At 32.2% G+C, this 144,179-nt stretch overlaps 6 protein-coding genes and 1 pseudogene across 6 annotated transcripts; 5 read left to right on the top strand and 2 right to left on the bottom strand.

Moving 5' to 3' along the window:
• Positions 1–7,983: 7,983 nt before the first annotated feature.
• Positions 7,984–9,747, bottom strand: LOC133178650 (uncharacterized; annotated as a pseudogene).
• A 3,757-nt stretch (positions 9,748–13,504) lies between these two features.
• LOC133178729 (uncharacterized) lies at positions 13,505–32,265 on the top strand. Its single transcript, XM_061313439.1, has 6 exons — positions 13,505–13,584; positions 15,199–15,426; positions 15,666–15,782; positions 16,546–16,618; positions 16,727–16,830; positions 32,042–32,265. Exons 1-6 carry the CDS (start codon positions 13,536–13,538, stop codon positions 32,098–32,100), a joined length of 630 nt encoding a protein of 209 aa, XP_061169423.1. The 5' UTR covers positions 13,505–13,535; the 3' UTR covers positions 32,101–32,265.
• A 14,832-nt stretch (positions 32,266–47,097) lies between these two features.
• LOC133178649 (uncharacterized) lies at positions 47,098–83,282 on the top strand. The gene is made up of 12 exons (XM_061313374.1): positions 47,098–47,154; positions 48,575–48,800; positions 49,226–49,342; positions 49,609–49,681; positions 49,932–50,032; positions 50,148–50,207; positions 54,426–54,485; positions 79,906–79,960; positions 81,726–81,792; positions 82,284–82,309; positions 82,553–82,654; positions 83,211–83,282. Exons 1-12 carry the CDS (start codon positions 47,098–47,100, stop codon positions 83,272–83,274), a joined length of 1,008 nt encoding a protein of 335 aa, XP_061169358.1. The 3' UTR covers positions 83,275–83,282.
• Positions 55,391–56,823, top strand: LOC133178614 (uncharacterized). The gene is made up of 2 exons (XM_061313345.1): positions 55,391–55,514; positions 55,889–56,823. The coding sequence occupies exons 1-2, from the start codon at positions 55,391–55,393 to the stop codon at positions 56,821–56,823; spliced, it is 1,059 nt and encodes a 352-aa protein (XP_061169329.1).
• A 17,943-nt stretch (positions 83,283–101,225) lies between the features above and the next one.
• Positions 101,226–114,053, top strand: LOC133178508 (uncharacterized). Its single transcript, XM_061313197.1, has 17 exons — positions 101,226–101,346; positions 101,632–101,707; positions 102,028–102,262; positions 103,866–103,982; positions 104,330–104,387; positions 104,471–104,574; positions 104,658–104,687; positions 104,851–104,922; positions 105,175–105,220; positions 105,317–105,357; positions 105,904–105,946; positions 106,140–106,165; positions 111,904–111,970; positions 112,204–112,229; positions 112,476–112,523; positions 113,690–113,751; positions 113,939–114,053. The coding sequence occupies exons 2-16, from the start codon at positions 101,654–101,656 to the stop codon at positions 113,725–113,727; spliced, it is 1,005 nt and encodes a 334-aa protein (XP_061169181.1). The 5' UTR covers positions 101,226–101,346; positions 101,632–101,653; the 3' UTR covers positions 113,728–113,751; positions 113,939–114,053.
• LOC133178648 (uncharacterized) lies at positions 113,883–115,821 on the bottom strand. Its single transcript, XM_061313373.1, has 5 exons — positions 115,736–115,821; positions 115,605–115,630; positions 115,228–115,362; positions 114,863–114,997; positions 113,883–114,643 (listed from the first exon to the last, which is right to left on the bottom strand). The coding sequence occupies exons 1-5, from the start codon at positions 115,819–115,821 to the stop codon at positions 113,883–113,885; spliced, it is 1,143 nt and encodes a 380-aa protein (XP_061169357.1).
• Positions 115,822–126,128: 10,307 nt separating this feature from the next.
• Positions 126,129–135,431, top strand: LOC133178647 (uncharacterized). Its single transcript, XM_061313372.1, has 7 exons — positions 126,129–126,132; positions 129,369–129,563; positions 133,369–133,503; positions 133,685–133,825; positions 134,108–134,234; positions 134,382–134,475; positions 134,585–135,431. The coding sequence occupies exons 1-7, from the start codon at positions 126,129–126,131 to the stop codon at positions 134,774–134,776; spliced, it is 888 nt and encodes a 295-aa protein (XP_061169356.1). The 3' UTR covers positions 134,777–135,431.
• Positions 135,432–144,179: the final 8,748 nt, after the last annotated feature.

Here is a 144,179-nt window from a genome sequence, read left to right as displayed (position 1 = left end):
AATTGAAAATGTTTATTTTGATGTTATCAGTGATATTTGCACTTGTCTATGAGGTGTAGTGTTCTCTGGCGTGAAGAATACCATGTACATGTACATACATGAAACATTCGTCTTGGATAGTATCAGTGGAAGATGTTCTCTCTAAATTAAATTACATGAAGATTTTTGTGTTCCACAGAAACGTGCATAAAGGACCAACCTAGTTATATTGTACCACGTCAGGAGAACAGACTATTAAGAATACATTATTTTACAATTTATGAAACTATAAAAAATAAAACATGCGGTTATATTAAAAATTTAATAAGTAAATTTTTTATTACATGTAACTGCAGTTGAGAAACTTTTCATTATAAATCTTTAAAGTGACAATAATAATAAAAATACGTTGTAGAATTTCGTTGACTCGCTATCTATCTATGCAAGTAATATTGTAACAGACACGCTATATAATTATCAAGCATTCCATTTCTTCAAATGATAGAATAGTAACCCTTAACCCTAGAGGACATGCTTAAAGCTGACTTCCTCTAGTATGGTTTGGTTTCATTTCATTTAGCACTTTATCATTTTGATGAAAGACCAGTTTTAAATACGGAGTCAGGTAAACTGGTGCGCGGATCAATGTACGTGTGTATTATAATCACCTTACCAGTTATTCGATTATCAATTTATTTTCTTTTCGAGTATTATAAGAAAGTATGTTTTTTAGACCTGTACGACGAAATAAAAGGAATTACATCTTATGTTGATAATAAATGATTATTGATAACTCATATACACAGGTAGGGGTTTCTTCGGCGATTTTTTATGCTCCGCAGGCTTCTATTAATACGATGTTTAAACTAGTGATAAAAAATTTGATAATGATCACATAAAAGAAATTTAATGTTGGTGGATGCTTGCGGAGGTATTTTATTTGATCAATTTATTGTAAAAATTATGTGATTTTGATGACTTTTGCCAAACTACGCAAAAACGTCATAAATATGATATCATAAATTCCTGATTTCTCGAAGTTTTTCTATTTTTGGAATACTCTAATTAGAAATAGTGGAAAATAGGTGGAGTCCAATTTTTAAATAATTATGTATTTTTTGGGCCGATTTTGGCACTTGAAGCCCCTACCTTTTACCACTTAAGCTGAAACGTGCACTTGTTACACCACGTCTTAAAAAAGCCTGGACTGGATACGAACACTTTCAGTAACTATAGGCCAGTCTCAAATATCCAATTCATCAGCAAGATTATTACACACAGCAGCTTAATAGTCATCTCACCAGGAATGGTCTGCATGATGACCTCAGTCAGCTTATAAGCACTGAGACAGCCATCCTGCGAATAAAAGTAGATGTAGAAGCAGTATTGGATGAAGGTGACGCCATGCTCCTGACCCTTCTTGATCTGAGTGCAGCATTGATCATACCTCTAGCTGGAGAAACTGAGGAAATTGGACAGATGAATACAGCACTTTTTTGGGTACAGTCGTACCTCCGGAGCCGCACCCAAGCAGTGAAGATCAACACCAGGATGTCCTCAGATGTGCCACTGTCCACCGGAGTGCCCCAAGGGACTGTTCAAGGCCCCCTTCTCTTCCTGGCGTACCTTTTCCAACTCAGGACAGTCATCAACCAGTTTGTCATAAACCGTCATGGATTTGCAGTTGACACTTAACTTTACAGCCGTTTGAGTGCAAAAAAAAAAAAAAAAACTGTCATACCTACCGCTCTAGTCAACATTATGAAGGAGTGCATAGCGAGTGTCCGAACTTGGATGACTGTGAACAAACTCAAACTAAATGATGCAAAAACTGAGCAACTGATCGTTGAAAGTACCCACAATCAGTGCCGTATGAAAGATATTCGCCTGAAAATTGGTGAGGCAATAGTGATACCTATGGTGGCATATTTCTGCCCCTTGTGTGCAAGTTATTTTTCTATCAAATATGTCGACATGCAAGATAAATATGTTGACATGCAAGATAGTTATGTCAACAAGCAACATAACTATGTTGACATGCAAAAAATTGTAATTTACTAAGAATGTTAAAAAATCTTTAAAAAATCTCAAATATTGCCCACATGTGACTTTCAATATGCTAGACGCTACTTATTTATGTTGACATGCAATTTATTCATATTGACATGCGAAATAAATATGTTGGCATGCAGGTTATTTATGTCAACATGCAACTTAGTTATGTTAACATGCTACTTATTTATGTCAACATGCAACTTATTAATGTCAACATGCAACTTAGTTATGTCAACATGCAATTTGTTTATGTCAACATGCAACTTAGTTATATTGATATGCGAGATAAATATGTTGACATGCAACTTAATTATGTTGAGTAGCGTATATATATATATATATATATATATATATATATATATATATATATATATATATATATATATATATATATATATAATTTAAAAAAAAGTAAATATCCAAAAATGAGATCACAAATCGATGTAAATGTCTGAAGACCCAGGAATGGCGAAAAAGTTTACAGTGAATATGGTCGATTTGTGATTTCATTTTGGATATATACTTTTTTTTTTTTAAATATGATCGATTTTCAGTTTAAGATTTTGAATTAAATGATTGAATTTAAATGCAAAAGAAAATTATGTGATACAAAATTTGAACATTTGTGAGAGCGTGCAGATTCGTTTCTACCCAAGACACGTGCAATGAGGCACGATTCTGTTTTGTTTTGTTTTTGTTTTGTTTTTTTTTTCGGTAAGATTTAAGTTGATTTTATTGATCGAAAATTTATTCAAGCAAATGTTGGAGTTTAAATTATTTTCTATAATATGAGGTGGACAATAAAGTATAAATTGAATTTCCTTGGATAAAATGTCATGGCGATTCAGAAACGTGACCGTAGATTATAAAACGTTTTAGGGCCCCTCTCAGGGCCCCTCCTCTCTGCGGGCGACCTATAGTAATTTAGTGTGTCCGTCCATCCATCTGTTTGTCCGACGTCTCTTTTAAAGGGTATGCAGTGACCTTGAACTATGTTTAAAGGTCTAAGGTTAAGGTCATGGCAGAACTGTGTCTGAAAAATGCATGTAAACATAAATAAGTTGCATGTCGACATAAATATGTTGCATGTCAACATATTTATCTCGCATGTCAACATAACCAAGTTGCATGTCGACATAAATAAGTTGCATGTCGACATAAATAAGTTGCATATCAACATATTTATCTTGCATGTCAAGATAACCAAGTTGGATGTTGGCATAAATAAGTTGCATATCAACACATTTATCTCGCATGTTAACATAAATAAGTAGCATCTAGCATGTTGAATGTCATATGTGGGCAATATTTGAGATTTTTGAAAATTTTTTGAAAATTTTTTTTGATTGCAATTATCTTGCATGTCAACATAGTTATGTTGCATGTTGACATGACTATGTTGACATGCAAAACGTATTTATCTTGCATATCGACATATTTGATAGAAAAATAACTTGCACACAAGGGTCAGAAATATGCCACCATAGATATCTGAGTCTACTGTGAAAAGAACCTGGGTGCTGTCCTGAATGCCACCTTAACAATGGAAACACAAGTCAGCTCCGTGGTAAGAAAGATGTACATGTACTTCAACATCAGGAGAATCTCCGAGGTGAAACGCCATCTCACCCAGGAAGCGTGTGCAAAGGTCATCAATGCTACAGTCATATCCCACCTTGACTATCACAATGCCTTCCTGCTTGGCATAACGAATCGACCCATGCACCGGTTACAAGTGGCTCAGAACAATGTTGCACGAAGTCTCATAAGAACATGCTACAGGCAGCATATACTGAAAGGAAAAAGAAACGCAAGGTTACATTATATGCAAAATTTTTCCGACTGTATGAAAAATTACGAAAACTATTCAGATGAGAATCTTGGTAACAATGCACTAAAATCAGTGTTCAGTATTACTCAACCGTGAAATGTATGACGTCACGTAGGGGAAGTGGTAGAAAGCCAAAAACACGTACAAATAGTTGATTTGCCAATTATCAATAGCGAAAGCGGCATTTTTCTCAGTGATGTAAGTGGCAACCGGAAATAGGACACATCACCGGAGAAACAAGAGGTGTGAAGAAAAATGTTTATTGTCAATTTTGACTTTGAATAATGCCAGTTAAACACTGTTGCTATGGGAGTTGTAATAGTGACTCTAGACACGCTTTGGTTCGTCCTGAAATAGATTGCGTATTCTATATACCATTACCCAAACTGAAAAGTCGGAGGAAAAATGTGATCGGTGGGTGAGACTATGTGGTCGGAAATATTTTGGTGTAGACACTGTCAACAAAGATACATACATGTGTTCAAAACATTTTGTGGGTGGTAATGGTCCTACTATAGACCACCCTGACCCATTACCTGCTTCAGCAACTGACTATGAGGTTCGGGTGCTTTCAAGTCAAAGAAAAAGGAAATCTCCAGCGCAGCGATCTACTTTTGAAATCTCATTGAGTAAAAGTAGGAAGAATCTTCTTGTTGACAATGCGACAGAATCATCAGAAATATCATTTTACTCTGCTAACCATAGTATTGCTGATCATATCTGTTACACTGAACATCAGCTTAATCCAGAAGAAGTAGAAGTTCCCTCCATGGATGATGGAATTGAAGAATCAGTTTCTGTTATTTACTGTGAAAGCAAAGGCTCTTGCACTGGTATGTTAAATAAATCTTAAGTTAACAGATAAAATAAATAATGTTATCAAATGCATGAAATATGAGTATGAAAGTATGAATATTAAATAGAAATGCAGAAAACTAATGTACGTGTACAATTATTTTAAAGGAAAAAAAGCTGTTAAAGGGAAATTTTGAAATAATTTGTAATTCAATAAGGAGGGATTCTTGTCTGGTTTCTGACTAGATGAAATGTTCAAAGTATATTTGCTTATATGTTTTATATATTTAGATGTAAGATATTTAACAGATCATATTTTTCTTTCCTCATCACAATTGTACAACTTTAAATAGAAATGGTAAACTGAGTTTGAAATCTAGCAGGGACTATATTTTTGGCGGAATGGCGGTATATGAAAATATATTCTTTTCTACCTCTCAAAATAATTATAGAACAATGAATTTAGTTATAATATTTACACAAACAAAGACTTGGAGAAAACTTTTAAATGTAAGTTAAATTAATAATAAGGGACTAAAGTTTTAAAATATATCAAAGAAATATGATTTTCCACACAAACTACAATTATGTTAGCTTTTAAAAGCTTCCAATCTAAGTTCAGATTTGAGCCGAAAATCCGTAAAAAAGTGTTTTTTCTCTTTTAGTAAACGGTCAAAACTTTTTGCTTTTATATCGATTTGTATCTTTATGTGACAACTTTACCATATGTGAAAATAAGAAAAATTTAAATATAGGAAGCATATAAAAATAACTAAAATATCTTAAAATTTTAAGAAAAATAGAGAAAATTCGGATTAGCCAATATCCATTTTAGTTAAATTCTTTATGTCAATTTGGTTATATCATCTCATAGACCCTATATGGTAATATCTCATTATGCAAAAAGAAAAAAACATTTAATTTATTGAAATAGAGGTAGGCATCGCATTAATGGCAACAGTATTTTTTTATTCTTAATGTCCTGGGAAAAGGTACTGACCTTGACCTGACCTTTCTTCAAATACAAAACGGTCAAATTTAATCTAAATGATACCATCACTTAGTGATATTGTCTTCTTGATTCTGTGAAAATTTTTTATTGATTTTTAAAGGATGACTGCACTTAATGCCGGGTTTTGGGTCTTTTTCGGTCACTTCTGTTGCTTTTATGTCATAATCTTATTTCATTTTTTATATATTTATGAAAGAATCCTGTCCATTTCGAGCCGAATTTTAATATTAAAATGATCTTAGACTGTGATGCAATAAAATGATTCTATGTTTTCTGTCCTTACTCTTTCCAAATATAGAGAATTTACACTTACCTGCCCTTGATTAAATATTAGGTATGCATGAGAGGTGGAGCTAATATTGTAAGAATGGATCTAAAATTAGACTAGATAAATAACAATAACATGTATTAAAAAAATACGAGATCATTCTTTCCCATTCCCTCTTTATTCTGTATGGCACAAGTACACTATTTTCAGAGGTTTCAAAAACAAAATTAACAATATGAGCGACGTCCATGTAAGTAAAGAATCTTTTAAATCAACGCCTAACAATTTAACGTGTTCGAGTACTTTGTCCTTAAATAGCACAAAACATGCTACTTTACAAGTCACGTGACGGAATTTAGTATTCACAGAGTTACCTGAGGTAAGAAATCACGTGGTGAATTATAATATTCAACATGTCACAGCCCTTGGTTACAATAGAGAGAGCGAATGTAAGAAGAAGCAGTTTTTTCTCGTTTAAACCATGAGCGCATGTTTGTCTATTATTTTCCTTTTGACACAACATTGTTAATGCAAATATACAACTACTGTTAAACGGAGAACAATAGACAAACATGCGCTGACTATGTATAAAGTCAGTGAAAAAGTGGGCGTCCTCATTATCGTACGGAGATTCAAGAAATTGTGATGACACCCGCCTTTGAAAACAGTTTCGTACTTCGTAAATACGTACTTTTATTTAATGTAATTGCATAAAGTTGTAGATTAGATGTTGACCATTCGTGCAATTAAAAGAAAAATGCTTGTTTTGAAAGTTTATTTTGACGCAATTTTCGCATGTCCTTAAGTGCAGTCATCCTTTAAGAAGTAAGTGTTTTTGTGAGAATAATCCCTCCTTAAATGATTTAAAATTAGATGTGGTAGGAGAAACTGTAACAGAAGTTACAGTGGAAACACAATGTTGTGACTCGCAATGCCAAACTACTGAGCCATCAGTTCTTAATGGTGCAGTGCAAACAGATGTTTATATGGGGCATTTGTCTGACTTCTCAACTGATGATCTGAAGGATAATGCTCCAATTAACAGAAAGTTGTTTATGAATTCTGTACTGAAAGACATAGCGAATCCTGTAAATTCTATACAGGTACTAAATAGTTAACTAATTGTCCCCCGCTTTCACTGAAAGTGGGGGATATTAATTTGGGTCTGTCTGTCCGTCCGTCTGTATTTCTGTCTGTCTGTAACACTTTCGTTTCCGAGCGGTATCTCAAAAACCCTTTGAGCTTTCGCAATGAAATTTTGCATAACATCTCTCTATGGCCTAAAGATGAACCCTATTGATTTTGTTGTCATAAAGTCAAAGGTCAAGGTCATAAATTAATAAATTCTGTGTTTTAACACTATCGTTTCCTCGCGAAATCTCGAGAATCCTTTGAGCTTTTGAAATGAAATTTTACATAACCACTCCCTGTGGCCTATGGAAGACCCCTATTGATTTTGAGGTTAAAAAGTCAAGGTCGTAAATTCAAACATTCCGTCTGTGTGTAACACTTTCGTTTCCGGGCGATATCTCAAGAAGCTTTTGAGCTTTTGCAATGAAATTTTATACCATAACTCCCTAGGGCCTCTCTCGCGCCTCTCAAAGTATCCCACCCCGTTTTTTTTATTTATTCTATTAAAAGTCACTTGGCAATATTTTTAGCACAGAGGCCTGTGAAGAAGTTATTACGTATAATACAGGTTTTCGGCAGACTTTGTATTCTAATTACATCTATTAGAACTGTTTAGTAAAGGCTAAATTAGACACCATGAATTGTGTAAAATTTTGACAATATCGAACGTGAATATAAACATTATATGTGACCTAATGTTTGCATTTAATTTGCAGTAAATTCAAGTGCCTCCGTGGTCTAGGGTATGATGCTTGTTGTTTGCTTTGCAAGCAAAAGGCCCGGGTTCAAATCCTGGACGATCCTATTCTTTTGATATACTAAATAATACTATTTAGTATATTTAGATATATATGACGAAAAATAATAAAGCTGAAAACATATTTACATTTTCTGTGTTTTGTCTGTATTTTATCATTCATTTATTTCATCATCATCACAAGGTTTACACATAACTGACTGAAAAATTCTTTCCACGACATATTTTCTGTGAAATTTCAGCAGTATTTGGATCATGCTCAGAAAGTGCACGTATTTTTCATCAAATTTGACAGTTGAAATGTGAATTCCCGTTTTTGTGTATATTACCAAGTCACATTCATCAAATTCATATAGTCAAGTTGTCCCTGAATTTGTATAAAATATGGGCATTCCTTGTTTACTTACCACTTATTGTTCAGCTTATTAAGAAAACGCTTTTTTGGAGGGCAACATCTTCAGGGTGGTTTTCTCTTAAGGAATAGGGGCAATGTATTTCTACAAGTTTTTTTATGTGTTGTATCTTGCATATGCAAACAGCTATACCATCGGCGATACATGCTGATACAGGGTACTTTTCGCTCATTAAGAGTCCAACTTCATTAACCTTAATAGATTTACATATAGATGAATGCTACTTTTTCAACACTCTTCCATACAAAATTCTTGCAATTGATTCTATTTTCCTACCCCATTTTAGGGATGGTGGTAGCAGATGTTCCTTCAGATGACTTTCTCCAATGATTTCCTCATAAACGTTTCTGATAGGAGCCTGTCTTTGTCAATGGCATTACAAGCTTCACTAAGATTTGAGGCTTTTATTAAACCTTTCACGAGGGTCTTCCCAATATATTACTCACATTACTCTTATTAAATGTAATCATTTTGTAGAACTGGTCTACATTCTCTTGTAGATTTGTATTTGAAATGTAATTTACTTCAAAAAAGGTTGTTGCTTTCTTTATGATGGAAATATTTTTTAGATCAGTGCAGTCTGTCTGAGTCGGTCGGGATCTTTCTTCTGGACTGAGTAGAATATCCAAGCACTGGATATATCCTGCAATTTGCAATATACAGGAAATATTAATATTATGTAATAGCCTTAATTGTAATTTGCATAATACATACTCTGGCACCAAATATATCAGTAAAGAGGATTTTTGTGTACCTGTTGAAGTTTTAAACAGAATTGTCTTTTACTGTCGGCTGATATAGGTTGGCGTTGGTTTTCTGGTCTTAAATCGAACAGGTCACTATATGGCATTGTCCTATTTGTTTCAATCTGATGGTATGTAGCTCGCACTATATTCTAATTACGGATAGGTACTGGTACATCATGATGTCTTTGCCTTTTGGCCAATTTATTTTCACCTTCAGTGCATGATTTTATTTCAGAAACCTCTAGTTCATATAGGACAGCTTTAAGGTGTCGACAAGCTCCATCAGCACTTATTTGAATGGAAGAGTAATTATTATTCATATTTTTAAAAAAATAATTTTAATTATTTGAGCAAAGTATCAGGTTAATTAAGAGTCTTGTGTGTGCATGATTTTCAAATAGTATATAATTAGTTTAAACTTAACCTCCAATACATTCACAATGACCGGTGACAACAAAACCATTTTCCTTGTCCAGTAAAAACCACAAATCTTAAAATGTTTTATGTAAGTAAGTTTTGTCCCTCTGTGTGGGCATTACTTTTGCTCTAAATACACAAACAGCACTATTATCAGCTATGTGGATGTACTCTAGACTCTCAAGATGACCGACAGAAAAGAGTTTATAGTCCTCAAAAGACTTATACCCCTTAAGTTTCTTTTCATTATAATCGGACTTGGTAAAGATCATGTAATTAAATATGTCTTAGCCCAAAAAAACGGAATGTCAGTAAAATCAGTTGTGTATCCGGCTAATTCAAGTGGGTTTTGTTAGAAAGTCCTGGTCTTTTGATTTTCCCCTTTATATCACGCAGGACCGAGTCTTGTTGATAATCAGGGTCAACAGGCAAGTTCAAGTTGTACACTGACAAAGCAATTTCCCTAAGAGACGCCTTATTATAACCAGTGGTTGTCACGCCTCGTGCCCTCAAGTATTCTCGCAGCTCAGGAAAACGTAAGCTATTTATATCGACACTCGAGGTAAATGTAAACAATGGTAGCATGCAAGCGTGTTTGTCCGATGGAAATCTTTTGTGATTCAAGGGCCGTAACTCGAAATCGCGGTAATTCGAAACGTTCGATAATTGGCAAATGGACTATTGATGACAAGTTTGTCAACGATAATGCTCTGCCAGTTGATGCACTTGAGGTATACACATTGTTTTTCGATATTTTCAGACAATATGAATTTCTTTCAATCATGGTACAGTTGACGAAAGTTCATGGAGTCAGGCTTTTACATTGTCAAAGTAAGGAGAAATGCAACAACGGGTTGCTGTACAGTTTCTTACAAACTTTCCCCTTAAAACGTTTTACCCGTCTACAGAGAGGGCCTGGAATAGTTTATGCGTCAACGACGACGTTGACGCGTAACAGAGCCATTTCAGGAAAAGGGTTATTCATCCTGCCACCTGTTTTATCGCCACCTTACTACCACTGAAACAGCTATTAATGAAATAGGCTATCACAATCATTACATTCACCCTAAAACTGAAAGAAACCCATTGCGCGATTTGGAGTTTTCAGCTTGACACCTTTACGTTGGTGTTCCTCTCACTGCGCATGCGCGCGTCGTTTGCCTAGGCTGTGACAGATGCGCGAGGAGGATATTGAAGATAATGAGAATTTTTGACTTTCACTTTTGGGGAATATCGTCATAAGGGTTTCAATAACTCATGATTTATACGACAAAATCAAATGAGATTTTGGTTTCATTTTCATTAAACATGATTTTAAACATTAGATAGGAAGACTGGGAAATACATAAGAAAAAATAAAATTATTCACTTCAAAAGTGTACCCTGCGTTTCTTTTTCCTTTCAGTATATTTCGCCGGTACTTCAACAACTACATTGGCTGTCTGCAAAACAACCTGTTTTGCTGACAACATACTTACGTCACTACACTCTACCTCAGCACCAGCATACATGAGAGAGCCATGTCCTGTTTACCAGCCAAACAGAACCTTGAGTTTATCATCTGACCATTTGCTACTGGCAGTGAAGAAATCAACATACAAATATGGTGCAAGAGCCATAAACACACTAGGTGCACAATTGTGGAATAAACTGCCATTGGAACTTCGAGAGCTTGAGGCACATGGAACACTCCACAAGAATCTAAAACACTCTTGTTCAAGGATGAATATGCCCTGTGAATGCAAAATCCAGTATAACATCAAGGGCCCGTATGTAATCTCGTAACCACCATGTCATCTTACTACCATGTTTTATTTAAGGTCTTTCTGTCGTTTTATCATTTATTTTACATAATAATTTTATCATAGCTCTGACGGATCTTTTATTAGTATATTATCATTAATTATTAGCACAAACATAGAACGTCACTTAGAAACTATATTTATTTTATGCGCTTTATAGATTAATAATAATAATACGGCGCTATCACTATTAAATATTATGTTTCTAATTTTTATTATATACAATAAGATGTAAGTCTTATGCAATAAAGTGAATATATACATATGTGTTATTTCACGATATTTAGAACTGATTGTATTAAAACTTCGCCAAGTAAATGGTCGAGTGCAAGACAATTTCCAGCTGCAGTCATTATATTTAACGTCAGTGGGTTGGGATTATGGAAATTAAGATTGAAATCCTCATGCAAATTTATGTTTTTAACCATTTAAAAAAAAATAGTATTTATATTTTTATTTCACACACACGGGGTGGAAACATTCCAAACATAATATGAACTGACCATGGACAAGTTTGAAGAACGTTTAAAGTGTAACTGAAGTAGCTTTAATGAATAAATTAACAAAGTTACTAGCCAACTTGGATTAAAGCAGTAAACTATCTCCAGTTATGTCTGTCAACCCAGGTAAGGGGATATCTGAACTATGATCAACGCTAAATGAGAACACAGTTGTAAGTTTCAAAAAATTAATAAAGTGAGAATTATCCTTTACAAATGATTACAAATAATAAATAAAAGTCAAAATTTAACCAAGAATAAAGGGAGGAATGTGGAAACCTATGAGAATAATTTATGTCCCAACTGAGCTTCCATACGTATGAAAAAGGTCAAAAATCCTATAAGAACTGCTATAAATGTCAATGAGTTGGAAAAATGTAAGGGAAATTAGCTACATCACCAAATATGAACTCTACTAATCAACACTCTAGAGTTGAACTTAAAATAATAATGCTAAATCTGGACTCTAAAAATATCTAACCCCGAAAATAAACCACACCAAATATATAATAAATAGTAAATAGTGGTTCTAGGAATTAGACCTGTTATCATGGTTATCTACAAATCCCTAGACCAGACTGGACTTGGAAAGGGGAAAATAAAATTTATTCTATTTAACCTACATCCTAACTGTTTCCTAACAAAAACCTAGAACTTGTAAAAAACTTGAAACTAAAGCTAGCTAAGACCTAGAGTACTGTTAAACCATGAGGTTTTCTTAGCACTCTAAGGTACTAATCAAATAGTGCTCATAAACCATGAGGTTTTCTTAGCACAGTAAAGAGGAACTAACTATGAGGCTGTGATCCCCAACCCAAGTGAAGAAAACTACACGAACACGGCTTTAAATACCCTAGCTATAGGCCCAAAAATAAAAGCCAATAAACATCTAAGTTAACCAATCAGAACACAGCTATCAAAAGTACTACGGAAAGACTGCCAACATGGATGAGGAAAAACACCTACATAAACTTACACATGGGCGCAGACATTTTGGACACCCAAAGTTGTGCGGAGAAGAAAATGCTACACGGCGCATGATTGGTCATTTAGAGAAAAGACTTGTTATGTATTTGACAAGTGAAATAAAGGTGATAAAAATCTCATATCAAGACTTAGGCTCCTTTGAGATATATAGGAGTTACAGGTAAAAATCTGAAGGGAGGGGTGCACTTTGGTTAGAGATTTTCATTCGGTGCTGAACGCACCTAGTTGTAAACAAATGGAATGGAAAAGTGCAACGGCACGGTATATTTTTCTGGCATGTTTTGTTTTGCAAGATCTCGAACTTTCACGGCAAGAAAGTCATTTGCCCAAAATTGAATATATGAATCAGCGACAGGGGCTCAACTTTGTATGGAAGTCTATGGGAAAACATTTGATGGTGTTTGTCTATGACACTTCCTGTTTAAAAAGTAAAACATGTGGAATGTCAACACATGTCCTAACTTATAAAAGACAAATAATAAAGGGGTTTTACGTAAGTAACAACTGAAAACATAAGGTAAATAGAATTATCAGACTGAAATATCAGCAAATGCTTGCAAAATATAATCTATGAAACCAGGGCTATGAAATAAAAATCTTAACCACTACAAAAGATTACCTGCAGAGTGCACGTGCGTATGCCATGTCTTAGTCATAAGGGGAATTTGTCCCGTAATTCTATAAGGTCCATTTAAATTATAAGCATTTAAATGCATTTTAGATGGCAAAAGGTAAATCCAATTCTCAGTCTATAAATATACACACATCACTCATGATTAAAGTTTTTACGATGTTACCCTTTTTTTTTCCTTCGGCATAATGTAGATTAAAAAGATAACAAGATGAAACTTGGGATATTATTGATTTTCTTTTTAGATTTAAGAAAGGTAGGTCATTATTTATTAATTTATTAATTCATACGTATACCCGATGTTCAGTGTCAAATTTATTACGATCGCTTGCCGTGACACGGGGCCCCCATTTTTAAGTTCTCATCCGGAAGACCTACAACTTTCACTTCAAGGCGCCTAGTATGTGGTGAAGGAACAGATGTTGCCTATTTTAATCAACTTAGGGAACTTAGGTCAGTCGTGGACGGGGTCTGAACCCACGGCCTTTCGATCAACGCTTTACCAAGTGAACTACCATGACGTTCGATATCTAGCCTGAATAGTTGCTTAGCTCTAGAAGGCAAGACCTGTTTAAATTGATATGCAAGATATCACACAAAATAACCAGACAGAACCAGCCTATTAATCTAGCTTAAAATACACTGTTTAAAGACATCAAAACACGCTTCTACGGAAGCCCAATAGTGCAATTCAAAACGAAATTTAAAAAACAAAAATAAAAAATAAAAAAAGAAATTATAAATAAAAAACTGAAACTAAATAAAATAAAAAACGATTTTTTAAAAATAAAAAACGAAAATTAAAAATACAAAAAAAAGAAAAAAAGAAAAAAAAGCGAAAATGCAAAATAAAAAAGCGGGGGGGGGGGGGGGGGGGGAATTAATAACTAACAAATGAAAACCGTAATTAAATTATTAAATGAAAAAAAAAATTACAAAATAAAAAAAACCGAAACTAAAATATGAATCATTCCATTTAGCGCACGTGTAATAAAGCATTAATTCTATAGACTATAGACCCTTTTTTGTTTCGAGATTAATACAAGTGTGATAACACTTGCCTCTACACTTTACTATTCTCATATTCTCATATCAATATCATAATAACCAGATGGAGTAGATTGTACCATTGTATCGACCAGTACCATTGTACAGACTATTGTATCGACCACAGAATTTGCCAAATATTGACTTTATTCGCGACTGTTGGTATATTTGGATCATAAACTTATTTATCAATACATGTAGCTTGCATCATTTTGGAAATTATTCATACGTAGAGCGTGCTCTGCCTATTGAATCAACTTGGAGATAGAAACTTTAAGTTCACGTGAAAGTGGAATGTTGTGACACAAATAAGGGCAGTTGATGATAGAAAAGTTGAAATAATCACATTTATCATAAAGTTTAGTTGTTAGTTGCGATTAATCTTTTTTTCTAGTAAAATAACCAAACAGGATACATACGTATGTGTCAAACCCTGAAGTGTCTTTCATTTCGAGGGATATATACATATAGAATCAACGAAAAAATGAAGTGTAACTAAGATTGGTATCAAGCTTAAGTCTGAGGGCTTCTTTCGTCTGAAATTATTACAAGGACCCTGTTTTACAAAAGAACTAATGATTAAGACAAAAAATATTTTCTGATAACTTTGTATTTGACATTAATTTTAAAATGATTTTAATCTTTTTGAAAGAATTAATAAAATATTTTTATGCTAGTAATTTTTAACAGAATCATTAGTTTTGCAAGAGTTTACAATCAATTAAAGCTTCTGGTCGTAGTCGTCAGTTATTTTGTAAAATGAGCTCAAGCACCATGTATTTTAACATTTATGAATATATGTAGTGTGATCTAATAATTTTAGGTAGTCGTTGACGCCAAAAACCCCCGATCGTGTTCTGTTTCGTCTGCGACAGTGCAGTTTGTAACGTCATGTCCTTCCACCGTTCAGGAATACAAGAAAAGGTCAGAAGCCAAAGGTTGCCAATATATAGGCCAAGATTGCATCTCATCCAATAAATTTAACTACCACTGCGTTCTCAACAGCTATGGCAACGCTTCATTAGAAGTTTGTGCACCAGTGTTGTTCATAACAGGTTAAATTTTTTCCTAGTATTACAAATGTTTTAATGCTAGTATGTATGTTTGACATTCATTTGTCATCCTACTTTAGTTTTGCTAATCTATCAATTGGTTTCACATACAAATTTGCATAATTATTAATTATGAAATAACTAAATACACTTGCCTATTGGGCACTGTAATATATTCTTCAGTTCATGTTTTAATTAGAGTTTATATAATACATTATGTTTTTCATCTATTTGTGTTCAAGGCTTCTGCACAGAATACAATACAGAGGGGAAGGTAATTCAAGATCATTACAGCAAGGACTGTACAAAGTATGCAGAGCCTTGCCCGTCTCGCTACCTTTCTACTGAGGGATATAAATGTACGTTCAATCGACCGTTTGATTTATGTACATGTATTGTTGAAGAAAACGCCAAGAAAATGAAAAGTTTTCAACTTTATTGCGATCCCCCCGAATGAAAAAAAGACAAAAAAGAATTTAGTTAACTACAATTACATCTGTAGTTAACTACTAACAGTGTTGACGTTTATAATTTCATTTACATTAGTGATTATTTTGCCACTTTTGTTTACTATAGTAAGCTATTGTAAACTATAATTAACCATACTAAGTTTACTGTAGTGTTTCTGTTAGAGTATGTTGGCATAAACTTTAAGGAAATTGAAGATATTCAATTTTGCTTCAAATAAACATGCATGTGCAGATATAATCCTTGAAGATGTGCACAATTTAAAAGTCGTCTTCTGAAGATTATTTGATCATAGTTAATTAAATAGATGTTGAAAAAAAATCTTTCTGCAGTTAATTTGATTTTGATGAACCTCTGTATCAAAGTTTAGTGTTTGTTCAGGAAATAAATACAAGTAGGTAATAGTTTTCATTTCTTTAAATGGAGAGTCAGAGATCTTTTACTTCCACAAAATAAAAATTAACTTATTATATACATGTACGTATATTTTCTGGTATTTATTTAGATCAAGATAACTAGAATTTGACACTGTCTTGCTGAAAAAGTGTTTCAAATTCAAATTCAAATGTTTCTTTTCTATAAAGTAGTATGGTATATTAAATGCTACTTTGATGTTTGGGAGAAATGATTATCCGATTTGTATTCGGTTTACAGATCAGCAATGCTTTATGTCTCATCCCAATTCACCAAAGCTTTCTTCAGATCCCGAGGAAGGAAGTCTTACCAGGTACTTTTAACTACAATAACACATGTAGATTTTTTTCCCATATTTTGTTTCTTAAAAATCCCATATTTCATTGTGAGAAAATGCTAATTTTTTATAATCTACTTTCAGAATCGGGCTGTTAGTGGCAACATCTTTAATCTTAATTGCTGGAATAATTTTAACAATAATGTGGGAGAGATTTAAGAATACATTCAAGATTTTTCGGAAGAAAGGTACACATAACGTTATTTGCATTTGAATGACACTTCTTGCCAATTTTTTTTAGTTAAGTGGCATGTTTTGTTTGAAATGAATCTTGAGAAAGAAAAGAGGCAAACAAAAGGCCTGTTGGCTTCAATGCTCGCCTGAGTAAACTTTGAAATGCTATTTTTCAGATCTTTTTCCTATCTTCGTTCACACATATGTATTGTTTTTATCCTCATATTTGAGCCTCTTAGCTTTCAAGCTGTACTGGCTCATGACATGATAGAATTTCAGTCCCAGTGAAATAGATATGATTTCATATTAAAAAATATTACTATGGAAAACATGACATTGCTGACCTGGAAAATATACATATATCATATAGAATTTGATCCTTAGTTTCAGCCCATCCTAGTTAATAGGGTCATCAATTTGAAATACAAATGAATCCATACAAATTGGAAATGTCTTCATTTTATTATGATTCAGTATGATCCTTTTATACTTAAGAAAAGATATGTATCATTGATTTCCTATATAACACTATATAGGAAAAGTTATCTAAACTTGCTATCATTTGACTCTTACCTATCCCTAGAAACAATGGCATAAGCAAACTTCAATATACAATACCTGAGGATGCTTACATATTAGAATTAAAGATACCTTTATTTGCTGTGCCGATTTGAAGATTAAATTATTTTCCCTTAAACCATCACATGGATGCCAATATAAAAGGTTTATCCTTATTGTGGTCCCTTTTATCCTGGGGAACCTTAGCTTAAACGAATTGAATCGACTAATTTAGTATGCATTGTAATATACTAATCAAAGCCCATATAGCCGTTCTTTAAATGAAGTTTAAAGCACTTCACCTTTATATTCAATTGTTAAAAAAAAAAAAAAAAAAAAAAAAAAAAAAAAAAAAAAACTTGATTCACTATTGGGTCCCATCCTGCAGCCTAGGCCATAAATTGAATGAAATTAAGTGCTAGCAATTAAGAATTATTAGTCCACTACCAGTGAAGTCTTAGAGGAGTAGAGATTTCCTCCAGTTTTGTCCGACTGCCTAGCTGTTTGTCTATCTGTCCATCAGTCTGTTAGTACCCCCCCCCCCTCAGTCTGCGCCCCTTTCTTTTTCGCCCTTTTTTTTTAAATGCTTGCAGATATTGAGCTGATTTTTGAGCTGATTTAAGGTTGAAATTGACCAATTGATAAAATGTAAAAGAAAAAAAGAAGATTTATAATAAAGACAATGACAACATCAAGTACGGCGACGACAGAGAACTGACATATGTCGATCTGAAAAGCTCTTCCTTGGCTCAGGTTAGCTACACATCGAAAAGTGGCTCGCATGATTTTCATGCTTTTGCCTTTTCGAATGACATTTATGCGAAAATCATACAAAAATCATGCGAAAAGTCCCACATGTGAATTTCATGCGAATGTTATCACACAAAATTTCATGCGAAATTCATCCGATTTTTATGTGACTAAAATTTTGCATGATATTCATGCGAACTCCACTTTGTCTGTTATTCGTGTGAAAATCGTGCGATATTCACACGAATATTATGCAATATTCATACTATATGAGGAAAAGCAATGAACAAAAAATCGAACATTTCAATGTTTATTTAGATGCATCTGTCACAGTGAATGGTAAAATTTGCCAGTCTCTGATGATCCTAATATCATATTGTTTGGATGTTCCTTACGAATCCATTAATATTAATGATGGCTGTGTTTAAAGGCAGTTTTTCAGTCTTTTGTCCTGACAAGCATTTCCTACAAAGAATTAAATTAAATCATAAAAATATTTATTATACTACTACCCTTACTGATATTCCAATTGTTTCAGTCAAATGGGCTAACTCCTAAAATTACTGAATAGGACGTCATTACATACAATAAATTCCATGTTATCACCTGAAAGGTCCTTGTTTGGTCAAATTGTCTATGTTAAATTGCACTGGTACTATATGTTTTGAGCAAAACAGAAGACCCTGTGTTTTGTACATTGATAACTGCACAATAGAGGCATATGTCAGACATCAAAATATGTTATTGACCAACTCTCTATATAAGTAGTGTTTTCCCTAAGAACCAGCTACTGGCCAAATTGATCGCTTAAATTGATATAAATGCCGCTTTGAAATAAAAAAAAATTGTTGTAAGGTCCACAGAGATTTGTCATAAACCTCAACCCAAAGCCCGATACAATTGATCTCTAACCCTTTACTTTGAAATAAAGGGAAAACACTGTATAAGGTTGTTACTAGAACCAATTGTCCAAATGAGATATAATAGTCCATTTTAGTTATGATATTCCAATTGTATTTATAAGTTTTACAGACATTACAACATTATGCTGAAAATTTATTCAAAATCTGCATAAAATAATAAGAATATATCAAATGCAACAGTTTATCAGGTACAGTACAATCAGTAGCTTTAGCTATGTAGCTAAAATTACCTACTGTAGCTTTATTTATCTACCTCAGGTAGCTTTTTTTAGCTATTTCAAGGCAACTTTTCACAATTTTGCTTTTTATTTTAGAAAGACAAAAAAAATCGCAAATAAATGACTACTTATTTTTATACTAAGGATTATTTAAAAAGCAATCCATTGCAGAGATAGTTTTAACATTGCTGCGTTTGAACACTTTTAAGGAAAAGATGTATTTCCATTGTTTGAGTAACTGTACACCATCTTGTGTGCGATGAGGCATGGATAAGTATAATTGCTTCTCATTGTACTCGTGTTAACCAGAACTGGTTTTCTTTGTTATTTCATTCAAGAAGTAATTGTTTCGTCACAAATTAACTGTTGCATATAGCCCCAAAACTTGTATAACTTTGATTGAAATTGCGCAGAAAAAGACATCTCCAAGAGTGATTTTTCATGAATTGTTTTCAGATGAGCTTAGGCCATCCTTAAAAAAATGTTTTTTTGCGGTAACGCGACAGACTCATCAAAATCCACCCGACTCAATTTTTTTTTAACCTATTGAAGGTATGTATTTTTTAACAACCGTACCTACTTTCCGTTTTTATCCGACCATTTTTTTCCTGATGTCTGAATATTATAGACGCTTCCTTTCCTCAATCTGCAACTATTTGTCATCTCCCTCGGGAGATGACACATTAAGTTCGTTATCCGGAAGTGAAGTCCTAGTGTAAGCTGCCATCGATAAGCTGGTGGTCTGGCAAATGACCTGATGATGACACGATTTCTAAATATAGAGATGTACACAAAATTGAGCCGTTCTGTCTTACTATTACAAAATGGCCCACCTTAAAGTAAAACTACACAGGGTTCATAAAGGGTAATAGAGGCAGTATCACTTGGGTGGTGGTCTTCAAAATACACATAAACATTGTATCTAGGCTATTGCGTAAAACGATGGTCAGTGCGCGATGATCAAAATACACAAAACATGGCATATTGAATGTCTCAGCCAAGGCGTGGATCCAAGATTTACTGACGAAAGAAAACAGTGAAAACATTCAAGTTAAATGCATATATACAATGGCAAAAACTTAACTTTCATGTGAACTTAATAGTCAATCGATAATTACTGCCGTATATATGTAAAATAAAAGGGAACATTAAATAAATTTCGAAGAAAAGAATTTTTACCTAAAACATAATTTAAGCAGAAACATAAATGTCTCTGATTTAAGTAACTAAACTCAGTGCTGCAGGCATTGGAATAAATGTAATAAAAAATCATTAGGAGGATTATCTCGGATGTCTGCACTATTCTTTTTTTTTTTTTTAATGTGCCCCTGCAGAAAAGTTTTAGGAAAAACACAATTTTCTTTACCAGGATAAGATTTTTTTTAGGATTAATAAATAAAGCAACTTATCATTTCTTTATGCAATTCTAATTTGCGTTTTTTGTTAATGGGAAATTTTAAAAAAAAAAATCACTCTTTGTATTCTTGAAATAACGCCAAAATTATAAAATGTGTGTCTCTGACTCTCGTGAACAGCCTATAAAATCGATGTTGGTAGATTGGGGCTCTTTTCAGTGTGCAAATACTTAGATAAATGGTAACTTTTCAATTTTATAACCTTGATTTCTATGCATGCTATTTTCCGAGGATCGTATACATATAAATGTACTTATATTATACATAACATAGCATTAAAACATGAATCTGCATGGGCAGCAGATGGGTATGATGCAGAATTGTCTCCATTTTTCCCTTGATATTCCCAGTGGCTCGATGGCCAAGTCACTTCAAAGGATACGATTAAAATAAGGGAAATATTTGGAAATTAATTGAGGTTCGGATTAATTTTAGTCAGCGCTTTAAAACTTCTTTGCTGCCGTAGTAGGCGACTGAGAACTAAAGTCAAAAGAAACGCTAAGGTTTTATCCATCTTCATACGGAATAATTGTTATCTAATTTTTACGAATATTTCTCAGTGGTTAGATTTTTTTTACAGACATTGTAAATATTTAAAATAAATAAAGCATATTTACAACAGGTAAAATAATACAGGCACGCTGCATCAGGAGGGTTGCTCCCTTCCACTTTTTTCCCAAACATATTCATTGAAAGGCGCGCCCTTGCCCCATCTTTTGTTCCAGTATGGTTCGTCAAATCATCCCATGGGAATGTATTATAATATAAAGTATGTTTGTTGGAAAAGTTGTTATCCCCCCTTCCAAGAAATGAAATTTTGAGTTTGAGCCCCTTTTTCCCCTTGTCAAAGATTGTTCAGATAAGTCATTGATTCCCCCCCCCCCCCTTTTTTTCAAAAGCGATACTACTGCCTGCACTAGCTGAGAAAATAATGTAACATTCCACTGCTTTTTCTGTGACATTTATGAAGCCAAAGAGATGACATTTCAGGCTTTCTGGAAAGCCAAACTTGTAAAAGCATTTTGATGATCACGACACCCATGTGTTTAAAAATGGCGACGACAAGTCTGCGAGAAACACATCTATGATTATTGTCATTGATACGCATGTTTACTATGAAGCTAGAGGGAATTTGGGTTGGAAAAAGTCGCCTTAGGCTTAAAAGGTTTTCAAGAAAAAGAGACTGAGATTTCAGTAGTCATACATTTTTTTATCACTAAACACGTCAAAATCGTCATTGAGGTGAAAAGTGTTATATTTTCCATCCGATATATTTTTCACTGGGACAGTTCTCAAAATCTCAGTTGGAATCAATATGGGGTCGTATTTTCCAGCTAAAAACGTAAATAATGCAATACATTTGGTAAATGACCAGAGATGATTTGTACTGGATACGTAATTTTCTTGTCGTTTAACTGTTCAACTTCAAGACCTATATTTACATGCGTATTACGTAAATGCCGTACTGAACAGTTCTAGTAATGGATCAGGATGAAAATGTAGTAAGAATAATCTAACTGTGTCTCGGGACAGGCCCTGACAGGACATTTATTATTTTAACGATAGAACATTCTATCTAGATGAAAATGATGTTCAAAGGTAAAACAAAAAAACTTTTTAAAGTTTTTTAATTGTCCGAAACACAAAGATTTGTTGTCATTATAAAGTATCACTTTCTTTTATTTATGTTAATTTGAGAAAAAAAAATCAGAAGGAAGCTAAAGAAAATTCGCTCTACTGAATGAATTTAAAAATCAATCATAAATGAATTAAAAATAAATGTTATTAAAAAAATTCTTTGATATGCAGAATATATATATATATATATATATATATATATATATATATATATATATATATATATATATATATATATATATATATATATATATATATATATATATTAAAATAGGAATTTTATTACATATTTTATATCAATTCGAATTAAAACGATTTTTAAAGGTATGTCAAATACTGAATCGGAGAAAAACGTAGAGAGGGAAAGAGAGTAGAGGCCATGAAATATTAAATGCAGCAGAATGAATTGACGAATGTAAATACACCTATGGTTGCAGTAATTATAAAATTCAATTTTAAAAAACTAGTGATTTGATCTTTGTATCAAAGTTTAAAACAAATGAGACATGAGGTTAAGGTGGACTCCTGATGATTGCAGAGACAGGTCATATTAAGCAATTAAACCATCAAGATGACTTGCTTTGAAAACTACAAAATTTTCTTGGCAACTTGCAGTGTGCCAGCAATTGTCCAGATTATTCAGTAAAAATATGCGATTCTTATAAGTTTAAGAAATCTGGGTGCATCAGATGCTAATGTTAAAATTACAAAACCTAAAATTAAATAATTCCCGACATTTGTCTACCCCCCCCCCCAATAAAAAGAAAAAAAAAAACCTACCTACCTACTCACATGTACAATGATGAGTAGCGTTACAAAATAAATAAATAAATAAATAAATAAATCAGGATGGCCTTAAAGTTGAAAATTATCACTGCATCAAAGTGCAATTTTCTGCACATCCTGAGAAAAATGCTAATTTAAGAAATAAGCTTGATTCAGTAGCTAAATAAAGCTACCTCAGGTAGGTAAATAAAGCTATGTAGGTAATTCAAGCTACGTAGCTAAATCTAGTGATTGTACCAGACCTGTTTATTACAAGGAATTTTTTTTCAAAACCCTCACATTTGTAAGATTAATCCCCAAGAAAATTGGATCTTTTGTGGGACCTGCGTCCTAAAATATTTTGTGTGATACACTGTAAAGGTCGTGTTTACAAGTCTCTGCACATGTGTCAGAACAATATACACAGTTAAAAATCACTTTTAATGTTAATTACTTACTCAAAATTTTGTGAAGCTTTCAAATAGTTGTCGCTTAGCATAAAAAATGCATAACTTCATTATGTCTTCGATGAAACGGAACCATTCGATTCACCTGGACGCGGTGCGTCAATTTACCCAAAAGAACCCCAAAAGACCCAAAAGGAAATTAAAAGCAACCCAAAAGGACTAGAAATAAAGGGGATAACTGGATATTCAATGAACACTTTCATACTTTATTGAAAATAAAAGTATTTTTTTTTTGGGGGGGGGGGTGTGTTTGGGGTGGGGGTTGGTGGAGGTGTCCCCCTTCCCCCACCCCACCCCTGATACCAAATACCTAGAACAAATCATGAAATAAAGCCATTATATATCATATAGTAAGATATGGTAAAATTGAAGCGGAAATATAATAACACTTTGTAATTTTCAGCTCAAATAAAACAAAGCAAATCTAACCAGATTTAGTGTTTGACGTTTTATATAAGGAATTATGTTATATTTCTCAAAGAAAAGTTGCAACAGTATAAGTTTATGTTTTTGCCAACTTTTATGTAAAATTATAATGTAATATTCATTATTTAATTCCAATTATTAGTTTTCAGTATATCATAATATATTCATTTTGAGTCCTTTTGGGTTCCTTTTGGGTTCTTTTGGGTCCTTTTGGGTAAATCGACGCGCCCCCTGGCCGTGTTACGTTGAACCTGAAACGAAAACTGATCCGAATATACTCTGAAAATTTTCGTTGCAAAATGAATATCAATAAGAATCTACATTTCAAACACAAAATATGACAAACAATTAACAGTACATAGATATTCACCATCGTTTCAAGGGATTAGAGCACATAAATTCAAAAGGAAACTCTTGAACAATCCACAGGAGGGTACATTCGTTTTCACAGAATCGGGAAATATCTAAATAACTGTAATTTTTGTCCTTTAAATCTTTTTGAAAATCTATTCCCGCGTCGAAGTCGGAACTTTGATGACTACGGGGTATACACTTATTTTACGAAACCAAAAGTATTTTTTTAAATGGAATGCCGTACGTCACATATTACGTCAACATGCGGCTGAGAAAGCAGACAAGAAAGAGCAGAGTAAATTCAACTGCATATTTTCTGTAAGTTTGTCATATTTTTATCATCTCCTTTATCATGTTTATCACCAGATGGATGTTATATAATTTAATGGCAATATATGTTGACAACTTAATAAATAGATATGTTGAAATAAAATGGACCTGGAACAGGCACTCTTTTTTCATAGTGAACTAGGGTACTGTTTGAAACGAATGCCTGTTGCACCTGGGTCTGGTGTAAACAGCACCAAGCAATATACAGCACTGCAGAGTTATATATGTAGATTAAGATATACCTGATAAATATTTTTTTTAATCAGACTGTAAGTCAATCATTTTGTTCTAAAAATAGATACATTATGGAAGGGTGGCCTGGAAAAAAGTGTGTGTGTGTATGTGTGTGTGTTTTTATCTTTCTCCTAGCTCCCATCCCTTCAACTCTACTATTTTGAATTTCCTTTTTCTACCTCTGTCTGACTCCGACCTTCCCTATTTCTTCCTCTCCAAACTGAGACTCCTTTACACCTCACATTCACCCCATCACCACCAGTCAAAACATTTATTTGTAAATGTACAGGTATTCACAAAGAGGTTACTCTCTCTCTAGAACCATGATATTTATATACTACAATGTACTAAAGACGTGCACAGTGGGAGGCACATCTGTTTAGATACATTGAAGTTCATGTTCACTAGTTTGCAAATAGTAAATGAGTTGTGTCCCTATGTTGGGTCTTTTTTTCTTCCCATGTGGTGCAATCCACTATAATCACTTAAACAAAAGGTCAAGACTTAAAGAGTGAAAAGAATAATGTTTTCTTTTATCTTTTTGCCACCAGGACAGGCATTGGGGTCTGCTGTGATAAATTCACAGTGTTAAAAAAAAAAAATTACCTTGAATGTATAGGCAAGTAAATTTTGAGGCAATCAAAATTAAAGATATAAATACTATTCTGATGTCAAATGGCAGTAATACAACCAAAAAGTAACAAATTTTATGGGGTTATTCCAAAGATGACAGCACTAATGGGCCAGACAAGGGATGTACTTTTGAAAAGTGTAGATTAATCATTTTGAATTAAGAGAGCTACGTTAATTTATTCTTGTCCAAAATTTAACTGATATTCATTTTTGTACAACTGTTTGGAAAATCAGTATTACTGTATTGTATATTGCATAATGCATGGTGCATATTCAAGTTCAAATTGTGGCCCCAGTGTCCCTCAGGGAGGGTGGGGGACTAGGATTGGGTCACAGTAGGAGGTTATTTATAAATGGGGATATATATAAAAATGTTTATACATGTAATTCATTGAGTTTGAAGTTTGACACTCTGTTTGCAATAATAAAAAAATGTGATGTAATATAGCTAATTAATTATTTTTTTGGATTGAGCTAGAGATAAAAATTATTTAGGAGCACTAATGCCACTGTAAACATATTTATACATTTTTAATTGAAAATACAACAGAATCACCTCAGTTCTCATAAAAAGAGTTGCTAATAAGTAAATCTCAGTTGTTTTAGGAATTAACCTTTTATGCATTTCAAAATACATGCAGATATATAAAAAAGCTTATTTATAAGAAAGCAAGTCCGAGTAACTTCCCCATTATAAATGAGTTGTACTGCATGTGTATTCTTTTTTGTGTTTACTAATGACATGTTTGAGAAATATTTACTAAAATGTTGTATTCTAAATTAACTTGCAGGTATTTGCTAGTAAATGAGCAGATGGTCCCCTATTATATGTTGTTATTTATGATTATGTGGCTGCCATTTTATTTTCGCAACCTGTCTGCTTTTCTGCGACTACTACATGCTGCTTTTCCGTGATTGGTTTTAAGCTCACCTGAGCCGAAGGCTCAAGTGAGCTTCTCTGATCAAAATTTGTCTGTCCTCGTTGTCATAAACTTTTCACATTTTCATCTTCTTCTCCAGAACCACTGGGTCAATTTCAACCAAACTTAAATACAGAGTATCCTTTGGAAAAGGGTTTCAAATTTGTTCAAATGAAGGACCATACCCTCTTCCAAGGGGAGATAACTAAAAAATAGTAAAAATTGGGTGTGGGTATTTAAAAATCTTCTCAAGAACCACTGGGTCAGTGAGATGAAACTTATGTGAAAGCTTTCTGACAAAATGTAGATTCCAGTTTGATCAAATCATGACCCCTTGGGATAGGGTGGGGCCACAATGGTTTACATAGGAAAACATATGAAAAATCTTTAAAATTTCTTCTTTTCAGGAACAGTTAAGCCATGCTTGGTGATTTTTATATAGAGGCATCCTTAGGTAGTGTAGATTCAAGTTTGTTCAAACCATGACCCCTGGGTCTAAGGTGGGGTCACAATGAGTGAACACATTTTTACATAGAAATATATAGAACAAATATAGCAAAAATCTTCTTCTCAAGAACAGTTAAGCAGTGATTAGACATATTTATATGGAAGCATCCTCGATAGTTTAGAGTCAAGATTTTTCAAATCATGACCCCAGGGTAGGGAGGGGCCATAATTGGTGATCAAAGTTTAAAATGAGAATACATAGGAGAAATTGTTAAAAATCCTCTTCCAAAGAATTGCAAATCCATATGATTAGCCATATTAATTCAGAAGCATCCTCAGGTAAGGTATATTCAAATTTGTTCAAATCATGTCCCCTGGGGGTAGGGTGGGGCCACAATAGAAGATCAAACATAGAAAAAAAGCTCCTTAAGCCATGATTAGTCAAAGAAATATGAAAGCATCCTCAGTTAGTGTAAATTCAAATGTGAATAAATCATACCCCCTTTCCCTGAGGGAGGGGGTATTTGTGATCACTTTTATACAGTGCAGGGAACTAATTTTGTTACAGCATCAATGCTGATTTGAATGCTTCCTTTGCTTGCTTATTTGAATGCTTCCTTTGCTTGCTGATTTAATGCTAGTAATCCTTATCCTGAAGCTGTTTCATAATTAGGTCAATGCTACCGGAAGTAGCATCATGCTACCGGAAGTAGATAATTGAATTTCAGCATTGCTGTTTAAAGCAATAAAACTGCCTTATATAATCATTTGAATATAAAATTTCATTATGTATAAATAATTTAAATAATTTACCAATTTTTTTTTCTCTGTTTTCAATTTTTTATTGAATAAAACGTCATTGATATTCTGATGCTATTAGGTCAATGCTGATATTAAGAAGGTCAATGCTAGATTTATCCTTTGCTTGCTGATGCTGATCCTGACAATGCTGTTTTTGAAATACTGATCCTGATGCTTGCTGGATACTGATGCTTATTTTGCTTATGCAGATGCTGATTTATGTAACAAAATTAGTTTTTTGCACTGTATATGTAATCTTTTCAATATTTTCATATAAGTAAACTTTTCAATACTAAACTTATTTCTGCTTTTTTTTTATTTAGGCAATGTGCTCAGATGAGCAATGTGGCCCATGGGCCTCTTGTTACTATATGTTATGTGTTATCTCCTTTCTTTATACCTCCTTTCCACGATTATTTAATGGTCACAGTTAGCAATTATCATCAAATGTTTGCCGATATTTATCAGCTGTATTTAGCTGTATTTCCATCATAGCATTCGGTGGTGAGTGCTAACTAACATTGTTATAAAAATTGACTGGTCAGTGGAAGGTTTTAGTAGTTATTGAACTTATTCATACAGAAACAAATTGTAATTATATACGATGGATTTTTAATCTTTGTTTTAAATTCTAGCACTTGTGGTTTTAAATCAATGTTTTTAACTAATATATCCTGCATAAAATCCTACTTCCACCTCCCTGTTGTAAGCAAGAGGCAACAGGTTTTACCTGGCTAATGGAAGAGGTATTAGGAAAAAAAAGCTGAGGAAAAGCAAAAATATAATTGCGGATAAGCAGTATAAGGCTGCGGAAATGCAGGATTTTTATACCCCCATTCCGAAGGAGAGGGGGATATACTGTTTTACTCTTGTGTGTCTGTCTGTCCGTCTGTCTAGCTGTGTGTGTGTTCATGTGTCTGTCCGTAACAAATTTTGGTCGCAGTTTTCTCAGCAATTACTCATCGCTGATGCTTGAAATTTTAGCACATTCTTTGTTTAGGCATGCCATATGGTGGGATTCATTTTTGTGAGAATCCGATGTCAACTTTCTGTTAATCTGTGCGTCTGTCCGTACCATACATAACAAATTTTGATCGCAGTTTTCTCAGCAATTGCTCATCGCTGATGCTTGAAAGTTTAGCACACTCTTTGTTTAGGCATGCCATATGGTGGTATTCATTTTTATGAGAATCTAATGTCAACTTTCTGTTTATCCGTTTATCACTGCGCTTGTCCAAATATGAACTTGTGTATTCACATCAGAGCGGGGGTATTATTAGTGAGCATTGGCTCACAGACTTCTTGTTTTTCCTGTGAATCATGTGATTCAGACTAGCAGAACCATAAGCATTCAGATTATTTCGGCTTATCTTATATTTCTTAAATATATTCTGCTAATTTATAGAATAAATGTATAAAAATGCAATGGTACTAATTAAAGGGATAATTAACAAAATGCTATTGAATTGACAGTATCTGACATTTTTAAGTTTCACTTAGGCACAGTTAGCATGTCAACACAGCTTCAAATACCAGAGTTACTAAATCCTCAGAAGATACATGCAAGCAGATTTGTCAATGGTACATGTAAATAAATACATGTATGATTTTTTGACAATTTAAATTTGACATTAAGCTAAGCATATTTAGTTTAGTTATTCCCACCTAAGCCAGAAGCCTTAGTAAGCCTTTTCAGTCAAAACTTGCCTGTCTGTTGTTGTAAACTTTTGCATTTTCCTATCACATATTCTCTAGAATCACACCTAAATGCCAATTTTAACAATTGCAAACTTGGCCTGAGTTAATACAACTCGTGTTTTATTTATGTCTCAGATTAAGGAAATTCAAGTTTTAACAGAAATGTAAAGGCTACTATCCAAGGGGAGAGCATTTAGGGATAACAAACACAGTGACGTGGGTTTAGTAAAACATTGAATTAACTCAAATGTCAAGATCATTGGGCCATATATTATATTGGTAGAGACTAAAACTTTTTTGCCCTTACAATGTAGTTATATACTAGCTCCTACAAAGAAGTTGTAAGGGTGTCCTGGAATCACCACGTCTGTTTATCTGTCTGTAGATATGTTTTGTCTGGAAATAATCTTTTAAACCACTTTATAATAATGCCCCGGTAATCGAAGAGTCTAGGGTATAAAGTTTTTGCCCCGTCCGTCCATATTTCACATGTGTATTCCTTGTGACAAGACCTTCCTTTGGGTACCAACATATTTGACCTTGACTTTGGAGTTTGACCCACTTTTGTAAAAATTTACCCAAGTTTAACCTTGGCCATAACTTTTGAACAGTTGGTGCTAGGGTTTTCAGATTCAACATGTGTATTCATCGTGACAAGACCTTTTCTTGGGTGTAAATATTTTTGACTTTTTGACCTTGATCTTAGAGTTTGACATACTTTTATAAAAACTTTAACCTTGGCCATAACGGTTGAACAGTTAGTAATAGGGCTTTCAAATTTCACAAGTATATTGCATGTGACAAGAACTTCCTTTTGATATCTACAAATTTGACATCAATTGACTTTGGAGTTTGACCTACTTTTGAAAAACTTTAACCTTGGTCATAACTTTTGCTAGGGCTTTTATATTCTGCATGTTTATTTCATATGACAAGGTCTTCCCCCTGAATACCATTAATTTTGACCCTTTGACCTTGACCTTGGAGTTTGACCCACTTTTAGAAAACAATAACCTTGACCAAACCTTTTGTATGGTTGGTGTTTGGGCATTTTTGATCTCTCGACCTTGAAGTTTGACTTGCATTTGAGAAACTTTAACGTTTGAAATAAGCTGCCATACGGGGGCATCAGTGTTTCACAAACACATCTTGTTTTTACCTACACTTTGTAATTATATAACATTGATCTAACTGGTAACATAATTTACAGACTGATTTGTCAAACTTTTGAAAAGAGGAATAAGAGAATTCAATTCTGATTTGAACATGACTTTGTAATCAAGAAAACAATCTGAGGCTCATAACTGATTGAAAGGTAGCTTGTGTCCAGAGATGAGCCTTGACCCAGTACCAAGGGCATTTTTGATATGTTCATGGTCAAAAGGGTACAAATGTATTAAATTATTTTTCAATCACAACTCTATAATGGAAACACAGTAGACATTCCTGAGACAAAATTTGCCTGTGACTCAAAGGTATATCCAAAGTCTAACATAGGGTAATTTGAACTAGATATGTTTTTAAAATATAAAATAATCATAGGTTGCTTAATTATGGCCAGAGGCAGTGAAACAACTCTGCATGTTGGTCATTTAAGCAATGTAAAGGTCACAGGAATTGAAGTTTAAATTCAGTTTAAATACCATAATTATATAATTGTATATTGAAAAAAAAGTAACTGCCAAAGATCACACTACCCTAATGGCTGATTATGATCATAAGATAAGCCATTTCCAGAACAGAGGTCATAAAACAAAGTCAAGATCATAGAGGTATCCCAGAAAATACAACTTTTTATTGGAGTAGTATCTGGAGAACATACTTGGCATACAGGTGATTATGACCAAGAGGTATTAATTCTACTTAAGGGCCTAGGGTAGTCATAGTTAATTTAAAAAAAAAAAATATTGTCCAATATGAATTTTTATTAACCTGAGATTGTTTACTTTTGTATTTTCAGGTAACAACAACACCCTCTGAACAGAATCCTCAAGATAAAGAAATCTTATGTGATGAGAACCTCAATAAAGAAGATAGAAAAAAGATCAATGGTTTTAGTTTTCAATGTAGAAATTAATGTCACAATTGTCTTTATTTAGTCAGGGAGTCCAGAAAACAAGTTTTGATTCTTCCAAATTCAAAGTTACTTTTTGTATAATCATGCATTACTTGTATCTGGATTAACTCAGAGTAAGTAAGAAAAAGAGAAGTTTAATATTAAATTCATGGTAAATGTTCAAGAAAAATTCATTTGCAAGAAGCAAAAATTCTGTTTCCAAGGAAGAAGGATAGAATTAATGGATTAATGGGTTTGGGACACTCATAGATAAAAGCTTGATATTAATTTCTGGGGAACAAAAAATATGCTCGTCTTCGCACGATATATATTCATATGAAACCTGTGTTCTTTTTTCACATGGATTTCGTACGAATTTCTTTTCGCATGATATTCATGCGAATTTCATGTGAAAATCGCATGATATTTTCCTGCGAATATCATGCGTGGTCCTTTTCGTCTCCTCTTCATGCGAAGAATTCACATGATATTCTTGCAAATTTCATTTGAAATTCATGTGAGCCACTTTTCCCTGTATAAATACGTTTTAAATGTATTAAATACGACAGGAGAATTCTTTTTATCTTTTCAGAAGAGAGGGAAAACACTCTGCCTTCTTTAAACGAATTGTCAGCAATAAACAGGCTTTGAGTTGCTGGTAAAATCCATCAAAGAGACAACTCTTACTTCTATGTTCCCTTATAATATTTTATGTTAATCAAGAAACTTTCTATTTCTTACCTTGCTAAAATTGATAAAGTTGAGAACATTACTTTTCAAAGATAAAAAAAATATAGGAATTTTACGAAAATTATATTCTTCAATGTGATATTGTATAAATCAAAAATAAAACAGAACATAAATTGACTTTTACTTTATATATGTTATAGAATTCTACATTTTCATATATCTACATAAAAAGAATGATTTTCAATTTCATGTTCGTTTTCTACAAAAGATGAACTATATTGGAACTATGTAGTTAATATTTACACATACTGAAACATAAAATGTTGGCAGGTGTGCATGGTTAGAATTAAGTGTTCATGTACCCGAATCCCACAATATTTTAATGATACTGGTTTTTATATTCTTTCTTTAAAATACTTAGTTAAATAAATATTTTACAAGGAAAGACAGGGGTCGATGTTTATAGAAGAGCAGGGAAATCCAGTAAAAGAAGGTCTTTGCATAAATAAAATGTCAAATATTTATTGTATAAACTGCTTACAGTTGATTATCATTGCTAATGTATACAAAAAATACGTTGTTTATTTTTACAAAAGACAATTTAAACGAGTGTAAGTTCCGCTTTCATGCAAGGGTTTTTAAATATTTCCTTTTGACATTATTTAAAAAAAATGTTTCACTAAAGAGAATAAAAATAAAACAAGAGGCCCATGAGCCACATCGCTCACATGAGAAACTTTGGCCCTGCTGTTCTTCACCAGATTTCCCCCCTTGTGACCCCATCCTATCCCCGGTGTTGTTATGATTTCAACAATTTAGAATGTACACCATCACAGGATGCTTCCATATAAGTTTCATCTTTTCTGGCCCAGTGGTTCTTGAGAAGAAGATTTTTTAAGACACCACCCTTTTATGCATTTTCTTGATTATCTCCCCTTGGAAGGGGGCTTGTCCCTTTATTTTAAAAATTTTAAATATCCTTTACCAAATTGTACCAATTTCGGTTAAAATTGGTTCTTGAGAAGAAATTGAAAATGTAAAAAGTTTACAGACGAACGGACAGACAGGCAAACGGACAGCTAGACGGACGGACGCCGGACACTGGGTGGTCAGAAAAGCTTACTTGAGCTTTCATTTCAGGCGAGCTAAAAAGAAATAAAAGATTTGTAGATTATTTAAAAGTCTCCAATGTAGTTTTTCGCAAGGGATGTTTAATTCACGAGCGTTGTCCCAGAAAAAAAAAAAACTATTTAACCAAAACTGATATTTTTTTTTCGCTTTGTTGAGAAGTGATATTTTTGTTATTTTGACACAATATTTTTCTGTTCTAAAGTCATATTCATGTAACAGCAGTATCTAAAGTGTGTCAAATATCGGTGGTCGGCGCAGGGCATTTTTTTTTAATTTTAGAAATAGCATTGTCAATGACGTTTTCTTTATTACCAAGCTATAAGAAAATATATGAAAAAAAGTTATCTCCATATAAACTCTATGATCTTGAGTACTCCTGTGTAAAAATTCATTTATTTGGCATCAGAAGTGACAAAAATATGACGTAAATTACCAAAACACTTTTAGTTAGATATTATCAGGAATTGTGACGTCGGGCGATAATGTGGAGCACAAATTATCAAGCAGTACTGTATTGAGCGGGATATGGCTCTTGTTCATACGGTAAAAAAGAGATGCCACAAACATATGTCTAGGACATTGATTTATACATAGTTGGGGGTTTCGAAGATGGCTTGACTGGTTAATCAAAAGAAGCGTTGGTAGACCGATAAAAAGGAAGACAAAGTGAAAAGTCAGGAGTTGAACGTCATACATGGCGACCGCCTTTCAACTATTCCACGATCTTTTGGTAACGCTTATATCCGATATGAATAACCTGGTAACTAAAAGAAAATTTAACACAGTGTCGAATTTATGCTTCAAACGAATTTAATCAGAATCACGATTCCATAGTAAATTTAAAGACGCCACGAGCTACTTTTGACCTCGTAAGAGTTGCACCGATCCGACACTTATTTTGTAAGATTCGTTTACCTGAAAGAAAATGTTGTTTATAGAGATATTGAAATTTTCATGCATTATTCAAAAAATGTTGATTATGATGTATGCCGGTTTTTAAGTTCATAGTATTAGTTAGACAAAAGATATTGAAAATGTTCGGCTTTTTCTGGGACAACCCTCGTATAAAATGACTTTTTGGGAAAGCTTTGAAATATATAATAAAATACAATGAAACAATACATAATAATCAATAAGCATAAAAGTTTGATAAGAGGCTATTCATACACAGTATTTCAAAAAAATAATATAGTACATAAGAAATGTGATATTTATATACAAATGAAATATATCATGTGTAACATGCATGTAGATTCATATTTATTTACTTTGTATCCTTATTCATGGAAAAAGACATGTACTACTTAAAGGTGACATTAAAACATATAACTATTTTGTGTATGTAGTATAACTGTTTTAAATATATAATTGACTTATGTAATAGAATATAATGTCCTGAATGAAAATGAATGATTGAATGAATGAAGGAGGCTAGAATTAAATTACTTTTTTAAATAATCTTTTTATAATGTTAACATAAATTGTTGGAACCGGTCATATCTACTTTTTTAAAGGCCCTTTCACAATTGGCGCACGATCACTTTACAACACTTTGTGATCGGAATGTTTTAGCATACGTTGTATGCGTTTTAATGGTGGCATCAAGTCTCCTCAAAATAGTGGACATGCACACAATTCAGACGCGACGGAATGCGATCCAAATAATTGCAATGCAGTGCTCGAACAATTAGTGCGAACGTCTTGCACCTTTTTGCGTACTCGCAAGAGTTATGCACGATTATTAAAGGTCGTAAGATGAATTGCACCTATCTATGCGTGTGTTTGTCGAATATGAGACTGTTGCTCAACCTGTCTCATGTAATCTTGCAACGTTTTACTATCATATATAGCATAATTTATCAGCCTCAGTTGGTCTCCCTTTATCTCTAGTATATATACCCTGTATAAACATCTTCTCTCGCAATTAACTACATGTATATCAACTGTAGAACGTCGGAAAAGGGCAGTATATATAGCCCCTCTGATTCGCACGAGCATTCGTACCATGGAACGCATGAGCGCACGATCGAGCGCCACACGTTCATTCACATTGGCGCACGTTAACCTGATCACTCACGCGATCCTATCGCATTATCTTACAACATTCGCTTTCATTGTACAACCGTCGCATATATAGGCGGAAGATATATCGCAAGATTTAATGCACAACGGTCGCTTTAGAACGTGTGAATTTCGTACGAATACTTATTCATATGCGATTATTTCGGCAACATTTTACGATCCAAATCAAAATTTTTCTGTTGCACGAATATTCTGCTCGTGTGCCAATTGTGAAAGGACCTTAAGCAACAGGCAATCTACATGTGTATTTTATAAAATCGTTTCTTCATAAACTAAAATTGATGAATCTGATGTTTATATATGAAGTTCAGTTTTGATCTCAAAATCGCACTATCGACAATGAACACGAATAATATTTGATTTATTATTACTAATATTTTTGACAAATGTCATAAATGTATAACAAATATTACACTAATCAACGAGGAAAAGGTAAAAGCAAAAAATACGGGTCCTCCATTTCGTTTTCATACAGGACCTGAAGAGCTTTTGCTTCAGTTTTTGTAAACTGTGAATTGCTCTTCTGCAAACAGATTCCAGCAGAAAGGGGCAAGGCATCTCCTCTATTTGACACGATTCTGTTGTGATTTGTGTTTTCACGCAGACATGGATAGCCAGAAGAATAATTCTGGTAGATGTTATCTTTTTTATTATTCACATCAATGTAGCTAAATTCTGATCCATCAGTTGTGAACGAGTCCGCAACTGAGTGACTAGCAATGCCAGCAGACAATTCTCTCAAAGATAGATAGTCCACATGTATTTGATTAACTTCCGCTAAATCGTGATTAATTTCTGTTTCTATTTCAGCTTTGGTTTCCCCCTGTTTAAGTGCCCGTAGTTTTACTCTTTTAGAGATCTTAAATCCAACGTGCAGCAAAACTATTACGAGAGCACATAACGCGACTGCAAGACAAGCAGAAAAGAAAACAGTTCTCTTTTCATTTCCTGTGTTGTTCCGTGTAACATTTTTGTCGTTGAAGACATCAGCTGTTAAAAAAGATTAAGAATGACCAGATATAACGTTGTCACATTCAGGAAAATTTTATTGAAATTTAAACAAAAATTGCAAATTTTGTTACAAGCAGCAGCCCGTCCGAGAAACTACAAGATCTGTGGAAACAATTTATTCAGGTACTTGAATATTTAATTTGAAGTAGGGTATACCATGTTGTTTATAACTCCCCATGCAGTTCACGTTGCATGCATGTATCAGGTAAATGTCCAATACAGAGTAGGGCTACTGTATGTTTTGAATTAATTGTTTCATAGAATAATATAACAGCTTTACCAAAAAAAAAAAAAAAAAAAAAAAAAAAAAAATCAGCTTAAACAAGTGGCCCATTGGCCACAACGCTCACCTGAGTAGCTCTGGCCCTGCTGTTCTTCACCAGATTTTCCCCCTTGTGGCCCCAACCTTTCCCCAGTGGGCATGATTTAAACAATTTAGAATAAACACTAACCCAGGATGCTTCCAAATAAGTTTTATCTTTTCTAGCCCAGAAGTTCTTGAGAAGATTTTTCCTATATTTCAATATAAAACTTTGATTCCCTATTGTGGACTCACCCTATCCCATGGGGCCATGATTTCCCTTATTTGAACAATTTAGAATTCACATTACGTCAGAAGCTTCCACATTAAATTTCATCTTTTCTGGCTCAGTTGTCCTTGAGAAGAAGATTTTCGAATGACCCCACCCTATTTTTGCATTTTCTCCCCTTGAAAGGGGACCCAGCCCTTTATTTCAAAAATAGAGAATCTCCTTCTTGTAAGAATACTTTGTACCAATTTTGGTTTCATCATTTCATTTCGTCTTTTCTTGCTATGTGGTCCTTGAGAAGATTTTTAAAGATCTTTTCCTATATATTTCAACGTAAAACTTTGATTCCTTGTTTTGGTCCCAACCTATTCCTGGGGGCCCTTATTTGAAAAAATCAAAATTTACACTACTCTAGGATGCTTCCTCATAAGTTTAATCTTTTCTGGATCAGTGGTTCTTTAGAAGAAGATTTTTAAAGATTTTTCCTTTATATTTCAATGATAAACTTTTATTCCCTATTGTGGCCCACCCTATCCCTGGGGGCCCTCATTTGAACAATTTAGAATTTATATTACGTCAGAAGCTTCCACATTAAATTTCATCTTTTCTGGTCCAGTGGTTCTTGAGAAGAAGATTTTCGAATGACCCCACCCTATTTTTGCATTTTCTTGATTATCTCCCCTTGAAAGGGGACCCGACCCTTTATTTGAAAAATATAGAATCTCCTTCTTGCAAGGACACTATGTTCAAATTTTGGTTAAAAAAAGGCCCAGTGAAGTTGAGAAGACGTTTAACATGTAGAAAGTTTACAGACAGACGGACAGAAAGACTGACAGACGGACAGACGCCGGACACCGGGTGATGAGAAAAGCTCACATGAGCTTTCAGCTCAGGGGAGCTAAAAAGGTATCTGTGCACGTCAATTATAAATCTGAGCAATCAGTTTCTAATGAGATGCCTTAGAAATGCGTCTTTTTACCTGTACAATGAGCATTGCCGAAAATTGTTAAGCAAGTTTTTCCCCCTAAAAATCGGCTTATTTATCAACAGTAATAATTAATAGCGATTATCTGTAATCACTTAAAACTTCTTTGCCACGCATGGTCACCGATTTTGATGAAACTTTGCCCATTATTACAACTTGACACCAGAAACATATATCAAATAAAATTTCGTTGCTATGTGTCTTGGTTGCCATGGTAACAGCCAGAAAAGTTGAGATTTTCAGCTTCTTTAAATCTTTATTAAGCCTTTATCAAGACTAAGAAAAACAAAGAAACCATTCTCCCAAAAACATGACACTTTGTTGCCACTTCTGCTATAAAGAAACAAGTTAGAATTTATCTCTAAGTAAGTGGTAACCATGGGTACATTTGGAATACATTTTAGATGCTGAAAAATGCTGAAAAACGCTCAATATTCACAAATGATAGATGTTACATGATCAAACTCTATCAACAACCTAAGAAAAACAATGAAAATTATTTGACCTTATGTAATTAGGTATTGGCAATATTATTCTAAAAATAACTTTCATGGTTGCCATGGTAACACAGTGTCACCATGCAAAATGTGTTGCTATGATTGGGTTAATGCTACTATCTTGAGGAAAAACGATAAAGTTCATGACTGGCACATATACATCCTTAGAACCTTGCAACACCGACAACATAAGAAAAATTGAGATTAATTGTTACTTTGCAATGTAACCATGGAAACAACGTACTAGTTGTTTAAAGTGATATTTTTTTGCTGCTTTAGGAATTTACTATCCTTTTAATCAAGAAACATATTTGAATCACCTTGAATAGTACTTATCTCGTAGAACAAGAGTTGAATATCATATATTGATAAAGGTTGTTGAAAAAAAAAACATTGTTGCTATGGTTACCAAGAAGAGAAAATGTTCGATTTTGTTAATTGTACGCGGGTATGTTAAGGCTACACCCAGAGAATCCTACTTGCCTTTACAATATGACGTCATAGTAAGCTGTATGACGTGAACTTTAGAAATAATGATTTCTTAATATCTATCTTTGAAGTTTAATTTCAGGTCCAAGAAAAGAATGGAATCATTCAAAACATAATATAATCTAAATCTTGTCGTTTTTTGGTAGTATAAATAGCTAGTTATTTAGCACGGGAGTTAAATACCAAACCCATGACGTCATAACTATTGATCAAATATTTGCCGAGTGAAATTAAAGGTGACGAGAATTCATGTAAACAAATATATGAAATGGGAGTTTTAAGGCATATACCGTGAATGTTATGTGTGATTCATAAGGAATTAAAGATTAAGAACCAGGTACGCTGATATATTCTTATCAAGTTTTCTTATAATGAACACAGTCAGTGCTTTGAAATCCCGATCAGCCGTTCCTCTGTTGTTCTATAACAACAAAGATGCAAAAGTTCAACACTACGCCGCATACTTTGAAATGTAATTTTTGTTTGTATCGAAAGCTTGTATTCTAAAGTACTTGGAAAGTGCTGCTAGAATCATGTGGTTAACATGAGTTGATAAAAATTCCTTGATCGTATGTATAAAATGTTAATATTTTGGTAAGGTTTCATGCGAAACTTTGGAATATTTTTTTCTGTGTCAGGAGAGTAGGATTCTAGCAGCACTTTTCATGGCCCAGTGATGTTTTTACATAATTATTTTCACTAAAAGAAATTAATTATCACCGAGGTAGTGTTGAACTTTTCACTTTTTCATTAAGGCAATTTTTCTATTTATAGACGTCACGTGATGACGTGGTAGTGGAGTGCTTCTTTTAGCCTAAGACTCAATGACGTCTATACAATGGATAATAATAGTAAATGTTTTATCTATGGTTTTTTCCGATTTATCAATGTTACATTTTACGAAAAAAGTCTTAATTCGGCGAAATATGATCTGGGCACTGCCTTAACATACCTGCGTATGTCAATATTAGACCCTATGTGCTAGCTTTTTGCATCCAGTTAGAGATTGGGTGGTAGTCAAAATTGAAAGTCAGGTTAGTTGTTGACATATATCAATTATTAAAGTTTTGGGAATCTACATAAAAGGGTACGTATCCAAGGAAACAGAGTATTTTTTAGTTTTTTATGCATGTTTTTTTCGCCTTATTTCCATAGCAACGTACTACTTAAAGAATTGAAATTGAATTTTTTGAAATGTGAAAATTAGGGTCACACCAACGCTTTTAACAATTGATCATCAGTTATATTGAAATATGCTTTTTAAAAAGATAGGATAAGATTAAAACTCTAATATAGTAAATTTAAAATCCCTTCGTGGTATTAAAACTATGGCAACCATTGCCAAACTATAAGAAATATAATATTTTGTCCATGGTATATGTTACAAGGATCTCTTTTCTATTATTTGCTTGCATTTCAACCTAAAATTGTTTTTATTCTTAAATGTATGACTTTATAAAATTAAATGAACAAAATTATTACTTTTGAATACATTGTTTCCATAGTAACGTATGCTATAGTTGATTTACCAAACATGTTTATTATGCATTTAAGACACCAGGCCTTAAACTTTCGGAAACAGTCTTTGCCACTTGTTTGTTTTGCCGCAAACGTGAACTGTGGGACACTGAACATGTTGAAAAATGCCATTTTTCAAACTTTAGGATATGTTGCTATGGTAACCATGACACGTAGCAACCAATTTTTACCTGATTTGAGTTTATGGTATCAAAGACTTTAATCATAGAGAGTTTGGAGAAATTCTGAGACTATGCGTGCCACAGCTCCTATATAAAAGTTCAAGTCATTACAGAGGATGGCTCTTAACTTTTCACAAGGAATGTTAAGCAATGCAAAGAAAATTCGATGTTTCGTAGTACCTCCAGAATATAAAATTTTAATTGATCAAATGAATGCTAGTGCGTTCTCTCTTTCTCTCTTTTTCTCCGTCTCCCCTCTCTCTCTTCATAGCATTATCTGAACTCTACTCACTGGTAGGAAAGGTACAACCTGTCTCTGCGTTACAGTACATTTCATCACAGACGCATAATTCTTGACAACCATCCCCGAAATTTGGATATCGACAGTAAGAGGAACAGTCTATCCCCTGGTGCCCAGTTGGACATTCTGAAGTTACAAGAAGGGTACTTTTCTTTTATATACAATTACTAGCTTAAACAAAGCTAAAAATGAGACAATGTCTTAAAAGTAGTCGAGGTACTTACTGATGCATTTCATTTCTTCCTCACTCCAGCGAAAACCAGCACAACACCGCTGCAGTCTACAAAAAATATATAACTGTTAAATTGAGCTGGGTTTGTTTGTTTTTCACTTTCTTGTAAATAAATATAAATATACCGTACCCACCACACCCGTCCACCACATTCTCAAAACAGAACATAGTCAATAATTTCGAGATGAAAGAAAAATCCAGCATTTTTTATACTTGCATGAAAATTAAAAAGTTAGAAAAAAAAAACTTTGAGTAAATATCTATTGAGGAATTTGAGATTTCAATTTAAATTCCACGAATTAATGAATTTACTGTTCCGTAGGACTTAAACATCGAGTGAAAATTGAAATATTTTTAATTATCCATGACATAATCTAACAGTTATTATGAAATGGACAATGACTTTGAGTGAGAAATAAAAACATCAATTGTTTACTTCCGTTCATTAACACATATGATCTAACACATGATCAATTAAAAAAATTGAAACAAAAATAAACCAAGAATACAAATCAAGCAGAATGTCAAGTACTTAAATACTTTCGTGGTGTCATTTTTTTTTTTTTAAATTCTATTTTGAGAGAACCAGTATTGGTTCAAGAGGATTTGATTTCATTGTTGAAGAAATACAGAGTTGTTATATGCGTTTGTTTCATTTCTTGTAGAACATAGATTCTTGGGTCTCTTTAAATCAAAATTAAAAAAAAATCTCCCTCTCCCGCGAAAATTAGTAACTTTACAGTATTTATAATGGATATCCGATACTTTTCTTGAACATTAAAACTCATAATAGAAGATATATATATATATATATGTATATATATATATATATATATATATATATATATATATATATATATATATATATATATATATATATATATATATATATAATATATATATATATATATATATATAAAATATAATATAATATAATATAATATAACAGTCAGAAAACATTGAGAGTCGCTCAGACTAAGTAATAAATGCAAGCTTACAAAAAGATTAAAAGATGGGGAGCCGGCGCTTTAGCCATCATAAAACATAGAAGATTTCTATCCATTGAATTTTGTTGAATCGAATAATAATTAATAATGGCAAACTAATAAAATAAAGAATAACAAGATGTGATTTTGAAACACTGATGCCCCCGTATGACAGCTTATAGCAAACGTTAAACTTTCTCAAATGCAAATCAAATATGGTGGTACCCAAAGTAAGACCTTGTCTCGAGAAATATACCTGTAAAATATGAACGTCCTAGCAGCAACCATTGAATAGATATGGTAAAGGTTAAAGTTTTTCAAAGTTAAGTAAAAAATCAAGGTCAAATGGTCATAATTTATGGTGTTCAAGAAAAGGTCTCGTCACAAGAAATACACATATGAAATATAAAGGCCGTGGTACCAGTCGTTCAAAAGTTATGGTCAAGGTTAAAGTTTTTCAAAAGTAGGTCAAACTCTAAAGTCAAGGTCAATGGATTACATTTGTTGGTATTTAAAGGAAGGTCTTGTCACATGGAATAGACATTTAAAAATATAAAAGCTCTAATACCAACTGTTCAAAGGTTATGGCCATGGTTAAAGTTTTCCATAAGTATGTCAAACTCCAGGGTCAAAGGGTCAAAGTTGTTGGTATTATCCAAAGGAACGACTTGTCACAAGTATTACATATGTTACGTATGAAAGCCCTGACACCAACCATTCAAAAGTTATGGACAAGGTTAATGTATTTCAAAAGTATGTCAAGCTCCTAGCTAGGTCAAGGTTAAAGGGTCCAAGTTGTTGGTATCAAAGGAAGGACTTGTCACAAAGATTATACATGTGAAGTATGAAAGCCTCAGCACCAATTGTTCAAAAGTTATGGCTAAGTTTAAAGTTTGAAAAAAAAAATTGCAAAACAGGGCTCAACTCCAAGGTCAAGTTCAAAATGTCAAATTTAAATGATACCCAAAGAAAGGTCTTGTCACAAGGAATTCACATGTGAAATATGAAAACCATAGCTCCAACCAATCAAAAGTTATGGGCAATGTTAAAGTTTTTTCGGACAAACAGACAAACACACAGACAGCTAGACGGACGGACGGACAGGGCAAAAACTATGTACGGGAGCATGAAAACCAAACAAACATTAAACTTATCATATAGTCGTGAGCATCCTTAGATACATTATCCGTCCACGTTTGGCTTAGGTAGGTCTTAAAGTGACTTGGACTGGACATGCTCTAAAAGTTTTTCGCGTCATTCTTCAGGAAAATGTAGGTCAGATCAAGCATCTGAAGCAAGTCTGGAAGTGTTTATCCCTTGATGCATTATACACGATGTCTCTTTTGATTCATTACTACCTTACGTAAATCAACAGTTAGGTCTACATCATATTCGCACCAAACTTTACTCTGTCCTTTTGAAACTTTTAAATAGTCTTCTTGAAAAGGTCAAGGAAAGTCCATTTTTTGATTCCTCGACACCAGAATATAGGCTCGGATCTGTGATTATGGATATTGCAAATCATAGGCTTTTTAAACCCCCGCGTTTTACTGAAGAAAATGCAGCTAAAACAATCCGTTTTTTCCTTAAACTTCAATATGCCAACAAAGGAATTGACGCGGTTAATATAAGTAATATTCTTAATTACAAAAGGATCCAGTCTTGTATTCCACCATATTTCAAGTTAAAGACTACTCCTTGTATTTCCTACAAATATACATCGACTATTGCTTCCAAACTTTTTAATTACAAGAAAACTTTACAGGCCTGGATATCGAATATCTGAAACATAATCCTCCATCGTGTTCATGTTCTTCTTCGCCCTATAACTATAGTCCTGCTACACACGTTATTACTTGTGACGTTAATATAGTTAATAATGAGGACCTTAGATCACTAATTTTAAAAGGTCCTAAATTTAGGGAACCCCGATCCTTCAACTGGCGTCAGAATTTCATAAATATTATGGATTCTGTAGAGGACTACGCCAGGCGATGGGCCAGACATGAAAAAGAAGACCTTGACACTTTGTCAGAATGGATTAAATGTATCAGATGTATGTTAAAATCACGCATTAAAAGATTGAGGGGCAATATGAGAACCATCTATCCTTCTGTATTCAATAATCCAGAAGTGAAAAAAGAATTAGATAGATTACATGATCAGTACGTACTGGTCCCTGCTGACAAAGCAGGTAACAACATTGTTTTTGTTTGTAAGGCACATTATATTAAATGTATTTTAGAGGAACTTGGATTTAATTCTACAAGTGGTAATCCAACTTATACTCGTAGTTCCCTTTCTAAGGAAGAAATTCTTCAAAATCATATGTCAGTTTTGAATATTTTTAACATTCCAAACAACCAAAATGAATTTGAATTACCATATTTGTATTGGATTCCGAAACTTCATAAAAATCCTTACAAACAAAGATACATAGCGGGTTCCAGTAAATGTTCAACCAAGCCTCTTTCTTTACTCCTCACTAAGATATTAACAGTGGTGAAGGAGAAACTTCAAGAGTACTGTGCAACAATATATTCGAGAAGTGGTGTAAATCAGATGTGGATACTTAAAATTTCCAAGGAACTTATGGAAAATTTGAAATCGCAAGATTTTACCAAAATCAACAGCTTAAAAACTTAAGACTTTTCTACTTTATACACAACCATTCCCCACGATAAATTAAAGTCCAGGCTTTTTGATATAATTGACAGCTGCTTTTTCAATAAAAATGGAACTCGTAAATATACTTACCTTGTCATTGGTCATTTGCAAAATTATTTTGTTAAAAAACATTCTGATTGTACACACAAGTACTCTGAAGTTGACATTAAAAAGATGCTTGAGTTTCTGATTGACAATATCTATGTGATTTTTGGAGACCAGGTCTTCCAACAATCTATTGGAATTCCCATGGGTACCAATTGCGCCCCTTTATTAGCAGACATTTTTTTTTTGTATTCATATGAAGCAGAATTTGTCCAAAATCTTGTACGTGAAAAGAAGAAAACACTTGCTGTGGCCTTCAACTCGACATTTAGATATATCGACGATGTATTGTCAATGAACAATGGCTATTTTCATTCTTATGTCGATACGATATATCCTGGTGAGCTTGAGATAAAAGATACCACAGAGTCCGACACATCTGTTTCATATTTGGATATTTTACTTGAAAAAGACGTTAATGGTAATCTAACAACCAAGCTTTATGATAAACGTGATGACTTTAACTTTTCAATCGTCAACTTCCCTTACATATGCAGCAATATACCTTCATCACCTGCATACGGGGTATATCTCTCTCAGTTGATTCGATACGCAAGAGCATGCTCTACGTATGAACAATTTCTTAAACGAGGTAAATTATTGGCAAACAAGTTGATGAAACAAGAATATCAGCTGTCTCGTTTAAAATCATCATTTCGTAAGTTCTATGGTCTATACAATGACCTTGTCAGCAAATACAATTTATCATTGAGTCAAATGCTGACTGACGTTTTTCATACTTATTGTTAGGCCATTATTTACACACTGAATTGTCGACGGATTTTTCCGTTATTTCCCGATCATAACAAGGAGCACACGGCGGGTGTGACCGGTCGGCAGGGGATGCTCACTCCTCCATGGCACCTGATCCCACTTCTGATGTTTAGAGGTCCGTGTTTGCTCTGCTCCAATTTTGTATTGTTTAATGGACTTTTGATCTTGAATACTGTTCGTTATCTCCATATATTTCACATGCAAGATTGGTCCAGATAGGTCTTATAGTTTCTTGGAAATTGATCTGTTCCAAAATGTAGGTCAAATCCAGCACATCAAGCAACTCTTGTAGTGTACATCAATAAAAGTATCATCAGTGAAAAGCTGTTTAGCATAAGGCTTACGGTCACTTTAGAAAGAAACTGATCAAAAAACTTTAACCGGGTCACTCATCTGGAAAATGTAGGGCTGGCCAAATTTCAGCATCAGAAGCAAGTCCAGTAGTGTGCATCCTTAGATGTATTGACGATACAAGTTTGGTCCAGGTAAGGCATATAGCAACATTGATTGACCCTGCTTCTAGTCACTCATCTGGAAAATTGGAAAATGTAGGTCAGATTTAGCATCCGAAGCAAGCCTGGTGTATGCATCCTTAGATACAATTTCTTTCATTCAAGTATGGTCAATATACAAAACAAATTAACCTGGTCACTCATCCGAAAATATAGGTCAGATCTAGCATCCAAAGCAAGCCCAGTAGTGTAGATCCTTAGCTGTATAATGCAATTATGGCCAATATAGGTCAGTATAGGTCTTAAAGTTACTTGGAAATGAGACGTTCTCCAAAATCTTTAATCTGGTACTCATCCGGAAAATGAAGGTCAGATCCAGGATCCGAACCAATCGCGGTAGTGTGCATCCTTTGTTGTACATGTATCATCCATACAAATTTGAACAACATAGGGTTTATAGTTATTTTAGAATGAACCAGCTCCAAAAACATTAGCCTCGTCACTAATCCGGAAAATGTAGGTAAGGTTTAACATCCGAAGCAAGCCTGGTAGTGTACATCCTAAGATGTATCATCCATGCAAGTATGGTCAATACAGGGTTTCTAGTTACTTGGAAATTAGACCTACTTTAACTGGCTCCAAAAACATTAACCTGGTCACTCTTTTGCTGAAATTGCGGCATCTGAAACCTAGACTGGCACAATGAAACAGACTAGAAGCATCTCTGATTAATGTAGAGCATAGAAGTACTTAAGAAGAAATCTGCTAAAAACTTAAACCTGGGACGCCGACACAGAAGGTATCACACAAGCTCCCCCAACCTGAGGTGAGCGAAAATGGAGAAAATGTACAAATATACAAAATGGAGTCATCAGTTAAAGTGTTGTTTATGCAGAGTTGATTGTCTCCTTTGACTGTAATAAATTTTGGGTGATATCGTAGTGTTACATTCAATCAAGTTTAGCTCCAAATTCTAATGATAAAGGGTTCCTTACATTTATTTCTATGTTTCAAGAATGGTTGTCATTGTCGCTTACCTACAACTTTCGAGCTTGTCGGAAAGGCCGGAGAAGGTAGTTAAGAAAAGTTTTTATTATCAGTTCGTGAAATAACTGATCCAAGCAGCTTTGTCATAGAAGTTCCACGTTACTGAATGATACTTATTGCACTAGATAGATGATGATTGATTGTATGTTGTTTTACGTCCCATTGGAGAATTTTTCACTCATATAGAGACGTCACCTTATACCGGTGAAGGGCTTCAAATTTTGACCTTTACTCGGCACTCAGGGCCATTGAGCAGTGAGGGATCTTTATCGTGCCAACGCCTGCCGTGACACGGGGCCTCGGTTTTTAAGGTCTCATCCGAAGGACCCCACTAGATAGACGACAAGACATGAAACTTCTGTCGGTCAATATATTTTTTTTCATATATAATATTATACGAAACTGACATTGTATCTCTTCCCATAATGCCTAACCGAATTTGAGCAAGCCTTATATATATCCAGTACTGGTAAAAAAATAAGTGACGGTGCTGCTAGCGCTAGCGTTTGAAAACGCTTCCAATGACATTAATAGCAGGCAAGAAAATATCCATGGGTACCATAAAATATAATAGTAAGGAATGTTAATACATAGACAATTCTCTAAGATCTTTTTATTTAAAAAAAAAATCTGATAGATTAAAATCGGGATACTTAAAATTGTAAAATTCGAGTTTTTCTCATATTTTAAAATCATAATGTTATAAAATGTTTATTATTTAAAAATACTGCAATTTTGATTTTTAAAAAAAAAAACATACAAGTATCCATAACCTTGAAATTATTATGCAATGCAGAGAACAACATGAGCATATGTCATGGAAAATTTCCACCTTATAAGTCATAAAATTTTTACCTGATGAAATCCTTTTAAACGTAAACATTTGACCTAGTTTCATTCCCCGCCTGTTCTTGTAAATGACGCCCTCACATATATTCAAATCAGAAGGTGAGACTTAAAATTTTATCTTTTATTCTTCTTTGCTTTTGAGAGATTTTTTGTTTGTTATTGAATGTGGATTAATTAATAAGGATATGAACGTGAAAAAAGATTTTTTCTTTATTTTTGATAAAAGCATTTATCTTCGATTTGTATAAATCATTTATCTCAATAGGAAATTGGCGTGAGGGAATTTCCAAGTTTTACACCCTTATCTATAAATAAAACTATTGAAGTTCTATAGTACGGTATTACGTGGCATACTTTATGTATAAAATGCAGTGTGACTAATTACACTTCATGTACATTTACCTTACAGATCGAGCAATCAACGATTATTCAGTGAATAGAACAATGATTTTGTTTCTTGGTGAACTTGGTTTAATTTACTTAGTCCAAGTGGTTAGTCTATTTAAAATAAATATCACTGAGTATTGAAATAAAAATTATGACACTTTTCTAGCGAGCTTTATAATATTGTGCTTTATATATGATTTTGAATTTTAGATATCTGAAGTTCGTGGTCGGAAATGTTTGGCCTCGCTTCCTACAATTAATTACATCAAACATTGTCCAAAAACTAGAGAAGAATGGATAAATGCTGAAAAAATTAAAGGTTGTGACAATATCAAACAGAACTGCATATCAAAGGAAAAATTCAAGTATCACTGTGTTATCAATAGCTTTGGAAATGCAACATTAGATGTTTGCGCACCAACGTGGTACATTTCAGGTAAATAAACAATAAAGGAAACTTTGATATTTTTCTAATAGATAGAACAAATCATTCTTTTATTCTTATACATTTAATAATTAGGCAGAGATTAATACTAAGCTACCTTTTCAGAGCTGTATGTCGCTTATATCACACAAAGGACTAAAAAAAATCAGACATGGACATTTCAATCAATGTAAAGAAAGGAACAAAATTATAGCATTTTTTTTTAAAACTTCTATAACGTTGTCTTCATTTTTATTTTTTTCAGGTTTATCTTTTCTTGTATTTGGTGTCTCTCTGTTTTATGCTTCTAGTCAGTTGTTTCCTTATTATTGATAAAATCATTTTACATTAAGATTCTTTATTGTTAAAAAGAATATATATATATATATTTTAAGAAAAAGAGGATCCATACCTTTAATATATTTGTTCTAATTTAGGATTCTGCACAGAATTTAACGAGGAAGGCTTACTGATACAAGATCACTATGCTAAAGACTGCACATCATTTGATATCCCTTGCCCAACTCGATACTTGTCCACAGATGCATACAAATGTATTACATGTATATTGGATTTAAAATAACATATCTTACTTTGAAACATGGTAGATGCACAGGAATAGCATATTGATAAATAAAATGCAATTTGTAAGGTAAAATGTACCAAGGTATTTTCAACTCAGAGAAAAGGTGTCTTAAAATCTGTTACAAATAATAATTTTCCTTGTTTTAAATTGTTATTTGGAACAATATCATAAATAAAGTAAAAATGTTGGGTATAACATTAAAAAAAATGTCCTGACGTTATTTGCATTCTACAGATCAGGGGTGTTATGGAGTTGATGTAAAAACCACGGAGAACCATTCAGAAAAGATTACTTATTTAGTAATTGGGTATGTAAAATTTTTCAGTCTTGTTTTTGGGTTTATAAGAAAATAGATTGCAAACTTTCGTTGAATCGATGAATGTGCATGTGTCCGTTAATGTGGTTCTGTGGTGTTAATATCTTTAAACTGTTCAAAGCTTGTGAAGAACACAGGTTACTTCTTAAAGTTAAGGAAAATGAAATATATCTTGTCTCTAAATTTAGCTTTTTTTCCAAAAACATATTACATGTCTCCATACTTCTGTGTTTATTTATAGGGAAACTGCAATGGGGATATTTGTTGGAATACTCTTTGCGACACTCATTGGCTGCATTATTTTCCGAAATCGAAAAAATATTTGTGTCAATATAGGAATTGGTAAGTGTTCCATACATTTTATTTCATGTCATATTTTCATTAACAGTTTTGCCTTGAAATAAACCAAGATGCATTTTAAATGAATCATGTTTTAAACAACGTTCAAACTCTGTAGATGAACAAATTCAGGAAGATGACACAACAAATGAAAGAAGTGTCCCTGAACACCAGGAAGGTAATCTAAGTTCATGTTTATATCGTCAATCTTTTCGTATGTGGGTGATTTCGAAAACAAAAATTACCAACACATATTTATCAACCCACAGTAAAAATACAGGCAATGAAAATAGATTTCTATGTCTCTGTATATGTTTTTAGATAGTGCTTAAATACCTGCCAATATCTCGTTGATATCTCAATTAACAAGAAGGTTATGCCCAAAATGATGCGTAAATTGTCAGGAGTGCAACACCCTTTTTGTGACATTTTGAAATTTCAATATTTTTTGGAGATCTGTGAAAAAAATAATAATGCTTTATGTTGAAAATAAAGACCTGATAATATTCAAAGTATTGAGCTTTAAATGTGGACTGTAGTAACTTTTGTTTAATCAAGTTGTGGTTATGGCTGATGCTTAAAAAATGTTATACCATGTCAGAAGTGCAAGAGAGAAAAATGTAGTGTTGTCAAAAAAACATCAATTGTAAAATTCTGAAAGAAAATTAAGACAAAAAAGAAAACAATAGCTGAAATACATATTAAAAAATAAAAATGTTTTATAAATCACAAGCAGCATTATTGAGATTCAAGTATATGTGCATACCCAATTATGTCAGGAGTGCAACATTAGATGTTTTGCTACCGAGCATGAAAAAACTATTATCCTTATATGATTTGCTGATTTTTATTTTAGAAAAAAAAGAAGATATTAATTAATAATGACCTTTTTGTATAATTTAATACTAAACTATTGACAGTTTTATTATTAAAGTCCTTCCTTTTTCAATTTTATCCATTCAGATGTGTTCTTATCTTTTTGTGATTTTTTTAATGAATGTTAAAAATAAACACACTAAAAAATTGTCATAAAATTCAAGTAATTTCTCCTCAGCTTCACTGAAACAACAGAACAAGTTCTTATGTAATTTTCACTTCACAATTCTACTTTAAAAGCACCAATGCTTTTGGTCAGGAGTGCAACAAATATGTTAGAATGATAAATCATCCAATAAGAATAAAAATAAAGAACAAAATGATGAGTAGAATTTTTCTGGTGTGTTACTGTGTTTGTCCTCTAAAGAAAAATATGCTATTAAATATATTTTATCTCCTAAATATGCATTTAAGCTAGGTTTTTTTGCATAGGAATAATTCCAGATAAAATGCGAAGTTTAAATACTTTCATCTGTTTTAATTATGAAGTATTGGACTATAAATATTGCACAATTTCATTACCACTTGATGTTGCCAGCATTTTATGAATTTTTATGTTCTTTGGTTCTAATTTTAAATTTTACTGCAGTCAGGAGTGTAACAAACTGCTTGATAATTACCATTGCCTTTTAACTATCTTTACTGAAAAATAAGTTTAAAAAAATGTTTGATACTATTTGATGTTCAAAACACCATGTCTATCAACAAATTACAGAAATTTTACAGTCAATTCAAGGAATAGTTTTCATCATTTCACATTTATTTTTAAATACATCTTAAATATATTAAACTTTTCAAAATTATCATGTTTTAAGGTCTTCAAAATATGAAAAACCTGCCGTAAACCTGCCGTAAACGATGAAAAATATCAAAACGACAAATTGATTTACAAAGTAAAAATGGGTTATTGTGTGTTATGCTTTTTAAAACAATGTTAAATAAAATACATGTCAGATGTCAGGAGTGCAACACAATAATGTAACATAGGGTCACTTAAAAATCTAGTATTTTTTGTAAGAGAATATAAAAATTCTTTTTTGGCTTAGATTTAAAGAATTGACTTCAAGGGACAAGTGAATTTTGGGGAATTTTATTGCTTCAGATTTTTTTCATATTAAAACTTTTCAAACCAGAATTGAAAAAAAAAATGTAAAATAACAATCAAAAAGCCATTTTTTTGTCCCATATACACGAGAGGATACTCAATCAAGGTCTAAATTAATCATTTATACCCCTTTTACGATTTTGAAGAATAAAAAACTAATTTCTTGTGATTACGTTTTTTAGAAAGTCTTTTAAGGTGTAATGGTATTTTCTTTTTTGAAAAGAAACTTTACTAATAAAAACTTTTTAATCCAATTGTCTATTCTATTGCCACTTCAGGATTTTAAACTAGAATGTATGTGCAATATGATGAAATAAGTGAAAAATATTTATAAGTAGTTGAATTTTCAAAAATAATTCAGTTTGGTGGTCATTTTTTTAATTCACTAATATCCAAAGAAACATGATATGTGTGGGATTTAACCAACGACAAAATACATGCAATAGTAAGTATTGATGTAGTTTAAAGCTATCCAACAGTTTAAAATAGCAAATCATTTCATTTTGTGGAAATTTGAAGGACATATATTTTTGTGTGATGTCATAGTAAGCATTTCTCGTAAAAATTAGGTCCCGCCTCCTTATTGCAGTCTTAACCGTGCTGCGTTACTGAGATTTATCTTCACAGTACCATATTCTCAAAATGTTCGCAAGTGTTTCATGAATGGATTTGCAGAATGAATTTAAAAAGCTTATCCCAGCAGATATTATGGATAAAAGACAGGTTTAGATTTGTCAATTCAAATGTTCCTTATTTGCGTAGCATCGACTGGCATTTCAATTATATGATGTATATCACTGATGAAATATGCAAGGCAAGGAAAAATTGCGCACGTACGGTTATGTACATTATCAAACAACTGAATTCTATCTGAAAGAAAAACCCTGATACAGCCGAATAAATAGTTATTTGATAGCACCCCGGGCATTTCAATCACACACAGCTCTTTCTTTGTTTGCAACGTATTGCCTGGTATTCCAATTATGAATTTTTTTGAACTGCCAAAATATATATAGTTTTGGTATTTTCACATTTGAACAAAAAACAAATCACTTGATTTTGATTTGAAAAATACTAAACGAAGCCAACAGAAATCTTTTTTTTCTATAAAACTTCATTTACATTTTCATCAAATACGAAAGAAAGTATTTTGATGTATGTGCACATTTTGACTTTGCTGACACTTGCATATCGTAAAAATAATTGTTAAGATCTTTTCTTTAATTCAATGTTTCTATATTTCATTATTAATTTTGTAAGGAGAATGACTATTTAAGTAAATGATTTACAATTCTTAGTGGCAGGGGAGATATTTTCACAATAATCTTTAGCATCCTTTTGGTTAATGAAAAAATCTTATAATACAGTAAGACAATGTAAGGAAGTGAATGCGCCTACTCTCCAAGAACAAGGTTCACTAAAGGCCTTTTTTGGCCCTGTGAATTTTTGAAAAATCAAAACTGCTAAGTTTTTGTTGTAAATACAAAAAAAAAAAAAAAAAAAAAAAAAAAAAAAAAAAAAAAAAAAATCACTTGGACCCTTGATGACTGCATATTTATTAAAATGACATAATTTTCTTGCTTCTCTATGTATTATGACATCATGAATTACTCATTATCCTCATATCTTAAACATTTTTTCAATCTTCAAAAATGGCTTACAATTTAAATTTCTTTTCAATATTTTCCATAGACCCGAACTTTTGGTCCAAAATTGTCAATCATATGTTGAAAAAAAAAAAAAAAAACTGTTTAAGAAGATTATAATCTATGGTTTATTTTTTGGATTGAGGTGTGGGCTATATTTTTATTCTTTGCTGAAATTGTTCAAATACACTCATTTTCTTTAAAAACCAAGAACAATGCAATTTCACAAAGCCTGTTTTCCAAAACCTTGACTCTTACAGGAAATTTATAGGAAATGAAAGCACTAAGTCTCTTCTTTATATTGATGTTTGAAATGGGATATTGGGTCTTGGTCAGCTTTGGTACATGTATATGAACAGGGTCATTTATGGATAAAGTGAACCTAGCTCATTCAATCAATGGAAAGTAAAATATCGAGATTATAGAGAACAGACTCCCCACCCCACCCCTCAATAAATGAACAGTCGACTGTTTAGCAAAAATACAGCAAATTCAAAGTGGAACATAAAGCCTATGAGGACCCTCCCCCTTTAGTAAAAGTAAAAAAAAAAATATCAAATAGACATTAAAATTCACTATTTACAATACTCTAATATCTTTTTTTATTCACAATTTCCTTATCAGATATAAAAGAAATCTTTATTTCGGCAAGATTTATATATTTTTTTCTTGTGTTTTCCTGCATAATTGTACTATGATTCTATTTAAATTTAAATAAATAAGCACAAAACAGGTGTATGAATAAATTATGTTTTTTATTTCTTTCAAGATGACATACGTTTCTACCAAAACACAACAAATGGACGAAATGAAATGGAACAAGGGGAAGGTAGTACAAATAACATATCTTAGTTCTTGTACACAAGTATTTGTCTTTCAGTGCAACAATGCAAGCAATAATTGGATTTTGGGGGTAATATATTCAGTTCTTTTGTTAGTAAGGTCAAATAGCAAAAGTTTATCCTCTTACATGCACATATTTAACATCAATTTTATGAACATGTTTTCAAAGTAATCCATTATTTTAGCAAATTATTTGCTCAAAAGTTAAAGAAATATTAATCCAATTTTCACCATGTAAAAGATAAAAGTAACAAACAATGATCATTATCATAAATCAACTAAAAAAAAAGATTCAGAAAAAAGGAAAATCACGGACCACTGGAAACACAAGGAGTGGGATCAGGTGCCAAGTTGGAGTTAGTATTCCCCTTCGACCAGACACACGCGCCATGAGCCCTATGTAATGATTAAATAGACAGAGCACACCGTAATCAAATTTAGTGTATATAAGGAATGTCCTAACAAAGGTATGAAACATTTTCAAACAAAATACTTTTCAACGATTTTTGTATTTACAGAACATTCTATTACATATCGCCTTTCGGCTCTGCAAAGGGTATCATATAGCATTTTCCTTCGAGCCAGCGAAGCGAACCTCATTTCTAAAGAAGTTAAAAATACCTGTATGACGTATGTATTACCTGAGTACCTGTAGTATATAAGGCACAACTCCACGTGCCAAACCATTCTTTTTCTTTGAGCGAGCGACACGTAGTCACCTGTAACACAGATGTTCGATTATTAAAGATTGGTTTAACTTAGAACGTTGTTCAAGTTTGTTTGGGGGGGGGGGGTTTAAGCTGTAAAACAGCTATATATATATATATGTTTTTAAACTGCTGTTTTTATAAGGTAAGTTGGGTTGAAATTTTCTTTGTCGTGTTTTTGGAAATGGCGTCCGATAACGAGGACATGTTGTCTCATAGAGACAGTGATACTGAGAGATTTTCAGATATTGAAGAATTATTTGGTAACAAAGTTGCCACTAGAAGTTCGGCTTCTAATGTCACAGTCTGTAATACAGATGACAAGAAACCTACTAGGGGGTGAAGCGTAAAACGCAGACCCCTGGTTCATTAGATAAAACACGTGCAAAAACAAAGAAATCTAGGAAACAGGTAAGCACAGATACAAACCCTCAAATAGTTCATGACATTAATTTCAATGATTTGAAAACTCAGTTGGGGATTGATAAAATAGTTGAGTCTATTTCTATATTGACAAGTCAAATGGCCGAAAATACGGCGCGCAGTTCTTGTCATAATAATGTTACGGAGTCTATGGGACACAATGTCAGCAATAGCAAACAAATTCCGTCTTGCACTGTAACACAGGCAGATTTATACAATAAAAGTAGCAATCCTGTAAAACAGTTTGTGTTTGTTGCAGATTATGATCAAAATAGTGTAGATTACAATGGTTATGACGGGCCAAATGAGTTTGATTTTGATCTGAGTTATTTAGACAACCCAGAGCCCTCACCTTCAATCTCAGGTATCAATCCTAACGATGCTTTCAAAGATGTTTTTGACAATAAAGGTTTGCAAATAACAATAGATAATGATCTTAAAGAGGACAATGATTTGTGGGATATTCCTCAATTAAATTCTGCAGAAAAAACAGGTCCTAAAGTTAATGATGGGTTGCCAAAAGCTATAAATGCAGCAATATCTGTTAAGTCCAACAAAGAAGCTATGACTGAGTTAGAAAAACAATATGCACGTCCAGAAAATTGCAATCTCAAAGTTCCTCGTGTTAATAAAGAGATCTGGGATGTTATGGGGAAAAATGCCCATGCAGTTGATTTAAACTTACAGATAATTCAGAAATCTATTGCAACAGGTTTGATTCCTCTTGTTCAGATGGCAGAATCTTTGATCAGTAAACAAGATACAGAATCAGTTAAAAGCAAAAAGATGCTTGGTGATGCCATTAGTATGCTAGGAAACAGTTTTTACAATTTATCTATGAAACGCAGAAATGAAATCAAATCATGTCTGACTCCAAGGTATAAGAAAATTGTTTCAGCTGAAATACCAGTTACTGATCAACTTTTTGGTGACAGTTGTATGACAAAATTGAAAGAAATGGGGGACATAAATAAACACCCTATTGGTATAAAATCCACATTCTGGGATTCAAAACCCAAAAATAGCTTGCTGTTTACAAAAAACTACAGCAATCAGAACTACTCCAGCCCAATGCAAAGATACAACAATGCATACAGAGGCAGACGCAGGTCAAGATTCATGACCATGAACAGTTCTCAGAGGGGACGAGGTCAGAAACAGTACATGAGCACAACAAAAAAGTACTACAAGTAAAGGTAAGGAAACTTAATTATGAATACTGGAAAAAATTTACAGATGACCAATGGATTTTAGATATAATTTATGCTGGATATAAAATTGAGTTTATGGAGATTCCTTTACAAACATCAATGCCAAAACAAATTAAATTTAATAAGGAAGAAGAAGATCTGGTTTCTAAGGAAGTAGGAAATCTTAAAGAAAAAGGTGCTATTGAGGAAGTTTTTGATGTAGGAGATGCTTATTTTTCTAATATTTTTCTAGTACCAAAAAAGGATGGAAGTTTACGACCAATTATCAATTTGAGGAATCTTAATGAATACATTGAGTATCATCATTTTAAGCAAGAAAATTTGTCTTATGCTTTAGAATTAATCAAAAAAGATGATTTTTTGACTTCCATTGATCTAAAAGATGCATATTTTAGCATAAGTATACATTCAGATTACAGAAAGTTTTTGACATTCGAATGGAAAGGAAAATTTTATAGATTTGTAGTACTACCATTTGGATTATCATCATGTCCACGAATATTTACAAAGGTTCTTAAACCCATATATGCTGTATTCAGAGAGAATGGAATTACATGCTGTTATTACATCGATGACTCCCTGATTATGAATCAAAATTATTCTCATTGTTTAAACCAAACAAATTTGGTGACTTCAGAGTTACATAATCTTGGGTTTACTGTGAATACCAAGAAATCAGTTACTATTCCAACACAAAGAATTGTTTTCTTTGGAATTATAATTGATACCGTTGAATATAAAATTTACTAAACAGAGGAAAAGATACAAAAAATTTTAAATTGCTGTGAAGATATAAGATCAACAAAACTTTGTAAAATTCGAAAATTTTCATCCTTGATTGGTTTGTTAATACATGCTTGTAATGCTATTATGCAAGGTCCGTTGCATTACAGAAATTTAGAAAGGGATAAAGATAAGAACTTAAAATTGAATAATGACAATTATGATTCTTATATGGTTTGTTCTGACATTAGTCTTAACGAAATAGATTGGTGGTATATAAATCTTAGGGGTCTGAATGGTAAACCAATTAAACCCAATCCTGTTGATTTTTGGGTTGAAACAGATGCATCATTAAAAGGATGGGGTGCAAGATTTCAAGATAAAATGACAGGAGGCAGATGGACATGTGAAGAAGCAAAATTCCATATTAATGTTTTGGAACTTCTTGCAATATTTTTTGCATTAAAATCTTTTTTCAAGAAGTTTTATACAAAACATATCTGTTTCAAAACTGATAATACAACAGTTGTTTCATATATTAATGCAATGGGTGGTATGCAATCTAAGCAACTTGACAAATTAACAGTTGAAGTGTGGAACTGGTGTTTTGAAAGAAAGTTACTAATTTCTGCACAATATATTCCAGGCATTGAAAATGTTTATGCCGATTCATTATCTAGAAAATTTTCAGATTCAACTGAATGGATGCTAAAATCAGAAATATTTGAGAGAATTTGTGATCAGTTTTTTAAACCAGATATAGATTTATTTGCTTCAAGGTTAAATAAACAGTTGAATGTATTTGTATCATGGAATTTTGATCCAGAAGCTTATCACGTTGATGCTTTCACAATGTCATGGTCATTTTTTCGTCCTTATATTTTTCCACCTTTCAAATTGATTGGTAAAATTATGAATAAAATTTTTGATGACTGTGTCAAAGAAGCCATTATCATAATTCCATTGTGGAAAACACAAATATGGTTTCCGCTAGTAATGTCTGCTCTTGTTTCTATTCCAATCAGGCTACCCCGGCACAAGGACTTATTGATAATGACACATACAGGCGAGGTACATCCCCTTCGGAAAATGAAGTTAATCGCTTGCATTGTATCAGGCGAGCACTCCAGAATTCAGGACTTTCGAACTTGGATGCGCAAATCATTACAGCATCTTTACGGGGAGCAACAAACAAACAGTATCAGTGCTGTTGGAAAAGATGGATATTTTGGTGTTATAAACGGGGTATTAATCCCTATAAACCGTCTGAAGTAAATGTTATAGCATATCTGACATCTTTAATGAAGTTAAAACTTTCCTATTCTGTAATAAATACTCAGAAATCTATGTTAGTAAATACCTTGCCTTTTTTCGGTATTCAATGGATAAAAACCTCATTATTGATACCAAAACTAATGAAAGGTTATTTTAATATTAACCCCTCCAGACCAAAAGTAAAACTTACTTGGGATGTTTCAAAAGTTTTAAAATTTTTGCGCACTTTAATGCCTCTAAGTAAGGTTAGTTTACGTATGTTGACTCTTAAGTTAATAGCCCTTATTGCACTCACTACAGCTTCTAGAGCACAAACTTTATTGGCTTTAGATTTACAAAATATGGAAATGTTTAGTGATAAAGTTGTTTTTATTATCAAAAAATTGCTAAAAACTTGTAAACCAGGTAGTCCTGTACATAAAGTAACATTGTTTAAATATTCTGACAAGAGCATTTGTGTTTATTCCACATTGAAAGAGTACTTGAAGAGGACAAAAGACTACAGAAAATCTTCAAATTTATTTGTTTCGTATAAAACCTTTTTTCCCGTGACAACCTGTACTTTAGCTAGATGGCTCAGGACAGTTTTGGAGCTCTCCGGCATTGAGAACTTTACAGCGCATTCTTTTCGTGGAGCGTCTGCTTCTGCCGCCTATCTCTCAGGAGTATCTATGAAGGACTTGTTAGAGACAGCAAACTGGACTTCTTCAAAGACGTTTTTCAAGTTTTATTTTAAAGAACTTAATGTGGATGATTCGAGGAATGGACAATTTGCAACTGCAATATTAAATAGATAAATTTAATTTTGTCAGAATAATGAGCCTTGGTGTGAGATGAAGGATATTATAATTTGTTGATTTAATACTTATATTTCCTGAATGATGATTTTGATTATTGTGTTGTATATGTAAGATGTTTTCTTTGTCTTTATTAAATTTGAAAAGATGATTCTCTCTTTATTTCCAAAGTCTTTTGTATATTAAAATGAGAAGGCTGAGAATTTGAAACAATAGTTTTATACAACAGTATTTCAGTACCTTTGCTGGTAGTCAACCAGAGTTAATCGTGAAATTTAACATTGTTGAATTTGACATTGTTGGTTATAAATTGAATTTGGTCAAATTGATACAAGAGTATGACTTTAATATAATTCAGTGAGCTTAATATTATGAAATCGATTTTAAAAAATTCAACAACGATAAATGATTTTACTAAAATATATTTATGTTACTGATTGCACTGAGATATTGATGTTTGTGATCAACACTTTAAACATGCTATATGATACCCTTTGCAGAGCCGAAAGGCGATATGTAATAGAATGAGCCCTCCTCCAAGCATCCTTTAGGATGTAAAGGATGAGGGCCATTCTATGTAATGAGCTTGAGGCTCAAAAAGGGTATCATATACCCATCCCATAATACATTCCCACCCAAGTTATCTGTGGAGTTGTCACAAACATTTCGTTAAAAAATGGTTTGGCACGTGGAGTTGTGCCTTATATACTACAGGTACTCAGGTAATACATACGTCATACAGGTATTTTTAACTTCTTTAGAAATGAGGTTCGCTTCGCTGGCTCGAAGGAAAATGCTATATGATACCCTTTTTGAGCCTCAGGCTCATTACATAGAATGGCCCTCATCCTTTACATCCTAAAGGATGCTTGGAGGAGGGCTCATTATAACGATAATGGCATTTGAGAAAAAAATTACTTTCAGTGGGGGTATTAAAAGCGAATTTTTTAAAAAACTTTGTCCGCCGAAATATAGCTGACATATTGTCGACTCGATGTAAGAAAACAATAATCAATAATTTATTTTGTAACTTTAACTTATTAAATTTGGATCGTTTTCAGAGTTATTTCATACATATAGAATCACAGTTGTAACAACATAATTACCACATGCATAGGATGTTGGAATATTGCTACATAAGCAAAGAAAGTTGACGATGGAAAAGCTGAATCCATCCCATTAACCATACTGAATGGAGTATAAGAAGAATTTTTTTTTTTTAGCGAGGATTCAATTTTAGCATTATAAGCAAGGTTTTTTAGATCGCTAAAATTGAATATCACGAACAATTTATACCGTACCAGTTGTTATATCTATTTTTCTTAACATTATAAAATCGCTAAAATTACTTCTCGCTAAAAATATATACCATTTTTTTTGGGGGGGGATCAATCTCTAAATTTATGTCTCGCTAAAAAATTCCACTAATACGGTAGTTTCATGCATGTTTGCCATGACATGTGTCATCTATAGCTAGTAAAACATATATCAAAACAAGATGTGTTTGTGAAACACTATGCCCCCGATGGTAATACAATTCTGCAGTGGGACGTAGACTACAGTGCAATAGTTATTGCCTATGTTAAAGTTTTTTAAATGTAGGTCAATGGTCACAGTTGAGGTCACATGATCAAAATTTCTGTTCCAATGGAAAGGTCTTGTCATAATGAACACTCATGTCAAATATTAAAGCCTTATCATTGACAGCGCAATAGTTATGGGCTAGGTTAAAGTTGATAACAGACAGACAAACAGTTAAACTGACAGACAAACAGACAAACAGACAGACAGGACAAAATGATATACCCCCGGGATCTTTCGATCCCTGGGCATAATATGAAACTGATGTTGAAGATTCTGTTTAGTCTATTATTTCGAGTTCACTGGGAAGTATCGAGTCTAGATATGAATGAAAATTGCTTTTGTTAAGTAGTAAAATGTCCTCAATATATTTAACTGTATTTAAAAATGTTCTGCTATTGTTTATCCTTTTAAAGATATTAAATATCTCTTTTGGAAAATGATTGTAGAGGAGAGGAAATGTTCTTTCAGTGACATTTACATCAAATACGAAAGAAACTCATCATTTTTATCGATTCCAAAATTTTCGGGACTTATCGGATATTTTTCATTTTGTTTTTATATAGTTTTAGAGTGTCTTAGTACAAAAATTATACAACTATCCAAGTTTCTTTTGAAATAATCAGAAATGGGGTACATGCAATTAAAATGAGTAGTTGTAATTTACTGTATTTAAATAAAATTTTTCAAAGTAATTAAAAGTATTTGTAATTGAGTTTGATTTCAATTACAAGTTTTGAGTGTATTTAAATACATTCCATTTTTTTCACTAACATTTCAATTACATTTTAAATACTTTATTTTGCAATATTAGAAAAAAGATTATTTATATTGACACATTACAGTATTGTTTGGCATAGGATTGTGTTTTTTAATAAATAAAGCCTAAAAATGTTTATACAGCATAAACACACTGCCAAGGGTAATAGGAAAGGACACATTCAAGAATATTGCTGCTTCAAAATATTAATGTATTTGTTCTTCAAAATTTTTGGAAGTAATTGATGCGTATTTAATTACATTCTTATTTACATTCTTCCAACTAATTGTGAGTAATTTATTGGATTTGTAAAAATCAATGTTTACGTAATTGCGAGTGATTGACAAATTTAATAATGTATTTATCTTTGTATCACCAAACAACAATAGTCTTGCTGCATTATTACAGATTATGTACATACAGTTTATGACCTTAAAACAATTTGTAAAATGTCAAATGTCAACATTTAGTGAACACGCATCTTTTATCTGGTGTCGTAATTTCATAAATATTATGAATTATGTGGAAGATTAAGCGAGACGATGGGCCAGACATTAAAAAAATACCCTGAGACTTTGTCAGAATGGAATAAATGTATCAGATGTATGTTAAAATCCCACATAAAGCGATTAAGGGACAAAATGAAAACCATTTATCCATATGTGTTCAATAATTCAGAAGTGAATAAAGAATTAGATGGATTACACGATCAGTATGTACTGGTCCCTGCTGACAAAGCAGGAAACAACATTGTCTTTGTTTGCAAGGCTCATTATTTTAACTGTATTTTAAAGGAACTGGGATTTAATTCTACAAGTGGTTATACATATAACACCCTTTCTAAGGAGGAAATTCTACAAAATCTTACGTCAGTTTTGAATATTTTTGACTGTTCCAACAACCAAAATGAGTTTGAATTACTATATCTACAGTACCGACCAGACACAACCTAACAGAAAGCGAACCCAGAGCGCACCCCGGGTTCGCTCTCTGGGTTCGCTTCGGGTCCGCTTGGGGTCCGCTAGTGCTGACCCCGAGCGAACCCGGAGCGCACCCGTAGCGAACCCGCAGCGAACCCAGAGCGGACCCAGAGCGAACGCTGAAAGCGAACCCCAAATTCAGTAGCGGTCCCAGAAAGCGAACGCGCGTTCGGTGTTGCGTAACAAAGCTGTCAATCAGGATTAGCGATTAACTCATCAGCGCGTCGACCAATCAACATGCCGATCAGGTCTGTCAATCAGGATAAGTGATAAAATGCGGTGACCATCAGCGCATCGACCAGTCAACATGCCAGTTTGTAATCTAAACATTGTACAAGCAAAGCGTGTGAATGTACAGTGTAAAAATATTATTAATATGATTTTTAAACATGATTTTACATTTATATATATTTTAATTCTCCGGGCAACATGCAATATTTACACATCTATTTTCATTATTTTTTTATTTTTAAAATATATTAATACATTATATATTTTTATTATCCAGGTAGCATGTTACATGTATAGTTACATATTAATTTTCTTTATATTTTTAAAATCCATTAATATATAAATATACATTGCGTAAATTTATCAGACAATAAGTACTTTAATTCATAATAGAAAAAAAGAAGATAATAATGGTTATAACAATTGTTACTTATAAAAAAAAAAAAAAAAAACTGGTCTTCGATAAATTAAAGAATACTATTATCTCAAGATACAGTATAAGAACATGCAAGTGCTTTAATTTAATTATTGTTTATTCATTATTTCAATTTACATGCACTTTTTAATGTATCCAGATCAACATCGAAATTATCGATCTTAATAATTGATCATGAAAAAAAATTAAATGTACATTGTACAGTATAAATGTGCATTATGTCAATACGTAAATTGGAGAAAAAAATCTCATTTTTTTTAACTACTATGATTTTTTTTAATTAATCTTTTACCAAAATTTAATAAACAGCTTGATTTAAATACATGTATATAGGGAAAGATTATTTTGTCAATTTTAATTATCCTACATGTAGACCTTACATTGTATGTTTTTGAATTTTTGTAACTACTTGCAAGTCAGTCAAAAAAAAATGCTTATCACTTTCCTTCGTGTCGATATATATTATTATACAGGTTTACATGTTCACGAACCTCTTACATGTACTACATGTAATTTTCGAAATACTTTATATGGATATAAAACAAAAACTAGACGGGTACGTTTTGTACTTGTGCATGAAAAGTACACGTAATTCCAACATTAGTAAACTGAGCTTGCAAAGATACCTTAATACGAAAACGTACATATATTTTTTCGTTACATACTAGGTACCTGTATTTGAACTTTGTAATTGTCATAATTATTTAATTTTAACACTTTATTAATTATAGTTCCAAAGTGAAGCCAAGGTCATCATGTGTCGGTAATCATCCACCTGTTTCGAAGATATTGCGGATGTACATGTATACTGTCTCCATGGTCACGGTATACCTGAGTATATACTCCCCCTACATTCGATGCCCTTTAAGTTACATGTACCTCGTCTGGGCACGTTATCAATGAGAAATTCAATTATTATTATTTTTTTTTTACCTTTGAATTTGGAAACGTCATAGTTCTTTGGTACGTTGCATGAGGAGTACATGTTCATGTAATTTGCTGCCACCTGATTGCCGAAAATCAGTTAAATAGATTTACGAGCGAGCGAGCGAGCGAGCGAGAGAGAGAGAGAGAGAGAGAGAGAGAGAGAGAGAGAGAGAGAACACTGTATATTATTTGAAATTAAAATCGCTACAACCGGCCCATAGAAAACAATTCGAGTACGGAGAGGGGGGGGGGGGGGGGGGGGCTCATCGAAATAAAACAATATTGGAAAAAACAAACAAACATCGGGCGTTATTATCGTTATTTCATTTACGTAATCATGCGAGTTTACAGTTATTGAATTCTTGTTTTGTTTGTTTAGTTTCTTGTTTTTATTCATTTTTAAACATTTAGAATTTTCTTTGTTAACATGCCGCTCCAGTATGTACATGTACATGTATGTATGTAGTGGGGCGGGGGGGGGGGGGGGGGGCATGAACCAGTAAGGAACACAAACTATTCAAGTGATCATTAACATGTATTTGAAAACAACTTTAAAAAAATAATATATTCTTATCAGTGGACCAGTTATTAGTTTTTGTTTGTTTGTTTGTTTTGGTTTTTTGATTGTTGTTGTTGTTGTTTTTTCATAAGTCTTCCGTTAAACTCGCCTAATAAAACAATGATTTATAGCATGGAAGTAAATTATAAATGATCTGTAAAACGAAACTCAAGTTACACTGTATGAGAATTATCACGATTATCACGACCTGCATATACATGTAATGGACGACAACTTAGCTTAAATATAAACTGCTAAATATAAAAAACTTAGCATTTTACGTGTACATTGTACAGTATGTCTCAGCTATTTCATAGATAAGATCATAATTCAGTTGGTTGTCTTTCAAACATTTAAATTACGATTTAGCAATTACAATTGGAAGTTCCAACTGATTAAAAATCACATGAATAATGTAAACAAATGAATTTGAAAGATTTTTTTTATTAAGATACTCTTATCAATTTCACTCCATCCGATACATCGAAAATAAATTTAACACCTTCTTTTTCTTCTTTTTCTTTCGAAATTGATTAGCTTGTAAGTTAAGAAAAATAAAAGTGATAATTCTACGTCGAATGTACGGTGAAATTCTTGAAAAATTATCAACGATCTCCATATTGTCACTTACATGTACATGTTTCGATCGCCATAAAAACAATAATGATCGATTTCACTACTGTACAGTATTTGGAATATACAAGGGGCGGGGCTTACTGGCGGCAAGATTAAAGCGGGGTCCGCTTCAAGCATGAGTGCGTAAAGCGAACCTGGAAAGCGAACGCCGGGTTCGCTCTAGCGGACCCAGAGCTGACCCCGAGCGAACACAGAGCGAACCCGAAGCGCACCCAGAGCGGTCCCAAATTTTCTGAAAGCGGACCCGCAGCGGACCCCGAGCGAACCTAGGAAGCGAACCCGGGGTGCGCTTTGGGTTCGCTCTGGTGTTAGGTTGTGTCCGGTCGGTACTGTATATTGGATTCCGAAACTTTATAAGAATCCTTACAAAGATACATAGCGGCTTCCAGTACATGTTCTACCAAGCCTCTTTCTTTAATCCTCACTAAAATATTAACAGCAGTGAAGGAGTTACTTCAAGAGTACTGTGCTACAATGTATTCGAGAAGTAGTATAAATTAGATGTAGATATTTTTTTGAAATTTTGAAATTACAAAATTTAACCAAAATCAAAAACATTTAACCTTACGATTTTTCAATTCTATAATCAAATATTCCCCAAGATAAATTAAAACCTAGGCTTTTTGATATCATTTTGACATCATTGACAGCTGTTTTTTTTGTTTCAATAACAAGTGGCCCAAGGGCCTTAACAGTCACCTGTGTATAAAAGCAACAATGTAAAGGACCAACAGAAGTATAAAACAAAATAAACTGATAGATGAAACAATGTTGCCAAAGATTTTCAAAAATCTTGTAGAAATACCATTGCTTATGTAACTTGCGAGAGCCGAGTGATCTGCTAGTGATTGGCTTTCCCAAGTTTACAGATGATTAATTGATTGCATGTTGTTTAACGTCCCATTCGAGAATTTTCACTCATATAGAGACGTCACCATATAGCGGTGAAGGGCTTCAAATTTTGACCTTTACTCGGCACTCAGGACCATTGAGCAGTGAGGGATCTTTATCGTGCCAACGCCTGCCGTAACACGGGGCCTCGGTTTTTAAGGTCTCATCCGAAGGACCATCAACTTTTACTTCAAAGTGCCAAGCACATGGCGAAGGAACAGTTGCTACCCATTTTTTATTGACTTGTGTCAGTCGCAGCCGAGATTTGAACTCACGACCTCCCGATCACGGAGCGAGCGCTCTACCGACTGAGCTACCATTAGCGGACGTTTTACAGGAATGAAAATGAATGCAAAATATACAAATATAATGAACCTTTTCTAGTGTGTAAGGTATTCATTATATACAGATATGATTTTGTTACTTGCCTAGCTCTACAATTAAGTACAAAAAGAAAAATCTAATGCCTATGTATTTACTCAAAGAGATGGCTCTTTGATAAACAAACAACTAAGCTGTTTGCCACTTGGTACCAACACTAACTTGCTTCTTGGCTACAGATTTATACAATAAAATTGGTAATGTTTTTACTAGCACTTGCCACTTGTCTATACAACGTGGTAATTTGCCAATTGTCAGTGTCCCATAGGCCTGACTCTCTGATCAATTGTTCACTTTGAAATATATAAATATAAAATAACTTTTTGCAATCTTTCGGCAGCCAAACTTGAATCTCCATGCATTTACCTGGCAGTAAATCATCAGTTGTCAAACAGGACACTACAGTATACTTATTCTTTGTAAAAATGGCCTTCTTGCTACATATATAATAATTATGTCAATCTCTCATACTGCTTTCCAGGCAAGAATCCGTTTTTAAGAATGTTTTGCACATTAAAACCAAACATTCATTTTCATTTTGTTTCTATACATGTATAACATTCTTTTATGTATTCTCATTAAAGGTGCTTGGACACAGATTTGAAGTTAATATTTTCTCAAATTTTCTGTATAATATCATGACTTATATATTTCAATAGCATTTCACACAAAAATATAATTAAAAACTTATTTTATCTGGAAATTATTTGAACTATGAATTCCTGGACGCGTTTGATTAACACATCCTTGCACTTTCACAAATTTTATCTTTATCCTTAATATTTAAGAAAAGAAGCGATTTTATTGTGTATTAATGAAAAACATTACATCTATAATCCAGAAAATTCAGAGTAGAAATGTGCGAAAGCAAACCCCCTCACTAATATTGTCAGCCCGTGCTCAGTGTTGAGTACAGAATTTAACAGATTGAATACACCCGTGAAACGTAAACTGTTTTTGTAAACAGGGCACGAGCTCTGTTATTGTTAATGTTTTCAATTCACTGGGTGTGTTCAATTGTTAAAGTCTGCACACACCACTGAGCATGGACTGACAATACTGTGAGTGGGTTTTGCTTTCGAACATTTCTACTCTGAATTTTCTGGATTATTTTTTTAAAATTTTCATTAATACACAACAACATTGCCACTTTTCTTAAGTATTAAGAACAAAATTAAAATTTGTTAAAGTTCAAGGATGTGTTAATCAAACGCATCCAGAAATTTGAAGTTTCAATAACTTCGAGATGAAATAAAATTTTTATTATATTTTAGTATGAAATACTATAGCAACATATAAGTCATGAAATTATACAGAAAATTTGAGAAAATATTAACTTCAAATCGGTGTCCAAGTACCTTTAAATCAAATATCCTGTTATTTAAATTACATGTAAAAATTTCTTGATTAAGCGCAATTTAGCAAAGGGGAGTAGATCTCATTTGCTTCAGTTATTACAATTTTGTACTTTGTTTGCCTCTTAGATATCAAGGAGCAGAGAAAAGCAAATTTTCCTACTAGTATTTATATGTATACATTTACATTTATATTATTGCATTTAGCTGAATACTTTAGGGCAGAGAAGATTTTCAATGTATTAATGAATTTCTTCTTGATTAGTAACAGAGCCCCGCCCAAAACCAAAATCCCTGACCCAGTGTCCATGAAATTCAAAATTTTGGAAAAGACACACTAGCTCATAATAGCTGCATATTTAGTTTGGTTAATAGGAGCAGAAGATTATCAAAGTATTTATTTATTTTCAATATGAAATATATGGAGATAACGAACAGTATTCAAGCTAAAAATTCCATTAAACAATACAAAATAGGAAAAGAGCAAACACGTACCTTCAAAACATCAGAGGTGGGATCAGGTGCCGTGGAGGAGTGAGCATCCCCTGCCGACCGGTCACACCAGCCGTGTGCTCCTTGTCATGATCGGGAAATAACGGAAAAATCCGTCGACAATTCAGTGCGTAAATAATTGATTAACAATTAGTATGGAAAAAAGTAAGTCTGCATTTGACTCAATGATAAATTGTATTTGCTGAAAAGGTCATTGTATCGACCATAGAACTTACGAAATGATGACTTTGAACGAGACTGTTGATATTCCTGTTTCATCAAATTGTTTGTCAATAATTTACCTCGTTTTAGAAATTGTACATACGTAGAGCATGCTCTTGCGTATCGATTCAACTTAGAGATATAAATCCCGTATGCAGGTGATGAAGGTATATTGCTCATCATCACGTTTTTCATAAAGCTTGGTTGTTAAATTACCATTAACGTCTTTTTCAAGTAAAATATCCAGATGTGAAACAGTTGAATTAGACTCTTTGGTATCTTTTATCACAAGCTCACCAGGATATATCGTATCGACATAAGATTGATTGATTGTATGTTGTTTTACGTCCCATTCCAACAATTTTCACTCATATAGAGACCTCACCATAGAGCAGTGAACGGCTTCAAATTTTTACCTTTATTCGGCACTCAGGACCATTGAGCAGTGAGGGATCTTTATCGTGCCAACGCCTGCCGTAACACGGGGCCTCGGTTTTTAAGGTCTCATCCGAAGGACCCACAACTTTCATTTCAAAGTGCCGAGCGCATGGCGAAGCAACAGTTGCTACCCATTTTTTTATCGACTTAGGTCAGTCGCGGCTGAGGTTCGAACTCACGACCTCCCGATCACGGAGCGAGAGCTCTACCGACTGAGCTACCATGAACGGTGTATCGACATAAGAATAGAAATAACCATTGTTAATTGACAATACGTCGTCGATATATCTAAATGTCGAGTTGAAGGCCACAACAAATGTTTTCTTCTTTTCACGTATAAGATTTTGGACAAATTCTGCTTCATGTGAATACCAGAAAAGGTCTGCTAATAAAGGGGCGCAATTGGTACCCATGGGAATTCCACTGGGTTGTTTGAAGACCTGGTCTCCAAAAACCACACAGATATTGTCAATCAGAAACTCAACCATTTTTTTAATGTCAACTTCAGAGTACTTGACTGTGCGTACAAGTATATAATACAAGTATGTAATAAATAAACAACCCCCTCGGAACCCCATTACCCTGGGGCCACATCTTTCACAACATTTGGAAGAGGCACCCTTCTTCATCATAACTAAGTGTATAGTACTTAATTCATCGGCTTAATACTCCAGGAACGGTGGAGATTTTTTGTTTTCAATTTTTGTGTTCATTACATGTAAATATTTTTAGAGCCCCGCCCTTACACCAGAAGCCCTGTTCCTGCGACCATGAAATTAACAATTTTGGAAGAGGCTATACTTTTTCATTATGACTATATACTTAGTTTTTCAGCTTATTACCCAGGAGCAGAGAAGATTTTCAAAGGATTAATGCATTTTCACTATACACCGTATAACGAGTAATATTTCGGTTGTCCAACTTTTGCGGAATTTTGCAGACAGGACAAATTCGCAAAAATTACAATCGCAAAATATTGTTCAATATTTATTCATGCATGCCAGTATGATTAGTGGTGCGTATATCAGCAAGGTTCTCATTACCCAAGTGTCTAATGTTTAGAGCCCAGCCCAACACCAGAACCCCTAACCAAGAATTAATAATTTTGGATGAGCTACCCTTCCTCATTATAAAAATGTATTTAGTTTTTGTTTGTTTAATACCCAAAAGCTGAGATTTTAAAAGAAATAATATATTATCGCTATATATTCAATAGAGCCCCACTCTCGCACTAGAACCCCTGATCCTGGGGCCATGAATTTCAAGATGTTGGTAGAATGTTTATCATAATCATACCAACAGTTTGACTACTTGATGTCAGGAAATGAAGATGAAGAATTTTTCAGATTGCATTAATTTTGATGGTTTAAGCCCCACCAATCAGGCTCCCGGTGGGTGGGGGTGAGGGCAGGGCCATGAATTTCACAATTGTTACTCCCACTACTGGATGAAAAAAGTGCTGAGAATCCCAAAGTTTAATGATAATGTTTGATAATTGCTGATACTGTGCTGTTCTTGCTGATAAATACTGATATTTACCGTTATTCTTACTGTTGTTACTGATAATTTTAGTTGTTTCTGATAAATACTGATAATTATTGTCGTCTTTACTGTTGAATATGATAAATGCTGATAAATACGGTTGGTGTGCTGTCGATGCTGAGATTTACTGATAATTACTGTGGTCATTGTTCTTGAGCTGAGAAGGTGCTAAAATAGAGCTTAGGGTTGTTAAAACCTTCTTCAATCATTACTTTCTTTTCATTTAATTTTCACATCATTTTCATATTTCTTTACATTTACTGTTTGTGACAAAAATATGACACTAATCTCAATTACAATACGGTTGTGAAAATCTTGAAAATTATATTTAAAGTTAACCATGAAATAAAATTGTCAACGTAAAGGCAAATGTTTTCCAAGAATCTATGAAAATAGTACATATATGTCTGTAAGCAGAATTAATGGAATTTTCCTTTTGCATGAAGACTTCATTTTAACATAAGTCGCTGTAATACTAAAACATTAAGGCTTTAAATAGTATTGATAGCCCGACTCAAGAAATTTGGGTAAGGAGGTTGGTGAATTTTTTCATTAACAAACACTGAAGTGGAAATAGTTATTAATGGGTGGGAAAAAATCGGGATAAAAAAAAATTCCAACAGAATAGAAAAATTTTGATTCGGACCTTTTTTTCACTCGGTCAAGAGAGGACAAACAAACATTTTCTTTTAAAAGATGGCCTTACATGATAGCATTTTTTAAAAATTCTTTCCCAAAGATATGCATGGTTTTTTATTTTATTTTTTTTAATGTTCAGTCTTTCTGACCTTTTTTCCCCCTGAAAATCTGCCCGAAACTGATAAATTTTATGCTTTTTTAAAATAAATTGAGAGATAAAAACAGGGGTGAATATGTTCCGTCTGGAGGCACTTTTTTATTTATTTATTTGGGGAATACGTAATGCAAGCATTCGTAGATCGTCCCAGAGTATATCGTCCCAGAATATAAAACTCTGCTACATGTTTATACATGTGCAACCGGCAGATGGGGGCTGAAAAAAATTATTTGTCAGAATTATAGTGTAAGTGCAATGGTATACACGTGTACATGTAATTTTGATGTTGGTCTCTTACAATTTCACAAGTCACCACATAAAACATTTTTATTCAATAAGTTTTAAAAATCTCATTAATTTAAGTTAATTTATGGAATAGAAAATAAGAAATGGGACCTACTAAATGTAAATAATGGATTATTAAGTTGATCGATTTTATTATTGTAAGGTCACAGATCTGAATGGAATACACGTTTAAATTGATCAGAAATCGAAGATCAACCCGTGATTTGGCTTTATTGTGTACATGCCTTAGGCACTGGGACAGAACGGGGTACACATGTATATTCGATGTAAGTTGTAGTGGTCAGCGTAACAATGGACACTAATTACCTATTGTTCTGCGTCTGCGGCCACCAGTGTTAATAATAAACAAATGAACCTACACTGTACATGTACTTGGAGCAGGAACAATCTTTATGGACGCACAAAAAATTTAATATTTGTTATCGATTTTGTTGATAAATTAAATTGATTATCATAGAAAAATATTTAGCAAAATAGGACACAGTAAAAATAAAAAAAAATTAATTTCATTTGCTAGTTATACGTACATTTCTTGAGATAAAGTTTAAAGAATATCGGTGGGGGGGGGGGTGTTGCTACATTTAAATTCATTTGAATCTCTGTTAACAGTGTTTAAGGGCCTGTAAAAGGGAGACGAGAAATTGATAAGGAAGAGTTTGACTTTATCTAAAAAATAATTATGCAAAATTTATACGAGATTTTAAAAAAAAAAAAAAAAAAGATGGTTTAGTAATTTAGCAATTTGTGTAATGATATTAGCATCAACTGTAACGCAAACGCTCCACATCGCTGAATCAGAGAAAAAGAAAATCTGTCATGAATTATGAATGTCAGTAACATGCTGATCGCACTCATGAATAAATGTTATCATAATAGCTGAATTTTGTGTTGTTCCTTGATTCTCTTAAGTAATTTATTCATGTATATTATAGATATTTAGTAACTATTACATGTATAACTTATGGAATTTAAAACTAAAGAATCAAGCTTGCGCCTTTCAGCTTAGTTAACAGTCTTTCATCCCCCCTTTTTTTTCTGCTACAGTCTGAATAACTAGTAATTGAATCAAGTCGCGTGTACTTTGAGTACATTGGTCTCGCACAACGAGAAATGGATAGCAAATATTATACTCTCTGTACAAGGTTATTTCTAATTTTACTAAATGCATATCGTAAAAATACAAAATGTACTAATATTAAACCCATTCTCAAAACGAAAGTAGAAACTTCTACACGTGGTGGACATGTGAATATTTTACACGGTGTTTTAGAACAACCGAGTAATTTCAAGTTTTGTTTTATTTCGTGTTTTAACTGACTGACCACATATAAGCAGGTTATTTTTTTTTAGATTGATCTAGCTGATACCAGTAATTACGTACATCGTACTAACGAAGAAAGATGCGTATTTCATTGAATAAAAATAACACTGCATAAGATTTCTAGTTCCTGATGGCTTATTTGAACCTGACACATTCTTCATTAAAGGGCATTCTATTGTTATATGAATAGATTTTTTTGGTGAAAAATATTTAATACTGCCTTGTTAAAAGGAGAATGGTTTGAAAGGGGGGGTGAGGGGTGGGGGGGGGGGTATCAACTAACAGAGCAGACGAAACCCATGTTACTTGTCAAATATTCAGGTTCTCTACATGAAAATATAAATTTAATTGCAACCATTGACTGTATTAAAGATGCTTCCTCAAATTTTTAACGACAGTACAAATACACGCGGAAGAAATATGAGATGGGATTTTTTTAAAAAACCTTTGTGAACAAAAAAAAATTGTTTTAAAAAGTACCTGCATAGGTAGCGTAACAACTGCGTGAACACCCCCCCCCCCCTTTCAGATATTGACAACAAAGGAGAAATATAAAGATAAAGGAAAACATAAACATTTATGATCTAATTTTAACATTAAAATGTAAAAAAAAAAAATAATAAAATAAAAATAATAAATGAATAATGAAATGTGAAAACAAATAATTCATGTGACTTTTTCATTAGAATTTAAGTAGTAAGTAGATTGTAATGAATTTTGTTGATAAAATACTTTCTTTAAAATAATTAATCATCACTCAAGCTTTTTTAGCACCTTCTCAGATCAAGAACAACGACCACAGTAATTATCAGTAAATCTAAGCATCGACAGCACATCAACAATATTTATCAGTATTTATCAGACCCAACAGTAAAGACGACAGTAATTATCAGTATTTATCAGCAAAAATTAAAATTATCAGTAACAACAGTAAGAATAACAGTAAATATCAGTATTTATCAGCAAGAACAGCACAGTATCAGTAATTATCAAACATTATCAGTAAAATTTGGTATTCTCAGCACTTTCTTCGTCCAGTAGTGTCCCCTTCACCCATAAATGCTAAATGCCAAAATTGATTGGCATTGGTTCAGTGGTTCAAGAGAAGAAGCTGAAAATGTTTATATGGTAACGCACGACGACGAACGAGAACAGATAACAATAGGTAAAACTCAGGTGACCTAAAACTGGAACTCGTAAATTTATGTACTTTTCTTTGGTCATTTACAAAATCATTTTGTACACTCTGCACATTCTGATTGTACACACAAGTACTCTGAAGTTGATATCTAAAAGATGCTTACGTATATGAGTTACAATATCTAGTATATGTTTTTGGAGACGGGATCTTCCAACAATCTTTTGAAATTCCCATGGGTACATGTACCAACGTCCCGTTATTGGCTTATTTTTGTATTCATATGAAGCAGAATTTATTCAAAATATTATACATGAGAAGATGATACATGTAACACTTCCTGTGGCCTTCGACTCGACAATTATCGACGATGTATTATCAATTACCACTAGTTACTTTCATTCATATCCAGACACGAGATACCCAGTGAGCTTGAGATTATTAGTTACATAGCTTTGTAGTGACAGGTATGAAATTTACTAACCAGGTATCACCCCGTACCCTGTCACTACAAAACTATGTAACGAGTTTACCTCACCGATAAAATATTTATGCATTGTCTGTGGTTTGTAAAAGTGTTTTTCTCACTATGTATATGTTTCATCACTCATACAATGCCTATTAGGACGTCACATTGTTTTGCGAGTGTTTCGTGCTGTAATAACGTGCTGACAGTTTTGAAGACTTTCAGTAAAGGGAGGAAAAGGTTCCATTTCATTACTTACATTAGTTAACTGTTAAATTGTCAAAATACACTCGGCAAACCTCGTGAACTCGAGTTGTTCGAGTGTTACAAAAGAACGATGAATTCGTATCGACCATGTAATGATTTTCAAGCGACTAGGTAAAAATAATACACCCCCTTCACGTGACAGACTTCAACCAATCGTAAGCCAGAATTTCATAAAAAAATCAGCAGAGGTGGGGACAGAGTCTGACAAATCTGTTTCATATTTTGATATTTTACTTTAATGGCAACCCTACAACAAAACGTTTTGATTATCATGATGAATTTAACTTTTCAATCGTCAATTTACCTTTCTTATGCAGCAATATACCCTTATCACCTACATATGTGGTTTATATCTCTCAGTTGATTCGATACGCAAGAGCATGCTTTATGTAAGAACAAGTTCTGAAACGAGGTAAGTTATTGACAAAACGTTGATAAAACAAGAACATCAAACGTCTCCTTTAAAGTCAGCAATTTGTATGTTCTATAGTCGGCACATGACCTCGTCAGCAAATACAATCTATCATTGAATCAAATGCTGACTGACGTTTTTCACACTAATCATTAGGCCATTTTTACTAGGGCTGTCACGTTTCCCCGAAATAACCGAAAACCGCGGTCTAAGTTGTTCGGGTTCCATTTTTCCGAATTTCGGTTCGGTTCTGGTTTATATATTAGAATATATTTTATACAAAAAAAAAATGGCTTCGAAATCAAAAGAATGATGACGATAACAATGATAAATAAATATCACAACTGAATTCTACTTCATTTCATGACGAAACATTTGTCACGAAAGGATTAGGTAATTATCAAAACAAGCAATAATGGTCAGGTTGTAGCTAATAGTCGGCCTAGTAGTCCTAAACACCGATGTCAAGACGTTAACATGGATAAGATATGGTGAACGTAACGTAACAAATAACGATTTTTGTATGTTAAATTCATGAATTTGAGGTTTGAAATAGATGTAAATTACCGAACCGAAAAACCCGAACCAAACCGAAAATTTACAGAACCCGAAAAAGTTTGGAACCGTGACAGCCCTAATTTTTACATTGTTTAAGGATTTTCCCGTTAATTCCAAATCTTATCAAGGGGCACATGGTGGGTGTGAACGGTCGGTAGCGGGTGCTTACTCCTCCATCACATCTATGTTTTTAGTACAAATGAGGGACCTTTGGCCAAGGATACTCTGTGACAAATTTGACAAAAATTGGTCTAAGGGTTCTGGCCATTAGGTTATGGTTAAGTTAAGGCCCATATCTAAAAAAAATTGACGCACATCGCACACCGCGCAAATGGCCACAGCATTAGCTAAGAGTTTAACAATTAAGCAAGAAGGCAATGGTCAATATCGCTTACCTGAATCACTCTAACTCAGCTGTTCTTGAACATCAGCCTTTTTTCGTATTTTGCTATGTAAAATGTTGATAGTGAATTGTTGACCGAACCTACCCAAGAGGGGGAATAATTTGAACAAACATGAGTCTACACTACTAAGGGTGCTTCCAAATCAGCATGACAAATCCATCTTTTGATTGTAATGAAAAGAAAAGTTTAAATATATTATTTTTGTTTTATATTCTTATTAAAGTCTGATTTAAAAGAAGTTGAATCTTAAAACTCCCAGAGAATGCTTTCATATCAAATTGACTAACCATAAGGGGTATGCCTTAGCTGTTCAAAAGAAAAAAAAATAAATGATTTTTTCTTAGATATTCCTTAGTAAAATCGTCCATAATATTGTTTTCCCACCTTACCCATGCGATTTGATGTACATGTTATATGTACATATGTTTACATTTGCAAATTCTTTCCTCTATATAACATTACTGAAAGCAATGTGTACATGTATAAACTCGGGTTCCTCAGGTCATACACATTCGACGTAATTTCTCAGTGACGTCATAAAGAGTCGACGCGCAATCAATGGATTGCCGTTGAGTTAGAAAAATAAAACACTTCACACGTTAAAGATCATAATCAGGCAAATATAAAATATGAATAAGTTACAAATGTTAATGTAAGTAATAAGGTATCATTTTTAAACATATATCGGGATATAAATACGGGTTGGTACAAGATCAAATTTACGATAAAACCCGAAGGGCTTTATGAAATTTGATCTCGTGGACAAACCCTATTTATATTTCGATAGATGTTTAAAAATGATACCTTTTTTCTTAATTAAATCAACACTATGTAATTAAACTTTCAAATAGTTTCAACTTTTCTGGATCCGTGGTTTAAAAAAAAAAAACACACACACACACACACAAAACATGTACTATATTTTTACTGTTTAAAAAAATCCATCTCCCCTTATAAAAGGGGTAGCACTTGAGCAAACATACATATAAATTCCCTTTCTTGAAGGATGCTTTGTGCTTAGTTTAAATGAAATCGGTTCAGTGGTTCATGAGATGAAGTTGAAAATGTAATAACAGAGGGACGTTAAATGACAGGTGAACAGAAGAGCTCATTTAAATGTTTGGTTCAGGTGATCTAAAGATAATATGATTAGTTTAACGTACAGAATGAGCTTATTGATAAGATTTAAAGAACGAAAGTTTAATTTTATTGTATCCATATATATATATATATATATATATATATATATATATATATATATATATATATATATATATATATATATATATATATATATATATATATATATATATATATATATATATATATATATATATATATATATAAACTAGGGATGACAATCGATTAAAGAATTACCAATCGGTTAACGGCAAGGTGTTTCGACCGATTAATCAATTAATCGTATCAGAAATTCTAGACATATATCATCAATTTCATCAAGCTTAACTCAAAAAACAAGGCTATAAAGATGTTACATGTAGAAATGCTATGTTTATATTTTCACAAAACACAATATTTTACTTCAATTTTAATGGGCGAAACAAAACAAAAAGATAAAAGAAATCAAGAAAGAGAACGAGAGACAGAAAAAAAATTGGAAACACATGAAACATGCTTGAAGTCTAGGACACATTAATTGAATTCAGAAATGATGTAACGCAAGCTCATTCTGCATTTTCACTACACTCAAAACTAAGTCAGAACTATCACATAATTTATGATGTCTGTTTAATAATATAATTTGGTAGGTAATTGGTAACAAGAGAAGAGGTAAGATACACATTATAATCAGTTCAGTGTATTTAACGATCATTTAATTAAAATCATTAAAAAAAAGAGAGGACGGACTGGATAATGACATGTTGTTTAAATAAAAATCAACATCTCGAAAACTGACCAGTTACAGTTAATCCGGAGAGCCTGAGTTATCTCCAAATCAGCTTAAGGGGATGAAGGACACATGGTCACATGACTCTGTTTAACTACATGTACGTCATAGTCTCCTTTTATATAAGTGCAAAACGTGTAAACCATCTGTTTCTGTATAAATTTTGACAATTTTTTTTACTTTGATTACCATCTTATGCACTGTTATATAAAATAAAGAGTTTTTACATTCTTGTAAAAATTAACAAATTACGGAATATGTTGTTCAACAACTCTGTTTCCTTCACTGCACGTACAAGTCGGTGACGTCATACACGATCTGTTAGTAGAGCAAGATAATACTCGGTGAATATACTGGCAGTTTTATTATGTAAAAAAAAAAAAAAAAAAACAAAACAAAAAAAAAACAAAAACAAAAAAACAAAAACAAAAACAAAAACAAAAAAAAAAAAAAAAACAAAAAAAAAAAAAACAAACAAACAAAAAACAAAAAACAAACAAACAAAAAAAATGTCATAATCAGTATATGATGAAATATTTTGAGAAACGGAACACAAAAAATATTTTCGCATGGCTGATGACGGAAATCTTATGTAGGTAGATCCATCAGAAGGAGTACTTGCCCATGTCAATATTTTTTTAAAGAATGAATAATTGATTAAATGAAGAAAATAAACATTTTTAAAATTCTTTTACTAACAATATTTATCATTACATCTACTGAAAAGCATTCTTCCAAAAGATATTGTTCTATTGATTATGAATTTAAGTTAAAAAACATTTTCCACAAAAACCTATGACATCATAAGAGAATGGAAATACCTTAATCAAGTCAATGAATGGCTTGTATTTAAATGTTAATTTACGTATATTATATGATAAAATTTCTTGCAAATTAAGTTTTACGTTGTTTAAGTTGAAAAAAAAAATGAATAGCAAGATTTTTTTTTTTAGCTCAAAGTCCTTCTTCCCCTTTAATAGAGAGATGAATGTGGTAAAATTTCAAATATTTTAATTTGTTTTTCAAAATTGTATTTTTAGGAAATTGTATTCAAATTAACACTAATATTATTTTTCCCGACTATCCGAATACAGATTTTCTGACCAATAACCGCAACGGTTGTAGCCGGTTAATCGATAGGAAATTGTCATCCCTAATTATTACATATAAATCGTTTGAAAATAAGAGTATACATGAAGATTTACAAATTATAAAAGAAACCAGTGCATCATTTAACATAAACATGAATCTTACATTTGTAGAAAATCGCAGAGGAGAATGTATGAACACGAGACTAATAAAGGAAAATCGGCAAAGGTATTTCTCTTTCTCAGCATAGAGCCTATTAATTTCATATTGAAAATATATTATTGTACAGATCATTTTGAGCTAAATCATCTCTATCAATTCCGATATTTCGAGGGAGAGCAATGAAATAAAATGTGAAATTTGTGTGTTTTTGCTTTATAATTTTTTTTTCTGAACAGGTAAATCGGATCCTCATAATCCATTCTTCATTTCTAAGTCGTAAAGTTCTTTCTAAAGATAGCTGAGAGGCAAATGACAAAGAATAAAATGTTGGCAAAATCTTTTCAAAACACATTTATTTAAAATTAAACAAGGGAAATTATATTCATTTAAAAACTACTAACAAAGTCATAAAGAAACAAGATTTATGGGAAATTATTTCTTATGGTGGAAGGATATTAAAAATTCAAACACACACATTTGTTACATTTAATATCTTGGAACTTTAGTCCCGCATATGTTTACTCCGAGAATATTTTCCGTTGATATATGCTAGGAATATTAAATATATAGGTTTCATTATATATTTTTGAACATTTTACATATTCACTCAACAGACTTTGCCAAGAAATGAAAATATATTAAAGAAGCATAGATAAAATTTACACTTTTTTGTCTGAAATTTTACATATATTGACCAATATTTCAAAATTAACATCACTGACCCCAACTTTTTCTTTCATTATTTTAAATTACACGGCACTTCCGACCGATCACCACTAAGGTCATAAAAACTTTGATACAAGAATATATTTTAGTGCCTACTTAGATTTTTAATACCCCAAATATGATACTTTTTAGTGCAAAAAGTCACAAAATAATTGAAGCGCATTAATTTGCATGATTTATTCAAAGATACATATTATTCAAACTATTTTTACGTAAAACAAGATTATATTTATTGTCATGATTACATCCGATAAAATATGATGAAGCTTAAAGTGATTAACCTAAGAGTTACAATTTAAGACCGAAAGGGTTAAATTAATTGTACCGTTGCTCAGTAAAATGTAAACTGACCCCCAATTTCCTTTTTGATTTTGAATAATGCTACACGTATACTTATGAGTACTTACCTAAAATATACGTTCTCAAAAAATCCTTGATATAACTAATTTTACGAGTGACACACTTTAAAGTAATATTAAACAGGATGCTACAGTCTGAATTATATAAAATCTTCACTATTAGTGCCTTCAGCCACGAAATTTCATAACGCGCTAACGCTCGTTACTCATTTTATTTGCACAGACGGTTGCAGTAATGGACTACATACTTCGAAGAAATAATGATTCAATGCTTATAAACATACACACACACCTTAACACACACATACACAATATATATATATATATATATATATATATATATATATATATATATATATATATATATATATATATATATATATATATATATATATATATATATATATATATATATATATATATATATATATATATATATATATATATATATATATATATATATATATATATATATATATATATATATATATATATAACTATTAACGCAATATTTATCAACTATTAATGCAATAATTTATGAAATTAAGCGATGCATTTCAACACTTAATGATACTCATATCATTAAGTGGCGTTTTATCATTAGCAGTTGCTACAGAGCATCATTGGGAATAATAAATTGCAAAACATGTCTATCAATTATTCAAAATTTTAATTGTAATGGGAATGAGTAAATAAAGCTCAAAACAACGTGGCGTGTGTCTATAAAATATATATTTTTTCTATAGGTCAAATTCGCCAGTTCAAGATGGATATATACAGGATCTGCTGTCTGAAGGCCAGGAAATACACCGCGTAAAAAATTCCTAATCTATAACGTTGAAATAATGATGGAATATTTGCACCTGATTTTCGATTGCTTGTTTATATATGCTTCCAAATCAAAGATGGAGATAAGAAGATATTCAGATTTATTGCTTTGGAAAAATCATATTATATTGTTAACAATAAGTAGACTAAGTGAATTTCAGTTTTGAAAGCTTGTAAAGGTATGATATCTTTCTCTTTATCACGCCATATTCCTTAAGCGAAGATATTTCTTTCGTGAAATAGATATGCTTAGGTTGGAAGTATTAAGTCATTCAACCATGATTTATGAAACTGAAATTCTCTCCTATTTTTTGCATTCAAACTGTTCATTTATTTTACTTGAATACACGTAATGATATATTTTAAAAGGTCATTTTAATTAAAACAAGCATGCAGTTAATCCCAGTGAGAAATAACAATATATTCTTTTAACGAGGCATTTCGGTTATTCTGAAAACAATTACTTTTTGTTACAGTATTGTCCTGATGAAGAAAGTGAAAGGTATTTTACCCATGTTTATAGAATTTCGTAAAAAAAATACGTCAGAAATTATTAAGAATATCTATCTATCTATCTATCTATCTATCTATCTATCTATCTATCTATCTATCAATTTATCTATCTATCTATCTAATCAATCAATTTATCTATCTATCTATCCATCCATCTATCCATCTAACTATCTATTCCTTCATGTATTATTTTGTTTTATTATTTACTAAATTTATTCATTTATTTTTGTAGCGAAAACAATGTTTCCATGGAAAACCATTCAATGGCTCAACCTTCACAAATAGGTGATCATGATTATCAAGACGCAATATCCTGTCCAAATCCTAATTCTAGGTAAAAATAAAAGCACACAGTCTATCAAAACTTAGTGTTTTAATGTAGAACAACAAAAGTATTGTGAATAGTAAAAAAAAAAAAAATTAATATACATTATCACTATGCTTTGAAAATGGGGGAAAAAACGCTTACAATTCTTATTGTGTAAAGAAGACAAAAAAAAAAAAAAAAAGTAAAGAAAAATAAAAAAAAAAAAACAAAAAACAAACAAACTAAAAGCATTATTAAAAGTTCTTCGATATCCTTTCTTTTCTTTCAATCCTATATATCTGAAATCAATACATCAAAAGGTCCTAAATACATGAACAATTATTTAGCCTTCAAGAATATTCAAAACGATCTCTCTCTCTCTCTCTCTCTCTCTTTCTCTCTCTCTCTCTCTACATCACTATGTTGGTGACAAACTGAATATCAGTTGTTTGCCTATATGAATCAAATAACCTTTCATATCTTAGAACTACTTATATTATCTTTCTAGATATAATTTTACCATCAGATGTAATCGATATGCCATTCATTTTAAGTAATTAAGATTTTGCATTCTTTTTAATAGGCTTCAGCTTTGCAATGAGGAAGAAGAAGGAAAAATATATGAATCATACGGGAAAAATACATAAAATACTCCTTAACAGGAATGATTATCGAGAATTTTATAATTGATATCATTTTTTTTTCAATTACAAATATAATCAACTCATTTAAAGTTATATCTATGTTTTGTGAAAGATATGGAATAGAGTACTAACTTTTCAGTTTACAAAATGCATACACTTATCTATAATGCTATATTCATCCACTCGCAACGGAGTTGGAGAGGATATAGTAACGCAAAAGTGTGTGTGTGTGTGGGGGGGGGGGGGGGGGTTGTGGGCGTGTTATGTCCTATGCGAAACGGAATTGACGTAATTTGCGCCGGGTTCGATGTCGAATGCTGCCTTGATTTATTGATATACTCTTTGGGAGGGAATGCTCCGCTTTGCGGTGTCCTCGTGAAAGTTATTTCAATTTAATTAACATATGAAATCAGAATATCAAATCAGATTTATTTGTATTGTAAATTCATTTAATAAATCTATTAATTCATCATTTGCTGATGTTTTTGCATATATTCTTAAAATTGAAATTTAAGTACATGTATATTATGGAGCATTAAGGATATTTAAGACTATAATCAGCAGAGAAAATGTCTTCCAAATCATGCATGTGAAGGAGAGAGAGAGAGAGAGAGAGAGAGAGAGAGAGAGAGAGAGAGAGAGAGAGAGAGAGATTATTTCAAGGTTTTAGTTTAAGAGAAATGGCATAATATTCTACACTTCAGCATTTAATATTAGTATAAGCCATGAATCGACATAGAATAGATAGATAGATAGATAGATAGATAGATAGATAGATAGATAGATAGATAAATAGATAAATAGATAGATTTCTCACAAGAATTGGGCACATTGGCTACAATGCTCACCTGATCCACTATGGTCCTGCTGCTGCTCTTCATCAGCAGATTTCTTTTTACTATATATTCCAAGTTTAATTCCAACACTTCCCAGAACTTCATGATTTAAACAAATTTGCATCTACTCTATCTTAAAAAGCTTTACATTGATAGTGAAGAATGAGCATTTTACCAACATTTAGACAAAGATTTTTTAAAGATTGTATATCTATGTATACACTCATTATTATTTGCGGCCCAACAAATCCCCGGAAATCCAGTGTTTCTTGAGTTTAACTTTATGGATGCCAAATGACAAAGGACAGACAACAGATGGATGTCAGACGTCTTTTAATCGGAAGGCTCCAGTAATCTTTTTAAACACCCTGACATTTTGAACAATTCCTAACCAGAACATGTAATCTGCTATTTTCAATCTGTCCTTTTGTTTTAAAAAGTCAAATGGATCAGTGTACATAACTTTCCCTTTATTATTTATAAAAAAAAAAAAACCTTGTATAATTCCTATAATTATGATCAATTAAGAGAGAACCATCGTAAAACCTAAATCATAAAAGCTTTCATTTGATATAACAAAAAACAACTGACTCTTCAAATTAGGGGCTTATAGGTGCCAAAAGTCTTTAATTAAATACTCTTTTAATAATCAATATGTTGTTAGACAATATTAAAAGCAAAAATGTTCATCTTAATGATTTGGAACTACGTGTATAAATACCTGTAATTTATACATGTATCAGGTATGTTGATTTCATGTTACAAAATCAAGGGTCTAGATTGCTAAAAATTCCATCATTTATATTTCACTAATACATTTGGAAAGAAAGTTTTTCACAAAACATAAGAAAAAAACCATTTAAACTGCAAAACAGCCCATTCAGGACTTGGAGATGTTGGCCCTAAATACTTCAATTCTACAAATATCTTGGAAATAAAATAAAACTTCTGAATAGCTGCTTAACAAATAGTGCTCAAAATCATAAGACCTTTTATTTCATAGCGTGGAAAAAGGATTTACCACACGAAGAGGGGTTAAAATGACCAATTATCTGAAGTCTATATATCATAAAGATCAGTATATTTTCACATGTTACTAAAGCAGAATATTTTATGTCAATAAGCTGGACTAAAGGTATTGATACCTTGATCTTATGTTACTTAAAGTTTCTTGAACTTTCTACTTTGCGAATTGGTGCATAGATGCTTTCCCAGATAGCAAGACATTGTTGGGCCAACGTTGGCCCAATTTTTTTTCCAACGTTGGTCCACTGTTGGTAGTCCTACGTTGGCCCACGGTCATTTTGCTCATCGGCCCAACGTTGGTCCAACATGATGGTATATTGTTGGGCCAACGTAGGTATAATTGTAAGCCAACTAACAGCCAACCTTAACAACTGGTTGGTTAGGTTGGCCCAATGTTGGGCCTTTGTTGAAATGTCAGATGGCATATTGTTGGGCCAACGTAGTTATTATAGTAAGCCAACTAACAGCCTACATAGAAACAACATTTGCAATCGGTTAGTTAGGTTGGCCCAACGTTGACCCTTCATTGAATGATTGGTCCGATATTTACGGTTTATTGGCCTTAAGATTCTTTCTGTTGGCCAATTGTTGGATGAAACTTACATCTGTTTAAATAAATTGAATGAATACTTCTTGAAAATACATTTATAAATAATTCTTTATATAGACCTTTCTCATAATTGTTTAAAAAAAATAATACACACTTCAACCTGCATTCATAATGCATACACGTTCAAAGAAAACATTACAAGTGATTCACTGTAAAATTATTTATAGATATATATCAATTCAATCAGAATTTACAAAATTACTTTTAAAATAGATAATGGTGGAAATGTATGAAAAAATATTAATTTAAAGTTCTTAATCCTGGCTCACTTCCTCTATCACTGTCCTTTTGTTTTGTTTCCCACTCTTTCTTTTTTCCTCCCTTTGTCGCCTCCCCAGGCCTTCATCTTGATCTTAGACATACGTACTTCTTACAGTCCTTTATGTTCTTCAGTTTCATTGTCAGTTACCACTACAACATTTGTTTTCCTTACAGTCTCTGATTGAAAATACAAATAATTTGGTAATGGAAACAAAGCAAGTACTGGTACAGACTCCAATGTATAAATCATGTAATTAAGTCTTTTAAAGACAACGATGTAAAATACTACTAGTACATGTTGATCTATAAACCTTAGTATCCTTGTTAAAATCATAATCGTGTATGCAATAGACAATAGATGGAGACAAGTTGAAAGATGTTTTTTACCTTACTTATTATTGTATTTCTTAATGAGCACTAGAAGTTATTGTAAATAAAAGTTTAAAGTACATGTATGTGCCAACTGTATACACATATATAATTCATAGTTACATTAACTTGTATAGTGCTTGTGAGCATAAACAAGAAAAGGATGAATTCCGAACAATTTTAACAGTAAACTTGAATTAATATGAATAATTATACTTACATCGCTTCTAAGATGCAGCTGTAACAATGGTATAATCCATAGTTTTTAAATATCCCTTCAAGTACTTGCTCTGCACTTTGAGTCTATCACCCACCTGTGAGCAATTGAATCTGACAGCTCACCCAACAGTTTGGTGTTTTAATCGCCGCGACTCTCCAAGCTTTAGCGAACGCCTAACTTTTGTTTCAATTTAATTATAAAGCTGTGTTATCTTGATTTATGTATATGTAGGCTTCATTCACATACTGTTCTTGGGAACTTTTTAAATGTTATTCAGTCTTCTCTTATTCTCATGAATACAACGAAACTAATAAATAATCATGCACCCACTTAAAAAAAACAGAACAAAAAACTTTTTGGTGCTGTGATCACTTTAGTTCAAAGATAAGAATGGTGAAAATATCAGATCTAAACAGATGCAGTCATCCAATTAAAAGCAAGGACAGCGAATGCCCTCTATTATTTCAGAATGTGCATCTAAATTAATGTTTTGCAATCAAATAAGCTTGCAACACAACAGTTCAATGGGGCAACATTGGGAACATAACGATTTAAGAACTTTGAACCAACGTTGGCCCATTGTAACGCTCATCAGCTAACATGGACACCATCATTTAGTTGGCAGTACAATAATTGGGCCAACATTGGCCCAATATAAATATCCCATCTTGAAACACTTATACATGCTAACATCGGGCCAACGCTGGGCCGACGTACTACTACCAACTTGATTAGACATTTTCAGTAAGGGTGTATTGCAAACGTTGGGCAAAACATTGGGCCAACATTAGAATCCTAACTCCCTTTGAAAGTTGAGCGAATATAGAAGTTGGTTACGTTGGACCAACGTTGGGCCAACATAAGAATCCCAACATTATCAAGAAGGTTGACATGGTAACATTGGTCCAACGTTGGGCCAACGTTGTCCACCCAATGCCAACCATACAACCATTTCCCAATGTTGGCCCAACGTAGTCATGCTATCTGGGTTATACCAAAATTAGTAGAAATTAGCTGAGTGCTGTGAGTGATGCTGAAAAATTCCCAAGTTTAAAACCCACACATAATCCATGACACTTGACAGCAGACAAAAACAGATACCAATGGGTTACCTGGATCACTTAGGTGACCTAATAAAAACAAAGCTGACGTGCCTCAAACAATTTAACGAACTCTTATCTATTGTTTGAATTGGGTTACCTCTTACTTTTGTTTCCATACCTATGATTCCAAAACTACATGAATAAAATAATGAGTGTGGCGACTGGCCAAAAAGCTCCATTCCAACTTGTTCCAGAATATCTTTTCCAACTAGCTCCATCATATTGTTGTACCTTTATGAGTTGCAGATTTGCTAACCTAAAATTAATGATAACTGATTTAAAATAACACATGCATTTTTTTGAAGCACTTGTTCATGAATTCTTCATGTCCAGATTGTATCCACTAGTTACACTAGCCTGAACAAAAAATTAATTTATTTGCCCAGAATTTTATTTATTTGCTTTTTACTTGCAAGGAAATTTGATAGCACTATCGTCACACTATTGTTCCCATTGCCTGTACACATTTGAGCTGTCAATGCGAAAGAGTGTCTTGGATATTGTGGTGGAATAACCTGTCATTATTTTTTTGTGATTAATGAATAAATCAAATAAACATTTTAAAGCGTATTTTGATGTTATTGATAATATTTAATTTGATATGTTACATTACTCACAAATAAAAATTACACTGTAATCATCTGATGAATGAATTCATTATATGGATCAAAAGTGAAAATTTTAAATGTTGTATTTGTTATGAATAATATAGAAGTTTAAGCCTTGATCCAAACTGACATATGCCCTTCAGATGATAATTTGGCTAAAATTGGCCCATTGAAACTTGAGAAAAAGGGTGTAATGTTAAAAGTTTCAAGATGGACAAATAGTTGGGAGACAGCTGGACAGACAGACTTCAACAGAATAATTATAAGCAGAACAGCTCACCTGATTTTTCAGCTCTGGTAAGCTAAAACTTATAAGAGTATCAGAAATAATTACCTCTTCAGAAAACAAGAGTATCAGAATAAATCAAGGCCACTTACTACATGTACAAGCAAACTTTTTCCCCCCAAAAATCATGAAATCATGCTAGATTTGTAAGCCTGTATAAGTTAAATAAATAATTTTAACCACTTTATGTTTAATTTTAATTATTTTTCCTATGCAGTGTCCTAAAAAATGTTTTTTAAGTGAGAATTTTTAACATCCAAAAAGTTTGCACTTTTTTCCAATATTTAAGGAATTTGCATCATTTTATACAAAATTAAAATTCAAAAATAAATATCCCATTCCATGCATCCAAAATTTTCTCTGTAGCAAGTGCCCTTAGGTTTTTTGTAAACAACAGCATCAGAAATTATAACATGTATAGTAAAGAAGAGAAACTGTGGTACTAGATGTCCCTCAGATTCGTAATGATAGACCAGATCAGGAACATTCCTAACAGTTTTTCCTTGAAATTCAAAGGTTACAGTGTTCACCATACTATGAAAATAAAAGCTAAGACTTTCAAAGAATCTAAATGCAAACTAACTTATGAAGACTTATCTGGACACAACTGCATGACCAGACAAACAGACAAGGTGACTTTCCCATCCTCCAGAAACTTTGTGAGATGTACAATAATTGAAAGCAGATGTCACAAAATGAAAATTGGATGTACATACATTCATTTGGACTGAATGAAAATTTAATCAACAATCATTTAAATATGAACCAAGTAGGTGGAAATAAAATTTGGAGAGTGGAAGACACCTTTTCTTAAAACGCTCTTCGGCTCTTTGTTATGATGCAGTACATGTGGAACAAAGTACATTGTTTTTTATGCATGCATAATTTATTAATTTCCCTTTTTTAAGGTAGCGGCAGCAGAGTCGACCAAAATTACTCGAACACAAAAATGATCTTCAACTGATGCGGCTTATCTCCCTATGCTGATGACGTCAGTACGCAGATGAGTTAAGGCTAGGTATAGGCATTTCTATGCAAATAATCTAATTAAAATGCCTAATGACCATCTCTATTATACAGAGAAACTTAAAACTTATTGTCTAATACGTGTACTTAGTACCCACGACAGATGATAGCCAATACACATTATGACGTCATATTATGACGTCATTGTTCTTTACTACAAAAGATTTAATGGATATCAAAAAAAAAATACTTCGGCACAAGGGCATGCTGTTTTTTTTACTGAAACAAGGTATATTTAGAAGCAAAATATTCCAAAGTTTGCTGGTATTGCTAATCAGTTGTATAATTTCTATTTCTAAAGTTTTAAGTTGAATAAGGGTAAAAATGTACAGTCCGGTATAAATTTCCTAAAACTCCCATCAAATGAAAAAATGCCTAGGATTTGTGCAGCAGTTTTATTAATCTAGACAAAATATTCTTCGTAGCATTATACAAATTTTATGTAAAAATAAATAGGATAATCCCTTGCGCCGAAGCTGTTTTATTGCTGTGTTTTATTACCTCAAGTAGGTAAGATCCGTGACGTCATAATATGGCGTCATAATGTGTACTGGCTATAACATATCGTGGGTACTAAGTATGCATAAGAAAATAAATCAACACTTTCTCTGAATAATAAATATACCTCTTATACGTTTTTATTAGCTCATTTGTATAGAAACGCCTATACCTGACCTTAACTCACATGTAAGACCCAATCGTTGTTTAGCACCGTGCAGATACTTACATGTATACGGAAGATAATGTCATTTTACAGCGTAATTTTAACAAATATCATAATCATGGCTAGATCCTTATATAAGTACATGTATAAGATGTTCAAACAAACTAGCATTTCTTTTCAAAAATTCCATTACAAATTTGCAAGATTTTAAATATATATGTTTTATCTGTGTACTTTCAATTGGATTGCCTTCGACATTTTAAATAATCTCTCTCTTGCTCTCTCTCATAATTTCCTCTTTTTTTGTGAGAGAGTCCTTGAATAATATCTTTATTTTCAAAACACTCGTAGATAGTTTTCTTTTTTTAAATCAACAACTCAGACAAATCGTACACATATAATGATAATGCAGTTGGTAGAAACGACATCAAATATTTTCATGTAGTAAGTGAATATGTAATAAAGAGTAACTGCAGGTTTAAAAATACAGTAAAACTAGTTTAGTACGAACACGGATATTGAGAATTCAAGGATATAGCGAAATTATCTTGGATCCCCAGCTATATAAATTTAACGAATTCCTTATACGAATATAACGAATTACGTATATAGGTCCCAGTGACTTTGTTATATACGTTTCACAGAGGTCACACGAACTGATTTTAAAATTTAGTTTAACTGTAAAAATATTGATATTAAAAATTGACCAGGATCAGTCTTGCGAACATTCTTGGTCTGGATGGATTTTTTAACTGATCAATTTGTGCACGAACTGTACAAGTGTTTTCAAATTCCAATATCTGCGCCAAACTGTTGCATGTATCTGCACCGTACAGTGCATGTATATAATATCCGTAATGCCGGTATGTTTTAAAATATATTTTTAAAGTCATTAATATTTTTTGGTTATAGCAGAATGTTGTCGTCATTGACTCTCGTAGTTTATTTCTATATCGTTTCAATATCAGCCCCCGGGTTTCAAATTGCAGAAAGCGCGCAATCAAAGACGCATATTTTTCACTAAACCACTTTATCATGAACTTCGATACCCCCATGTTAATTTGATGGGGGGGGGGGGGGGGTCCTGAGCTGGGTATTTTCCCCACATGGTCATATCTTTATTTTACAGTATTGTATAGGCCTATTAATTTTTTTCATTGAAAGAAGCTTCAGGCCAGTGTCAATAAATTACGCTATTCTTAGTTGTAAATTATACATATCACTTCGAATGAAAAACCACATTTTTATATTGCAAAACAATAAGATCATGTATCTTAATCCTCTTGTGCGTGTCATATATGCATTAAACAGGAATAAGAGTTGGGTTTTTTTTTCAGTGTCAATTTTAAATAAGAAATAAAGTTTGAGAGGGTTTTCTTGATTTCTATGGGGTTTTCATCAGGATCATTCTATGATGAAAAGCTCTTGGTTTCAGTTGCCGTGCCTAATTAACGACTAGTTCAAACTGAGCCGACTGCACTATAGAATCAGATAGTTCTTCTGAAATTTGATTTAAACATATTTTATTGATACATAATCAATTGGATTGGAAACAAGTTATTCCAACTTAGATTGTCCTCTCCAACACATAGAAAAGACAAAAACATATGTATACACGTGATTTACAACCAACAAATGTACAATACAAAAAAGGAGGAAAAAAGGTGCAGAGAATTAAGAAAAGGAATAGGAGTGCGAGGAGAGAAGAAAGAACAGGCCCGTAGGAAGGAATTTCACTTCGAGGGGGCACAACTATACATTTTCAGTTAGGGGGGGGGGGGGGGCACTATCAAGTACCAAAATTCCTTGACAAGCTAAAAAAAATAAAATAAATAAAAAAAGGTCATCAGACGTTATTATTGAGGAGGCACAAGCATATAGTTGCTATGTTTTCTATAGTATTCTATATATCGACAAAATTATTGGGGGAGGGTCGTGCCCCCAGTTTTTACGGCCATGAAGAAGGAAAGGGTTGTAAAAGATACAGAATGGTTACGCTAGTTATTTTTAAAAAAGAAATTTCATTTTTTTTAATTGACTTATGTATGGCTTTAACAATATTGGTATTATCTTGTTGTCCCCCGCTTTCACTGAAAGTGGGGGATATTAATTTGGGTCTGTCTGTCCGTCCGTCTAGCTGTCTGTATTTCTGTCTGTCTGTAACACTTTCGTTTCCGCGCGATATCCCGAGAACCCTTTGAGCTTTAGCAATGAAATTTTGCATACCAACTCCCTATGGCCTAAAAAAGAACCCTATTGATTTAGAGGTCAAAAAGTCAAAGGTCAAGGTCATAAACTCATAAATTCTGTCTGTTTTAACACTTTCGATATCTCGAGAATCCTTTGAGCTTTTGCAATGAAATTTTACATAGCAACTCCTTGTGGCCTAAGGAAGACCCTGATTTTGAGGTCAAAAGGTCAAAGTTCAAGGTCGTAAATTCATACATTCCGTCTGTGTGTATCACTTTCATTTCCGGGCGATATCTCAAGAAGCTTTTGAGCTTTTGCAATGAAATTCTATACCATAACTCCCTAGGGCCTCTCTCGTCCCTCTCAAAGCGTCCCGCCCCGTTTTTTTAATTATTATTTATTGTATTAAAAGTCGCTTGACACTATTTTTAGCACAGGGGCATGTGGAGAGTTATTACGTATAATACAGGTTGTCGGCGGACTTTATATTCTTATTACATCTATTAGAACTGTTTAGTAAAGGGTAAATTAGACACCATGTATTGTGTAAAATTTTGACAATATCGAACGTGAATATAAACATTATATGTGACCTAATGTTTGCATTTAATTTGCCATATAATCAAGTGATTCCGTTGTCTAGAGGTATGACTCTCGCTTAGCATGTGAGAGGTGCCGGGTTCAAATCCCTGACGATCCTTCTTTTTTCTTTTTTTTTGGGAGGGGAGGGGATTTTTTTTATTGCATTTACTAAATGATAGTATTCAGCATGTGATATGAAAAAAATTATGACGTCTGGCTTGTACAAACTCATAAAATCATTATTACAGTGTGATAAATATTCTATATAAAAAGTATCTTCTATTCACATATTAAGGAATAAGCAATCAAATCTTTATATCCATATTGGCATTTTTTATTTGCTTCAATATATATGAATACATTTAACAATTCTACAAATCCGGGGGGGGGGGGGGAGGGGGGGAGTCCAGCACCCCCCCCCACTCCCCCCACCCCCCGAAACTGTGCATGCTCTTCTTTTTCCCTAAGCGGGGGACACAAATTCTTTGAATTAGCTTGCTGACTAAAGCTTGGGTCCCCAAATAGAATTATGTCAAGGTCTATTGCTCCTCTGTTATTTTTTTATGGTATGAAATAATTCTGTTCTTATTTCAGCATAACTCTTACTGTACAGGAAGAAGTGTTCAGTGTTTTCATTGACATATCCACATGAACACTGAGTATTATCTGAAAGCCTAACCTTAAATAAAATCTGACTTAAGGACGCTTATATCGTGTTTCATTCTAGATAAAATTGAGTTTGTTTTTTTAATACAATAAGAAATATATTAATTTGGGGGAGATTCGCCTTTAAAAAGTTTTTTAAGCTTTTACACAATGAAGATTTCTAATCTCAGTAGGTAAGGCATTCCATGCTTGAATTTTTGATGGAAAAAATGAATTTTCTAGTAAGTTTGGTCTACACTGATGAATAATAATATTATTACAATTACGTAATTCATAATGGGTAGTTTGTGAGATTTCAGGAGGTAATAGATCTAATAGATATTCTGGCGCGAGATCATGTTTTAATTTAAACATTAAACATAATTTTATCTTTTCTCGTCTACATGTATACATGCAAACAAGTGTTTCCCATCCTGTTTCGAAATATAGAGACTTGCGAGGAGCATAAATTGGAAGGCCAATGACAATACGTGCAGCTTCTAATTGTAATTTCTCCAACCTATCACAATCAACTGCGGAAATGTTATCCCATACTTCCGATGGATATTCAAATAGGGGCTTAATAAATGTAATATACATCTTAGTTAAAAAAATCACGATTCAATGATAATTTCAATTTACGAACTACTATTTCTTTTGAAATCTTTTTTTAACAAATGTTATCGATGTGATTAGTCCATTTGCCAGAATTTGAAAACGTAAGTCCAAGATGACACTGAGTAGAAGATGGGACTATTTCTTGAGTGTCAAACGTAACACTTAGATTGGATACTCCAGCTTCTCTACACCCAAAAATTAATATTTTGGTCTTATCAGGATTAAATTTTACAAGCCAGTTTTTTGGACCATTCATTAATTTTTTCTAGATCATAGTTAGTAAGTCTCTCTATGTCCTGCAAGTTTTTAGATGTGTTCGACATAGATGTATCATCTGCATATAATCTAGAGAGACCCAAGAGTCCACATGGCAGGTCATTTATGTTGGCTAAAAAAGTAAAGGCCCAAGAACAGAACCTTGGGGAACTCCTGCTTTCGTTCTTCCCACTGAAGAACTTGATGATTTTATTTTGTCCTGTTGTGATCGACTGGTAAGATATTCATTTGACCAAGCAAGAACCTCTCCAACAAACCCATATTTTTCTAATTTATATTTTAAAGCTTTTAATCAAACTGTGTTAAATGCCTTACTAAAATCACAAAAGACAAAGCACGTGGCTTTTTTTATTGTCTAAAGCAATAAGATATTGTGATAAATTTCTATTAATAATACTACTAATAATACTACTAATACTAATACTTTTAATTGGGTATTTTAATTTTCTATTAATAATACTACTAATAATACTACTAATACTATTAATTGGGTATTTTAATTTTCTATTAATAATACTACTAATAATACTACTAATACTAATACTATTAATTGGGTAACGGTTGAATGGTTACGCATAAATCCAGCTTGTAGGTCATATATCAGTTTATGTGATACTAAATGATTATAAATGTATTTAAACATTACTCTTTCAATTTTTTTTCTAATACAACTCAATAAGGAAACCGGTCTGTAGTTGGATGGATTTGATTTTTAACCCTATTAATAAAAATATTAATTAAAGACAGGAATTACATTAGCATGTTTCCAACACATGGAAAATTCACAGAGAAAATAATCATACCCAAATAAACCCAAAGAAAATATAAATAAAAAACAAATCTTCATGACAATGACGTCAACAGCCTTCTGCATTGTTTGGCAATAATGATTTGAAAAGGATTTACCTCATAAGTGTAGATCATTAAAAAAAGCATTTAAGAATAAATACCATTGCATTGCAAGGATATCATAATAATATGTGTAAAAATGCTATACTCTTTCATAATGCCTTATTTTCCCCCTATTTTTTCTGATAATAGATTAAAAAACGACATGTGCATCGTTCTAGGAAAACAAAAGCCTTCCCGCTATTAATGTTAATTAATTAATTTATTTTTCGGATGGTATGTTCTTGAAACACTAAATTTGATAGAGATCACCCTCTACCAAGGTCGAAAGCAGAAATAAATGATCTCCAATATGATTTAAGAAACAGTCATTGTTTAATATATAAAAAAATTGCATGAAATATGGAGATAACAAAAAAAAAATAATAATCATACTCTCAAGTCCATTCAAGCAATACAAATCAGGAGCAGAATAAACATGGAACTCTAAATCAGAGGTGGGATCAGGTGTCATGGAGGTGTGAGCATACCCGGCCGACGAGTCACACCCGCATTTCCTCCTTGCCATGATCGGGATAAACGGAAAAATCCATTGACAACTCAGAGTGTAGATAATGGTCCAGCAATTAGCATAAAAAAAATTTCAGTCGACATTTGACTTAATGATATATTACATATGCAGACAAGGTCATTATATCGAGCATAGAACTTGCGAAATGATGACTTTAAACGAGACTGTTGATACTCGAAATACAGTCAAGGCAACATTTTCTACAAAAAAGGCACTGGAAACAAGGAAATTCAAGTTCAACCGTCTTACTTTCTAGCATAAAACTTTACTTGGGATACCTTTTTGTCTTCTTAAAGAATTTGTCCTTGGATTTTAATACGAGTGTCGTTCAATAAGTAATGCAAGTAATGCAATATACTGTACATACATCATAAATAAATGTAGTTGTATTTAATTTTATTTTTTCACAGTTGCAAATTTCTATTAAAAAGCTCCTAATCATAGAAAGCCCACTGATTTTTCGTATTGTCTTTGCAATTAGATGTTCATGTTTTAAAGGAAGCATGGTCGCTACACTAAGCTGAAAACTGTTTATAAATGATCTCTGCCAAGAAAATGAAAATGAGAGTGTGTGTGTAAAAACTGCTTTTTACATAAATCGCCGAAGAGCTTTAATTAAAGATATGATTTTTGTTTGTGGAAAAAATAATCTTAAACGCTGTGTAGCTTTCAGATGGATTCAGAAATTCAAAAGGAAAAGAGGAGAGTTAAAATAAAGCAATCAAACTGTTCAATTGAAATCTGTGGGGACACCAAAAAATATCTATGCTCTGTGCCACATGCGTATGATATCTGAAAATGCTAGATTTACGCTGAAAGACGTTGTTAAGACACTAAACATTTCATCATCACAACGCTTAATAGATTCTGACAAAGGAAAAAAAAAAATGATTATATTTCTTTCAGATTTGTGTCCTATTTTCTTACAAATGCCTTGAGGGAAAAACACGCGTGCGTTACGCAGCTATGTTAAGGCTTCCCGAAGCTTTAAAATGCGCTCAAAACATAATATGTCATTGCGAGGTCGGTTTTGGTTTTAATTTATTAGTATTGAACTTAGTACTTCCAATTTATATAAAAGGTTTCCTCGGCTATATATTAACATATTTGTTATGATATCACATGACATTGTTGATCACGTGAAGGTCATTTATAAGTTTTTGAAGTGTTTCATATAAATTGCTTTGGCGCATCTGATTAACACGATAATTATTAACAATTTGTTATATAAATAAACTCATCGTATCCTTGTGTATCCGAAATGTGCTTGGGAAAAGTCATGGTATTACTTTGGAGGTCCGTGTTTGCTCTGCTCCTATTTTGCATTGTTTTATGGACTTTTGAGCTTGAATACTGTTCGTTATCACCATATATTTCATTGGGTACAAATATTTCCTGAGAAATTCAACTTACCTTCAAATTTGAGGGTATTTTCCACATAATATCGTAATCTATATTAAAACAAAGCCAACACACATTTTTCCCAAGCAAGATTCAGTTAGATAACAACCTCTTCTTACAGATTTCCACAAAAATTCTCAGATTAATCCTCATTAATCATCTGCGCCAGACTCTTTTATACACACAAAATAAATTCAACCTCCAACCACGGGTATAAAACAGACTACATTTCAAAAGTGTATTTTTCATAAGCATTTTGAACATGCTGAATTTCAATCAAGGGTAGGTAAGCGGTGTATTTCTATAATATTCGAACATATAAGACTTAAAAAACCCTTAACGACCCGTGAATTTTGCAATAGCTATCTAGCATTTAACATGCAGTTTGAAATAAAGTGTAAAGTTCATGACACTCTCCCCGTCATAACACCTCAAGTTTGCAGTGACTTGACGTCATTTTCCATTATGACGTCATATTTTGGTAGTTGAGAGATGTGAAGGCACAGAGTGCACTGTAATATTCTACGGGAAGCCTTAACCTACCTGTGTAAATGTGCCAACAAACTACTTAAGAAGAGATATTTTAACAAAATATAAGATTTGATAAACTTGCTTGATGGATAACGAAAAAAGGTGCACTTTTTATAGCCGAAATATAAGATCAATAATAAAATGTGGAATCAAAGAAAAAGCTGTCATTTTATTATGGTTAAGAGAAGCAAATGATCCAAACATGTTTTATTAGTTTTCATTTTTTCAAGAGGTCCAGTAAAACATGTACATACATCCAAATGAAGGACTATCAATGATAACTTTTATGTTCAAATTGCACTAAGGAAAGTTAAACAGGTTCCCTGCAAAGAAAATCCAAATACCGGTCCCAGTGTAATTTTCCTGTACCTGAAAACATGTACAGCTGCAAATAAGCATAGAGAAATAAGTAAGATTTTGAAGAAAAGAAAGTATACAAGGCTTTTTCATCACCCATATTCGCTAGATCTCCGCTATTGTGAGATCTTTTTATCCCCAAAACACATGAAAACAATCAAAGGAATGTACCATATCAGATATGTCAACATGGGGAGTGATATTCATCAGTGTCTATGGGGTATCCCTAAAGATGAGTATGCTGAGGTTTTCTGGTCATGGGTATAAAGACATAAGACATATGTAAAGGGTACATGCAACAGGAAATGCTTTAAGGGATTGAAACTAGTAAGAATATGTATTACGTATTTTTCTTATTTTCAGACGACATTTTGCATTATTTAATGAACTACCCTCGTACTGATATTTTTTGTCATCATGTGACCCTCGATAGTAAGGTGGGCTACTAATTGAGTTTAAAAATATAAAATATCTAAATTATCCGAAAGTTTCAACGCCAAAGCAAAGAAAAATTACACTGCACAACATTTCAATGTGACCCTATGTATCTTTCTTAAAAATAATGCTCATTTAGTGAGATTTCTGGTATTATTTGGTTATTCAGTAAAAAAAAAAAAAAAAAAATACCCGTATTGTAGAAAAGAATTTCCCCTATAGTCAGCTCCCCTCCCACCCTCACCCCCAATCCCCGGAAAATGTACTATAGAGTAGGATTTCCTCCCGAAGGGAAATCTAATTTAAGAGTCAATTTTCCCCTCCTTTTTTCTCAGAGTAGAGTTTTCCCCCTTGTATCAATGCTTTAATCATATTGACAATTTCGCTAAAAGTTTATATGAAAGTCAACCGATTTTTTAGTGGAAATATGAATGCTTTCGATTTTAGAATTGTCAAATTTAGCACAAAATCTTAAAATAAATAATTTATTTTACATAAAAAAGAATTTATAAATTTGTCATTCAAAAATCGTAAGACTCACCTCTCCTGTCTAGAGGCGTAGATCCCGTTTGTTCAGGATTGTAAAATGAAAACCTTTAGTGATACGATAATATGTTTGCTCTCTAAAGACCCATAAAGGGATCTTTTTTACAAAGTTAAGGTATGTGAGGAAATTCTAAAATTTATGTTATTGATAGGTTTCAAAGAAAAAAAAAATAAGAAAATCAATCCAAGAAACACTGCTTTTGAAAGCTGAAGTATATCCCCTTGACCTCTTCGGTGCAATATTGAATTCGAAATCAGAGAACAAATACTATGTTAAGTTTTGCAAAATTTCATTTTTTAGAAAGAAATAAATGATCCATTTACACATATAGACTAACCCAAATATTTTAAAGTCCCCTGGCAAGTTTTTGCATAACATGTCTTTATATTAAATTATTTTGACCATAAAATTTGATCACTTTAAAGATAAAAAGTAGGAATACTTTTTTTCTCTCAATCAATTTTAGTTTAGTGGGGTGATTAGGTCCTGCTCTTGATCTTCATGTTTTCCACTTCACTGAAAAAAAGATTTTTATTTTCTGTATAATATACCTCTGATGCTTCCTATTAGCTCATATGCATAGAAACGCCAATCATCAATACCTACCTTAAAATCACATGTGAAAACACACTTCATATTGGGCCAACGTCGGTCCAGTATATCGGGCCTACAATGGACCAGTGAGCACAATGTTATATGCCATCTTGGTCCAATGTTACCAGTGTCGTTGACCCATTTTGGCCCAAAGTTAAATTGCTATCGGGGATTAAAACTTTTAATGGCCAGTACAAATTACCGTTATTTTAAAATATTATCTTGCAAGAGGGGATGCTTAATTACCCCTTTTAGACACCTGATACTACATCTGGAATTTCCAGAGTGGTCCTTGCATTATGCCCTCTTCACAGATTTGTATTGTGTTATGATTTTTTGACATGGATCACTGTTCTTTATTTTCACCGTTTTCGAACAGTTATCCTTTTTATGCACAATTTTCTTTATTATATAGCTAATAAACAGTCAATTTTATATATATATATATATATATATATATATATATATATATATATATATATATATATATATATATATATATATATATATATATATATATATATAATAAAAACAAACAAAAAGTAAAAGTCTAGAGAATTTTAGCGTTCAATATCTTGCCATTTTATTGAACGCTGAGTTTGTATCGCGTAAATGAGTATACCCGAAACATTCCGAATACGAGCGGTAAAATATCGAACCCCCTGTTAAATAAAAAAAGGTGTCTGGTCTATATCTCTTAAAGGCAGATTTATGAGAGGTTAGTGGCAGCTAGGTAAGATGTGTTTATTTTCACACAAAATTGAAATTATTTATTAATAATTTAGTACGCATTAGCCTCAATAAAACATCAATAAGCAAATCATACAGCTTGGTAAGGTCATTGTAATTATGCGATATTAAACACTTACAGGACAGACGTCAATTTAAATACCGATACAAAAATAAAATCTTTTTTATTTGAGATTTCACTGAAATAATTAATATAAATCAATGGGAGATGTTTATTTTAGCTATATAATAAAGGAGTTATTGAACTAAAATTGGTGAATATTGCCACTCGTTGGCTGTACAAATGCACTCGCAAACTCGTGCATTTGTACAACCAGCTCGTACCAATACTCACCAATATAAGTTCAATAACCCTGTAATATTAGTACAGTGAGTGTTATATTGTATGTCTAAAATATTAAATATGAAAAAGTATCCCTCACGCTAATTTTATCTATATCGTTAAGAATATGATAAATGATGCATCACTTATTAAAGAAAAACATTGTCCATTATTTTCTGTTGTCTTCTAAATTTGTTTAGCTGTCACTTATAAATTGAGTATATGCCGGTAGGTTCCGGAAAACTTTACTATCTATGTTTTAACAAGCACTTAATACACCGTCAAACACAGCCGTATAACTGAAGAGTTCATCGCAGCCCTTGCTGGAGTCATTGCTGGAGAAAAGGATTAAGAGCGTTAGAAGATACTCCCTGTAAAAATGTTGACAAAAATTGTCGGTTAGTATATTTTATTAAATTTGTCATTTGGAATTACAAATATGTACGCCATTTTACAACAGGGGTTGGCGCTTTCATTTATTTTCTTAAGATGTAAGTAAATTTTTTTTTTACTTCAACAGCGCATTTTCCATCTATAATCAGGAAGAATATACATGTATCATATATTCAGTGTGAAAAAATGTTACTAAACCTGTGAACAGATATAGCGCGTATATTCATCCTAGATATTGACTGCGATGTTTTGACTGGTATTCAAATGTGACCTATTTTGATTGTTTACAGGCAAAAGTAGGGAAGCCCGTGAATGACTCTGCAGTATCTTCTAGCTTTGGCTTCAGCTATATTGTTCACTCTCAAGGTAATAGGTGAAAATTTAAAAATGCTATTATGCATGATTTGATAAAAAGAAACACCTTCTTTTTATCTTATTTCAATGTCGAATTCCAACAAGTATTTAGCGATAATAAGGCAATCATGTACTCAAACGGTATACATTGTAATGATTGCATATATAACACATTTTGTCACACAAAAATGTAATTTGATGAAAATAAATATAATATACTTGAAAATCCAAGCGGGGAAGAAAAAAAATGTAGAATCATTTTCTCAGATTGAATCATGTATACTTATTAAGCTATTGACATATCGTAAAAAATATTTTTGTTTACATTACAGTATAAGACCTGTTTTGCTAAACAATGTATTGAATCATTTCCAACTATAAAAGGAGTGAAACAATGCCCGATGACAGAAGAAGCATGGCTGCATGCTGCCAAAAGGAAAAGGTGTGATGCACTAGCAAATATACAAACATGTGTCCCTGAGCCGGACAGATTCGTGTACCATTGTTTGGTAAATCAGTGGGGTAATGGGACGGTTGAAGTGTGCGCTCCAATATGGATTCTTACAGGTGATACTTCATATTATTGAAGGAAGGGCTTTACTTAAAAACATGAATTTGTTTAAAAATAAGGACAAATCGCTTTTGCTTGCTCAAATAGAGAAAATACCAGCAAATATAGTTTTTAGCTACTCTATCTTGGTCTAATATAATGCTTTGAATACGTGGATTTATTTTAAATTATGTCATACAGTGCAGATGATTTTTTTTTCTGTTTTGTGTCAAATTGTGGGTCAGTCTAACTAAACAAAAGCACCCTGAAATTAGGGTGCAGTGTATAGAGGGTCCTTAAGATCGAACCCTTTTTGCCTAATATTTTTTTTTTTAAAAAGATGTCATCACTGACCACTGACCAGGAGTATTGTGATTTTCTAATGATGTATTGTAGTGCACAAAAGAACGACAATTAAGCATTTCAGCCTTTTAAATGAAATGAATATGTAATAATTTCTGAGAAGTGAATTTGCATATATGCATTGCAATGCTACTACATTGAGGTTTCTTTAAATTGTTGATGTCTACTTTGCAACTATAACAAAAAGAGAGTAAGTATGAGAGAGAGTCATCAGGTATTTAAAGCAAGTAGCACCTGTCAGCTGATCGCACCTTACAGCAACCTACAAGCAGTAAAAATGATATGTGCTGATTTTGTTTTTAATTATCTTCTTCATGTATAATTAAACTTTGTAATTTGCAACATTTTTTTCTTTCCTTTTCGTTTTCACCGTAATCTGAATCAAAAAAAAAAAAAAAAAAAAAAAAAAAAAAAAAAAAATAATAATAATAATAATAAATTCAAAAATATATATATATTGTTAACAAGCGTTGTTGAACCAAAGTTATCATATCAATTCATGTCAAGCTTTAATGACTGAGTTTTACAAGATAAAACTGTTACTGCGATACTGTGCTACAAAGTAATAGGAAATTTGGGTAATAAAATGTCATCTTTGAATGATTACAGGGCACATTAATTTGGGTTCACATGATATGTTTTATATGAATTAGAAACTGGGAAAATATGATATTCTCTTACATGACTTCAGGCTGAATACTGTCTTTCATGGTTACAAGATATTGTGTTATGATATTGTCTCTCAAAATTACTGAATACTGTGGATAGCATTGTAATGCCATTCACAATTACAAGACACTGAGGATAATGAAATAATGTCTTACCTGAATTCAAGAGACTGTGGATAATTAAATGTATTACTGTCTTAAATCATTACAAGTCACTGTGAGTCTAACATGACTAAAGCACTTTCAATTTGGTAATAACATTGGATCTGACATGATAAAAAGACACTTTGGGTAATATTGTACTGTTTACATGAATAACAGGATCGCACGCGAGGTAGTCTATTACTTCTTACATAATTACAAGATATTTCGGATAATATATGCATTACTTCTTATATGATTATTAGACACTGTGTCTAATACGATGCTGTCTCACATGACTACAATTTACTGTGGATAATGTAATATTATATTACCAGATTCGGGGTACTTTAGGCATTGTGGCACTGTCTAACATGATTACAAGATATTATGTATATGATACTGTCTTACATGAATATTAGATACTGAGGGTGAATTATAATCATAGGATATTGTGGGTACTATGACACTGTTATTGGGAAAATCGTCAACGATGTTCAGAAGGACTGTACAACTGATGTTAATTCCTGTCCGCTTAGGTACAATTCCTCGGAGTCTTTCAAATGTAAGTCCTTTAATGTTTTGTTTAAAAACTATAAAATACATTTACGTTCTAAAAGTTAAAGACAAGAGAGAAAAAGTATGTTTTATCTTTTTTTTTTGTTTTTTGTTTGTTTGTTTTGTTTTGTTTTTTTGCAAACTCGTAATATGTAATTTGAATCGTTAATGTATATATATATATATATATATATATATATATATATATATATATATATATATATATATATATATATATATATATATATATATATATATATATATATATCAAAAATATCTATATTTAAATTTTTGTAAAACATCATAAATACGAAGATAATAATTCAAATGCTTAGAATGGTTTTACTTTTTAAGACCCCAGATGCTATGACGTTAAGAAGAGTAAAGAAAACACACTAGGGGATTGTAAAAGGTAATAAAAAGGATCTGTATTTGTCTTTCTGGACATCATCTTTTATTTAAGTTTTAAGTTAATCACATTCATTACTATTTCAGCTCAACGGAATCGCAGAATGAGTGGATGATAATAGCGATTATTCTTGCTATATGTTCCTGTATAATAATTGCTGTTATATGCTGGTGGTCAAGACGAACAACAGGTATGTCGAATTTTATATCGTTACTATGTTCTGTCTCTATTGATTATATATTGCTATATCAGGAATATCATCTTCATTTTCAGGAAAATTTGAATTGAGAAATCATCAAAGAGGTACGTATTTCTTTCTAAAGATACAATGACATGAATCTTTAAGAGTGCCAATTTTGAACATAATGGCAGCTTTTAAACCCATTATTTAACGTTTCCAAAATGTTTTAATGCAAAACTGGAATTTAATGCGTGTTTGTGTGTGTGTTTTTTTTTTTCTAAAAAGGCCAAAATTCACACGGACAAGCTCAGGTTAATGGGGAAGAGGCTTTACCTTTGAATAATGAAACTTCAGATGGTACGCTAAAAACTATTTTTTTTGAAATTAATAAAACGTAATTATAAATCGTAAATGATCTCTTGTAAAAGAATGCATAATTAGAAAAGATATGCTATCTTTGACATGATCTATGACACTATGCAAAAGTTAATTTGATGTGGGTAGCAAGGAGAGAAAAAATAAAAACAAAACTAATGACTAAGAAAAGACTGCAATGTAAAGAGCTAAAACTTTGAATAATTTTTGAGTGAATATCATTATCTATTAAAGCTTGTGGAGCTGTTTCAACCAAGGAGGACGCACTCGACGAAAAACGGTTAGAATTGACAATAAATGTTTTATATTCTTCTCTAAATATTTAAAAGGTAATAATAAAGGTATATTTGATTTTCTTCTCAACATTTCCTTGTAGGACAAGTGGCAATATAACATCAATTGAAGTCTATGGCAGAGGTAAGGAGGTTCATGATCAACAATATAAATATCATAAAACTTGAATATATATCAACATTTACGTGCAATTTTTTCGCATGATATATCATAATGAAAAAAAAAAACAAAAAAACAACAAAATTGATTATTGACAAGACTTTTCTGGCAATACGTATCTAAAACAAGTAAATGTTAGACAAGCTAGAAGCTGCATACTTTGCAAATCCTGACATTTTTTTTTATCACAGCAACTAAAATACATTTAAAAATCAGAATTTATACGACTGGCAATGTTTAATTAACTCTGCTTCTCTCGTTGTGTTCGGTTAGATCTTCAGCAAATGTAAACAAGTAAGATGTCATGAACTGTTTAATAAAGGTCGTATAATTTGATCAATATTAAATCATATAATAAAACAATTATTACTGTTTTTCAATCAATACGATGGTTAAACCACATCACATGAGGAGTATGATATTCACCATGCACGAACAGTAATAAATGTAAAATATCTTTTTTTTAATACTGTGTGGGCGTACATGTAATAAAACACTTCTCTCGTTTAGAATTTGTATACCAAGCAACACCATCGATCCATGTTTATAGCAGGTAAGAGTTATTTCAAGAGTTACTTCTCTTGTTTTTTTTTAATCTTTAATAATTTAACATACAAATATTCCGACACATAAAAGAGCATTAGTGGTACATTTGTTTTATTTACATTTTTTAAAATCTTGTTCATTGCTAAAGAGAGTTACATATGGTGTTTATACCTTCTGGTTACCTTTTACTTTTTTTCCAGTGGAAGTTCAAATTATATAAACTCAGGTAAGCCTTTCTATTTATCTTGTTTTTTCTATTTGTGATATTTTGCTCTCACTTCTTTAGAAAAGGAATTTTGTATAATTGGAGTTTTTTTCTTTCATTTTCTTATTTTCTCTATTTGATAATTTATACAATAAAAATCAAATATGATTTAAATGTGTATAATTTTTGCAGACCAAAAATTGAAAAAAAATCAAAGAATATATATATATATATATATATATATATATATATATATATATATATATATATATATATATATATATATATATATATATATATATATATATATATATATATTGTATTTAAAATTCATTCTTAATTGTGCGATAAAAATAGAATGAACATCAGGTAGAGCCGATTGAATGACTTTGATGTACGAGGGTTGTCCAAAAAGTTCGTGGACATATACTTAATTTTCTTTATAAAGTCCGAAATGGCAAACATGTGCGATCTTAATATAGACCATGATTGAGTAAATGTACAAAAAATTAAAACACTGCACACTATTTACTGAACATTATAGGTGTAAATACTTTGTATATGCAAGTCGCACGGGCCAGTCTGACGTAACGCTTATTTCATGATAATGTCAGAAATATGAATTTTGAATTTTTATCGCATGTTCATAGACGCACGCTATTTTTCTTTATTATGCCACATTGCCAAATGTGTGCAAAAATATTTATGCATAGATTATAATTAATTTAAATTTTAAGATTCAAAACAATGCACAATAATTTACGAGCGTCATCAATATCAACACTTCGTAAATACACGATGCACAGCCCAGCCCGACGGCGCTATATTTATAACAACGTCATGAATAGAAATATATCCTATTTTCATCAAATAACAGTGGTTTCCACTTCTTGTAGTGTCTCCGAAATTTTACACACCGTTGAAAAATCGTATACACCAATTACAAATCACTAGACTAAATATTTTCCAATAAATTTAAGTTGTTTGAATAAATACAGATCCTGAAACGTGCTACTACCCCAAAAAAGCGTGTGACTTTCGTGCGCTTTTCGTTTCGTGCAAACCGTGTAGCGTTTCGTGTAAACCGTGCAGCGTTTCGTGCAAACCGTGTAGCGTTTCGTGTAAACCGTGCAGCGTTTCGTGTAAGCCACAAAGCGTTTCGTGCAAACCGTGTAGCGAGCGTGCGAGAAGCGTGTGAGAAACGTGCGACTTTCGTGTAAGAACCGTGTGAGAAACGTGCGACTTTCGTGCAAGAATCGTGTGAGAAACGTGTACGATTCTTTCGGAAGTCCTTTTATTTTAAATATGGCTATCAATGTATCAACATGTCATTCTGTGTTGTTTGTAACTAATATTATTCGGATATATACTGACGGCATTTTAAGGGTGAAAAAAAAAATACGGAAACAAAATAAAATTACTCGGTAATATATTACATATTTGTTTGATTTTCTTTCTTTTTTATTTCAATAACGCTGGGCGGAATATGTGTTAAAAGTAATAAATTATATGCACATAAACTTCAAGGTATTTGATTCACTACATTTTTAAAAGGGAGCAATACTGAACATTTTTCAAAGAAAATTCATTTGGAATCCGGTCTTGTCTTTTTCATTCATTAATTTGAATCTCTTCACCATTTTACAATGATGGGATATAGAGATTACAAGAACATATCGGTCATTAATACAAAATAATAGATAGATATTGCAGGAGTGAAAAATAAAATGCAAAATTTAGTGCTTTGCTATAAATGTAAAGTATTGGAATTATAGGCCGGGGAGCACAGTTAATTGATTTTCTTTATAAACAAACATAATTTTCTTATATTACTAGATTGTGATACAAATAATTTTGAAACGATGAGTCATTTCTGGTCTTTTTTATGCATAAAATTGGTTGATTTATAATAGTCATATAAATGAATTATAACCCACATGCATCGGCAAATACAGGGTTAAATATTTACGGGAGGGGGTGATCAAATGAAAACACAAATTGAGTTTCTGTTTTAAACAAGTGTTTTATTGATCATTTTCTTTAAAAAAAAAAATTGTTTCTTTCGGAATGCGCCCGATGCACCCCTTAAAAATATACTGGAATCTTCTTTACGCTTTCAACACTCTTCTTACGACTGTGATCAAGGTCATTTACAACAGCGATCACGGACTCCGCGTGCCAGGACTGAAACTTGTTCTGCTATTATCTCTTGTCAATCATAGCTCCGATGACACCCGACAATAACGATTGATTTTTAATTCGTGAAATTGAACGTTTTTACTAGTATTTAATGGGTATAAATAAATACCTGTGGGTCTTATTTCTTTAATTTATCCGATTGTCTGTAAACAGTGAATGAATTTGCCAGTGTATTCGTGAATAAAATTATAAAGAAATAAATTCTGAATAATTATACATTAGTTGTTTTATTAATCACGCAGTTCTAGATTTTATTATTTTTTTTTTTAGTTTTTAGGACATTGGACATGTATACATATATATTGAAGGTATTGTTAAGAGCCGCGACTATTGATTACATAATTATCGATTTTTTTTGTCTAGACGGGGTTTGAAATGGTGGTGGGTATATTGTTTTTATAAACACAATGCCTCAACAGAGAACTAAAGAATTACAATACCTACCCCCCCCCCCCCCCCGGCTTTTCTACCATATAAAATTTTAATGATAAATTAAAGTTTAACTCTATAATGAAACGATATATTTACCATTCTGAATAATGTGCATGTATCGGGTCCCGCTGGATATGGATATCCTTTTTTTTCTTAGAACGGGCACTTGTTTCTATGATAATTTTTTTTCCCGATGGTATACTTACTGAAACAACTGCCTGTTATATTTAACCATGTAGAGATTTGAAGATACAACAGTAAGATCTCGGTATTCTACCCCCCCCCCCCACCCCCCCCTTTCCTGCACAATGTTCCTGTTTGATACAGTTTACTTATTACCTTTGCAAATTCTAAACAGAACCTTATTTAATCAAATGAAATTATTTTCTTTTACTAAATCAAAAAATGTATCAATCAATCAATAATTAATAAAAGGGGGAAAAAAATAAATCCGTTTACAGAAATCATACGCAATTAAATCATTTTTTTTTTTCAAATCAATAACTGGGTTTATTTATCAGTAATAAAATGACATTTTAAATATCAAACTATAATTGTTAAAACATTAAATTTTGTAAAAGATTATGAATTACAAATATAACAATTTTTTTTTTCAGTGCGTAATTTAGAGTCTAGTGAAAAAAGGTTTGTACACAGACGATGATAAGCATTTCACCGCGCGGGTCACATACTCAGTGACAACTATTAATTAATTACAACTGAACATTGAATATTTTATCTGTTAATAGATAAGGTTAGCGAGTTTTAATCTAAACTTAATCTGAATGATTGCAAATCTTAACTAATCTTTGATTAATCCGTAATAATTAAAATAAAGTCCGAGAGATCCCGAATAGAAAATCCAGATCGAGGCCAAAGCGTGCGAGAATCGTGTACAAAGCGTGTGAGAAACGTGTACAAAGCGTTTCGTGCAGGCTTTCGTGTAAACCGTGCAGCCTTTCGTGCAAAGCGTTTCGTGTAAACCGTGTAGCGTTTCGTGCAAACCGTGTAGCGTTTCGTGTAAACCGTGCAGCGTTTCGTGCAAACCGTGTAGCGAGCGTGTACCGTTCGTACAGCGTGCGTGTGGGGTAGTAGCACGTTTCAGGGTCTGTAGTTTGTTTTTGACGACGTTTCAACCATATTAACAATAATTGTATGATTGGACGCTGTCCCGTTCGGATGGCCGACATCGCTTTTTCTGTCAATTTTTGAAACATACTTCTTGCGGTTTTCACTTAATATTTTCATTGTCTATTTAGTAAGCGATACTAAAGGTATCAGAAAATGGCGATAACCGCTTTATTTGTGATAATTTGAATTTATATTCAGCTTTGACTCGTTTTAAAAAGAAAATAATCATTTCAATCAGATCACTTTATTTAAAAGTTCAGGCATTTTAACGCTGGTCCGTGCGCACTATCGGCGACCTTTAATGACCGACATTTTCACAAAAATATTAAGTTCAAACAATAAAAACCAAACTATTCCGACTTGGATTTTCATAACTAATATTTTGGTGTACAATAAGCACATCTTGAGCCATTCATTTTGGCAAAAACGCCATTGTCCACGAACTTTTTGGACAACCCTCATACATTATGAATAAAGACACATTGGCTACAAGAATATTGACTCAATATATTTGTTCAGTAAATGATGCGATTAGTTTTGGGACTTGATTGAAAATTCATCAAAGAAATAGATTTTTTTTATTCACATTGTTAACAAATCAACAAAAAGAATTATAAAAACAATCGAAAACTGAATCATTTATAACCATTAACCAGGTATATTGCATGTCAAATTGCCTAACAACTTGGCCAGGAAATATAAATGTACGAGGGTTGTGTTGTCCCAGAAAAACGCGAACTTTTTTCAATATTTTTCGTTTCACTAATATTATAAAGTTAAAAATTGGCATGCACTATAATCAACATTTTTTACATAATTCACAGAAATTTCAATAAAATATCTCTATAAATAACATTTTCTCTCTGATAAATCACCCATTCAAAGTAGCTCCCGGCGCAACACCGACGACGTCAGAACGTAGCTCATGGAGTTTTTGGATTTGTTCAGGAATCGTGCGTCTTTAAAAATTCGTTCGAAGCAGAAATTCGAAACTGCATTTGATTATTTTTAGTAACCGAGCTATCCATTTCACGCGAACTACAGTTAAGAATAAATCAAGGAATTTATTCTTATAATAGACAATTTTCCAACCCCGATCATAAACTTAACTACTTGCATAGTTAACACCGTCTCCACGTATAACGTCCAGCGCTAGACTTCAGTCTGTCGTCATTTTGGTTGGTCTACCAGACGCTTCTTCCATGGGATAACCAGTCCATCCATCTTTGAACCTCTTTTCCGACTTTCCTTGCCCGACTTGGCCGTTTTTGACAATATCTAATAGTGTTTTGTCATATAACGTCATATTTTTTTGTTATTTATGATGTCAAAGTATTAATTTTTTACACACAAGTACTTTAGATCGTACAGTTTCTATGGATGTAATTTTTGTTACATTATATTTCCGTATAGCCTTGTAATAAAGAAAATTTTAGATGGCAATGTTAATTCTGAAAGTCAAAAAATTGCCGTGCGCCGACCACTGATATTTAACACCCTTTAAATGCTGTTTCTAAATGCATGTGACATTCCAACTTTGCAGTATTTGGTAAAAATGACGAAAATATCATTTCCCAATATTGTGCCAGAAATGAATAATTTTGGTAAGGTAGTTTATGAAATATTAAAAAAGTTCGCGTTTTTCTGGGACAATCCTCGTATATGCTATTCATTTTGGATAAGAGAAGAAGTTTGTTTAACTTCCCTTCGAGAATCTTTTACTTATATTAAAAGGCCACGACTTGCCAGTAGAGGGCTGCAAATTTAGCCCCGTATTCGGCACTTAAAACCTTTGAACTGTGAGGTATCTTTTTGTGCCAGTACCTTCTACGACATTGGACCTCGGTGTATGTTGTCTTATTCGAAGGATCGGTCTCAATATCCCACCGTTCAATTCACACCCGCGAAGTTAGGATTACTTTGGCAACTCTAGAGCAAATGAATAGATCATTGTTATCTGTAAAAAGCTCAATTTTTGCACCTTTCTTTTTTTCAAGACCTTCTTGACACAGCTACTTCAGATGGAATGGAGACGGATAAGGGAGAAAATGCACTTTCAGAAAGGTTGAAATTTATTATTATTATTATTATTATTTTACAAATCATATAAATACATTTACTTAGATTTCTAAACACTTCTACCCATAGAATACAAAAACGGGAAGCAGCAACAAAATAATGAAAATAATATTTAACCGATACATTGTATAGCGTAAAATTTTAAAGAGGAACAATTTTTGTTTACCATAAAAAATGAGAATCTTTTGAATATTTAATTGATTTGTTTAATATTTTAGCTATCCTAGGATGCCAGATACCTTCAGTGAGTTACCATAGCAAACTGAATATTTTCTGACGTCATAGATAATTTAGATCATTTTCTGTATTTCGTAGACAATTAAGATAACGTTCTATATTTTGATCAAAACAAATATATTGCATTCGATTTATAAATTGAAAAAAAAAAAAATAAAAATAAATAAAAGTCATGGAAGAACTTTCTTTTATTTTTCTCAGATCAGCTTTTAAGAATAGGATCTTAAGTTTCATAAATGTTTTAACCTTTAAGGTACCAAAAAGAGACGAAGAAGAAGGAAGAAAAATAAACATCATATAGGTAATACTTTGTTCTAAAAACATGCAATGCAAACACTCTCTTCAGAAGATATCTTGGGAAAAAAAATGAAATGGATATGTCTATGAATGTTTGTAAAATATTGAATCACTGAGAAATGACTGAAGTGTGTTGTAAGTAGCCTTTTAAAGCTGAATTAAAATCTATATATACATGTATGTCATAGCAAGTTTTAGCGTATGGAAGTCTTCCATATCATTCAAAAATACTCTAACATTCCTCTTTAATAAAAAGAAGATTTATATTAAGGTATTTCCACCATCAATTTTAATGGTTCAAAGTAGGAAAACTTCATTTATTTTCACAGAATATAGTTTAAATTAACAAATAATCACAAAAATGTATAGGTTGCCATATTTTTAAGGCACAAGACGTAAATAAACAGAAGTATATGTCAATATGAAAAATAATACATTTTTAGTAAATAGTATACCGGTAATAAAAATTATGTAAAAACTGGTTCAAATACACTATTTGGAAGTTAAAAGTTCCAAAATAATTGTTTTTTTATAAATATATCTGAAATGTGAATATCAGGGAATTCATTTTACATTGAAAATACAATGAAGAAAATAAAATGCCTGAATGAAGGTGCATGAGAAGGAGTTATTGCCGTTAGCAACATTTTTAAAAGATCAAATAATTGATTACGTAAAGGAAATATATATTTTATTCAATATCTTACTTAACAATATTTTTTACTACACCTATTGAGAAGCAGTATTTATCTATTGGCTATGAATATAAATTAAAAACAGTTTTGGCAAAAACCTGTGAGATCACAGGAGGATGGAAATACCTTACATGATGAATCGTGAAAATGAAATGAAATACGAATATAGTAAATCTTTGTTTTTGTTTCTTTAAATATTGCACATTTGGAATTACAAATAGAGCATTATGACAGTTATCAAACTGATAATATTGTAAATCTTTTCCCCTTTAAATATTGCATATTTAGAATTTTGAAAAAGCATTATGACTGTTGTCAAACCATTAATACTAGGTGAGAACACTAATCATATATTCTGCTCCACCTAATATATAAATAATTCAGCGTGCATGTTTGATTTTTGCTGGAAATAGGCGTTTTTCCTCCAGAGTTCCATAAAAATTCATTCTTCTGATTTTCTTTATAATATTTTCAGACGATTTTCGTGTGAAAGGAAAAGGGGGTAAACAATAAGGACATACTTTAATCCGAGAGAAGGTTTGTTTGTAGAGATAAAAACACTTAAATTTGTTGGATGAGGAAAATAAAATAAGTTTTCTGTTTTACAAAGCAAATACAATATATTCAAAAAAGAAGAAAAAATGTATATATATGCTCGTATAAAGAATTTACACTACAATTAAATATTCGTTATTAAAATCATGTCCTTCACGTCCTTTTTCAGGAGGGCAAGGGCACTGATATCCATCAGAGTCGGTGTTTTCATCAATTACTCGACTAGGCTGCTCACATTTAGGCATGAGAAGTGTTGATGGCTGATGGTTCTGCGGAGGATATCTGTCAAGCTGAGGAATCGTTGAATCTTCCTCATCGTTTTCAATTGTTTCGTACGGATTTGCCTCAGATTGTTGATGTTCATCATAGGACATTGTGTTTGACTCAGGGACAGGCAGTCTTAATAAGTTTTTATCGTGTACAAGCGCTTGTATTGGTTCGTAATATACAGGAACGTTTTGATCCTTTACGAAGTCATTTACAATAACTCCTCTTCTTTTCCGACATTTGTTTATTGCATAAATAGCAGCTACCATAAAAGATACTGTAAATCCTATCGCAAGAATTAGGTAAAGCGGATTGTTGATAAGTAATTGATCAGATATATTGCTACGGAATCGCACATTATTGAAAATTCCCGAGGATTCAGTTGACTCTGAAGAAGAGTTGTAAGATTTGGATACTGATATATTCTTAAATAATGTGACCTTGGTGAATCTTTCCTCGAGAGAATTGTTAGTAGAATATTTGATGGTTGTGATGCGCTGTGTTCCTATGTTAAGCTGAGAAATAGTAGATTGAAATGATGTGTGCTTTTCGGTGGTCATATGCCTAGCCACTGTAGTGGTTTCTCTAGTTGTGTTCTTGTATATTGCTGAAACAGATAACTATATCGATACTATATAAAGTTTACTACTCTTCTAGTTTTTTTTCTTCCATTTTTAACTTCACGGTTGTGGTTTTTATTAAAAAAAATCTTCTCTCTCTTTCTCTCATACTTGATAATAAACCTATTGAGATAAATATAAGTGTTATTAAGGAATTTCTACAATTAGAGCGTAAGTTAAGGAAGTAATAAATATAAAATTATTACTTGAAATATGTGCACATCCGGTTTTCCTGTCACATAATTGTTCATCACACAAGCAGAATAATTGGCAATTGACACCATAATTTGGATATCGGCATTCATGAAGGCAGTTTACTCCAAAATAACCGGGTTGACATTCTGAAACTCAAAATAGAAAAAAAGGTGTCTACTTTTTATTTTGATTGTTAAAGGAAATAATTTAATTTTTTCTTTTCATGCCCTTTGTCTGATTTAACCGTTTGAGTACTTTGTTGAATGAACGGTCTGTAAAATTTTTATGTATCAATATTTGAATGCTCCTTTTGCAAATGACTAATCTTAATATTTTTTAAAAATAAATTTTGTCTGGATACAATACTGAGATTTACCTTTCGATTGCGAACATCCCGAGACCACGTGACAGACTGATGGATCACATTTACAAACATGTTGACATCCTTTGCCATAACTTGGGTACCTACAATTGTGGGAGCAATGTTGTCCTATGTATCCCGGGAGGCATTCTGAAAGGAACACGTTTTAATTGTCTAGCGCAAGGTTTATTTTATTAAATAGATTTTACATTTACTAAGACAAAAATTAGAGTAAAATAGGTCACACATTTGCTCATGGGAAACAAACTACCAAACAATGCTTAAAAATGTTACCAGATTTAAAACAGAAATACAGCTTTAATTTCATACTGAAACTGACAATAATTATTTGAAGCAGGAAAAACTTCAAGCAAAATAAAAGAGTTTCAAACCTTTGCATTTTCCATTTTGGGCATGTCTGAAAAATATTATATTTATCATTGATAATAATATCTTGTACCTTATAGTTCAGGCAATGGTAAAATGTCTTTTGTTGTGAGAGAGAAATTAAAACAAATCTTACCCAATACAGTTCTTAATGGAACAAAGCACAATCTTCAACGAAACAAAAACAATGCACAAGAAAAAGTACATCTGTAACTGCTGCATCTTTTTGGAGCAATTATCAAACATCGATTCCTTGTGTAAGTCATTCGAGTTATAACTTTACAGAAAAAAGACTGTTTTGCACAAATATTTCAATTGCTTTTATAAAACAGGAAGTTCAGTATTTTTATAAATTTAATAATTGGAGTTCCTGAGTACAATCATCATCTTATTTCTTAATGATAGAAAAATTATTTTTAAATTATAATATACATTTAGAATATTAAAATTGCTTATTGTTATCTTTCAACTTTCATATCGTCAATATATATTCAAAAACAGTGTAAAAAATATTATCTTAAAACGTCATTCAGAACGTTCTTAATTGACTGCCTGAAGATATTTTTTTTTCCCTCTGAAATTAAAATATCGAACTTTAAAAGGAATTATAGATGCATATATTTATATCCATTTTTTGAAAATTTTTATCTAAACTTTAAACTTCCAATTACGGACTTGTGCTATCTATGTGCCTATCTCCTAGCACTAAATATGTAACACAAACTTAACAAATACTGTAATAAACGTTCTCTGGCGAATATTATTGTTTTATTGTATTTGTTAAGATGGAAGGACCGTTTGAATGGGTTTATTATATACTACTAGCTTTTTGTAATCCGTTAGAAAATATCCATCACGCTCAATAGTGTCACTAGATGTACGCTTATATCCTTTAATATGGTATAATAATATGCTTTGATATTCAATTTCTTGATTAGAATTAAGTTGGTTTGTCATTGCATTATCGAAAATTTTTTTCTTAATATGATTTAAGAATTTGATAGTTTCATTGATTTACAAAAATCTTTATCATACGTATAAATGATTGTGCATAACAAAAGGGTATTGGTAAGGAACATACCATTGAATATTCGCAACAATATATAGTTTCCTTTTTTCTAAATTTCCAAAATACCGATCAGTATGATAAACATCGAAATAAAATATTAGTACTAAATCTGTGCAAGAGTACTTTTCAAAGGACAGTTGAAGCTTGTAGCTTTATTGTTCATGATTCCTCAAGAAATGAAAAAAAAAAAAAATAAAAAAGATGCTACCAATTTGACTAATTTTTTTTTTTTTTTTTTTTTTTTTTTTATAAACATGCATTTCATCATATAAGGAAAAAAAAACAAGCTTAATTAAATAAAAGCGATTTTTCAGAATATATGAACAAGAAAGGTTTAAATGCAATAAATATATGTTCTGATGACATGAAAAATCTGTCATATTTATTGACGGCTTCTCATTTCCTGATAATCACGACACTGTTTTGATATTTTGTATCTATTACTAAAATTATAATTTTTATTACCATTGGCCGTTTAATGTATGTACATGAAAAAAAAGTTTGACATTTGTTTTAATTTAAATCAAAACATTCACTCATTGCTAATTTGTTGATGTATTGCTATTGGACATTTTGCTACATATTAATAATTTATTAATTCTTTGTGTTAAGGTCATCTGTAACAGTTTTCTTTTCATTCTATCGATCATATTATCTTTTGCATAAACGTGAAAAAGTTCAACCTGAGTTATATTTATCTTTTGTGATATTTATCAAAAAGACATTTTTTTCTTGTATTGGATTTTTTTTGCACATATTAGAGGACTAACAGTCCAACGTATAAACATATTATAGATGAATAACTATTAATAACTACAGACATATAAACATTTTATAGATAACTGATTTCTAATATATAAATTTTTTATTATAACAATTTATTATGCTAAGTATTTTTATTGAAATGTAACAATTATTGATATTTTAGCTTACCAGAAAAAAAAATTAAGGAGATTAATCACATAATAACACCGATGAGTTTATAAAGTGACTAAGCTTCATATTCCTTTACAAAAGTATACAACAAAGTGACAAAACTAAGCAAAACTTAATAACAATTACACATACAATTAAGCTAGTACATGTATGAACAAAAAACTAATATAATGTACGATTGAATATGACAACAACGAATATACGATGTATATACTGCCTTAAAACAACAATAAACAACATTTTTACAAACTCTGATTTTCTTCCAAAAACATACGATTAATGATAGAATACAGTAAAACTCGTTAAGTACGAACACGGATATAATGAATTTACGGATGTAGGGAAGTTTTTATGCAATCCCTGGCGAAATTCTTTATAAAAATCTATATTGCTAAGTCGCTATGTATACTTTAACGAATTTGTTATATGGATACACATGTATAACGAATTACGGATATAGCGAAGTAAATTCTCAGGTCCCCAAACTTCGCTATATTCGAGTTTTACTGTATATCATTCTGGTGTGTAGAGACCTTGATAAAATTATTTTTAGAATTATTTCAACTTGCATAAGAAAACTGTTTATTTGCTATAAATAATGGACAAATCAACATTTTTTGTATATCCTTGGTATTAACCCCTCCAATACTGTAGAATTAATTGATTATAGAATTTTCAACTGACAGCAGTTCAAAATATACCGGTTGTATTTCAGTAATTTTAGATTTAAGTGTTTTAACTTTACACAGGTAGGTACCAGTCACCCAAATAGGATATAATAACCCGTTTCGGATATAATATCCCAAACGGGATATAAATAATTTACAGTATAAAAAATAAAAATGTAAATTTGGCTACAAATGTCATAAATCTGCATTAAAATACTTCAAAAGGAAAAAGTTTTAGCAAGCAGGTTTTTTCTGCAACCCGACAGTTTGTAAGATTGATCCCCAGGAAGTTAAAGAACTTCCGATGGATCAATCTCCTTTACAATGGGCATACAGAAAAACTTGTTAATCAAAAGTTATTCCTTGATAAGCATCTTGATGCGGATTGATGTTATTTAGAGCCCAAGTATTTTTTTTTTATTTTTTGCAAATAAATTTATATCCCATTTGGGATAAAAATCCCAATCAGGTTATTATGTTCCTTTTGGGAGATTGGTCACAACCTGTTAAAAGTTAAACTGTTATATTTCATTTCCTACTATTCCCAGCTGCAATTTGTATACTAGGAAAATTTTGCTTGTTTATTAAGATTATTTTCCCCAAATGAATTTGTTTATTGACTTCGACAAAAAGAGACTTTTAGATTTGGAAGAAAGTTATAAAGTAAACCACAGTCTGATAAAAAGTTTCAAGCCGTTATGGTTAATCAATGTAACACATTTTAAATTAACTATAGTCACTACAAGTACAATTCAAGATTCTATCAGGTCTACTTGGCGGTTTTGAATGCCTAAAAGTTAATGACGATGAGTCTGTTAGGATGTTTTATTTGCAAGCATAAATTTGAAGTAGTATTCAAGTACTGCTGTCATTTTCAAAAGCCTTATCCCTTTCCCTTACTACACATTCTTTTCCAATGTCTTTCTTAGGATCTTTGCTATTTAACCATTTTAAGAATTTACGAGTACTACCTACATATTCCCGTGTACCTATTAGCACAGGATGTCAATTTAAAGCGTCATAGACGTTTGGATTCTCGGTCATCATTTTTGTTTCCTCCTAACTTTGTGATTTTGAGAATATTAATGTAATCATTTTCAGTGTTGATTTCGTTCTTTTTGTCTTTGGAATCGCAAGTTTCCCTTTCGTCCAGATCTTTGTACAAGCTATTCCTTTCAGCTCGACTTTCATATTTGACATGTCGGTGTCTTAACTTCTTTCGTATTTTTCAGATAGGGATTCTTCACATTTTTAGATAGACTTAAATCCAACGGCGAGAAGTATTAAGCAAAGAGCACCCACAACACCAATGAGAATCTGAGTTGTTTGTGATTCCTACTTTGATTTGTTTGGTTTTTGCAGATTTCAGCTCATCTAGTGTCTTTTTAGCAGGATGTGTAGTTTGTTTCGGAATTGGATGAAGATTGTCCCTAGATTTTAAGTCAGTTATCTTTCTAGCTGAGTAAGTATGTTCTTTTATAACTACATTAAGACCGTATCTTTATAAGTGGGAAGGCGCACTACAGAAAAAATAAAAGAGCTTGATCAAGGAATTTTTCATATGTCTGTGACACAAGAATAAAAATTTAACCTATATGATATGAAGTTTCCAAATACCTTTACAATATTTATTCATATCATACCACTTTAAAAAGTATACATGAAATTTAAGAGCGGGACTTTATAAAAAAAGTTGAAAGTCTATATATTTAATTCCGTGGAAGAAATATGTTCTAGTACTAACGTGGACATTGTAGTTTACACTGAAAAAATAATTAAAAATATCAGACACATTGTTTAATATACATTTGGTAATTGCATAGGTAGATAATATTAATATTCTACTGTAAAGTATTTATTCGAAACCTGTCCAATCTTTGCATGCTGTAGAGACGTGTATGTCACAGTATTCCTCTATATAGATGCATATGTTTTGGCATGACTTACAATAACCTGGGTATCTAAACGGAATTGAACAATTCTAACATATATAATCGAAGGGACATTCTAAAACTTAAGAGTAAAGCGTTGTGTAAGAAACTGATTCCTTAATTTGTCATATCTTTGCAATCTTTCGAGATCCCGTCGAAAAAAAAATCCGGGACAACACAATTTCTCACCATCCCGGAGAATCAAAAAGCTCATTTTAGTAGCAACAATAATGTGTGTAATCATTTTTTTTTTCTCAGACTGCCCCTTTGCTGAAAAAAAGAATGGATAAATAAATAAATGTAACGATGAACTTTTGAAAAATTAAATATAGCATAATTTTTTTTTTTTTAATTTCCAAACAAGTAAACTATCTAGATAATATATATTATGATTCCGTAAGGTTGGCTTCGACTGTTGGCTGTATAAACATTACACAAAACAAGTTAATTAACAAGAAATTAACAAGACAAATTTCTGTTAGATACATTGCAGATGTGAACGCTAACCTTCATGAGGGCAATCAAAAAACATATGTTAACTCAATTTTTATATAATTGATAAATTCAAATTATCTGACGTAACTATTATTTAAAAATTCTCTGAATTTACTTCAAAATAAGGATGTGCTGAGGTTCAATTAGTCGACAGCTGATTCAAAAGATCCATTATTATTGATAATTATCCATTTACACGTTCATCTCATAGAAGATCAGAATTGTAAAATGTTTGAACAAATAAACATATTTTCCTAAAAGTTGTAAATCCGATGACACCAAAAGTAAAATGGCCTCTTTCCGTTATTAATTACAAAAGGCAAGTGCGTTTATGCATTTTAGAGCATTCATGTATTTGCATTTTTTCAGCGTGAAAAAATGTCACTAAGTAAAAGATAACGATAGATAAACCAAAGAGTAACAACACTACACAGGAAGAAGTATAAACTGTCTTTTATTTAGCAATTTTAATAAAATATCATTTTAACAATAACTAGATCCGAGGAGCCATATCTCGTCAGGTTGGCATGCTCGGATCATCAGATCAAAGGAAAGGCGGGTGAAGAGATCAAATGCGACTAGCTCTTCGGGTTAGTCTCTGTAATGATGAGAAATTTATCATATGTCCCTCTACTATTGGGTAAATATAATAGAATTTTTTTTAATCAATCATTTCTTGCTTAATAATTAATTAAAACACTTTTCATGGAACTTTTAGCTGACAGGCAAGAAAACTAAAAAGAAAACATCGTCAGTTCCCGAGAATGGTGATATACCTGGATTTAGATTACCATATTGTGGGGATCCTTATCGAACCGTCAAGTGCAATCAACGATTAACGTCAGCCAGGGACGCTGGAAAAATAATAACCACTGTTACTAGAAAATTTTTAGTGGCAATTCTTTTTTTTTATTTATTACATACCGAATTAAAAAAAAACACCATCAGACTTCTTTTTGATAATACCAATAATAATAAATTCCCTCAATGCCTTTTAACAATACTACAATTTCTAAAATGTAGATTTCCCCGTTACATCGGAGTCTACAGGCAAGATCCAGTATTATCTATCTTCTTCACAGAGAAAAAGACGAATTTCCTTTTCATGGTTGTTCTTCTTACTAGTATTAAGCCAGTTTATGTTAAAATCTTTTCTTCACAGATCTGCGCTGTCAATGACTTGATACATGTAACTCTGAAAGTTGCACTTGGAATGGATGCAACTTAAAGTTTGTTTACTTTCATGACCAATAATGTTTCAGGATACATCCTCAAAATCACTTTTGAGAGCTAAAGAATTAGGAAATCATAATAACGTTTTCAGGTCAAATTTTTTGTAACTATTAAATGAAAATGTATTCTATCCCCATCGTATGCAATTTATCAGTTTATGTATAAATTGATTCTAAGACATGTTATCACGGCTGTATTATGAATACTAATATATTTGACCATGAGAGGGAGGGAGATTTGTTTATAAACACACTTCTTTGTATTTTGGTTCCCTTTGTATTAAGTATGAGAGGTACAGATACCATTTTTTTTGATGGAAAAATCCTTCAGTACATATGAGAAAAAGTACATTTCCCTAATAAATTTGATGGATAATTATAAGTAACGGGTCTGTGTCAGTCGATGTTTTGATTCTGTTGAAAGTGAGCAATGCAAAATATTTTAGTCTATCAAAATCTGTGTATATAAGATACATACTCTATATTAGAACATGTGCACGAATTCTGCATGCCTACAGCTGTGAAATTTATCGAATGGAAATATACATTGTTTCTATAGACTCGATTCAGAATCCTCTAGGGTCTCGGTCGGGTATGATTCCCTGAATGTATCATTGAAATAAAAGGAAATTTCCTTTGTTATTGTTTTACAATAACTCATTTTACTAATGTGTACGTACTTTATAAATTCTGGATGAATTCTTTCAAAAGCTATTGCTTCAGGTTATACACACAACATTGGAACACTTATTTTGTTTTCAATAACTGTCGATCAGTCAATGGTTTAGTAATGACAATTAGTACGTAGAGTTATGTTTTAATTAAAAGTGACTTGCCTGTTGTTTTTTGAGGCACAATATAACATGCATAATTTGGCATTCCTTACATGGAAATGAATCTGTGTCTGTAAATGTGTACGTTCATCTTAAAAAATATGCTTGCTTGCCCTCTCCCGACTCTGGATAAAAATATTCGGTCGGTAGGTTGGGGGAATTTTTTTTCATTTAAAAACACTTAAGAATATGATGTTAAAATGATTATTAATTGGATGAGAAAAAATTTAAATATGAATGAAAATAATTATTTGTTTTCTGGAGGTTAAAATTTTGAGTCGGGGCATTTTTAGTCAATCGCTCGGGAGAGGGCAAACATTTTTTTTTAAAAATGGCCTAAAGTGGTATCTACAAGATATCCTCTTAAAAAAAAAATAGGAAATTAGAACTCTACACGATCTTTGACTGTAAACCCTATCCCTATTTAAAGTCATTGAATTCGTGAGTATATCAAATAATATTGATACTTTCGTTTTTCAAACGAAATTATTGTCCATTTTAGAGACAATTGAAATTTAATCTTTTAACCAGTGGATAGCTGTATTGGAACTCGCCAGTAACAAAAGAACTTGTTCTACATAAGGGACCCATTACTAAATTTGCAAGTAAATATGAAAAGTTGAAACCTTTCGCTTCATTAATTCAGCTTCAAGTCATAATTACCTCCCACAATTTACTCTAATTACTCTATCAGAACATGTCATACCAACTGTGTTTGAAACAAAAACTGCCTTACAACCAAGAGTGTATTCGGTTTATTTTCCATCAAGATCTTAAAACTTAAATATTTTGAAAAATACTGACTAAAATATAAAACGAGGCAGAAAATCAATCCCTAAATTAGATGTTCCTGTAAAAATTTTACATTAGCAAGTCTCCCGCCCAATCCGAGTTTGAATATACATCTTTTACAACTGATAAGAATTGTATAAGAACCTGAAAAGACATGGTCAAAAGTCAAATTTTGGTATTATTTTCGTATGAACACGAACATAAGCCCTTCTTTTTTGCTTCTATGTATTCTAAATCAGAACATTAAGTATTTATGGAAGATGCAGTGTCGCTTTTTCAAGTATAACTTTTTGCGTTGTTATTGTTATCCCCAAAGTATCTATATGTAATTTGTATTGTATTTTCTTGTATGGATTGATTCTTTGTTGTTACATGTAAGTGTCATGTCCTCTGTGTTGTGGGTATTGACTCTTTCTACCTTTATTGCGTGTGTATCAATTTTCAATTTGTCAAAGTTGCAGGAAATAGACAGCTTGTTGAAGAATGCACAAAAATGCTGCTATGTTACAAAAGAGAAAATAACAATCATTAAATATTGCTAAGAGATATTTAGAAATGGTTACTTGCCTTAAAATTTTCCTCAATTTATAAGCATCCAAACGTTAAAATTATGATGGTAAAAATGATTGAAATTTAAAGAATGTATGTATATGATTAATAGTTAATTGTTTTCTACGAGCTACATCTAAATAAGGAAGGAATTCTTTTCCATCATAAGAAAGAAGGTGGTATATAAGTTGCAACGTTGAACAACTAAGGCTCAACGACTAATTTAAACATTTTTACAACGTTTAAACAACGTTGAAGATGCAGCTTATTTTCAACGTTGATTGTTCCTTGATATTTCAACGTTTAAACAATGTTGAATATTTAGCATATATTCAAGGTTTAATGTTTGCTGTTATTTCAAGGTAGAAACAACGTTGAAGATGCAAAATATTTTCAACGTTGAATGTTCGTTTCCATGTTGAAACAATGTGGCAGATGCAACATATTTTTCAACGTTGAAAAACTGAGAAACATTCAACTTTAAGCAACATGTAATGTGCATCTTATTGTCAACGTCAAAATAGTAAGAGTTATTCAACGCATTGACACGTTTCATTGGACTTTCGAAACTGTTCACTATCCGTTATCTTCACATTTCATTGGAAAGAATTGGGCTTACAACAATTTTAATATGTATTTTTATACAAACTATGGGGTCTACATTCACCACTTCTTTCAATATGATCAATATGTAAATTAATTGTGAATATAGTATTTTTGCGTAAACGAAAAAAAAAATATGCTTAATTCATAAACTTTTAGGATTTTTAATTTTTTTTCTTAAATTATGGCTTCTATATCCAAAACTTTACTATAATTGCAAAGACTGTACATGAAGTCAACATGATTTCAACAAAATATCAACGTTTCTACATCAAAATCATTCCAACCAAAATTCAAACTTATTTCAACCAATGTTCAACCTTTATTCAGTAATTATATCTGACGTCGAAACAACGTTTAAGTTTCAGCGCTGCCACAACTTTCATTTGCAACCAAAATTCAACTATAAATCAACCTAAGTTCAACCCAAAATAAAGGCGGCGAGTTTGAAAGTTTTCTAAACGTGAACGTAAAGACGATCGACAATTTTTTTGCTGACATCCTAAATCAAAGACATTCAGTATAATAAAATAAATTATGCCTGTTTTGGGGGTAATAGTTGAAATTGACACCACACCCTCTAAAACAGGCACCATTTATATACTGTGTACTTTATATTTTATTATTGTTCATTTGTGTTTAAACAATGCATAAAATCCTTTCCCTGTTGAACGACACTCACTTAATAAGTTACTTTAATAAAATATTTTTAATATCATCTTTTTAATTACAAGTAAAATAATATACCATATCACAGTTTCAGTACGTAATTCCCAACATAATACTTTTACAATTCAAATGTTTGCAAAAAGCATCGAATTAGATTGCTTACAGTCCCATGACAAACACAATTGCACTGTTTACAAAATAAAGTATATTTAGCTTTGTTAAGGAAGGAAATTGGAAACATGATATGAGAACCTTCTTGATATGTATTACATGTACTTAAAATAATCACCGTAAAACAAAAGTAACTGAATACATATAGAATTAAATGAGTAAGATATGTACTTCGTACCATTTTCATCACGTTTCAGTTTTTCGCCACGTAACGGTTAGAAATATAATATCTATTCTGAATGTTGAAAATAATATAAGTATAAAAATATTTACACATTTTCGATTAAAAGAATTTAACATCTTTCAGAGTTGTCTGGTAGCTAGTTTGTGCAGTTTCGAAAGTTCTAATCTTGCGGGATATATGTGAAATACAGCGCTATGACAAAAGTATTCGCGATTTTTACGCAATGGCGTCGTTCTCGCTGTTCGCCTCGCTCGGGGAATGGGCAATAACTCTAATTAAATGCCGTGTTGACATCTCAAATTTTTACAGAATTGTCTTCACATCGGAAGTGACGTTATATCTATTTTTTTTTTATCGTCTGCTGTCTGGAATTTCATGTAAACAAACGGGGATTACGATGGGTAGGAAATCGACAGAAATATCAAATGATGTCAAAAAAATAATTGTGGACATGAAACTGGAGGGGCAAAAAACATCGGTAATAGTGAATTTATTACAAATACCTGAATCAACCATCAGATCTATTTGGAAAAAAATATTTGTTGACTGGTGAAGTCAGAATCTTGAAAAGAAAAGGACGCCCTCAGAAGCTGTCAAAAAGGGATCAAAACTGGATAATAAGACATACTAAAACTAACAGAGGACGGGTTTTAAGGGACATTACTAACGAATTTAATGAAAGCAGGGATGCTAATGACTCTGTTCACCCACGGACAGTCCAAAGATTTTTGCGTGATCACGAATTTAAGCGACGAGTTGTTAGAAAAAAAAAAATGGTCGTTTCCAAGATCAACAGAAAAAAGGCGTGTTGCCTGGTGTTTAAAGAAAAGAAAACTCACAATAAATAATTATTGGAACACTATCATATTTTCCGATGAAAGTCAGATAGTTTTAGGAGAAAATCATAGAGTGTATGTGTGGAGAACATCTAAAGAGTCCTACTTGCCGCAGTGCATGTGCCCCCCTCGGCAGAGAAGGCTTTCGGTTATGGTGTGGGGATACATCACCTACCACGGGGTAGGTACACTTTACACTTTGCATGATTAGTGGAAATATTAATGCAGTCAAATACATATCCATTTTAGAAGATCAACTTTGGCCTGTCATTGTCCGACATTTCCTCAACAAAACCTATCGTTTTCAAGACGACAATGCCCCCGTCCATAGAGCTCGGATTACTCAAGATTACAAACAACAAAATAATATTCCTACAATGTCACCGGACATTAATATTATAGAGAATTTATGGCTAAAATCAAAAGAAATCTGCAAAATCGAGCTCCAAATATTAAGACTCCTGAAGAATTGTTCGATACGATTTTACACATCTGGAATTCCTTCGATGAAAACTATATCAAATCTCTGTACGAATCCATTCCCCGTCGACTATTAGCTGTAATCAAGTCTAAGGGCCATCTCACCAAGTATTAATAAAGGTAAGTCTGTTAATTGTTTCACAATTTATTATTTATTTTTACGAAGCGCGTCGTGTTTACGTCCGCCATTTTGAAAAATCGCGAATACTTTTGTCATAGCGCTGTAGTTTAAAATCCCGACTTCTCTTGAAAGATTGATTGATAGAACATATTTTAAGGACATTAGTCTGCTTCCAGCACGTAAATAAACATTTTAATGTTATGTTCATGTTAAAAGAAATCAGTATTTCGTTCTTCTGCTCAAACAACCTATTGTTTCTGTCACTGCACTTTTAGGTTAATGTCATAATATGCTTATCAAATTTTCGATTTACTTCATATTCTTTATCTTCGTGCAGTTTCTCAAATCTTCAAATCAAGTATCTATACATTTATTTTAATGAATGGTTTGCTTTATTTTATTGATTATATTTAAAGAAGGGTGATGAATTCCCTTCTTTGGATCACTTGTGCTGCATCAAATCAAGGGTAATATCGTCATACATGACAAACGTTCTGTTTCGTAATACTCTGCAATATGATTGTCAAATGGTGATATTTTGTATGATTAAAAGATGTAGTTGATAAAACGAAAGTAAACAGATTTTTACTTATCATGAGGTCTAATTGATTATTGTTAGTTTTCAAAATTCTACTGATGTTACAATGATACTCATAAATCGTGCCTTCAAACCTTCCTTAACATAGATGAGTAAGTGTTAAAATACTTCCTTTCCGGAAAACAAAACCTTCAATTAATATTTTTGGGCAAAATGTGTAGACGTTTACTTTAGAGGGGATAAAGCTTCCTGTTTAGTATACGTGTAAATAGTTTGAAAGGCTAATTGTATGTAAGTCTTATTTTGAGCACCGCTTATAAATCCACGGATATGACTTTGATTTTGTGCTCAGTCTGTAAGTAAAATCTGCATTATAATTTGAAAGTTCCATAGAAAATTTCTTTGATTTACGATATCACTTCATGTAAGATATAAATAATAAATCCTAATCCTAATTTCTTTAGTTGAATAGAGAATTAAAAAAATAAAATAAAATAAAAGGTATTATTATTTTCCTATTTCATACGGTACATAAGAAAATGTAATACTGCTCTGAATTATGAAGCGGTGTTGAACAAATGGCAGACACTTATAATTTGTTTTAAAGTTTTTCATATGCATTGCTTCAATGCAGGTGGTTAAAACTATCATAATTACTTTTACATAAAGGTATTTTCGTTTCATTCTGTACCCGAAATGTGCTTAAAAAGCCATTGTATGACTTGTACAAAAATATCTTATAAGAAGTCCTTCTTACCCGCACAATTGGAGGTATTTTCCACCAATTTTGCAACCAATTTTACATGATAGTAAATTCACATTTTTCCAAAGCAAGATACTATCCACGGATATCCATAAAATGTCTAAAGTGAATCATTATAAATTAAAGTTTGCACCTACAACAGCCTCTTTTAACTCTTATGATATTAAATTCCTTACCTCTAACCACTGACATAGAATTAAATTTTCATACATGTAACACTTTAAACTTATGGTCAAAATCAATTCATTTTTAATATCTTGGTATTTCAGATAAATGACAGCAAATTGTGCTGTAAAATTTTCTAAATTTTTAAATAAATGCAATGCACAGGGTTAAATATTTATCATAATGCACAACGTCATATTTCAGTTCTTCTTCTTCGTGTGATATGTATTCTGCAAACGAAATTAGACTGTGCAAGGTAATGATAATTTCTTTTATGCAAAAACTCCCTCATACTCATAATAATATTATATTCATATTTTTTTGTTCAAAATTAATAATTTGAGACGCTATTTCTTGGAAAAATCATACTGTGAATGTTTATGATTTCAAGTGCAGTCTGTTTTCGGGACGTGCTAGCATTTTATTCCTCATCAAAAGCCTGTGAGTTCTATCAAGCCACATTTACAGCTATTTTTCATGGTATTTGTTTTTAGATTACACATACTTGTTTTGGAATGTTGTTTTTTCCTTCTTTACACTGATCAAGATCAAACTGCCAAAGGCAAAAAAAAATCATCATATCAAGTTAATTCATTGCCTTAAAAATGCTAAATTGTAGCTATTTTATCTCAGATGACAAACGTGTAGAAATAGAACAAAGAAAAAATATATATCTCTCCTAAAGGAAGCAAGATGAAATGATATTTTGAAAATTAATGTATATTAATTTACAGAGAACAAGGACATTTGTATTATCAATTGTTCCCTCACTAATGCTAATGTGAAAAAATCTGATGTACAGTATGAAATTGAGGAAATGGAAGTAACTTTCTCCCCAGCATTGCAGTTCAAAATGTACAGGCCATGTGGTAGCTATGACAATACTGATGCGTTCATTAAAATTAAATGTGAAGAGAAGGGATTAAATGGTAGGTGAGCATTACATTTTACCAAACGTTGAGACTTTACTTGTAATGGTTATATATATATATATATATATATATATATATATATATATATATATATATATATATATATATATATATATATATATATATATATATATATATATATATATATATATATATATAGTACCGACCGAACACAACCTAACACCAGAGCGAACCAAAAGCGCACCCCAGGTTCGCTTTCTGGGTTCCGTCGGGGTCCGCTGCGGCTCCGCTTTCAGAAAATTTGGGACCGCTCTGGGTGCGCTTCGGGTTCGCTCTGCGTTCGCTCGGGATCAGCTCTGGGTCCGCTAGAGCCAACCTGGCGTTCGCTTTCCGGGTTCGCTTTACGCACTCATGAGTGAAGCGGACCCCGCTTTAATCTTGCCGCCAGTAAGCCCCGCCCCTTGTATATTCCAAATACAGTAGTGAAATCGATCATTACTGTTTTTATGGCGATCGAAACATGTACATGTAAGTGACAATATGGAGAACGTTGATAAATTTTCAAGATTTTCACCGTACATTCGACGTAGAATTATCACTTTTATTTTTCTTAACTTACAAGCTAAGTATATCTCGAAAGAAAACGAAGAAAAGGTGTTAAATTTATTTTCGAAGTATCGGATGGAGTGAAATTGATAAGAGTATCTTAATAACAAAAAAACTTTCAAATTCATTTGTTTACATTATTCATGCGTTTTAAAATAAGTTGGAACTTCCAATTGTAATTGCAATTGCTAAATCGTAATTTAAATGTTTGAAAGACAAAAAACTGAATTATGATCTTATCTATGAAATAGCTGAGACATACTGTACACGTAAAATGCTAAGTTTTCATATAAATTTAGCAGGTTATATTTAAGCTAGGTTGTCGTCCATTACATGTATATGTAGGTCGTAATAATCACTAAAAATTCTCATACAGTGTAACTTGAGTTTCGTTTTACAGATCATTTATAATTTACTTCCATACTATAAATCATTGTTTTATAAGGCGAGTTTAGACTTATAAAAAAAAAAAAAAAAAAACAATAACAACAATCAAAAAACCAAAACAAACAAAAACTAATAACTGGTCCACTGATAAGAATATATTTTTTTTTAACTTGTTTTTAAAATACATGTAAATGATCATTTGAATAGTTTGTGTTCCTGACTGGTTCATGACCCCCCCCCCCCTCCCCCCTCCCACTACATACATGTACATACTGGAGCGGCATGTTAACAAACAAAATTCTAAATGTTTAAAAATAAATAAAAACAAGAAAGAAAACAAACAAAATAAGAATTCAATAACTGTAAACTCGCATGATTAAGTGGATGAAATTAAGATAATAACGCCCGATGTTTTTTTTTTTTTTTAATTGTTTTATTTCGATGAGCCCCCCGCCCCTCTCCGTACTCGAATTGTTTTCTATGAGCCGGTTGTAGCGATTTTAATTTCAAATAATATACAGTGTTCTCTCTCTCTCTCTCTCTCGTAAAGCTATTTTACTGATTTTCAGCATTCAGGTGGCAGCAAATTACATATACTCTTCATGCAACGTACCAAAGAACTATGACGTTTCCAAATTCAAATATCAAAAAAAAAAAAAAAAAAAAAAAAAAAAATAAGAATAATAATTGAATTTCTCATTGATAACGTGCCCAGACGAGGTACATGTAACTTAATGGGCATCGAATGTAGGGGGAGTATATACTCAGGTATACCGTGAAGATGGAGACAGTATACATCCAGCTAGCAAATATCAATTTAAAAAACCCACCGCATTTGCTCTTAGCACCCGCAATATCTTCGAAACAGGTGGATGATTACCGACATGTTATAACCTTGGCTTCACTTTGAAACTATAATTATTAAAGTGTTAAAATTAAATAATTATGACAATTACAAAGTTAAAATACAGGTACCTATGTAATGGAAAAATATATGTACGTTTTCGTATCAAGGTATCTTTGCAAGTTCAATTTACTAATGTTGGAATTACGTGTACTTTTCATGCACAAGTACAAAACGTACCCGTCTAGAATTATTTTTATATCCATATAAAGTATTTCGAAAATTACACGTAGTACATGTAAGAGGTTCGTGAACATGTAAACCTGTATAATTATATATGTCGACGCGAAGGAAAGTGGTAAGCATTTTTTTTTTTTGGGGGGGGGGGGTTTGGGGGGGGGGTGGACTGAATTGGAAGTAGTTACAAAAATTAAAAAAACATACAATGTAAGGTCTACATGTAGGATAATTAAAATTGACAAAATAATCTTTCCCTATATACCTGTATTTAAATCAAGCTATTTATTAAATTTTTGCAAAAGATTAATTTAAAAAAAAATATCATAGTAGTTAAAATATGAGATTTTTTTCTCCAATTTACGGATTGACATAATGCACATTTATACTGTACAATGTACATTTAATTTTTTTTCATGATCAATAATTAAGATCGATAATTTTGATGTTGATCTGGATAAATTAAAACGTGCATGTAAATTGAAATAATGAATGAAAAATAATTAAATCAAAGCGCGTACATGTTCTTATACTGTATCTTGAGATAATAAAATTTTATAATTTATCGAGGACCAGTTAAAAATAAAAAAATAATGAATATAGATGTGTAAATATTGCATGTTGTCTGGAGAATTAAAATATATAAATGTAAAATCATGTTGAAAAATCATATTAATAATATTTTTACACTGTACATTCACACGCTTTGCTTGTACAATGTTTAGATTATAAACTGGCATGTTGACTGGTCGATGCGCTGATGGTCAACGCATTTTACATGTATCACTTATCCTGATTGACAGACTTGTTCGGCATGTTGATTGGTCGACGCGCTGATGAGTTAATCGCTAATCCTGATTGACAGCTCTGTTACGCAACACCGAACGCGCGTTCGCTTTCTGGGACCGCTACTGAATTTGGGGTTCGCTTTCAGCGTTCGCTCTGGGTCCGCTCTGGGTTCGCTACGGGTTTGCTCCTGGTTCGCTCTGGGTCAGCACTAGCGGACCCTAAGCGAACCCGAAGCGAACCCAGAGAGCGAAACCGGGGTTCGCTCTGGGTTCGCTTTCTGTTAGGTTGTGTCTGGTCGGTACTATATATATATATATATATATATATATATATATATATATATATATATATATATATATATATATATATATATATATATATATATATATATATATATATATATATATATATATATATACCAAAAGGAGAGCGCCGGCGAATAAACTACGTCATTTTTGTAACGTAGTCGTATGATATCCTAAGAATTTTTCCAAGATAGTCTCATTTTATAGTGATGTGCAATGACATAAAAATTGTGAATTGCTGTATTCATTTATGAAGTCTTCATTCGTATTGATTAGTTTTTCATCTTACTGATAACATTCATACCACCTGTTTTAAATCAGATGTCATAAAATCTTCCTCCTAGCAAATAGGAATTGATATCAGGGAAGATTGCAAAGTATATCGAGGATAAATCTGAAATTAATTAAGGTGCATGTTTCACGAATTTAAAACCGAGCATATAAGATCACAGTGCGTTGTCTTAAAGAACAGAAACCTTGTTTAGATTTCCTGCGGGATGTATTTTTTTTCCGAAATGTCTGAATTAGGTTGCACTCTACGAATTTTTCTTATAGTCTGGTATGATTGTTTTTGCTTCAGAAACAGCATGTTTTAATATAATTTTAATACTCTTCCTATATATTCCTTTTTTTAATTGATACGTTATAATAAGGAACATTTTTTTTCACAAAGAAAGGAGAGTCGGGGAGTCTTGTTCTGATTCATCACAATGTAGACAAGGAACACGTTATTCGTCATGTAATCCAACTAGTGGAGTCTGCGAATGTGAAGAAGGCTACATAATGATGTACAATATATGTTTTCAGGGTAATCTGAATGAGCTCGTGTTGTATAATTCAGTGTGAACATACTGAATCAGATTTAACTTATTTTTAGAACTGAAAACTTCAATGTACGCTTTAATCGAAATAAGTGAAGTACGTGTATGTTTTTACATTAAACAAGTTGCTATTCTTGTATTTAATTTTTCATTCTTTATTTTGCACAGGTAACCTGTCGTTAGATGATAGTTGTGATATAAATGAGCAATGCAATGGAACTCCTGAAGATTTATTTTGTTCACAAAACGGTTCTGGGAAAATATGTTCACGTACACTTGTGTCAAAAATCAGTTCCTCTAACAATAACGGTAAAACCTTAGAGAATAATCCCAGTTGAATCTTTATTTTGGTAATTTACACATGCTTGTTTAGAAAAAAAAATAAATGTGAAAATACAGTAATCAGGTTCAAAAGTCCAATTGAACAATAGGTGTTGAAGCAGGTGCCATGGAGGAGTGAGCATAAGTTACCTAAGTTAGAACATAAGTTTATGCTATCGATCACCGTTTGTTATCCTCACTTTATCATTGAATAACCCTTTATTCTAGTTAATCAATAAACATAATTTACAATAAACATTAATTTCATAGAGAGAAACAATGAGGATATCAGCTTATTCATCGGATTAGGAATAGGAGGAATTACTTTTGGTGTTCTTGTATGTGGACTTCTGTACACTATTCTTGTTTGGTGTAAGAAAAAGGCAGATCATAAAAGGTACTTCACACAAATTAGTAAGGTAATTAGTAAGTAATGCAAATAAATACATTTGCATGGTGTCTTTCTGATAAGGTTTCACGTAAAGTATTCTGATAAAAATATTACAGAGCATTCCTACTATTTTATATTGTATTCCTCGTTTAGACAGGTATATGAGGCCTCTACACCTAATTACTATAACCTTGAAAAGAGAAATGCTGGTGAAAACACGGAAGAAACAGGAAAACACACATCTAAGGTGTGTATAAAATTTTAAATTTTACTTGTAATTGTGTAAGACACTTTTCAAAACATCTATACATGTTTGACCTGTTTTGAATAAATTCAATGAAAAATATATTTAATAGGTATCAAACGAAATACCACTTGGTAACCCTTTCAGCGGCCAGGAGAACGTTAATCAAAACGACATTTACAACCATCTCAATGAAGACAACTCTGTGCCAGATATAGCGTCAGACTATGACCATGCATGCTTTGTTAACCAGGAAAAAAATACGTATAATCAGCTAGGGTTATACAACACAAAAAGAAATTAAAGCTTCATTTGAATATGCTGAAAGTAATTTATTTTCTCAATATGCATAACTATCACATACATCCAAAAACTGCAAATACATTTTAGTAGATAATTTTGAATAATTTAATGGCGTTGTTTCAAATCTGTTTAATAAGTCTTACACACATGTATATCCAAAAGAAAGTTATTCATGGCTGAAAGAATCTGTGAGCAGCATCGCCAAAGAGCCTAAAGAGAAGTTCTTGAAGCAATCAATATGACGTTTGTATTTTTTTTTTTTTGGAGAATCTTAATTAATTGCATACAAATATGAAGTGAAGAGATTCTAAACTGGTAGGAGACAACACTTAGTATACGCTCCGTACATGGCTTGCACCAAAAGCTTTACAGTTTACACAAAACGCTTTACACGAAAAACTGCACGGTTTACATGAAAGCTGCAGAAAATGCTTTGTACGTGTTTCTCACACACTTTTGTCTTGATTTGGATTTTCTATTCAGAATTTCCGAATTTAAATTGTTACAATGTTAAGAAAATAAATAATAATCGCTAATTTTCATAAAGCATTACACATATAAGCATTACACAGTACTACGTAAAGTGATAGAAATATTCAATGTCCCGTTGTTATTATTCACTACTGCAATTCTGTAGTAAGTCAGTTATTAATTCATAGTGATAAAATTGATCAATTTGCATTTGATTTATGTTAGAAAATTTGTTGTAATGTTTCTGATATAGTTTAAAAAGAATTCTTTTTCGAGTAATGTAGATGTTCATAATTTGCAATGTCAAAAATAAATACAACGGGACCATCTCACACCTTTTCTTCATTATTGTCGAGATGAGTGGTGGGTGGGGATAAGATTATTGAGATTTTTCTGTTGTGTCTCAAAAGCTTTAAATAACTTATAGCGATATTAAGACTAGTTTCTCCAGTGGGGCCAGGTTAAAATTTAGAAAAACTCAGAATATAGCAACTCAGAATATAGCATGTAAAATAAAAATGTTGAACAAGTTTGGCTTTACACAAAGCCTTACATTTACATGCTGTCTCTTTAGTTTCAATAAAGTCACAGAATAAAAAATGTGGAATATTACATTTTGAGCTATAACCCTGGGTAAAATTGTTTACTTCATTGATTTTTAATAACTGTTTTTGGTAAACGTAACCAGTCAGTACTCAGTTGTTCTGCAAGAAGGTGGCTATATAATCCCTGAAATCCACTTGCTTTTAAACAGCCGCATACTCTGACCAACACAAAGAAGTTTTAAAGCGCAGACAAATCCTTCAATGGCTTCCGAAAACTTCTTCTGAGCTGCAAACAGAAAATACGACATTACTAGATTAAGGGCACCCATAGGAAATACGCCTCAAAATATTCCGAGAAAATGAATACAGTGTTGATATTTTTTAAAAGCAAGAGTTTTGATACATGGGAATTTTGATATGCAAATATATATACAGTACCCCAACCTGACACCAAAGACGTCTCAGAAACCTGTCCCTTGGGACTGCTGTGGATCTGCACTTGGACCGCTATGGCACTGCTGTGGGATATTGCTCTGGGATCGCTGCAGGACTGCTGTAGAAAGCAAATCCAGCAATCCCTGCTTTCTGGGACTGCTTTGTACACCCTTTCTGGGACTGCTTTAATTTGTACATTCTGAGTGACAAGAAAGCCCCTCCCCTTGTGTATCCCAAATTTGCAGGTTTTCTTCTGTGGTTTTGTTTGCATTCAGCCTAGAAGTTGTCCAAGTAACAACAGAATGCATTTCTAAAAAAAAAAAAAAAAAAAAAAAAAAAAAAAAAAAAAAAATTAATAAGTATGGTTAGATACTGGGGAAAAATGGAACATTATTATGTGTGAACAAACGATCTCGGATCATTGTGGTGTAAAATAAGTTAGAAAAATCGATTAAATCTTCATAATAATAATAGTGATTTGCATTCCCAATTAAAAAAAAAAATCGGAACTCAGAAAAAAGATTTTTTTTAATCCTTCTATTTATCGTAAATACAGGTGTTTAAACAAAACAATATATATATTTTTTTAATTAATTAATTCTGTGCAATTATGTACTCAAAATTTTCATTTTTTCTACGTCCTGAATAGGGAAACAAACACGTCATTAAAGATAAATATTTAAAAAACGACATGCTATTCTGGAAAGTTATTTATTTTTAAACTGAAAAGGCCGCTATCATGAAGAAAAAAAAAAACAACTTTAAATGCACTTTTTAACCGCTTCAATGTATTTATAACCTTGTAAAAATTAATTCTTTTTTTCCCATGATAACTTTTTCTGCCATTCTCCCGTCATATAAAGAACGTGGGCAATTGTTTTTTTTATAAATAAGTTTTACAAAATATATACATTTTTAAATATGGTTTAAAATATTGAAAATTGTATTTTATTTCTTTTCTTTTTATGTGTAAGTAGACAAGATATACTTAAGAACTGCATTGTCGGGTCGATTAAAAGACATACACAGTGTATAAAATGTTTCAACACCTGGCTGAGATTTCAATCACCTTTTGGTATGAATAACAGACAGTCCACGCGTATAGACATATATAATGTCTATATATTAGAGATAATAGACAGATTAGTTTATTTTCGTGTCAAATTAATATGCTTCTTGAGTACATGTGTTTATTTATTGTGAAGGCCTCTTTTCGACTTTTATTTCTCTTTATTTATATACTGTATTTTTGCTAACTACTAAGAAACAGTTGTCACACAGGAATTGTGAATATACAGTAAATGTAACATGTTCATGTATAATATAACACCTTTCTCCTAAAAAAAGAAATGTATCACTAATTTCTATTGCTTTATATTACTTACATTGTTTGTTGATACAATATGTAATCTTAGCTAGGACTAAAGTCCACCCATTAAATTTATTAACCCCGCCTATCGGGACTGCTAGGACTGCTTTTTGGAACTGCTGGGACTGCCTTCTGGAACTGCTGGGACTGATGGGACTGTTGTTTGACTTCTTTGGGACCGCTATTCGACTGTTCTTGGACTGCAATGAGACTGCTCTTGGACTGCAGTGGGACTGCTCTTAGACTGCTTTCTGTGAGGATGGTAAAGTATGAGATCTCTGCTGAGTACGGCAGCGGCGACATCACTTATATCAGCTGTTTGCCACGTCAGAAGTTTAAAATTAGTATTCTAGTATACCGGTCCCTATAAATATGGCGCTAAAATACAATGTAGGTGCCGCCGAAAGCGGTGTACAATATAATATGATCGCGTGTACGATCGACAAAATCGATAAAAAAGGCCACAATTCGCAAAATTGAGCCAAAAATCGTGTTCCTTGTGAAAAATTGGGTTTAAAAAACTGGTTTTTAAACACAGTTTTTAAATGAGAATTAAAAGGTTTTGTAAAATAACGTACTTGTTTAGTAAATAAAACTCCATTTTGCGTTGTTTAGGAATGTGGTCACATGATCAGCTTTTGACGTAAACTCATAAATATTCATGACGTGCGTCACTTGTGTTTTGACGTAATGAAGACTGATGAAGAAGTAGCTGATAAGGACTCAAAGTGAAATGCTACTAAAATTGCGAGATTTTTGTGAGAAATGCAGGGATTTAACAAGTGATCACTAATTACTAGTAATTGGTTGATTGAATTGTGCATCACCATTGATTTGAAAGAAAACAATATTCTGAATATGGACATTAGGAGGTTAGGATATCGAGCTTAAGTAAACGGTAAGTCGCTTTTACCAATTACTTGCCAAAACTTAGCGCACAATATCGGGCACGTTTCAATATTAGACCAAGGCTAATTCATCCAAGTTTCGCAAAACTTTCCTGTTCTTCCGGTTCTTTGTAAGCAAAAATTGCATTAATAACTTCAATAAGCCCAAAGTGATATAGATGCGAGCATGGGTGAATGTAAAACAGTTACAATATCCGAGCTTTATATACTCTAACTCTAATCCGTAGATCACATACAATGTCATATTTAATTAACGGTTTGTTTAAGTTTTGCATGTTTCATGCTTTACTCCTATAAGATGGTATATCGGAACGGTTCGACATTAGGCTGATTCATGCAAATTTTTTGTCACAAAAGGCACTTGGCAGTGCCTTTTGTAAGCAAAAATTACATGAATTAGCCCGAAGTCAGGAAGATTTAAGAGTGGATTTATAAAACAGATCCAATCTTAAAACAATATACCCTTACCCTAATCTCTCGATCGAATGCGTTTTGTTGAAGCGAGGGGAAAATGGCGGTTTGTTTACATTCTGCATAGCAACGACAAGGGAAATAACTGCTCATGCGCTATCGCGTGATTCTGGGGACCGGCATACTAGAAACTTCCCCCCAAAAAATATGCAGAGCTACAAAGATCGTAAATGTTCAACGATATACGGATTTATTTTGCTTTGAAATGAAGTGTGTATTCTTTCATACAAATTCCTTAACATGAAAAGTGCTGAAATCACTTCCTCGTGTATTATACGTAAAATTACATGTAAAATTTAGCCATCATTCGAAAAACTTCCTAAAAGGACGTAACACCAATCGAAATAATACTAAATTATAGAATAAAGCAACAGCGCACGTAGAATAGGCTCCCTGCAATTTTCAGAATATTAGGGGTGAAGTTAGAAGTTAGAAGATTTTTCAATCTCATAATTAATAGTGAGGTAGAAATTCTTTTTCGGTCAGGAGGGTCATTTCATTTGAGGGTTTGTGGCAACGCACTTTGAAAAATCACGCACTTTGAATTTTTTTTTTCAAAGTGCGTTAAATTTTGGACAAAATCGATGCACTTTGAATTTTTTTTTCAAAGTGCTTTAAGAGTGTACATACACATTTTTTTTTTTTTACCATGGAGACACTTAACGCACTTTGAAAAAATACGTATAAAACAATAATTCTGGACATAAATTTTAATAATAAACAACATAAATTTGTTATTTGCTTTCCTGAAGAAAAAAAATTACGCGCCCTATTACATTAAAGAAGAGAGCCACATAACCTTTATTCAAAATGTATCCACAATGATACCTCAGAAAAAAATGCATTTACATGGAAATTAAAACATGCTATTTGACACGTCTAGCGTTTTTACGATATCAAATTACAGATTTAGAAGTCATCTGACTTCATAATCTTTTGGAGAAAAAGATATTAGTGAACGAGGTGAAAAATTCAGTCGAGTGAGTAATATGGCTAATTTTTATTTTCTTACTATCAAATAAATAAGTCAACCATTGTTTTATATCTGATCACAATAGATAGATAAATGAATATGATAGAAAAATAGATGAGAGAGAGAGCGAGAGAGAACGAATTTTCATGGTATGGAAAAATCATAATTGTTCCCTTTTCCCTAAGAAAAATGCGATGCTTTAAGTCACTTATTGACATTTACATGTACATCTATCGAACTTATTAGAGACTGGATAAAATTTGAAAAAAGAAAAAGAAACCAAACTGTGTCATTAAACAATCATTCCTCCATTATTTCTAAGACCCATTTCCCTTTTATAAGAGTTACGAGAACCTTTGGAAACAAGACAACTCCTAAAAATATTTAAAACGTCTAAATCTCAGATCCTGACGTCATCACGGAAAAGTTATCCAACCAGATTCAAATAATTATTTATCATACCTAAAATTTGCAAGAATATTGACCAAGCCGTGCACAATATTTTTCAAAGTGCAGTAATATGGTCGATATTTAAGCACTATAAAAAGAAGTATTCTTTTTTCAATGTGAGTTAACGTGGCTCAGAAATTAACGCACTTTGAATTTTTTTTTTTAAAGTGCGTAATTTTTCAAAGTGCGTTGTAACAAGAGTTTCGTCAAGACAACTACATTTGCAAATTCGACTGCATCATGCAAGAAGACATATAAGTTATACGTGGCATACTGGAATGGACGGTGCATATGCTCAATAATAAATGAGAATACTAAGTAGTGTTTAGCAATTTTGCCTAGTGTATAAGCTTTTATTAGTATAATAATGTTTTAAAATTATATCAACTTACAATTTTGTCCACTTGCCCATTTGTATTTCATTATGACAAAATCAACAATTTTTATGACTTATTTTAATTTGATATCAATCCCCAAAAATACTTTAGTAAGGTTTTAGTGATCATATATGATATACATTGCTTATATTTTTTCGAATTTCATATTTTTAAAACATTCAAGATCTAAATAATATATTTTTATAATCAAATACTTCTTGTTCCCTCTTATTCTTAATTGCGATTTATACATAAGAAAAAAAGTTTTTGTTGTATATTCGAATATGATTTGATCTTTGATCAAAATGAAGAAAGACATAAATGATCGAAATTCAAAATAAGAATCTAATGAAAAATCATAATTCAAAATGTTATAAAAAGTTTCAAAATGTCACAGTTGAAGTCTTACAGCATTGGATAAATTTTAATAACTGAACGTTTAGTTTTTTTCAGTGCAAGTTGTCGATTTTTTTTTTTAAATGCCTTCTAGTAAATGAAGTTAATACTGTTACGATGTTTTATCTACAGGCAAAATTCTGTGTAATATAATACAGTTTAATACGAATATTTTTTCTCAACTTCATCTCCTCATCTTCAATCAGTTTTTGAAGGGATTTCACGTTAAGAATCTACAAGTGCTATGTAATGTTCTCGTATATTTATTTGCACATGATGTCATTTCAAAGAGTCATAGAAGTGCTTAGATTCTCGGTCATCATTTGGGTTTCCACCACTCTTTATGATCGTCAGTGTGTCAATGTAATCGTTCTCATTGCGTTCCTGCTTCCTTTTATCCTTAGCATCGTCAGATTTCTTTTCCTCAACATCCTCGTACAGATTTTCCTCCATGTCTTCGTATTCACCAGTTATTCTTTTTAACTCGACTTTTATATTTGACCTGTCTTTGACACTGTCTTGTCTTCTATTTTTCCGATAGAAACTATTCATATTCTTCCAGATGAATTTCAAAGCAATGGCAATAAGTATCAAGCATAAAGCAACCACTGCACCAATGAGAATGGGCGTTGTCTGTGATTCCAACTTTGATTCATTTGCTTTTACAGGTTTTAGTTCATCTGTTGTCTTTTTTGTAGAATGTGTAGTTTGTTTCGGAACTACAATAATATCTTCTTCAGGTATGAATTCACTTATTGTCGATTGAGATGGATATGTACTTTCTTTCATATCTGCATTGAGACCTCTTTGACTGGAAAGGCTTACTGCTAAACATATAAATGTGCTGATTAAGAAAATGTTTTTTTTAACATCTATGTTACAAAAGAATCAGAAATTTATCTAGGTAGTATGAAGGCTTCAGATACTCGTAATACTACAGTATAAAAAATGACCCTAAATACCACTCTAAAAATTATGCATGTAAGTTGAGTACATGTATGAAACGTTATAAAATTTTCAAAGTCTACATATTTAGTTCCGTGGAGAAATATACACTAATGCATTACGTCAACAATTTGTTTAATATAAAAAAAATTCATTGTGAAACATACATTTTATACTGTATATTGAATTTGCAGAATAATAATAATCTTCTATTGTAAAGTAAATAAATCTCACAGTTCATCTCCATGCATCCTGTAGATATGTCGCAATATTCCTCTGAACAGTTACAGTTTTGTTGGCACGACTTACCATAACCTGGGTATCTACACGGAAATGAGCAGTTCATACCTATATAACCCAAGGGACATTCTAAAATTAAAGATAAAGTAAGATTAATACGGAATATAATAATTTAATGTGCAAAATTTTTCTTTAAGTAATGAGATAATTCAAAAAATACGCTAGGTGCAATGATTAGAGTGCAGTGATTAGAGCGATTCCTCTAGAGTCGCGGAGTAAAATATTTGACATTTAAGTTGCAGGTTCGAATCCCACTGCGGTACGTGAAGACCGGTCCTTTAGTAAAACGAAGTCCCATGTAGGTGCTGGCAGGAAAAAGAATCCTTACTACTCAAATGCTGCGAGTGTTGAGAATAGGTCTAAATTTGCAGTCATTCACTGACAAGTGATGGGGTCGCAATATGAGAAAAAAATCTAGAAAGAGTCTTTAAACAAACAAAAATAAAACCAACAACAAACAAAGAAACACAAGACAAAAGAACAAAGAGCATACATTTTACCGTCGGAAATAGAAACAGATTAAACAGCAGCAAACTTTTGTTTAGTATTTAATAATGCTAAACATTCATTTTAATTGAAATTTATTTAATTTTAAGGTAAAGAAAAATAACACTATTCTTTAATCTACACTTTGACTAGAGGTAATGCGGCTAAACAGTGATTTAAATAAAATATCAGGCTCTCTTTTTAACTCATATGACTACCGATTTTCTTCTGATATACTTAATTATTTGAATTTTATGCCATCAGTCAACCGTAAAGGAGATTTCTACAAGCTGAAGACCAACGCAAACTGTTCTTGGATAATACATTTTCAGTAAATTTCTGGATGAAAATAGATTCAAAGTCTATTTTGTTTAAATATTTTGGATTTCAAACGATTTAGCATGAACATCAGTGAAGAGACATAATTTGTCGGGATGCGCATCTGGTGCATCAAAAGTGGTACTGTAAATGATTTACATTCAATGAATTCTTAATTCTATATATCTAAAACTTATTTAACAATATACATGTACATGTATATGCAATTGAATATCGACAACCTTGATTTTGATTTAAAAAAAAAAAAAAGTATGGTTTCATTTTTTTTTTTTTTTTTTTTTTTTTTTTTTTTTTTGCAAAAATTAATTTTAATGTACACTGTCTTTTAAAAAATGTAGATATTAATGATTCTTTGAGTTTTCATACCTTTGCAATCTTTTGAGTTCCCGTCGAAAAAGAATCCGGGACAGCACATTTTCTTTCCATCTCTGAAAATGAAAGACCTTATTTATTGTTTTTTAGCATCAATAATGTTTGAAATAATTGTTTTTTCTATACTTTTTTTTAAATGTGACGTTGCGTTTTCCTTAAAGGAAATTTAATATTCATTATATTCTTTTGAAACTTGGAACTAAAAGTAAAATATCTCAATGATAAGTATCATCATACGCACAGATAACATTCTCCGCTGGCTGTATAAACATTACATAAAACAAATAAAATAAAAAGACCAAATTCTCTTAAACACATTGCAAATTTAGACGTTTTACTCCGTGAAGTAAATTAAAAACTGTATGCATACAAGAGTTGTATTTTTACAACTGGCAAATTTAATTTTATCACAAGACTTTTATTCATATTTTTCTGATTTTACGTCCAAATAAGGATGTGATGAGGTTCAATTAAATGACAGCTGATTCAAGCGAATTCAGTCTGTATTACCACTTACACTTTCATCTCCTAAAAGTTCAAATTTGTCAATGTGTTTGAACAAGAAAA

This window comes from Saccostrea echinata, unplaced genomic scaffold (assembly GCF_033153115.1).
Source record: "Saccostrea echinata isolate AGI-Se365-2 ecotype Australia unplaced genomic scaffold, CSIRO_AGI_Sech_v1 ptg000003l, whole genome shotgun sequence".
In the NCBI taxonomy this organism is placed as follows: Eukaryota; Metazoa; Mollusca; class Bivalvia; order Ostreida; family Ostreidae; genus Saccostrea; species Saccostrea echinata.
This window is presented reverse-complemented; position numbering and strand designations above follow the sequence as displayed.

What these genes read in the sequence shown, in the direction of transcription:
- LOC133178729 (XM_061313439.1), top strand. Translation starts at nt 13,536, where the DNA reads ATGAAACTTGGGATATTATTGATTTTCTTTTTAGATTTAAGAAAGGTA. An exon ending in TTTAGATTTAAGAAAGGTAG is followed by an intron (nt 13,585 to 15,198) that starts GTCATTATTTAT and finishes AATTTTAGGTAG; the next exon opens with TCGTTGACGCCAAAAACCCC. An exon ending in GAGGAAGGAAGTCTTACCAG is followed by an intron (nt 16,619 to 16,726) that starts GTACTTTTAACT and finishes ATCTACTTTCAG; the next exon opens with AATCGGGCTGTTAGTGGCAA.
- LOC133178614 (XM_061313345.1), top strand. Translation starts at nt 55,391, where the DNA reads ATGGCGTCCGATAACGAGGACATGTTGTCTCATAGAGACAGTGATACT. An exon ending in GGCTTCTAATGTCACAGTCT is followed by an intron (nt 55,515 to 55,888) that starts GTAATACAGATG and finishes TGTTTGTTGCAG; the next exon opens with ATTATGATCAAAATAGTGTA.
- LOC133178648 (XM_061313373.1), bottom strand. Translation starts at nt 115,821, where the DNA reads ATGCAGCAGTTACAGATGTACTTTTTCTTGTGCATTGTTTTTGTTTCG. An exon ending in GGGATGTTCGCAATCGAAAG is followed by an intron (nt 114,998 to 115,227) that starts GTAAATCTCAGT and finishes TTTGAGTTTCAG; the next exon opens with AATGTCAACCCGGTTATTTT. An exon ending in CGGATGTGCACATATTTCAA is followed by an intron (nt 114,644 to 114,862) that starts GTAATAATTTTA and finishes TATCTGTTTCAG; the next exon opens with CAATATACAAGAACACAACT.
- LOC133178508 (XM_061313197.1), top strand. Translation starts at nt 101,654, where the DNA reads ATGACTCTGCAGTATCTTCTAGCTTTGGCTTCAGCTATATTGTTCACT. An exon ending in TTCCTCGGAGTCTTTCAAAT is followed by an intron (nt 103,983 to 104,329) that starts GTAAGTCCTTTA and finishes TTACTTTTTAAG; the next exon opens with ACCCCAGATGCTATGACGTT. An exon ending in GAAAAATAAACATCATATAG is followed by an intron (nt 112,524 to 113,689) that starts GTAATACTTTGT and finishes TAATATTTTCAG; the next exon opens with ACGATTTTCGTGTGAAAGGA.
- LOC133178647 (XM_061313372.1), top strand. An exon ending in TGAAGAGAAGGGATTAAATG is followed by an intron (nt 129,564 to 133,368) that starts GTAGGTGAGCAT and finishes TTTTTCACAAAG; the next exon opens with AAAGGAGAGTCGGGGAGTCT. An exon ending in GTACAATATATGTTTTCAGG is followed by an intron (nt 133,504 to 133,684) that starts GTAATCTGAATG and finishes TATTTTGCACAG; the next exon opens with GTAACCTGTCGTTAGATGAT.
- LOC133178649 (XM_061313374.1), top strand. Translation starts at nt 47,098, where the DNA reads ATGGTTGTCATTGTCGCTTACCTACAACTTTCGAGCTTGTCGGAAAGG. An exon ending in ACCAACGTGGTACATTTCAG is followed by an intron (nt 48,801 to 49,225) that starts GTAAATAAACAA and finishes GTTCTAATTTAG; the next exon opens with GATTCTGCACAGAATTTAAC. An exon ending in TGAAATGGAACAAGGGGAAG is followed by an intron (nt 54,486 to 79,905) that starts GTAGTACAAATA and finishes TTACATTTGTAG; the next exon opens with AAAATCGCAGAGGAGAATGT.